The 144,179-nt window shown below is 42.1% G+C and overlaps 1 protein-coding gene across 3 annotated transcripts; it reads left to right on the forward strand.

Moving 5' to 3' along the window:
* Positions 1 to 2,743: 2,743 nt before the first annotated feature.
* Positions 2,744 to 111,673, forward strand: Chrna7 (cholinergic receptor nicotinic alpha 7 subunit). 3 transcript variants are annotated; one of them, XM_041658595.1, is made up of 10 exons: positions 2,744 to 2,845; positions 3,316 to 3,455; positions 51,162 to 51,206; positions 61,110 to 61,219; positions 93,897 to 93,976; positions 96,500 to 96,667; positions 97,896 to 98,090; positions 99,017 to 99,103; positions 100,096 to 100,205; positions 108,313 to 111,673. In XM_041658595.1, exons 2-10 carry the CDS (start codon positions 3,447 to 3,449, stop codon positions 108,829 to 108,831), a joined length of 1,323 nt encoding a protein of 440 aa, XP_041514529.1. In that variant the 5' UTR covers positions 2,744 to 2,845; positions 3,316 to 3,446; the 3' UTR covers positions 108,832 to 111,673. The 3 variants fall into 3 exon arrangements, with proteins under 3 accessions (XP_041514529.1, XP_041514521.1, XP_041514538.1); XM_041658587.1 differs by lacking the exon at positions 2,744 to 2,845 and adding an exon at positions 2,941 to 3,150; XM_041658604.1 differs by lacking the exons at positions 2,744 to 2,845; positions 3,316 to 3,455; positions 61,110 to 61,219 and having other exon boundaries at positions 51,167 to 51,206.
* The last annotated feature ends 32,506 nt before the right edge of the window (positions 111,674 to 144,179 follow it).

Raw genomic sequence — 144,179 nt, forward strand, 5'->3', positions numbered from 1 at the left:
CCCAGCAGTTTTAGGACAAAGGGAATGCTGACATTGTCCACCACGATGAAGATATCAGCATTTTACACATCCTAATCTTACAGTCTTCACAGAAAGCATTCTATAATCTTAAACTGTTGGATTTCGCTCTTAGAGTTTTTCTATTGCTGTGAAGAGACACCATGACTATGGCAACTCTTACAAAGGAAACCATTTCATTTGTGCTGATTTGTAGTGCAGGGGTTTAGTTCATTGTCCTCATGGGGGGTTGGTTCATTGTCATCATGAAAGCATGCAGACAGACATGGTGCTGGAGGGGTAACCAACAGTTTTACATCTGCATCGGCAGGCAGCAGCAAGAGAGATATTCTGGGCCTGGTTTGAGTTTCCAGTGACACACTTCTTCAAATGTATCAGGGCCACACCGACTCCAACAAGACTTTATCTCCTAATAATGTCACTCCTTATGAGCCTACGGGGCCATTTTCTTTGAAACCAGCACGGCATCTTTCCTAATTACTTTGTTGTAGTCTTGGCTTTAATGTTGACTGTGGTCCCTCTTACGTGCTGTCTTTTCATGTGGATACTTTTTAGTATTATTTTTATTATTTAATGTGTGTGATTGTTTCATCTGTATGTATATCTATGCACTACATGTGAGCCTGGTATCTGAAGAGGCCAAATGAGGGCACCAGATTCCCTGGAGCTGGAGTTACTGACAGTTGTGACATACCATGTGAGTGCTGGGAACTGACCGTAGGTTCTCTGAAAGAGCAGCCACTGAAAACTCTCAACTGCTGAGCCATCTCTCCAGCCTTGCTTTTCATTTTGTAACTTGAACTCACCGATTTTCTTTTGGAGTCCTGTGTGGGAAGCTGTAAAGTCCCCTCCCCCATTTCCTTGCACCTCCCAGGCACACACTGGAGGAGGAATCCTTGAATATAAACAGCACAGGTCCAGGCATCTGTATCTGCCCTAAGCCTGATGCATCATGGCTAGTTGCAAGATTACCCTCTCCAGAGTCCAAGCAGAAAACATGCTCCCTCTCTTTTCCCTGGGATACAAGAAAGGTTTTCTAGTCTCTGACATGGAAGGGTGCTTTTGTTTTAGTCTGTGGATTTATGAAGAGCTCTTCATTCCAGCTCCCTACCTCTCATAGGGACAAGATCCAGCTTCCTTGAGGGTCTGCGTTAAAAGTCTAGACTTCCATCCTTGAATCTAACCTTGTTCTGCCTCTCCCTAGGTTCCAGCAGCAATATCAGCTTGTAGGGTGCATGGGGGTTTGTTTCCAATTCTAGTCTGTAGAATTCAGTCTGACACAGCCTATTTCTGTTTTGTATGTTTGCCATTTCTTTATTCTGAGAAAGGGATTAAGGGGTGAGCCTACATATCCCAGTAGGCTTTACTCTCAGATCATTTTATACCATACAAATGAAAATAACTGGGTATTGAAAACACGAGGTAGACCTGGACTTACAGCCCAACTTATTAGCATTAGTGATACTAAAACCTCAGATAGAGGAGCAACCCAGTTAAGGGACTGACTGTGTCTGCAGATCCTCCAGGTATCTGGGCAAGCACACGGCATAGGCAGGTATTGACCCCGTGTCCCATCCAAAGATGGTTATTTTCTAGGTTTCTGATCTTACAGGGTACAACATTACTGTTATGTTTTGGGCTCTTAAATGTGGCTTGTGCTTTCTGCAATGTGTTCCCAGAAAGTACACTCAGGAGAAGAGGCTCATCTATCTCTCTGTGGTGCTAGCCAGGGTTCTTAGGCACCTCTCTCTCCGTATCTCTCTCCTTGCTAGCAGCCAATCCTTTGCAGCTCATTCCTTCTCCTGGAGGTGGGATGGGGCGTACCCAGGAACCAGATGTACACCCAATCTGTTTGCCAGATGTCTGCCTACTGTCCCCTTTCCAGGCGGAATACTATTTCTTCTTTAAGGGGAGCCCTGGTCAATTGTCTTTTTTTTTTTTTTATGAACCTTCTCCAAAACCAGTCAGTTTTCTTTCTTTGCTCTTGACTCTGCAGCTGTCAAATTTTGCACTGACTCTTTGTACTCCCGTCGGCAAACAGCATGGGTGTGTGTCAACACACTCATTTCAAGGGTACAACATGCCGCTACAAACCATGTGGCTGGACTCACTTCCCCATTCCCATGCTTGGGGGTACCTTCCAGCTTAGTCATTTCTTGATAATCCTGTCCCTCAATTTTTAGTGTCACACTGTCTAATCCATAGGAGTGACAGTCTGATGGCTCAGATGCTCTGGAATCTGTGGGAATACAGGGCAATCTCCAAAGTGGGTTTTCTGTACTGTGCTTCTGGGGATACATGGGGTCCAGCCTTCCTCACCTCTGATGACGGCTCTCCTCAGTATCTTCCTCCCTTCTCAGAATCACAATGAAGAAGACTTCTCAGGCTAGGACCTCTGTGGCTGGTCCCCCTTACCTCTCCTTGTTCTTTTACTGTTCTTTGAGTCCCAAACGCCTACACAACCAAGTTCTGGCTTGTCCATCAAACAAGGGATTAGAGTTAAGATTTTAATTTTCCAAACCTGTTTTGAGAGAGAGAGACAGAGAGAGAGAGACAGAGAGAGAGAGACCAGGCTCCCTGCTGGGAATATCACACCATATATTTGCCATGCTCCTCTTTCCAGAGAAAGCCTTGTCCACATCCAGCTGGTCCCTGGAAACACCAGGTCCTGCAGGGAATGTCACAGGGTTGGTTACTCCTCCCTTGTCTACCTTGTCTGGCTGGGGAAACTTCCGAAGCCTGTGAGGCAGATGCTGGCACCAGAGAGAGCCCCGAAAGACTGGGTCCTGGTGGGCAAGGGATTAGGGGAGCAGGAACTGTTCAGGGGGTGAGTACTGCAGGCAGTTGATAGCAGGATCAAGCTGCACCGGGTCAGAGGCCACTGACCAGCTGAGCAGGGATGCAGTTCCCCTGGAGGCCGCGGAACCGCTCGGTTCTGCGAGTGCCCGCGAGGCGGGGGCGCGCTGTCACGTGTGGGGGCGCGCGGAGGCGGGAGCGCGCAGCGCTTTAAAGGCGCAGAGGCGGCTGGAGCGGCTGCTCGGCCCGGGGCGGACGGCGGCCGCGGCGTCTCCGGCGATATGTGCGGCAGACGGGGATGCATTTGGCTGGTTCTGGCCGCGGCGCTGCTGCACGGTAACCGCTGCGCGGCTCCGGCCGCACTCACCCGGCGCGGGCTTCCGGGAGCAGGCGCGGGCGGATGGGCAAACGGGCAAGTGGGAGGGTGGTCCCGGGCTCCGGCCGGGGCGGGGTGGGGTGGCGGCCGCGCGCTGAGGCCCGCTGGGCTCTCTGCTTCCCAAGTGTCCCTGCAAGGCGAGTTCCAGAGGAGGCTGTACAAGGAGCTGGTAAAGAACTACAACCCGCTGGAGAGGCCGGTGGCCAACGACTCGCAGCCGCTCACCGTGTACTTCTCCCTGAGCCTCCTGCAGATCATGGATGTGGTGAGTGTGGCGCGGCGCTCGGGTCGCACACCCTTCTGTCCCAGATGGGGCGGCGTGCCGGGCAGGACACCCCCACCCACAGCCACCTGTGCGTGGGCACTTGGGTCGCGCCTTTCTCACAGCTAGAAACTCCGGGCCAAAGTGTCCCGAGTTGGGAGTCAGTAGCAGGAACAGGATGCGTTGGTCACTTTCCGTGTAAAAAAACTAGTGTAGTCCTGTGCCCGGTATAGTTTAGTCACTTAAAGGCTTTTCTCTCTCCTTAGTGACTGCGTAGTGCCTTGGCGGGGGCCTGGCCTTTCTGCTGCCAGTATGTCTGTGTAAAAGGCTAGCCGGAGGTGTTTAGAACCCCGCTCCCATTAAGGTGATAGACACTGTTTTTATTATGTGAACAGAACGGGTACTGGCGATCCGTTTTGGAGGATTTCAGGCAACTGATAGCAGTTCCTTCGACCCCTTGCAGCAAGCTACCAGATTTAGGCGACACGCCCCTGCGGTATCTGTGTCAGCTTTTTTTGTTTGTTTGTTCTCCTTCTTCTAGCAAGGCTGCTTGTACGGTTTTTTATAGGTGGAATTTTCAAACAGTGCCAATACTTAGAAAGTTTCCAGTGTCAGTTCTATACAAGGCTTGTAGTGGATCAAGTGCAACAAAGTGGTTGTGTTCGTCAGGAGGAACTACTGTGGGAGGAAAAAGGTACCAGAATAATCACAGCTCCAGGTAGGAAGTGCAGAAAACCACTAAAGGCTGACCTAGGTAAAATGGCATGGCAGGTGGTACTTCTCCCTCCCACGCTGCTCCTCTTAACCTAGTTTTCATGATGAATGTTCTGTCTCTATACTATACCCGTTAAATCTGCTTTTCCTACTATGGCAGGCTCCTGCTTGCTAAGTATTTGTGTGTAATTTGGGGACTTTATCATGAGAGAGGTAAAGACAGCTGCTGTCCCATGGGCAATTGTTTTCTGAGTTTACAGAGCACAGACTTAAGGGAAGGAAGAAAAAGAAACCTTATCGGTTGTGAGTTAGAGTGGCAGACACTGAGGAGGGCAAAGTCATGGAGCAGAGCGCAGATAAGAGAGAAATAGAGGTAGCAAGCTGTGATGTGGAGGAGGTGCAAAGACCGCCCCAGGGGAGTTAGGGTCGGGTAGAACTGTAGAACAGTTCAGGTAAGTAAGAGTGGAGAAATTGTTTCTGTTGCTTCTGGCTTTGCTAGTCTCTGGATGGTTGACTAGGACGTTTCATAAACACATGAGTTAGTTCTGCTCCTCTGTTTGCCAGTCATTGCGATGCGCTCGGGACAATATGAATAACTTAAAGATTCCCCAAAGCCAGGTACACAGTTGTGGTTATTTTCATGCAAAAACTACAGAAGGAAGGGGTCAGGTAGCTAGGCTAACAGGTTTCACGAGAGTCACACAATAAGATGCCTTTCTCTGCCTCTACTTTCTCTGCCAGGGTTTGCTTTGACCAGTCAGTCTTATCATGTGCTCTATAGCAGCTTCTGGTGGGGTAGTGAGCTTTATGGTATGGTCACTCAGTTGACTTTCTAAGGCTTTTGAGAAGACTCTTAGGAAATCTGGTTGACATGTTAATAAGGCTTGTTGACTCTTAACTAGGGTCCATGATGTGGGAAGAAATAGTTATGTTAGAAAATTGGAAAAAGATTAAAACAACATATCATATATCTTTATGTATTGTCATATTCGTTGTTGGAAACACACATGCGAAGAGGGTCATGAACAGAGGTCTAGGGGAGGATGAGGTTCGGGAAAGTTGTGGCCTCACCTGAGCCTCGGATCTAGCTGTGCATACATTGAACTTCCCACTAGGCAATGTTGCGTGTTTGTGGAGTGGCCTTGAGAGAGCTGCTTAACTTTTCTCAGCCCTGCTTCCTCATGTGTAAAATGAGAACAATCATTATCCACTTCATGGGTTTTGAGAGGATTAACAAAGAGAGGTTCTTGCCACATGCTGACAATTTGCTGAAAGCTTGCTCCATCTTAATTATGCAGTCTCTCCTCTCAGAGGTCAGGAAGTCCATTCCTAGAGAGGTGTGATCACTTGCCCAAGGATGCCCAGAGATGACAGGCAATCTGCTAAGGAAAACGCTCACGGATTGAGTTTACATGCCCTTTACCCCTTCTAAGCTGCTGCTTTTTGACTTGGTAACTAATTTTTGCAGAACGGAGTCAACTGGATGGACTGTAGCTTATTGAATGTGGCCGTCTTAAGCATCTTAAGAGAAGAATTCATAAGCGTTTTTATTCCAATCCTGTTTGGCTCTGTCTGGTTTTGAAACAGAGCCAGGTCTTTCTTGCTGAAATTTCAGCACTCTGGACAGAGACACCAGCGCTCATGAAGTTTATGCCTTGCTGTCTTGATTAGTACTCCTAGGGGTCATTTTGCTCATTTCGATCTGCTGTTCCGTAGACCAGGGTTGATTCTCCCCAATTTATTATTGTTCCACACCTTTCTAAAGCATAGGTGTCCTGCTCTCAGGGATGTGGAGATGGTATCCTCTCTCTCTCTCTCTCTCCCTCCCTCCCTCTCTCTCTCTCTCTCTCTCTCTTTCTCTCTCTCTCTCTCTCACACACATCATGCAAGGTTGTTTGCACCATACATTCTATGTGTGTTTATAGGACTCCCAGTGTAGGCCTTATTAGGTTCTGAGAATTTACAGATGAATAAAAAAGGACTTCTCCATGTAGCAGCAACACAATCTGGCTGGATCTTAGGCTAAGAAATAAATCTAAGATTTTCTTATGTGATGGAATTTAACATAGTTTGCAGGCAAAATCTGCACGTGTGCATAGGGAAACATTCATTTACAGTGATAGTGGCAGTGGCTGGAGTGGTTTGAAAAGCAAGAGGTTGGATTTCCAATGGGAGTTTCCCAGATGGAGAAAGCAGGAAGAGTTTCCCACGTAATGGCGAGGGGGATTGTAATTGTGAGTCGGGGGAGACGCACCTTCACCTGGGTTTTGCCATAAGATCCTGACTCACTGCCTCCAACTAGGTGTTTCCATGGAATTCTGTCTCCATTGGTATTTGCGTAGGTTTGTTTGCAAGACTTCTCAGAAAATCTATGCTCATTAAAAGTTCAAACATATTGGTCAAACCATAGATAGTTTTATCAACCCCTTTTCAAGTTTATATTCTTTTTTAAAAAAAGTGTGATTTTTCTCTGGTCGAAAGTGCTAGGGTGTGAAGTATCTTGAATACGGTATAGGGTTTACATGTTGGCCTGTGCTCTTTCTGAGCGTCACAGACTGTGCATGAGGAAGTAATGAGCCAAAGTTTTGTAAAACCACAGACTAGCTTGCCAGATCCTATTGTCCTAGAAGTGGGAACATTCCAACCATAAGATTTTTGTTAAATCCAATAAGTATGAATTATAGATTAGAATGAAAAAATGTGCATATGTTTTAAAGATAAAACATGGGTCTTTTGAGGGTTTTCTGTGTCCCCTGTGGTCTGTTCTAGTTATTTGGCTGTCCCCTTGGTGAGGCACTCAGTAAAGAGTGGGAAGGCACTGGTGAGTTTCTGAGCAGGAGCGGAAAGTATCCGGGTCTATATTTAGAAGACATAGAAGCCTCGAATGTGGGCCAGGCTAGAGAGGAGAGTTTGGACAAGGACACAGAGATCTTTCTTAGTTTATTTTCTGTTGCTCTAACAAAATAGCTGAGACTGTAATTTATAAAGAAGAGGTTTGTTTTGGTTCCTGGGTGTAGAAACTGCAAAATCTGGGATCACGGCCATAACATCCTCTTGGAGCCTAGTGAGGGCTTTCGTGTGGCTTGGACTCAGAGCAGAAAGCAAAGGGGAATGTGTGACCATGCAGAAGAGGCTAGACACAGGGGCAGCCTTGGCTTGTAACTGCTTCTTGAGGTAGTTGATCTAATCTCCTGAGAAGTAACCAGGTTCTGTGAGAAAGGCATTTATGAGGGCTCTGTCCCCAGGACCCATACACCAGTCACTAAGACTCACCCCAGTATGACTGTATTAAGGAATTAAATTCCAATACCTGTACTTTGGGGGATAGATTTAAACCATAGCATGATCTCTGTGGCAATGCGGAGAAGGAGAAAGATTCAAGAGATATTTTTGTATTTACCATCCACAATACATAATTGTGCGTAAGCATCATGGACATGACAGACCAGTTAAGTGAAAGTGCCCCCTATCCCTATGCATACTCAGTTTTATAGTGATTCTTAACGTACTTCATGGGCCTTTCGCTGTGCTGATCATGAGGTCACTACCCCATTCCTATGCATTCATAGGAAATCATTTCTAAGACTTGCAGATGGAGGGTTCTGAGTTGCCACTGGTTTTTATAATATTTCTCCTCTGCTGCTATTTGGCCATTTACCTGGACCCATGCATCAAAAGGGTAAAATAAATATGCAGTTATAAAGATATCCCCAGAATGGTAATATGTTTTAAGTGAATAATAGGAATCAATATGTAGTTATGAACAAAAAACCACATGATTATGCTTGAATGGATTTTAGAATTTTAAAAGTTTCGGATTGCGGAGCTTTCTGGAAGCGTTACACAAGTCAGTGGAACTGGAGGTATATTTTGAGTTTGCTGCTGTGGAGGGCAGGCATGGTGGGGAGCCCAGTTTCCTACGAACTTGGGGTTATTTGAAGTCCCTTTGGTGTCCTCCTGCTGACATTCAGTAGATTTTGTGGTTTTTATTTACTAGTTGCATTTAAAGTGGTGTGCCTCTAAATGAAAATCATGCTTCCAGGGGATGTCTAAGCAGAAATGACCAAGGTGGAAAAATTAAGAGAAGTTCTAAGTTCACAGCAAGTTCAGAGATTTCCCCCTCAGCCTCCTCTGACCAGCATTTCCTGTACAGTCGTATATGTGCGAGCAAGCCTGGCTAGTCTACACCGACACACCAGCATAGCTCCCAGGCTGTGCCTTATATCAAGGCTTGGACAAATGGATCTCCGTATACTTGTGCCCACCTTTGGAGCATATACAGAATGGAGGCACTGCTTTAAAAATCTTTGTTGATATTCCCCTTTCTCCCTATCTTTACCTCAAACTGTCACATCCTCCAGTATCTTTACTCATTATATCATTTTCCTTTCCAGGGACTGGGTGTTAGTTGAACTAGTAAAGTGCTGACCATGCACTCGTGAGGACCTGAGTTCTGAACCCCAGAGCACATGAAAAACTGGGGTTGGCATCTGTCATTCTTGTACCTCAGTATAGGGAGGGAGGCAGGCAGATCTCTGGGGCTTGTTAACTGGCCAGCTTCACAGAACCTGTTAGATTCAGGTTCAGCGAGAGACCCTATCTTAAAAAATAAAGGAAGAGTCCACTAAAGGGAAGATACCCAAGGTTGAACTATAGCCTCCTCAAACATGTACATGCACCTGTAGTAATATGTATGTACACTGCACACATTACACCACACACTACATCCCTCGTAAAATGCTTTTTTCGAATGTGATATAGTTACGGTCATCTCTTTGTAGCCCTTGGAGATATTCTCCTTTCTCTTAGTAACAGGCATTTGAAAACCTCCATTTTTTTTCATGACTTGCTTGTTCATTTCTTTTCTGTGTTTAATAACAGGGCATTGTGATTGTATTAGTTTATTTATCATTTCACCTATTGGGGCACATCTTATTTGAACCTAAGTTTTGGCAGCTGTGAATAAACACCTGTGATACCTCTGTGTTCATGTTTTTATGGAGGCTTAAGTCTTAGAAAATACCAATAGGAGCACTTGCAAGACTAAATGCTAAGGACGTGTTCCACTTTGCAAGGAAAACCCAGGCAAATCTTCAGGGTAGCAGTGAACGTTTCTGTTACCCTCTGTCCGCAGCAGCATTTGGTATTGTTGAACTTTCAGATTCTGTTGATTCCAGCACTTGTGTAGTGGTACCTTACGGTCTCATTTGTGTTTCCCTGATATATGCTATGGAGCATCTTCTTGGGATTCTTTGCCATCTGCTTTTCTTTAGGGTCTATGAAAATCCTTGACCCTCTTCTGTAGTGAGATCTTTTTTCTTATTATTGCATATATTTGAAAGCAGCTGTTTATCAGATGTGTCATTTGGAGTGTGTATAATGGTTGGTTTGGCTTTTTGTTCCAACATTGTTTTTTTTTACATTTGGTGAAATCTGTTGTATGAATTGTGTCTTTAATGAATTTTGCCTTTTGTGTTTTTTTTTCTTTGTTAGACTAGACCGTTTCACATTGGTTTAGCTCTGATCCATTTTGAATTATTTTTGTGAAGGGTATAGGTCTGTATACTTTTGGGTACACAGATAATTTTTGGTTTTGGTATATCGTTGATTTAAAAGTATCTGTTGCCGCTGTTCGTACAGATTTATCTTAGGGGCTCACTCTCCTGCTCTGACGCGTGTGTCCTTTCCCTTGTTCACAAGGTTAATATAATAGTCCTACAGTTGGGCAGCGCCACTGCCCAACCTTGTTTGGTTTTGATATTCTAGATCTTTTATGTATGCACTTCAGGATTAAATTTCCAATATCCACAAAGGCTTTTCTTGTGACTTGATTCAGTGGTTCTTTTTGAGTTTATGGATGGACCTTCATGTCGTCTGCAGACAAGGCTATCGTAGTTCCTTTCCCCGTGTGTATATCTTTGTTCCCATTTTGTGCTTTATGCTATTGAAGATGAGTAATGAGAGGAACAGTCTGTCCTTGCACACATCCTTGACAGCGAAGCTTTGAGTTTGTCACCATTCATTATGAATTTAGCTGTAACTGTTCAGCCTTCTTTGTCTAATTGAGGACGTTCGCCCATATTTCTGTTTTGTTAAGTTTCTATATCATGAGTGAATATAGAATGTTTTTCAAGGGCTTACTTGTGTCTGTTGATATGGCAGTGGGATTGCTATTCTTCTGCTGGTTGGTGTGATGGGTTATACTAACTGATACCTGAATGTTAAACTATCCTCACATATTTGGGATAAATCCCATTTGGTAATGGGGAATAATTCTAGTTGTTCATTGTTTAGATTCAGTCTGCTCAGACTTTGTTGGTTTTATATTTGTTTTGTTATTTATTGTCTGTGTGTGCACATACGTATATGTCTGTGTATGTTTCTCTGTGTATGCATGCACCACAGTGCTCATATAGTGATCAGAAGATAGCTTACAGTAGTTAATAATCTCCTTCCACACGGGTCATCAGGTGTGCTATCAAGCACTTCACCCTTTGAGCCTTCTTAAAGATTCCATTGTTGAAGATTTTTACATTTGTGTTCTAGAGTTATGTGACTTCATAGAATTATACAGGAAATATTTCTTTGCCCTCTCAAAGACAGCGTTGAAAACTGTTGCATTTTCTTAATTCCTGAACCGGCTATTCTTTTTTGTTTTCTTCTTCAAAAACTTAGTGATTGATTCACTTTCTTTAATAAATATCAGCCTATTCAGCCCCACATGTATGTATGCACATAATTTGACAAATTATTTATTTAAAAGAAATGGTCCATTTCATTTAGGCTATTAAATTTGTGTGCACATGCTTATTCATATATTAGTATATTTATATCATTTTAATGTCACATGGTTGGGATAGTGGCCTCTTTTTTCATTTCTGATATTAGTAATTTATGTTGTCTTTGTTTTCCTACTCTAAATAGAGGCTTGTCAATTCTATTGATCTTTTCAGAAAAACAGCTTTTAATGTTCATTTTGCCTATTGATTTCTTATTGTCAAATTAATTTATTTCTATTATAATTAGTATTTGGATTTATTAATTTGTGTTTTTTCCCATAAGGTAGAGATATTATTGATTTTAGATATTTCTTCTTTTTAAATGCTGCTCGGTGCTACGCATTTCCTTCTAAGCACTGATTTGACTTAGTCTTACAAGTTTTGAAAACTCACGTTTATTTTTATTCGATTAAAATATTTTTTAAGTTTTATTTTTCAGGCACATGTCTAGAAGCATGGTCTTCAAATCTCTGTGTGTCTGGGGAGGGGTGTTTCTAGGTATCTTTCTGTTACTGGGTTCTAGTTAAATTCGGCTGTAGACTCAGCACAGGCCGTGAGATTGATGTTCTATTTGTTGTTGTTGTTTATGGGTTTTCTAGACAGGTTTTTCTGTGGCTTTGGAACCTGTCTGGAAATAGCTCTTGTAGAGCAGGCTGGCCTTGCACTCACAGAGATCTGCCGGCCTCTGCCTCCGCCTCCTGAGTGCTGGGATTAAAGGTATATGCCAGCACTGCCTGGTGAGATTGCTGTTCTTTTAACTGTGCAATAGGGTGCTACAATGTATTGCAGTTAGAATACCCTTGATCACACCAAATGTTCCATGGCATTTTAAGAATATGTGTTCTTCTAAAGAGATGGATTGTATCCAACTCATTGGAGATCTCAAATCCACCAGTGTCCTTAACTGATTTTCTGCCTGAAGCACAGGTGCATTTATTTATTCCTTTTGGTTATAGGTAGGTAGGTGGGTGGGTGGGTAGGTAGGTGGGTGGGTAGGTAGGTAGATGGGTGGGTGGGTAGGGAGGGAGATGAGAGAGCGAGAAACAGGGAGACGGACAGGATGTTGCTATGTAGCCCAGTCTGGCTTCAGCATCCCAGCTACTGACATGGCATTGTAAGCAGCAAGCACATCAGTGTTTCTAACAAAGGCCTTTAGCCGTGAGGGCGGATTAAACTGCTTGCAGTTTTATAACCTTATGTCTGCTCTAATCTGATCCTCCATTGTCAGGCAATATGAAGGGTTGTATGTCCTGGGGAACTGACCCCGTTTTCATTGTGCAGCTATAACCTTCATCCATAAAAACATTGCTTGCTTTGAGTTCTTGTGTTAATGTCCTTTTTAAAAATATTTACCATTGGCACCGTATATTTTTCTTTGTACTTTTAATCTCTGTTTTCACATTTAAGAAAGTTTCTTGAAGACAATACAGAATTGGACTCTGCGTTTTCATCTACTTCATTTCTTTTAGTCGCTACATTTAGACCATCGAACCAAATGATGGTTGACATATTTGGATTAACAAATGATTTCTGTTAGTCACATGTTATACTCCTTCTAGTTTTCCTATGCTTACTTTCTTATATTTACTTTGTCCTTCCTTACCCTTTCGATGTTTTTGTTTTTGTTTTCAGAGTTTGTATGGGTTAGTCTGACATTCAGAGGCTCTTCTCTGGCACCTCTGTGGAAAGAAAGCACTGTTTCATTTTTCTTACCAGGATATGGTCTTCAGCATTTCTTTGGGCTCTTCCTTAGAATCTTCCTTTCTTTTTGTCACCATCTGTTCTCGCATGGAGTCTGCTTCGTCTACCAGAGCTTTCATGTTCAGTTGACAGTTTCTAGTTTTTGAAGGCTTCAGTTCCAGCATCCCTGTCACGCTTGCCCTTTCTGACTCTTCACGTTGCTTTTTTTTTTTTTTTTTTTTTTTTTTTTTTGCCTTTCAGGGTGTTTTCTGACGTTTCCTTACAGCCAGATATGATGGGCTGGATGGAGGAGTTCCAGTAAATTAGCCATTGCTGATATGGATTGGTGTGGGAAGAGAGGAAGTGCTTCTTCGTACTGAGATCAAGTGCCAGGCTTTGCTGAGCTCGGGCCCCTGGACTGTGGAGCAACCATTCAGTCATTTTCTTTCTCATTTGGTGGAACAGACTGGCTGAGGCTGGCTGGAATTGGTATCATTCTGCTGTAGGGCAGACACTGTTAAGTAGAAGGCTTTCCGGTGTATTGCAAAGTGCACCTGCCTCTGAAAGCCAGGGGAAGAAGAGTCTCTATTTTTTCCTAGGGATTGTGATCAGTCTTCTGGAAGGCACCATCCCAGTGGTATGGGTTCCTATGACTAGGTTCCTCTGGGATTTTTAACTGTCAGAATTATGTGCATTGTCCTTTGCTCTGAATCTGCTCTGACTCCTTGTCTTCCTGACCTGAGGGCAGCTCTGTGTCTTAGGTTCTCCCGTCTCCTACAAAGTAAGCAAGAAGCGGTTCATTTTAGCCTCTTGGGCTTTCTACTTCTTGTTAGAACACAGTGGTGAATTTCAAGCTCATTACACGCACAATTGGAAAGCTGACCTAATAATATTTCTGTAAGTGACATTTCTTAAGATTGTAAAAGAAAGATATGCCTTTGTACAGTAAGGCAAATCAAATTTGGAGAAGACTGAGTTAAGGGGGAGAAATCATTCAAATCACCATTGCTTAAGACATTTTGGTGTGGTTTATTTTGCCTTTTCCTCATTTCTATCGGTCTGGAGAGAAATACTTAAAAATGAAGGTAGTAAAACACCGTTTATGGTGCCTTGATCAATATTAAACAACATTAATTTTAAAGGGATGCATGTAGGCCAAATAGTAAGATAAGGATCACTGTTTGGCACTATTATGTAACTCTTGAATCACTGTATACTTAACCCTCTTCCCTTTTATAAGTTCAGAAATACCTTCAAATGATTTTATTTAAATGATCATGGTGTCCCTTTTATGAAATGCTTACTGGGGTTCTATGGTGTTCAGGTGACAACTCTTGTCTTTGGTTCTTTACTGGGTGCAGCCTCTGGGTTGAAGTCAGTTTGTCACTGTTTGATCTGCTCCTCTGTTTGTTTCTCTTTTCTTCCCGTTTTTCCCCCAGTTTGTTAGTCATACATCTCTTTCTTCCCAGGACCTCCAGACTGCAGCAGGAATCCTTTGACTAATGGAAGCCTAATGAAGGTCACCGCTCTTTCTGTGCAATGTGCAGCTCTTAGCATACTTTGCGCATTCTCAGTTTATGTGCTTTAATTGCCATGTCTTTTGTCCCTCACTATATTTTTAAACTTAAGATTGTAATTTTCTACACTGATAGATCCTTTTAAAATATTTTCAATTGCTCTTTCCATCTTCCTCTCGGAGAGGCAGCTTCGCTTCTGCCTGTCTCCCCACTTCTCTCTTCCCCCCTTCTCTGTCTCTTTCTCCTCTTCTCTCTCTCTCTCTCTCTCTCTCTCCCCCCCCACCTCTCTCTCTGTCCCCCCATTCCCCCTTCCTCCTCCATAACCCCCTGAATAAACATTCAACCTCACCCTGCATGTCGTGTCTATCTTTTAAATTCTAAAAAAAAAAAAAAGAAAAATGTTTTCAATTGAAATAGAGTTACATGATTTGCCCTCCCACCTGCAGCCTCTCCCAGTTCCTCCCCCTCGATCCCTTCCCTGTTACCACTCTGATTGTGCCCAGTCCCCTCTTACATAGTCTTTTGAATTTATGCATACATTTACATTTCTACTGCTTCTGTCCTTTCCCTCACCCTCGACTCCCATTGCCTTCTCCTTGTCAGTATTCTATTGTGTGGTGCTAGAAGTGACAAAACCTCCTATGGTTTCTCTTCCTCTACATAGATTCATAATGATTTCATTTTTAAATAATGGTTCAAAATCTGGATTGGTAATTTATTTACCAATTTTTTGTTTGAAAAATTTTTGTTACAATTATTTTTTTGTGTATGTGCATGTGGCTGCATACATGTTGAAGTCAGAGGACAAGTTGCAAGAGTTGGATCTCTCCTTTCACCAGTCAGCTCCCACGGATTTAGCTCAGGTTGTCAGGCTTGGTGGCAAGCGCCTTTATCCACTGAACTGCCTAACCCTTTTCCCATTTTGAAGCTGTTACCCCATTGTTTCTGCATTCCACTGTTTCCCTAAGGTCAGGTGAGTGTCATATTCACCCTTTATGGTACTTTGCTCTTATTTCCCTCTGGGCACTCTTAAAGGTTTTTCTGTTGTTGTTTGCTGTGAGTGATTTTATGCTGTTTATAGATGTGTGCTTGTTTTGTCTTCTTTTTCATGAACACACACACACACACACACACACTTCTAAATATAAACTGCTCAGTCTATATAATGCTACTTATATGTATGTTTTCAGGACTGACCATTTGGTGGTGGATAACCAGTTGCTGTGCTCTTCCCTGGGTAAAACTATTTCTCCCACCCTCAGTATTTCTTAGTTCCCTGTAGTTCTTTGTGTAGGTTGAGGTCCCCTGGGCTTCCTCCATGCACCTTGGCGTGTCTGTTGGTATTGTCTGTTCAGCTTACTTTGGGCAGTGATGGTGGTGAGACTTTATGGGTGTAGCTTCTATAGGAGTCACAGCCTTATAGCAAACTCTCTGGTCCTCTGGCTCTTACGATTTTTTTTCTCCCTCTCTTCTACAATATACCCTTAGCCTTGGGTGCAGGAGTTGTTTGATGATGTATCCCCTGGCACTGGGATCCACAGTCTACATTTTGATTGATTCTGGTTTTCTGTAATGGTTCCCATCTGTTGCAAAGAGTAGCTTCCTTGATGAGGGGTGAGGGATACATATACCTGTGGGTGTGAGGGCAAATGCCAAGGGTGCAGTTAGCTAGTGATTATGCTGGTTTAGCAAAGTAATGATTGTAGGTTCTTCTCCAAGTTCCATGACGTCACTAGTCCTGGGTAATTGACCAAGCTTCCAGTTCCAGGCATCATTCCCCTCTTGTTGACTGGGTCTTATGTTGGCAGAGGCCACTCATAAGTTCCTGGCCACCCAGACTTGAAATAACCACACAGAAACTATATTAATTAGAACACTTCATGGCCATTGACTCTAGTGTATTCCTAGCAAGCTCTTACATCTTAAATTAACCCATTCCTATTATTTTATATTTTACCACAAGACTCATGGCCTACTGGCAAGGTTCCGGCTGGCGGCTCATGTCTTTCTCCTCTGGCAGCTACATTGCATCTCATTGACTTTGCCTACTTTCTCCCAACATTCAGTTTAGTTTTCCCGCCTAGCTCTATTCTGCCCTATCACAGGCCAAAGGAGCTTCTTTCAGGCCAAAGGAGCTTCTTTATTCATTAACCAACAAAAGCAACACATATACAGAAGGACTTTCCACACCAGTCTTAAGTCCAATTAAAGACTGTTGGTTACTTTCAAGATGTATGTACCACTACTGTACCCTTAGGGTTATCATGCCATATTGTTTTTGTTGTTGTTGTGGTGGTGGTGGTGGTGGTCATGGTTCATTGGTGCCATTGCTGGGTAGGTCGATTGGTTGCTTCCTTCCTTTGGAAGCTTGCATGGTGCCTTCTAGTGCCATGAAAGCTAGTCCTCAGGGATGGAGTATTCAGATTCATTCCACTTCAGGATGTCTCTGGGCCCTAGTGTCTTCAGCAATAGCAAAACCTTCCACTCTGGGAGACAGCCAAGGGCAAAAACAATAGCCTGTGTGTTTTGAGAGTCTCCTGGACAGCCCTGAGTTCAAAATAGTGCTATGCATTTGTTATTTGGTTTCTTTCATCAATTTTGGGATGCCTTTACCAAGTGTGGTTTCTACTGTTAGCCTCTTTACTCCTTTTGGGGTTGCAGTGGTGTGTTTGAAATACTGTAACCTTATAATGTAAACCAGTGAATCCTTTCTAGGAACAGTTTTGTCACCAGGGAATGCCAGTCGGGTCTTGAAGGGACTTTTGATTGTCATAGAGTGCTCCTGACATTTACTGGGACAGGACCAAGGTAGCTCATAAATATCCTCATGTGGAAAATTAGCTGGTGTAGCAAGGATGTACCTGGACCAAGGTGTCAGAAATGCTGAGGTTGAGCAACGCTGCTGCACTCCCAACTCTGTATTTTTCCTGTATTTTGCATTACTTTGTTTTTCCAGACTTCCTTACAGCTGCCTGCTGGTGACTCATGTCCAGCCACAGATCCTCCTTCTTTCTAGTTGTTTTTCTCATCTATTGATTTCACTTTCAAGAATTTCCTTTGGCTTTCCTTACATGTTGTCCATTGTGTGTTTCTCTGAAAACTCAAATGTTAGTAACAATCATTTACAGGGGCTACAGTGGTTAAGGGGCTCAGTAGTTAAGGGTCTTCTGGAGGACCAGAGTTCAAGTCCCAGCATCTAAATAGTGGTTCAAAATCATCTAGAATTCCAGCTTCAGGGGGTCCGTTACCCTCTTTTGGCCTCTATGGGCATCAGGCACATACATGGTGCACAGACAAACATACATACAAACACTCAATACACATTTAAAAAAATGAAACTAGAGAATTGTTCTCAGCCGCCAGGCGAAGGCTCTGGTGTCTGAGGCACATTGCAGCTCTGTTTCTACTGCCTGTTTTCTCCGAGTAACAGTAACATGATGTGCAGTCTTCTCAGCCATATGATTTTCTTGCTTGTTCTAGAAAACACATGTGAAGAGTATAGGTGTTATGCGAATGCCTGTGAATACGTTCTCAGTCCTGCGCTTTCCTCTGATTGGCTGCCAGCACCTGAGTACCAGCAGCCAACATTATCTCCATCCTTCTAGAGGCTGTGGAAAGAAAAGGCTCATCTCTAACCATTCCCTGGAAGTGCACCTTGCTCAGACATTCTGGGCTAGAACTCAAAAAAAAAAAAAAAAAATCACCAGCATCCCGTTCTTCTCTTCCCTGAGCTTGAACTTCTGTTTTGTTCCGGGTGTTCTTTCAGTGAGCTCACATATTAAGTGTAAAGGCATTCTTTGAGGGACACACCATGCGATCCTAGAAAAGTAGCCTGTTGCTCTCTGGTGTCCCCCCTCCCATTTCAGTGTGCCTGTGACCCCTCACTGCCCTGATGGTTCTGTGGTGCCTTCAAATATATGATTGCATTTCTTCCAGGTCTTCCAGTTGTTTTCACTCGGTCTACGGCGTCCGTCTAGCTTACTGTTGTTCATTGTTAAGCCCTATTTACAATCTTCCTTTATAATCAACCCACATTTATTATCGTAGAGTTTCCTTTCCCCTCTCAAACCTGTTTATGGGTCTAGAAATATAAACTTCCGAAATTCTTTCATCATCGTCGCCGAGGATTATGGGCAATTATGCTGGAGGGGTCTTTCTTATAACCGATGACTTTCAAGGCCACTCTGAGTTTATTCCCCAAAGCTTCGGCTCTCTGGGAGCTCCTGTTTCATCCCTGACACGCTGGTAGAGAAAGAGAAATGATCCTGTCACGTCCAAGCAGTGATAAAAATCTCTTCTCTACTGTTTATTTAGCTTTAAAATCAGGATTAGGTAGTGCTTACAGACACGACAAAAGTCATTTTTGTATCTATGCAGTTGGTGTTAGGGATTAAATCGGGGGCCTTGCTGAGAGACATGCTAGCTCCTGCTTTGGTGTTTCTCAACAGGTATTTTTATGCTGTTTATCTCAGTGATTTCCTTCATCACAGTCAACATCAGCTGTTTTAGCGAATTTGACACTCAAAAGTATTGTAAAATAGCGTGTGTATATGTGACATATATGTATGTATGTGACATATTTTCTTTACTTTTTCCCTTGGCATGCATCGCTACATTGAAGTCAAAACAAACCTGGGATCATGGCACCTAGCAGGAAAAATAGTTAACTAAAACGAACAGAAATTAAGTACAAAGTTATGTAAAATCCAGGACCACGGGGCAGGGGCAAGACTTGGAGTGGAGCTGACCACAGGTTCCGTCAGTCTGTAGATAGGGCGGCTGATCTGTCTCAGCTGCAGGGGGCTGGCAAGAGGGAATTGCAGTTAAGAAAGCCACCCATGAGAGATAGCTAGGCTTGGGGCATTGACTTTTGAATCACTGGGAGCAAATCGTCTGTGAAGATTCTTCCTTGAACAAAGACAATGGTGTCTACTCCACAGGGAGGGCATGTGAAGGAAAAACTCACTTTCTTTCTAGAAAGAAGGTAAGCACAGGGTAGCTTTCCAGTTGGTTTTAGGTTGTAGATTATATAAGGAGTTTTTAGTATGGTTTATCTATTCTAATATCACAGTAAATACATGATGTTTGGCGATTATGATTCAACAGATTAAGCCAAGTGCTCACTGATTGTCAGAGTATATTTTGTTAACTTTGGACTGATAAAATTTGCAATTTCAAGCACTGGTCAGAAAACACGGTTTGCTATTCCATAAAGGAATTTTGTTGATATTTGGAGTAACTTCACCAAACAGCTAGCTCACGGAGGCATGGATTTCATTTTGGAGGTTAGCCCTTAATCCTATTTGAATGCTTTGCATTATATTGCGGTTGGCAGGCACAAGTGTGTAGCAATATCAGAATCCAGCCAGGGAATTGCCTCGGAGAGACTCACCTAAGGTCCTGGCCCCAAACCAGCCATTCCCTCCTCCAGGACAGCAAACCCGCTAGCCTTATTCTAAATACCAGGTTTTAATCTTTCTTGCCTCTGGGCCTCCCTTTAACTTTTATCCTCTTCAGTGCCAGGGCTTCAAGCCAGTGTGCTCCTGTCTATCACCTAATCCCTCCCCGTGGGGCTTTAACAGTATCTGTTCCCTCATATATGACTGCTTTTGTTCAATTTACTTTTGTGAGTCACCAAAGCTGTTGCCTATAATGTCACTTGGCTCATTTTTATTGTTCGGCCGTAACAAGATTTCTTACAACATTGATAGATACCTAGAGTGTCCGTAGGTTTTCTGTTATAAACAAACCTGCCATGAATATTCTTTCAGCTGTTCCTTTGAAATTTACATCTGCATCATCTGCACAATGCTTATATTGTCACTGGTGAGAGGGATGCTCAATATTTAAAGGTTTCCCAATATTGAATATTTAATTCTCAGTTTTCTCCCCAGCTCTCGGCCAGACAGCTACCACACTCTCTTTCCCCTCCCACATGTCCTCAAGAAATTACATAATCAATTTTGCTTAAATTAATATGCTGTGTTTATTTTTAAATCTATGCAGTCCTGTCTACTTCTGATTCATGGAGTAGGCAGTGGTTGTATTTATTTTCCTTAGTACTTTCTGTTGCAATTGCTATTTCATCTCCGTCCCTCCAGTAGAAGCATAATTTTTCCCCTTATGCTTAGATGCACGTGGAGTTCTGTCTTTTGTGTTCTGAGAGCCGTCTGTTGATGATTTCTGTCCTCTTGCTTGAAAGCAAACTGTTTCCTGGGCCTGTCCTGCAGCTGTCTCACTGAGAATCTTCAATCTTGCCTCTGTCACCAGATGAATGTGTGACAGCCAGTTCAGCTTTGACACCAACTATGGCTAGGCTAGTATCAGGTCCCACAGCCTAGAAGGTCTAATCTCAGCATGACTTGCATTTCTGTGTGGTCTGTTCATGGAAATAGGCTTGCTCTGCTAGGGAGCAACAAGTCTTTAACTGTTTCAATGTTGCCTGACATTTTAGGAGAGTTATTGTGGTTATACATGCTAATACAGTTGTTGCTGTTGTTGTTGTTGTTGGTGGTGGTGGTGGTGGTGGTGGTGTGTGTGTGTGTGTTTGAGACCAGGCTGGCCTTGAACTCACTGAGTGCTGGGATCATTTTGATGTTTTCAATCTTTTCAGTGTAACATTCTGGGACTTGCAAAGGGCCGATGGTAAAGCCCCAGCCTGGCATGCTTAAAGCACTGAGTCCACTCCTTAATACTAAACATAAGTGAATTTGTCATACTGGTGAGTGTGAAATAATATTTCCTGGGGTTTTAATTAGTAATACCTTGACTATTCATAACATGAAACCATTTAATTTTTAAATTTTTTGTTCAGATCTATTCTTTTGCAACGCATCTATTCATATTTTTGAGATTTTCTTCTGTTGCTTTGTTTAAAACTCATGAGTCTTTATACTACAAATCTGCAACTTTACTGTCTTTATTTTGTGCTGTCAGAAGAGGATACTCGAATGTAGCAGATTCATTAGAGTAGAAATTGATTTCTCTCCTTTCTAGCGGCTGGACAGTATCCTGTTTTATGTCTGTGGCATGGAAGGCCTCCCGTGGCCCAGAACAGGGACAGAAAGAGTAAGAGAGAGAATTGAGGATGAGCTCACTCCTGCAGTTAAGACTGCAGTTAGTCTAGTAATGAGGTGGAGCCCTCGTGTAAGCGTGTTCATGTGTCCACGTGTGCGTGCATGCACACGCTTGCGCTTGTGGAGCCCAAATGGTAACTTCAGGTGTCTTCCTTGAAACCTGACCACTTTTTTGTTTCCTGGAGGCAGAATATTTCATATTAGCCTGGAACTTACCAAATTGGCAAGGCTGTCTGCCCCTTCCTCTCCCCAGCTGTGGATTATTTCCACACATGACTACCTAACTACCCCCTCTACCTCCCTCCTTCTCTCCCTGTTTCCCTCCCTCCCTCCTTCCCCATCTTCTTTTGTTTGAGTTCTGCAACCCTTTACTGACTAAGCTATCCCTCCAGCTTCCAAAGGCGATTTCAACGTGACGTTTGGAGAGGACATTGAAACAGTAGCCATTAGTTATGCTTTAGTATCATTTCAAATGCTGGATGTGCTTTTACTTTCCAAAATATTCTTTCTGGAAACTTTGAATAGCAATATCTCTTGATAAACAGAAATTCCTAAATATAGTATGGTTCATAAGTCCTTCTAGCCTGCTCAAGCATATTGCCATCTTGTTTTTAGCCATTCTCCTACTCAAGTTCATGGAGATATTTTCTTTTGTCACAGGGAATTTAAGCCAGGGACTCACACTGTAAAACAGAGGTTCTTTATATATAACCAGTTTGATGTTTTCCATTAGAAGATGATTTAAAAACTTTTATCTTCATAGTCCATCTTAAGGTGGTTTCCTGTATAGTTTATATCACTTTTAAATAGTTTTATTGAAATCTTGACTCATGAATACTTTGTATTTTCAAGAGTAATTAAAGGTAATATATAGGGTGATTATTTGAGGTCACACTTGGGCACCATATTTCATGATGACTGTACTCAGATGGCCATTTCAATTATTGAAGAGTGTGATAATATGGAGAAAAAGGCTTTGGCTCTGCCACCTTTTAATATTCAAAGGCATTGAAATGGCACCCATTATTTTGAGAGCTATCAGGAAAGAGGGACTTACGAGAGAGCTTGGCTCCTGTCCTAAGAGGTTCAGTTGCTGTCCATTCCCAACAGACAGCTACTGGAAAATATCATCTAGTTCCCATTTTTATATCTGTTTTACTGTTTGGCTCATATATAAACTGCATTTATTTATTTATTTTGTGTGTATGCACATGCATGTGTGTGTGTGTGTGCATGCGCATGTGTGTGTGTGCGCGCTGTTTAGAACAGTAAAGCGGCCTGTAAGTAGTACCCATAATCCATAATGAAGGTTGGTGGCTCATGAATAAGATAAAAATGGATTTTCTTGGGTTTTTTGGGTGATGTGTATGTATGTATATGTGTGTGTGTTTATGAACTGACTCAAGGAAATTAAACAAATTTTTATAGTATCTTGAACATCAAAACTTTTAATCTGTAATTTCAAAGGCTATAAAGACCATTCTTTGTTAGGAAATAAAGTTTTGGTATGGTTAACTTGAAAAACTTTGACTTGATATTCATAGTTAATCTGCTAAAACATTTTATGAACTTTGGAAATCACTTGATAAAAGGTATGTTATTATTCTGGGCTGGGTGTTCAGAACTCCAGCTGTGTAGAGCCTGTCCCAGGCTCTTCCTTCATAGACTGAACATCTCCCAGCCGACGATGACACCGGCTGTGGGGAATTTCTCTTTTCCTCCTCTCCCCCTGAGCAGGACAGGATGATTTGGACTCTCCAACTCATTTTGTACATGAAACAATTAATGCAGTGACAGTGACCCAGGACAGTCCGTTGACAGGCACCATCAGGCATACATTAAAACAGCCGTGTGCAGATGGCACCTTCATTGTTTCTGACAGGGAGAGTTATGGCAGAGGAATAAGGTATAAAGTGGAAAGGAATATTCATTATGGGAAGTGTTCTTTGCATAGGCGAGAAGCAGCTGGCCATTGGCATACCAGCACAGAGGCTCTGCTGGCTTCTTGGGGTTTTACAGATATCATTAGAAAATATTAAGTTGGGGACAAAGTCCCTTAAAGTTCCTGGAACTTATACAGAGAGAGAATGAAGATGAAGATGGGAAACATTGTGTAGCTTTTCCTGGTCTTAGAAATCTATATGCTTTTCAGAAATGTCACTCTGGGAAGCAATGAGAAATGCCTTTGGTTTTTCTGCTGGGAAATCTGGAAAGATCTGTAAGTGAAGCAAGGTGGGCTTTGATTCAGGCCTGTGTCTGATGTATGGGTAGCTTTGGTGGTGTGACTTTGGTTATATATTTTACTGTCCACATTTGAAAAGATCCCTATCGTGACATCATCTATGACTCTAACCTGAAATTTGCAAAGTACGTTAACTTGTTTTGAATCCCTTTGATGATCATGTGATATGGCATTACACTAGTTTGGCTGTCCAGCTTTACAAAGGACATTTGGGGACTTGAATCCAATTTTTATTGTCTTCCTTTTGTCCCTAGGGACTATTTTTCTGTTTGTTTGTCGTGTTGACTCCACTGCATCTTCTCTTTCTGGTGCTCACATGCCATGGAGTCACCATGATCCCTGCCAGCACCTCGGTTTTAGACATAAAATACTCAGTGTATCATCTCCAGGCTTACTGTTTACCCTTGTGACCATGTACTGGGGCTTACCTTCCTGGAGGAGCACATGGATGGGGAGTTATATTGGGAAACAGTGATTGAGTACATCTGGAAATTCTGTTGGTTGAAAGTGTGAATATGAAGGGTTTTTTGTTTTTGTTTTTTTCTGGAGTTGAAGGCATGGATACTTAGAGGTAAAACATCCCACGAGTCCTTTACTTCCAGGATACCAGGCAATAGAAAAAACACCTCAGACTCTTGTGGGAGAGCAGAGGAAGACCTTTCTCCAGAAGGACACAGGCAGAATGGAATCCATCTCATCCAGGAAGCACGGGAGCAGAGGGAAATGGGTCCTGAAGGCCAAAGCTCCAATTTTCACTCTGAAAATCTCAGCACAACCAGATAAAAAGTCATAAATACTTTAAATTGTGCAGGGAAACAGTTCATCACCCACAAATTATCTGAAGAAATGTGGAATAATATATTCTATTTCCTCAAAAATGTAAACCCTAAAAAAGTAAGTATAGAGTCAGGCAGTGGTGGGGCACACCTGTAATCCCAGCACTTGGGAGGCAGAGGCAGGTGGATCTCCATGAGTTTGAGGCCAGTCTGGTCTACAAAGCAACTTCTAGGACAGCCAGAGATAAACAGTGGAACCCTGTCTTGGAAAAATAAAACGTAATCATGATATGGGAAAATAAGTTGTCAGAATCCAGACAGTTTTCCAGTTTTCCTATCTGTCAATCGGGAATCTCTAAAATCTTAGCTGCAGCTAAGCAGCAGTGGCAGCCAGGAAGGGGGAGGGAAGAAGTCATGGTTGATATTACTCAAGGTCTTGTTCGAAAGATGCTTTCTTGTCAGAATCAACTGTGATACTAAAGCATTAATTTACAAGCATCTGCAGGGATGAATCAGAGAGAAACAAAACATATGAAATACTAAGAATAACATTTAAAAATGAGTTGAGAGTAAGCCAGGCATAGTGACACCCTCCTTTAATCTCAGCAACTGGGAGGCAGAGGAAGGAAGATCTCTGTGAATTTAAGGCTAGCTTAGTCTATGCAAGGTGATCTAGGCCAGTTAGGGATACGTCATGAGATCTTACCTCATATTTATTTTTAATTAAAACTTGACTGAGACATTTATGATTCCATGGGCTCCGAAATGCCAACAAAGCCCTGTGTCCTATTTTGTAAAATGACAACAACTATGATAATAACACAGCCTGGTTGGTGACACTTCTTTGGGGAGGTTTGTTTTTGTTAAATTATCCTTGTTCAGTTTTAAAAACTGAAAGACAGATCATGTTTTCTGTATATCTGACTCTATTTTCATTACTCATAGATACCTGGCTCCAACTCATTTTGTGGTTTCTCTGAGATTTACATCCACAACTGAGAATAAAGTGCTTGCATCACCAATGTTTGCTTTAGAGTTGTGTTCAGCATCTGAGGCCTTCCCAGTAATGAGGATGAAGGTTTAATTCCGCACTAGATCTTAGCCAAAAGGCACAGACGAGACCCGAGGATTCAATTCTCCACACGCTCCTCTTTTTGGAACACATAATGATCATACTTGTTTGTTTCTTCTCACGGTTCCTCCAAGAAATGTTTTGGATTGTCTGTAACATATATATTGGAATCTATGAAGTCCCTATTCACCTCTGACCCATGGAGTAGACAGTAATTATGTTTATTTTCCTTAGAGTTACATTGTTGTTTTTTATTGGGTATGAATTTTTCATGTAATCACTATTTCCTGCCCTAACTCCGGTGGAAGTGTGATTTTCTCCCCTTGTATCTGTTCTCGATGCATGTGGAGTTCCACCTTCAGTGTTGTTAGAACCATCCTGTGATGCTTTTTGTCCTCTGCTTGGAATCCAATTCTATTGATGCCCCAAGACTCTCTTTACTGTTGCTCCGACAGCAGTTCTGACACGCGTGGGTTGCGTTAGTGTCACATCCAAGGGACAGAGTCTATACCTGCACTCCCCCGAATTTAGACATGAGCCACAGTGTGGTCTCATGGCTCACACCTTTGCCCGCTGGCATCCTATTTAATTTGAGACTTCCCACGACTCCTCGGTTTTGATAATTCACTTAAAACTCCTGAGATTCGGAAGTGTCTACATTGGTGTGATCCTTATTTTACTATAAAGGAAGCCAGTGAACATCCAGATGAAAAAGAACTAGAGAAAGCCGAGGAAATCCTGTTCAGAAGCTTTTATCTCTGAAGCCTGGAGTTCTGGGCTTCCCACCCCAGGGGCTTTGCGAAGCTTCATCTAGAGACTTTATTGGAGTTTCATTTTGCGGTCATGGTTAATTAAATTGATTGAACACAACTTCTAGTGTCTATCTTCTCCCCAGAGCTGAAGAGAGATTCCAGCCCTCTGATCATTTAGTCCATTAAAAAAAAAATCAACCCCTGTCCTGGACCTCTTCAGAAGAGGTGTATCAATCTTATAGATCCATGGTGACCAGCTGGGAGGGAGGCAGAGATGAGCCAAGGGATTCCAGAGAACTTTCAGGACAACAAAACAACTCTTTAAACACTGAGAGTGGATACGTGTTGTCACATATTTGCCCAAATTACGTAGATGACTAGGAGAGAATGCTAATGCCAGCTGCAGACTCTGGGTACCATGGGTCTAGGTACGCTTCACTACTGTGAAAAATATAGTACTCTGGATAGTGTTGGTATTACATGGGGCTATCTACGTGTAAAGACAGAGTGTATAGGAACTTTCTGTACCTTTTACTTAAGTTTGCTCTGAAACTAAAGGTACTCTAAAGTCTACTAAAAATGAAACAATGACGGAGTTATAAACCCATTGAATACTTATATAAAATGTAGCAATATAGGCAAGGTAAAATTGAAATGATAGAAAAAGTACAGCATTGATATAGGATTCCCCTCTGTATGCTATGAATATTTTATTACCATTGGTTAATAAATAAGCTTCTTTGGCCTATGACAGGGCAGAATAAAGCTAGGCAGGAAATCCAAACAGAGATACATAGAGAGAGTAGGCAGAGTCACAGAGATGCCTTATAGCTGTCAAAGGAGACAGATGCTGAAACCTTACTGGTAGGCAATAGCCTTGTGGAGATACATAGATTAATAGAAATGGGTTAATTTAAAATGTAAAAATTAGTTAATAAGAAGTCTAAACTAATAAGTCAAACAGTGTTGGAATGAATATAGTTTCTGTGTGATTGTTTGGGTCTGGGTCTAGATGCCTGGGAAATAAGTGAGCAGCCTTCAACTACATAGTACACGGCATGTAAACCTTAATCAAAACAGATCAGATGTGGGTTTATAGATATAAAGTATCCTCCATAGCAGATTGCATTGCCAGGGCCAAAGGGAACTGGTGTGAAATTGTAAATGTGTCAGACCACTGAGAACACCAAACAATAGAATTTATGGCACAAAGAGGAAGATGGACAAAATGAAAAACATCCATAGTGATAGCTACAGATGCCAATGCTTCTTTCTCATAGGAAGCCCGCAAGGATAGAAAGTAACCACTGTCAATCAACAGGATGTAATCAACACTTACATAATGCTCCCCTCAAGAACAACAGAATATATGTTTAAGAGAGATGGAAAATGCACCAAGGTATTCCATGCCTTGAACTATAAACTCAGCACATTTATAATAACTGAAATCTTGCCAAGTTTCTCTCCAGTCATGGACTCAAACTAAAACTCAATAACAAGGAAAAGAATGGGTAATTAGGCAGCTTAGTGCTACTGTAACAGAATATCTAACACAATCTGTTGATGAGCTAAGCAGAAGTGTATTTTGGCTCATGGTTCTGGAGACTCAAGACCAGGATTGGGTGGCCCCATTTGCTTGGGAGAAGTGTGGCACATCATGGTGGAGTAAACTGTTCACAAAGAGAGAGTGAGAGGTGGGAATCTGTAACAAGTTCATTCTGTGGTGACCTAAGGAAGGAGAGATTAATATTTCCCATGAATATCAACCACAGTATCCTTCAGAAAATAATAGCAAACAGAATTTAGTAACACATTAAAAGAATTACCTGCTATGGCCACACAGGATTTAGCCTAGAGGTTTAAGGTACTTTAACATTTGAAAACTAATCAATACGTACTAATCACACAGTTATAGTTGATGATAAAATTAACAAAGTTTACTCTCCTTTAAAAAAACTTAAAAAATGCAAACAGAATTTACTTCCTTGGTTAATAAAGAACAGCTTAATGCAGTGTTACATTTAGCAGTTAGATAATTTCTTCCTAAACTAAGAAATGAGGCAGTTATCTTTCTCAGAACTGTTGTTCAGCCTTATATAGATGTTACAGTTCTGGGCTGCAAAGGGGGCTGGAGGAGAGAAGATAGAACACATACAGAGAAAAGGAGGAAATAAAACCATAGCTACTTTCAGAAGACATGATTATTTGTATAAGAAGAAACTTTCTCCCAAAGTTTGCCAAATATCTACTAGAATATATTCTCCTTACATCTACTAAAAATGTTGGTACTCCTTCAATTAATGTAGTTTATATCAAAATCCTTGTAAGATATTTCTAGATCTGAGTATTTTAAATCTATATTGAAAATAAGAAAGAAGAACTAAGACAATTTTGAGAAAGAATGAGGGCTGCTTTCAGCAGCTTTGGAGATGTGTGGTATTTGAGTTTGAATAAGCACGTGGGTTAACAAGTAGCACTGAGGACCCAGAAGACCAGTGAAAGGAGAGCCAGGTGCATTTGACAGATGCAAAGCAGGGCTCATGAAGAAAGGATCCTATATCAGAGAGAATTCTGCGATTGGATAGCAGGATTAGAATCAAAAAATTAGTTTTATCATAAGCCTCATATTTTTGACAAATATTAACTCAAACTGGATTATAACTTAAATGTAAAATGAACTATGAATCCTCTGAAGAAAACTGTGGACAATCTTCAGGGCTTTTCCTTGGTTAAAAGTCCCCAAACAAGGAAAAACTTGATAAGCTAGATCTTAAAAAGACTTACGTAAGTGGGAGAAAGACTCTGTTCAGAGGCATAAAAGCAATCCCATATGTAAGGAAAGCATATTTGCAATTAACTCGCCTGACAAATGACTCGTGTCTAGACTGTATGGAGAACCCTAAAAAATCAACACTGAAAATCCAGTCAGTAAATGAGCAAAAGTATCAATAGGAACGAATCAAATCAAAGAACGGCTACTGAGGATGACCCTTGCCTTTTCTTGGGAGATAATATGGAAATGTTTGTGCTCTTATGATACAGACAGACGAATGCAAGGATCCCTCTTAAATCCTGAGTTTGTTGGGGTCTTTTTCAAAAGCACGAGTGACTCAGAAGAGGTACATTAGATGACATACAAATCAGTTGTTCACGTTACATAATCTGTGGGAGGTGAGGGCCCCCTAAGGAACTCTGGAAGTCTCTCTAGCGTCATCTGACCCTTTTCTTCCTCCAGAAGGGAATAATAATGGTCCCCGTGTTGTGAGGGTGGTCTCTGTGTTACCACAGCTGTAGCACATCATGACAGTTGTGGTCTGGTTCCACCTGAAGGAAATATTTACCTTAATGAAAATCTTTCATTCTAGAGCACTGTAAACAGTTTCATGAGTGTACACCAGACTTAACTCATATGTTTAAATCTTACTGCTTTATAAATTACAGTTTACCAAAGCTGTTTTTTAAAGTAATTCTTTTAAATAGGCAACTATTAGCCCGCATTGAAATGATAAGTACTTTAATTGAGATAGCTTGTAAATGAGATCCACTACTACCTTATCTTCCTTGGGATTGTTTGTATTCTATTATACTGCTGTCATTCATGACCATGCTACAGAGCTGCTAGCCTGACCTGTTTTGCTCTGCCCAAATACTGACCACCAGTCCCAGGTCATTGAATTATTCAAGACCTTGGGACAGCACAGGCAGACCCCTGGTGACTCACAGCTAGCCCCATGCCCAGAGTGTAAGAGTCTGATTGCTCAGTGCTTTGGAAGCCAGAGTCTGTGGTCAGGTTGGAGGCGTATGACCCCAGATTTTAACTAGCAACAGCCCAAACACTAGGTAATCCTCAGCTTCTAGCTTCTGAGAGCATCAGCCATTGGAAATGCCTGCTGGTGTCACTGCTCCTGAAAAGGTTTGGATGGGGGGACTCACTGCCTGTAACAACTGATGCTATAGCTCTTGTGCTGAGGATACTGGGGGCTTTTGAGTTCCACCATCTTCTTGCTGCTAAGGTATCGTATGTTCCTTGAGGTTTATTTTGTTTTGTCTTTTTCAGTATATTTCATCCCTTCCATTTCTTTGGTGTGCAAATTCACTCATGTTTAACCCTCCCTTTCTATTTTTCTGATAGGCCTGTCTATTTAGGTTGCTTATTGCTAAAACAACAACATCACACAAAAAAAGGCCACTTTTGAAATGTTTAGAAATTTAGATTAGATGTGAGGGAAGATGATAAGAGAAGATTCATCATTTGAGAACTCAGATCATAGTCTCCGTTATTGCAGAGGATGGGGATGGAGTACAGGAGGTGCAGAACAGATGCCAACCAGTTTAAGCACTGAGGCACTACAGACATGATTTTATGTGATGCTTAACACCATTCTTCATTTTATTTTTCATGTTAATGAGCTCCTCCGGAAAATAAGTTAATAGTTATATAGCATTCTGTCTTCTGGTCACCATAGTTAGGATTTTTGGTTTCTACGACTTAGTGACCTTAAACTTAGTGTGATTTTTTTAATATGTAGAATTACTGGTCTCAGAGTTTGTTGTTGTGGTTTGTTTTTAAACTCTTTTTAAACATGAAGATATCTAATCTTAGATAGCACTGGGGATAATAATTTGCTGTTTTTTATACATTGACTCGGTGTGGGAAATTTAGTTTTATCCTCATCAGTCCTGAGTCTTATTATAAATATTGTTTTGAATGGTTAGTTGATTATTTGTATATTCTCATCTTTGTATAACTACAGATGTAAAGAAATGACCCACAATTAGGCAGGCCAACATTCTTCTATTTCTTCAGTATTATTTCCTATTATGCATAGGAACAACAGCAGCAGTAGGGGCAACCATGAGCTGGAACCCAACAGAGGGAGGAAACCCGGATTGTGGAAACATACTTGATATTTGTATCCTTTATTTACAAACTTGATACTAGGAATGACCCAGTGAAAGGGGAGAGCATAAAGGCACCAGTTACTTTTGCCTCATTGGCATGTTTCAGGAGGTCTTACTGTACCCTCTGCCCTTGAAGCAGCCTCAGGCTCCCACAGCCTTGGAATCACTGATTCTTTTCATTAGTGACTCCCTTGGTTGCAGGGTTTTTTTTTTCTACTCTGTTCCTGTTGTGTTTGGTTTGGAAGCATAGAGGAGACAGTTGGTTTCCTGGTGTCTCATCTTCCTTTCCTGTTTCATCTGCCTTTCAGATGGAGCTTCGGTGTTGGGGTCCTTGGGGGTGCACGGTGACAGAAGCTTGAGGAAGATTGGACTTAGAGACTTAGGAGGAGCCCCCAGAGACCCGTGAGGGCTGTTGTACAGAGTGGAAGGCAGGGTGGTCAGGACGGTCCTTGGTAGGTCGTGAAAGATTGAAGAATATGGTGGCAGTAGTTGAATGAGAGTCCCCAGGCTAGATCTTTAAATGCCAGGGACTCTCCCTTCTCTGAGAATCTTTACTTTCCTAACTTGATCATCTGTAATATCCTGAATATGGAATCTATTAGGGCAGATACATTGTTTAGACAGACTGAAAAGAAACAGGTCATTTTTCTAGGTTACAGTGAATGTAGAAATAGATGCAAATTTATTTTGGCAGGATTGGGTGCTTATGCAGAGATGTGGGCTAGTTAGCTGATCTGGGACTATTGTATAGATTTAAATTTGGCCTCCTCCCTGCTTGGCGCCTTCTCCCAAACTTCTTCATGATTTAGACTGACTGGAAGATAGTTTCCTGACACATCAGGAAGCTGATACATCCCCAAAGGTCATTTAAAAAGTTTTTTTTTCCTTTTGGAAATGTATGCAAATTGCTTAATCGCCTAAGTTAGGAGGAAGTGCCTGAGTCATTGTGTCCCTGATTGTGTGATGGGAATATTTCTCCTGGTAATTGGCGCATGTACTCCCTCGTTTGACACTTCATTGGAAGAAAGACTCAGAAGAAAGAAGGCTGTAAATAGTTAAATTTGGTCTTCTTAGTGCCTGCTTGTTTCATGTACAGAGGGCACCTGGGTATGCTCCAGTTTGGAAGGGAAGTAAAATTTGGATCTGCAGTGCAGAGAGGCATATGCTTTCTCCTAGAGACAAATCTCTGCAGTGATTAGTTAAAATGAATCACTAGGATATTTCTGGGCACAGTAATTTATTAGCTTTCTGCAAGTCTATAAGAAAGACTGGAGCCCAGTGTCTGTAGAGAAGGCATTATTTATAGATTTTCTTGGGGAAAAGGAATTATAAATACATAAAGAAGCTGCAAATTTAATTAGGTTTTCTGGAATTTGGGTGACTACTCCTCATGCTAACAGTGTGAATGAAGGGTTTTTAAAAATTCTTCTATTGCTTTCTCAGAAATATCAGCGCCTATCACAGGGGTTGTGGCCCTGTCACAGTGACCCTGGCCTGTCTTTACAAGGGCAGGATGTCTCTTCTGCCAGGCTCCTTTGGAGATCAGGACTGGGGGCTGCCTGAATTTCAAATGCATGAGAACATAATCCTTTGGAGCATGCCCTTGAAGCCATGGACAGAGCCCTGCTAGATAAGGGCTAAATCTGTCTGTCTCTTTGTGGCTCCAAGGTTGGTCTAGACTCCTGCCTTTCTGTCAGGTATCTTACTTTACAGAGCAAAGAAGAGACCTGGGTCAACTGTGCGAGCACTCTGTGCCATAGCTGCCTGAAATAGAGATGTGTTGGGTCAACTGTTCTGGGGAACCCCAAAGGCTACTTTGAATTTAGTGTCATTGATGGCAACAATTGCCTGGTCCACTCTCATGCCAACTCGCGGGCCTGTAGCCAGGCCTTTCTCTTCTCCCCGCAGCCTATAGTGGTAATTTGTTCTCGTCCCACTACAGTAGTCCTGTTGTCCAGTCCTTCCTTGCTGTATTTTGGTGGTGGTGAAGATCAAATTGAGATCCAGGAGGATGTAAACAAGCACTTTAGCACTGAGCTGCCATGTAACCCACTCCCTATGGTTTTGATTCTTTCCAATATTTGTATTTACCCTTCTTCTTTTTTCTTTTCTGAAATATCTAGGAGAGCATAATTTTTTTTATTTTGCTCTTCATATTGATTGATAAGTTCAGAATAGCAGAGAGTCGTGCCGTTGGCAGGTGGTAGACCCTTATATTACCAAGATGAACCCTGCTTTTCCCGCTAGTCATTAATAGGTTCCTATTTGTTAGTGCTATCTCTGTGTCGATGTTAGAGGCATCTGAAAACTTAGACATTTTCTACCTTTCAGTTTATTTGTAGAAATATCAATGTTGGTTCTAGTAGAAAGCCCCATTTGTACTCCTTATCCTGTGTAATATTCTTCAGACTCTATAGTCACTCTGAGATGGATTAACAGGGGTCCTGATATTTCATGTATTTCTTTTATGTTTCATTGCTATGCAACGAGGTTTATTCACCATATTCTATCCGTTCAAAAAGTACATGCTTTTTATATTTCTACTTGAAAACTAATCGTATCTATTTTGGAGTTGAATGGCATTTTAATTTTTCAAGTTTTTTGAGATTATATCATTTCTCTCTTCCCTTTCCTCCCTCCAAGCCTTCCTGTATTCTCCGCTTCACTCTCTTTCAAATTTGTGGCTTATTTTTTTAATTAATTGTTGTTTCATGCATATATGCTCCCCCCTCCACACACACACACACACACACACACACATATATTGCCCCCAGGGATGACTTTTTTGTATTAGTACTCTTCCCTGGACACAAAGTCTCACCAGCATGACTGCCCAAATGTCTTAATTTTGATGGGATATTTATTTAGAGAGTAATCAGTATGATTGGGATTACCCATAAACATACATAAAAATCAACAGAAGAGTTTTTCTTTCAATCCTATTCAGAGTTTCTATTATACAGAATGAGGATTTTGTAAGTCATTATTTTAAAACTCACCTTCTTCCAGAAATACAGCTCTTTGGTGAGGTGATGTCTATTAAAAAGAAGAAAAAAAAAGGAGTCCTTGTTTATCTGAAATGGCCTTTATTTTGACTTGACTCTTGGTTAACTATTTAGCTGGGCATAGATTTCACAGTTGAGTTCTATGGTACTTTCCATAGTTTGAATTTGTCCTTTTCTTGATCAGGGATGCTGTGGAATTCCCATCTGCTTTCTGGTCAGTTATCAGACTGCACTGTCTTGGGGATAAATCATGACTTTGTGCTTTTAGTATAGTGGTTTTTTTTTATATGTGATAGCTTTACTACAGTGTGATTTATTTATTTTTGTTATTATTGATTCTTTCTTTTTTCTTTTGAAGAAAGGGTTTCTTTTGGTTTCTGGTTCCAGAGAGATAAGGTCCATTATGATAGAGAAGGGAAAACATTAGAAACAGGAAGCTGGATGATCACATCCTTGATCCACATACAGGAAGCAGAGACAGAACAAGAAGTAGGTGAGGCTATAAATCTATTTTTTTTGTTGTTTTTTTTTTGTTGTTTGTTTTTGTTTTTCAAGACAGGGTTTCTCTGTGGTTTTGGAGCCTGTCCTGGAACTAGCTCTTGTAGACCAGGCTGGTCTCCAACTCACAGAGATCCACCTGCCTCTGCCTCCCAAGTGCTGGGATTAAAGGCATGCGCCACCACCGCCCGGCCAGAGGCTATAAATCTAAAGCCTGCCCCAATGATGTGCTGCTTCCTTGAGCAAGGCTCCATCTCCTAAATAGTGCCATGTGCTGGGAATCCAGTGTTCAAATACATGACCTCAGTGGTCAAGAGAGTGAATGGGAGAGTGTGTGTGTGTGTGTGTGTGTGTGTGTGTGTGTGAGAGAGAGAGAGAGAGAGAGAGAGAGAGAGAGAGAGAGAGAGAGAGAAAACACGCGCTTGTGAAGGCCAGAGAATGGCCTTGACTCTTGTTTGATTATCCGGATTGCCTTCCACACTGCCCCCTTTATTTTAAGACAGACTCTTTCAGTGGTCTGGGACTCTCCAACTATAATAGTCTCAACTATAATAGTCTGTCCAACCATTGGGCTCTAGTTATCTACCTATCCCCACTTTGTCAGTCCTGGGAGTGCACATCACTCTGTGTGTGTGTGTGTGTGTGTGTGTGTGTGTGTGTGTGTTTGTTGTTGTTGTTGTTGAATTTAGACAGGATTTTATTTATGAAAAACTTTCAAAGATGCCCCTTATAGCCCTCATTATTTCCTCTTATCATCTTACATTAGTATAATACATTTTATTACAATCAATGGATATGAGTAGATAGGCTATTTTATTTCTTTTTGGTAGCTTATTTAAAATCAATTTCCATGCTTTGTTTTTGTTTTCCTAGGTTTTTCTTTGCATTTAACAAATCGAATGCACTTTACTTCCCAGCACCTATCTAGGCCCCCCTTATTCGCAGTCATCGAGACTTTATAGGCTCCTTTTCTTTTTACACTCTCTCAGGTTTTATTTTCAGTGAACTTGACATGTTCAAGGAGGGCTGGGAAGACAAATTGAAGTGTTCCCCCATTGGGAATTATTGGGCATTTTGATCAAGGTGAGCCTGGAATTCTGTGACTGTGCAAGCCATAGAGGAAAAGTGTTATTGTCATATCCTTAAAGGACACACATATGTGCTCTAAACAAAGACAAGCAGACATGCTAACCTGGATGGGGGGAATGGAGGAGTGCCTAGGAGGGCTCAACCCTAAAACAAAACTAAGACAACTAGGGGTTCTAGGAGCAGGAGTAATAGTTGTCCTTGGGGAAGCACTCATTGATTCGTTATCCAATACCAAATGATCAGCTCTAAGAATATATACAAGTAACATTATATACGCTAAGCAGGTTCTATTTACTTATTTAAGAAAATATATATGTGTATATGCTATATATTTAACAAAAAGTAATGAAAAAAACAATGAATTTGAACTAAATCAACGAAGCGCATATGGGAGGGCTTGAAAGGAGGAAAGGGAATAAGGAAATGATGCATTTATGTTATGATATAAAAGTAGAGAAATAATTTCTAAAACAAGAAAAAAGGACACATGCTATTCATAGAACCTACTGATCTATCCTGTCATCTTGGGGCGAGCATTGCATTTTCAGGTTTCTCCACTCTACACTTACTCTCTCCTCTACTTTCCATACTATACTCTTTGGAATCAAGTCCCTGTGTGAAGCCACTCTCTGTTGTGGAATATTATTTTAACTCAGCAAAGACGTGTTACATTTGTTTATGTTGCAGAATGTTTCTTTAACTGTGGAAAGGTGTGTGATGTTTGTTTCTGCTGCATTGGTTTAATTTTGTAGAGATGAGTGGCGTCTCTTTCACCTTGTCTGCCTAAGGCACCTGATTGGTCTAATAAAAATCTGAATAGCCAATAGTTAGGCAAGAGAAAGGATAGGGGTTGCCAGGCAAAGAGAATAAATAAATAGAAGGAGAAATCTAGGCTCAAAAAAAAGAGAGAGAGAGAGAGAAGGAAGAGAGAACGAGAGACAGGCTTAGGGCAAGAAACTATCAGTCAGCTAGACATAGAGACAGCAAGAAAGTAAGAAAAGGTAAAAACCCCCGAGTCAGAAGGTACATAACTGAAACCGGTTAATTTAATTTAAACGGGCTAGCTGGAAAAGAGCTAAGCTAGGCCAAGCATTCAAAACTAATAAGTCTCCGTGTCATAATTTGGGGGTTGGTGGGCAGCTAAAAAGGAAAGGTCTGGTAAAATGGCCCATTGTTAAATGATGTATCCCACCACCTTAGCGGCAGAGGAGTTGCATATTTATCTGGACTTGGTCTGCACAGGAGATTTGTCTGTTGAATCCCATGTATTCATTTATTAAATCATTCAGCGTAGACTTGATGATATTACTTTTGTAGGCTTGATTGCAACCCATATTTATTTTGTTCAAATAGTAGCGTATGTCATTGGTTGAAGGTGTTTCTGTGCCCCTTCCACACACTGTAATTACTGTGGTATCACTTATACTTACTTCCTGCCTTTGCACAATGCTCCAGGGTGGTTTGGTTTTTTTTTTTTTTTTTTTGTATTTTTTTTATAGGTAGTGCTTGTCAGTCACTCAAACAACTATCTCTCAGGGACCCCTGGACCTTGCTATTGGAGAATGATTGAAAAACAAAATTAAATTCAGGTGACAGAGTGCTACCAAGATTTCATTTCTAGACTTTCTAAGCTGACAGAGAAAAGACACCAATATGTATAACCCACATGTGTTTATATTTGTGCACATGTGTGAGTAACTGTGTATAGTTCACATATATTTATATATGCATATAACCATTCTGTAGGTAAAATCTGTGTCTTTATTACACTAAACGTATATTCATGCTTCCCTTCTAATCCATTACAACATACGTTCTCTTGATTTCCCACTCCAGCACTAAGATATCAGACTCCCGTCATGTCTCCCATAACAGTATGTGGTGGGTTGAGAAATAATTTTCAGGCCATTTCCTCTTTCTGGGAACAGTTTCATCAGCCAGAACACAGTGTTTTTGGAACTTTTTCAGACCCTAGGAAGTTTAAGCGTCAAAATCTCTCATCTTTTTTGTCATGTGTTTGGAGCCTTTGGTCGTATTTTGCACTCGGTACTGGACCTCCCTACTTCTCAGTGCCTCCGACATGTTCTGTGCATATCTGGCCTTCTTCTGTACTATAAAGGTCTGAGAATTTTGACGAATGTTTGTCTTGCCCTCACCATTACTGTTTGATACGGAGTCCCCCATGCTCTGCCTGTTCATCCTGACCCCCACACCTCATAGCCACCCAGCTGTTTACAAACCACACCTTTTGCCTTTTCCAGACTGCCCTGTAATTGTACCTATGCACTGTAACTTTCTCTGCTGGCTTCTTTCCCTTAGCAAGATGGAGTTGTTTCTTTTATACCTTTCATGGCTTAATGGCTCATTCAGCTATTAACCTTAAATAACCCATTGTATGGCACAGTGTGCCTACATCTCTCTATTCATCTACGACAGGACTCCTTGTTTACATACCATTTTTGTAGTTATAAAACTCTCAGACATTCATATGCAGGGTGTCTTTGGTTTTTGTGTTTTATTTTTATTTTTTTATATACTGATCACGGTTTCTTTTCCTTCCTCTCCTCCCAGTCTCTTCTCCAACCTCACCCCCCATCCACCATATGCAGGTTTTTGTGTAAGTAAATGTTTTTGAGAAAATACCTAAAAGTTCAAGTGGTGGCCATTAGGTCCCACTTAACAAGGTGCCCAACTACCTTTCCAAGTGGCTGTAGGAACTTTCCCATTAAATAAATGAGGGTCCCTGTCTCTTACCACTGTCTTCTCCCATTTGTTGTTTATTTATTTATTTATTTATTTATTTATTTATTTATTTATTTATTTTGCAGAGTCTCAGGTAGCCCAGGCTGGCTTGAGCTTAAACTCTACCATGTAGTAGATGATGATTCGTACCTGATTTTCTTGTCTTTACCTCCTAACTGCTGCAGGATCACAGGCATGTGTCGCCGCCACATCTGGACTATACCATGCTAGAACCTCCACCTCTGGATGTGGCGTATGCCAGGAAGGTTCTCTACCAACCTAGCTACATTCCTAGCTCCTCTATACTCCCTCTCTCTCTCTCTCTCTCTCTCTCTCTCTCTCTCTCTCTCTCTCTCTCCTTGCCTACCTCCCTATCTCTCTCTCTCTCTTTCCCTTCCTGAGAAAGCTGAAACTTCTTGCTGTAACCTATCATGGATGGTTACTGTTTATGCTGGTGCTAGGGTATGGTGACATTGTGGGGGCTAGGGCAAATGTCCTAGGTTTAATGTCATTCTTTTCCTGGGCTCCCCTCTGAGTTGTGATCTTCACATGTGTCTCCATTGGTTTGTAGCCCTCTTGTCATCCAGAGAACTGCTGCAGTGTTCTGGAGGGGAGGAGTGACTGACGAGGCTCTGTCAGGAACATAGGCTTTTCTTATTTATGTGAAGACTCTGCATCTGTTCCCAAAGTTACTTTCTGTTTGCTTTTAGTAGCCGCAGAGGAATCTTGCACATTTACCAAGAGAGCATGGTCCAGTTCCTAGAGATAAAAACTGTGAAACTGTATGACATCCGGTGTCTATGGTCATCCTTACTTTTCTTCAAGTTCACACTCAGGTTATAGTGGTTATCAAATCCCCATTTAAGCACTGCTATAGTTCAGGACTCTGGGCTATGCTTTAGCATTTGCTGACAGGCAGATTTTTGTGTCACACTTTACCCTGCAACCTTAGTGCCTCTTGTGTCTTGAGAAAAGCCATTGGTTTTTCAGTCTGTTTGGTGTTTTTCTTTTAAGTATAGGAGTGCTTGATGTTAAAGTCGTTGCATGCTGGAATAGAAAAGAAATGTACTTTATTGGGTTTTAATTCCTTCATTTCCTTTTGAGGATGTTGTACTTCCTTAATCTGAGGATTCATTATCTAGTTTTGAAAATCTTTCCTTCCTTGACATTTCTTCTGCTCTTTTTGTGTATGTGTGTGTCGATGTGTATTGGATATTTTCAGTTTGTTTTTTAAAGCATGTTTTCCATGTCATTATATCACATTGTCTTCCACTTTCTGATTATCATTTCTATTTTTCCTAATCCATTGTCCTATTTATCTTTTAGTGTAAACAGAGACTGTACTTTTGTTTCCCATCTTCCCAGACCAGAATAATCAGCACAAAAAACTATATTAATTACAACACTGTTTTGCCAATGGCTCAGACATATTACTAACTAGCTCTTACATTTTAAATTAACCCATTTCTATTAATCTATGTATCACCATGAGGATGTGGCTTACTGGTAAGGTCTGACGTCTTTCTCCTTTGGCAGCTATATGGGCATCTCCTAACACTGCCTTCTTTCTCCCTGTTTAGTTTTCCTGCCTAGCTCCATCATGCCCTGCCATAGGCTAAAACAGCTTTTCTATTAACCAATGGTAGTAAAGCATATTCACAGCATACAGAGGGGAATCCCACCGCATGTTTGGGTTTTTATTTCTGTGATAAAACACCATGACCAAAAGCATCTTGGGGAGGAAAGGTCTTAATTCAGTTTATAGTTGTCAGGTCACTGATGCATATCAGGGAAAGAGCTAGAGGCAGGAACTGAAGCAGAGGCCATGGAGCAATGCTGCCTACTGGATTGCTTAGCCTTCTTTCTTATAGCACCCAGAACCAACTGCCCAGGGGTGGCACAGTGACCTGGGCACTCCCACATCAATCGTTAATCAAGCAAATGTACTACAGACTTGCCTACAGGCATATCCTATGGAGACAATTTTTCAGTTGAGATTTCTCTTACCTGAATGAGTCTAGGTTGGTTCAAGTCGCTATAAAACTGACCAACACATCCATTGAGATTTTATTTCAGTTTCTAAATTTCTCATGTTGGAAAACATTTTTTTTCAAGTATGCATTTTCCTTTGCATATCTTAACCTTTTATATTTTTATATCTTAAGGCATTTAATTGTATTAATTATACTTACTCAGTGGTACCTTTTCCTACTTCTTTAGTCTAAATTTGTGGAGATGTGTTCCGATGATTTGACATCCTCTCCCTTACTTGTGAAGAACATTCCCTATCTTCCTGATATGCTTATCTGATTTTTTTAAAATTATTTTTCCAAACTTTATTTTTTTAATCCCTTGGTCAAAAATAATTTCTTGCCTAATATGTTTTTTATGTTAAACCTTAAAGATCTTATATTAATGTTTCTAAACATAGTTAATTTTTGTTTATTCTTCTGTTTGGTCATTTATTTATTCTGTTGGTTGGTACTTCATAGCTTTAGTAGTCTAGAGCTACGTGCATGGTTTGTAAAGTTCTCAGGCACTAAAGGCTGTTTAAGTTTGAATTCTCTGATAGAAGACAATATTCTTAGGAGGTTAATAGTCTATCCTGTTTCTTGTTTTGTGTCCAGACCAAAATGACAAATTTCAGTTTTGTTCTCCCAGTGGGTTCTTCTAGTTTATGGTGGGTGCCATGAGAAAGATGCATGTGGAGTGGAGGCTTGGTAGAAGGGTCTTGTCCCTTCTTTCACATAGGCACCTCCCAGTTCACCCTGGCTTTGCAGTTCACTGCAGTGTCAGGTCACACACTTGTAAAACTCTCTTAAAGACAGGAGGCCATTGAAGAGAGTGCTTAAACATCATGATAAAGATGTTCAAGTGCAGCTCTTCACAGTTGGTGGCTTCTGGTGTCCCGGGTGGGGAAGAACTCAATTATACTTAAGGGGCTGGCCACTGGGACTTTGATGGTGCTCCGATCAGGACATGGGCAACACAAATTGAACTTGGTGTATTATTTTTTCTTTTGCAGAAAGGGCATAAGGGTGGGTTGGTGGACCTGGGAAGAATGAGAAGCAAATGTGATCGAGGTACATTGTATGAAATTTCCAAATAATTAATAAAAATATGATGTTGGAAAAATATTCTCTTTAAGTTTGTTGTTGAGATTTATTTTTTCTTTCTGGTAAGCTAAGGGTTACTTTTAAATTGTCATTTGCTTTATCTCCCTTTTGATACTGTGTAGCAGCCTGTAGTATTTAGATACTATGTAGCGGCCTGTAGTGTTTAGATAATATGTAGTGGCCTGTAGTGTTTAGAAACTGTGTAGCGGCCTGTAGTGCTTAGGTACTGTGTAGTGGCCTGTAGTGTTTAGAAACTGTGTAGCAGCCTGTAGTGCTTAGATAGTATGTAGCGGCCTGTAGTGTTTAGATACTGTGTAGCGGCCTGTAGTGTTTAGATACTATGTAGTGGCCTGTAGTGTTGAGATACTGTGTTGCAGCCTTTAGTGTTTAGATACTATGTAGCGGCCTGTTGGTATTCAGCTAATGGAGCCTGCTGTTTTTCCTGGACTCTGAGCAGATGCTCGTTTACATCTGGGAACATTCCACTCCCCTGCAGGTGCTGTGCTCTCTGAGCCAACCCAGAGTGCCCTCTTGATTTCACTTCTGTCTCAGGCTTGTTGCCTAATTGACTTAATCTCCATTTTCCAGCTACACAAACTGCGATTACCTCATGCCAATAACTCAATTTTTAGCTGTCTGTTTTGTCCCTTTCTGTTTCTAACTTATTAACTATGTAATAGTGTTATTTGGGCTCTCAGATTATTTATTTAGGTCTGCAGATTTCCCTCTCATTTCTTTCCATTATCTTGTTATCTTGATTTTTTAAATCATTTTAATTTAATCCAAGACTTTATTGAGTTTTATAACAAGAACTGAGAAGCATGCTTGGGCCTCTTGTTTGGGCCTTTTCTAGACTGTTTATTTTCCTGACTGTGTTTATTAGGCTTAGCTGACTGTTTGCCTTTCTTTTCTTATTGAGGTTAGCACTTTCTAAGGGTCGTTTACTTCTTCACTTCTTCCATCATACTATGGATGTGAATATAGTTTGTTGCTTATTTTAATTTTCATCTTATTATGTCATGCCTGTTCTTAATTCTATTCTTAATGCTATAATAGCCATGAATTCTTTTTCTTGTCATTCTTTTTTTTAATTGCACCCTGGTTCATGTTTACTTGGTTTATTAAATCAATGACTATATATTATTTATAGAAATATTAGACATCAGTGATAAAAAGCAGAAGTTGCTGCTTCTCAATCTTGTTTCTAGAGGAAGGGGTGTAGGAAAAGGCTAGGCAGTGGATACTGAGGTGAGTAAGAAGATCCAATATGGCATTGTGCATTGGACTTTTTGTGCATTTAGAGCACCGTGCATTGCAGAAAGCCACAGTAAAGCATTTGTATAGTTTCACTGCAGAGTTCAGGCAATAGGTATGCTTAATGAGTCTTAAACAGTACATAATGTACACATATATCATGTAGAGAAACATCACAGGTACACCATACATTATGTGTGATTTTATGATTTTTTAGTATATCAATTAAAAATAAATTTAAGCTTTGTATCCAGGTGTCTGCTGTGATCCCAACTACTTGGGAAACAGAGGCAGCAGGATCATAAGGTCAAGATCTGCCTAGGCTAGGGAGTGAGTGCCCAACCAGCAGCTTAGGAAGACATGAGCACAAAAGAAAATGTAAACAAGGGGGCTGACATGACATCAGAACACCTGTTAACATGAGGGAGCCCCAGCACCGCTTGGGAAATAAGGATAAAGTTTGAAAGATAGTGAGCAAACGGATAAAGAAATTCTGTTCCTAACTTCTGTTCACACACTTCATTCTTTTCCCATTTGTCTTTTGGCCTGTTGGGATTCCTTCCTCTGGGATGTCAGATCTTTGATGGATTACATGGGAGAGAGCTCTTTGGAAAAGCCCCAGGCCTCACTGATGCTGTCTGAATCTTAGTATCTCAGGCCTCTGGACTCTTTTGAAGACGGTTGTTTTTCACTTGTTGTGCATGTTTGTTGTGATCAGTGTCAGGATGCCCAGTGCTGGTTGAGGAAGGAGGCTGTTTTCAGCATAGAGGTATGCAAACCCTTGCTCCCTCTTCAGGATATCTGAGCTGTGTGTCTTTTCTACCCTTCTCTCTCCAGTCTTCTATCCCCACTGCCCCTGCCTTGCTCAGCCCAAGGCTGCTCTTCTCTCTGTTAGGTTCTGCTAATGCAGTCTGCCTGCCAGGCTTTGTTCCTTGTGGGAGACACGAAATGCCTTTAGTGAAGGGAACCTGCGCATGCAGCTGAAAATGCACCTGTGGATTTATCTGACTTGGGCACCTTTGAGTGCAGACAGTGAGGTGGGAGCTCTTTCTTGGCTGTGTGTCTTGTTGCCTTTCAGTATCTTGAGTGAGATTCAAAGAGGGGGAAATGACAGTTTAATTATTGTCCAGGAGACACTGCCTCTGCATATTTGCAATTATCCAGCCTGAAGGATTCAGCCTGATTGGCTGGGTTTCTAGTTTGCTTTCCTGGGTTTTTCTAAGGTAGATGATGTCAGCAAGGAATCAAACACCCATCACTAAGTAGGAAATGTTAAAAAAAAATCTGTTAGATTCTGCTTTGATTTTTTTAAAAATCCCTTAAGCCCTTTCTTCCGCATCACTCCTAAAAACAGTGCTCTCAAGCAATGAATGATTGGCTCTGATAGTTAAAAATAGAATCCAAGAATTCAGAATCGCCCAAGAAGCTGTTGTTGCAGTAGTTTCTCAAGGGCTGCAGTCTGCCACAGTGGGGACTGGTTTTCCAGCTTCCGTGTCTTATGTTCGGATACTTGGGATGTAGCCACACTGTTTCCACTGGCGGAAATCCTTGGTGAAGCTCTCACCTGTGCTAGGTGCCTGTGTATAAAGATCCAGTAACCAAGGACCTAGGGATCAGTCATTCTACTGCACTCATTGCGGGGTTGGGGGGGATCTGTGGATTCATCTGTCACAGAGTAACTATCTACCTGTGTACCAGTTCTGAGAATGAAATGGGGCTGCTAAACACTTAGTTTCTAAGCCTTGTCTTTAGCAAGAGTAAAACAACCACCCCAAACACAGGCCGCTACATGTAGAGGAAATGCTAGCAATTTGGCCACTCTGTAAGTATTTGAGCTCCATTGTGCTAGCTGTCACTCCTCTGGTCACCGAACTATGGAGAATTTCTTTGTGGCTCTGTGTTCTAGAAACTGTGGGTGACTTTTCTTGCCGTTGTCACTTCTGGGTTTGCAAATAAGGAAGCAGTCGTGACAAAGTTCGGCAGCCACTGGAGTCTGTGCAGGCAGTGAGTGGGAAAGCCCAGGTCTGCCTGTGATCTCCAGACTTTTCCCATCATTCCTAGGCAAGACCTTGAACAGTCTTGACGGAGGGCGAGGAAAGAGCTCTCTCTGTACCCGGCAGGTGAGAACCAGGAGCAGAGAATTTCAAGCCTCTTGCAGTGGGCTTCAATCTTTGATGCTTAAGGACTCCTTTATTCTCTTAAAGGTTTTGAGAATCTTTAGTCTTTTTAATTTTATTTATTTATCACGTATATAGTAATCTACCTGCTTATACACCTGCCTGTATACCTGTTGTTCCTGCTTATACACCTGCCTGTACACCTTGTTGTTCCTGCTTATACACCTGCCTGTACACCTTGTTGTTCCTGCTTATCCACCTGCCTGTACACCTTGTTGTTCCTGCTTATCCACCTGCCTGTACACCTTGTTGTTCCTGCTTATACACCTGCCTGTACACCTTGTTGTTCCTGCTTATACACCTGCCTGTACACCTTGTTGTTGCTGGGCATTGAACTTAGGACCTCTGGAAGAACAGCCAGTGCTCTTAACCTCTGAGCCATCTCTCCGGCCCCGATCCTCAGGTTTTATGTGTATGTGTTATAGCTTTCTGCATTTTACTAGGCTGAAATTTTTTGAAATATATATATGCAAAAATTATGTAAAGTTCACTCATGTATAATGATAACCCTATTAGGTTAAATATTACTTCCAGAAAAACTATTACTTTTCCAACCCATAACCCTTTGCGCGAGAAGGGTTATTGTTTTATAGTTTTGCAAATCTTTCTTTAGTAATTTGTTTAGTAGGTGATTCTTGCGTGTGTCTTTATTCAGCCTCAGGCCAATCACCCACCATAGCATGTAACCTCAGTAGAACTCTGTCCTTTGCTCACAAGCAAAAAAAGAGAAAAGAGGGAAGCAATATGTCACGATTATGAAGAAGTTTTAACCTCGCTGAGTCTCTTGAGCAGTGCTTCTCAACCTTCCTGTCGCTGCGACCTTTTAAGAGTTCCTCGTGTTGTGGTGACTCCAACTATGAAATTATTTTTATTGCTACTTTTTAACTGCAGTTTGCTACAGTTATGAATCTTAACGTAAATATTTTTTTGTACATAGAAGTTTGCCAAAGGGGTCACGACCCACAGGTTGAGAACTATTACCCTAAAGGCATCCCAGATTGCTCTCTGAGATCTTCTGTCTGGAACAGATATCAAGTGTCAGTATTGTTCTTGTTGATATAAAATCAAACATTATCAAAGTGTTCACTGTGGCAACATGGGCTCAAGAAGATATTTTAGTTCAGAATACATAATATCTGGTCAAAGAGATAGATGATTTGGATCTCCGCTTACGTTTCTTTAGACAGGGTCTTAAATCTGGAGGCCGTGCTATTCTCAAACTCTTGATCCTTTTGTGTCAGCCTACACAGTGATGGGATTATCAGAGTGCACAGCTCACCTTCTGCCTTAACTGTGTGAGCCAAGGCCAGAGGCTTGCTCACGGTCTCACAGCTAACGCATGGATGCATTACCTTCTCTTGGTCATGAGGCAGTATGTGTTCATATAAAAGCATTCAAAAACGAACAGGCATAGAAAATGAAATTTGGGAGCCCACCTGCACATTTTCAGTTACTTAAAATAATAACTAGCCTTGTTGTGTTGTCTCAGATAAAAACGTGGCTGAAAAGAGATAAAAATAAGTCATGTTTGTTATAAACTATAAGAGCGTTCAGCAAATGTGAATTTATATCTTTCTGAAACTAGGATTTAGACGGGGTTGATATATGGCTTTTCTCAGAGCTTTGTAAAATACTGTGGAGTATCATCTCCTCGTAACTCCCAAAGGAGTGACGGCTGGAGAAACGTGAGACTGCGTGGCAGACATCATCGGAACCCTCCGCAGGCTGCATTAGATGCACCATAATTTAAGGTTGATTCCTTAAAAGCATGTCACACAAATTGAAGGGTGCTCTTCACTGATGTGCCCAGGTTAAAACAGAGTGACGGAGGGCAAGTCAGCTGACAGTGGGCGCGGGCGCTCGTGCTGGGCTGCAGGTTCTGTCTTGCAGGAGGGCTCCATCAAGTGACAGCTATGCAGCCACAATGGCTAGCACGGCTAGCACTGAGTGACATCTTGTCGACTAGATGGCACTGCTCCTCACTCATTTCAGGAAGCTTTGGTGTTATTTCCCAGGAGAGAAACCCTGGGGAGTACGCACTGGTGGGAGCCGAGATAGACTGTGCCCCTCCGTGTTGCCCAGCCTCTCGTGGCAGTAAGAGCCAGATGGTAGCTTGAAGAAATCTCTCCATGGATCTGAAGCCCTCACTAGCTGTACCAGAGCCACACTCTGGTTTAGTGACCTTGGGCATCCAGCCTCCGAATTGAGAAACAATACTTGCTGTTTGTCAGCCTCATGGCTTATTTTTTTTATTTTTTATTTATTTGTGTGTGTGTGTGTGTGTTTTGAGACAGGGTTTCTTGTGGAGCCTTGCTGTCCTGGAACTTGCTCTGTAGACCAGGCTGGCCTTGAACTCACAGAGGTGCACCTGCCTCTGTCTTCTGAGTGCTGGGATTAAAGGTGTGAGCCACCACTGCCTGGCTAGGCTTATGATGTTTCCGGTGTTGCTGCTGCTTAACTTTAATTTTGTTTTTATTATATTTTGCTTTATTTATTCTTGAGGCAGGGTCTGTGTAAATCAAGCTGACCTCATAGCTGAGCATCATCTTGAGCTCCTGAATCTTCTGGCTCCACCTCCCAAGTTCTGGGATTATAATTATGTGCCACCACAGCCAGCTTGTTGGTGGTGTTTGTTATAACAGACCTAGACTAGAGCCATTGTTGCTTGTAGGGTACATGTGGTGTGCTGGTGCGGGAGAATTGTCTGTATTCTGATAAATATGTTTTAAATAAACGCTGATTGGCCAGGCAGGAAGTATAGGCGGGTCAACCAAACAGGAAGTAGAGGCGGGGCAATGAGAACACAATTCTGGGAAGGAGAAAGCCCATTCCTCCCAGTCCAGCCCCGACCGCCAAAGAAGCAGCATGTGCCCCCACTCCAGTGTGATGGCTGTGGCGGGAATACCAGCACTAACTGTCTAACTGTATGACTGACTGCTGTGCCCCCACTCCAGCGTGATGGCTGTGGTGGGAATACCAGCAATAACTGTATAATGACTACTGTGCCCCCCACTCCAGTGTGATGGCTGTGGTGGGAATACCAGCACTAACTATATAACTGCTGTGCCCCCACTCCAGTGTGATGGCTGTGGCGGGAATACCAGCACTAACTGTATAACTGCTGTGCCCCTCACTCCAGCGTGATGGCTGTGGTGGGAATACCAGCAATAACTGTATAATGACTACTGTGCCCCCCACTCCAGTGTGATGGCTGTGGCGGGAATACCAGCACTAACTGTATAACTGTATGACTGACTGCTGTGCCCCCACTCCAGCGTGATGGCTGTGGCGGGAATACCAACACTAACTATATAACTGCTGTGCCCCCACTCCAGTGTGATGGCTGTGGCGGGAATACCAGCACTAACTGTATAACTGCTGTGCCCCTCACTCCAGCGTGATGGCTGTGGTGGGAATAGCAGCAATAATTGCTGAAAGAATACAAACTTGGCTGGATCATAACTTGTAGAAAAGCCTTGTGTGATGTCCAATGGACTTGTGTTTTGACCCTCTGTGTAGTGAGCTGTAGTCAGCATCCCCCTGTAGAAGCAAACTGGTAGACTGTATATATATATATATATATGAGTGTGCACACATGTGCCCGTATGGCAGGAGGCTTCATACTGTGGTGGGAAGAAAAGGGAGACCTTGCCACCTGACCAAGGGTGACCGGAGAAGAGGAGATCCAGATGGAGAGTGGCAGCATCCTGCCTGGCTCCGGACTTCCTCTGCAGCCTGGTGTGGACCTCTCTGGCTGGCACTGCTGTGCTGCCAGGTGGCGAGTGGCTGCTGCTTGTTGATTACAGTTTGAGGCTCTGTGCTTCGGTCCCATGCTGCTACACAGCAAGGAAATTCAGTGTCGCTCTAATGAGGTTTCTGTCCAGACTTTGGGAAGAAGAAAGGCTTTTAATTAGATTGGTAGTAATTGAGCTCCCAAACCACAGAAGCCTCTCTCAGGAGAGGCAGGCACAAATACAATTAAAAGGAAGAAAAGGCACCTGAATGGAATTCTTGCTAACTCTAAGTCCATTAGTAACAATGGCTGCCTAATAACTTGAGGCAACAGATATACATCCTGAAATATAATTCTATGTATGTATACACACACACACTCTATATATAACTGTATATAACTATTGGAGAACATTTGCTCATCATAGAGCATGGGACATGTGAACCTGCAAATGTTTACTACTAAGCACTGTGGCACATTTTAGTTTAGTAAAGCGGATTTGTTTCTTGCTTTGATCAAACTGCAGATTCTTTTGGACTCATCCTGGCTTGGGATGATGCTTTGTCCCAGGCCCCTCCCACAGACCAGCTTGGTCTTTTCTCATCACACCTTCTTCATAAGCACCCAGCACAGGAACATCATGTATCAGCCTTGCTGATCATTTTTTTTTATATGTGAGCTACATTTTAATTTCCACAAGGGGCAGTGTTCAATTCTCGTGTGCATTTCTAGCCACTAACTGCACCCCACCCTGGTAGATGTCCCGTGCTTTTGGCCAGGGGTCGGTTTTTGGTGAGTCTTTGTCAGTGAACCAAGCCAGGTAGTTCTTATACAATGATTAAAGGGGCCACTTCTTGGCAGGACTTCATTAATACTTTCCCTGGAGGGTATTGGTGGCTAATGCTCTTAGTCCTTTAGTTAGAATTGAGGATCCCAAACTGACCGACAACATTTTCAGTGTAACTATCACCTTGCACATTTTTTTATTATTTTTTCAAATTTATTTATTTATTAAAGATTTCTGCCTCCTCCCCGCCGCCGCCTCCCATTTCCCTCCCCTCCCCCAATCAAGTCCCCCTCCCTCGTCAGCCCAAAGAGCAATCAGGGTTCCCTGCCCTGTGGGAAGTCCAAGGACCACCCACCTCCATCCAGGTCTAGTAAGGTGAGCATCCAAACTGCCTAGGCTCCCACAAAGCCAGTACGTGCAGTAGGATCAAAAACCCATTGCCATTGTTCTTTTTTAATTGAATTTTTTTCCTTATGTGTGAAGGGTGTTTTGTTTGCATGTGTGTATACGCATCAGTTGTGTGCTAGGTGGCCAGGGAGGGCAGAAGAGGGCATTGGATCCTATGGAACTGGAGTTACAGATGGTTGTAAGCTGCCTTGTGGCTGCTGGCAATAGAACCTAAGTCCTTTGGGAGAGCCGCCAGTTATCCTTCCAGGATCACTTTGCACTTGTATTTTGCTGACACAATTGGGTGTAGCCAGCTATGTGAAAAAGGGTTGGTGCCAGGCCAATTGGAAGGACCTCATTTGATAAGACACCTTTAGATGGTGTGCTACTCGGCTTTCTGGTGCTGGAATAAACACCTGAAAGAATGAACTTATAAAGAGAAAAGGCGTGGCTCACAGTTTTTGAGAGCCCAGTCGTTAAGAAGTTGGTTCCCTTGCTTTTTGGCTTGTAGTGAGGAAGCACATCATTGGGGAAGCCTGTGGCAGAGGGAAACTACCCACTCCAGGCCAGAAAGGGAAATCTAAGAGGAAGAAGGGCTGGCATTTTAATACGTCTGGAAAATGCATGTTCTACTTCACCCATTTGACCCATCTTGTAAAGGCTCTACCACCTCCCAGTAATGCCAAGGTGAAGATGGTGCCTTTAGCATTCCAGGGGAGACTTAACACCCGAGACCCAGACCTAAGAGGTGCTCAGTGTCCAAGCCAAACCATGGTAGTTGTGCTCTCCCGATCACCTGGATGGTCTGCAGACTTGAACCCCAGCTGGATCCTATTTTGGAAATGGAGAAATGGATTCTGAAATCAGAAAGACAGAAGTGTGTTGAGCAAGTATTTGTAAGGTTCCTACCTTTCTGGTCCTGTGTTTACTCGCTTGCTTGTATTTATTTAGGTGTCAGGGGTCCGACATGTGGCCTGCTGGGTAGAGAAAGAGGAAAGAACCCAGCCCTGGGCAGAGATAAAGCAGGTGTATGGCCCATTTAGACCCTAAATATGAGCCAAGAGCTCCCCATGACCACGCCTCTTCCTGAGGGAGTTTAAAGATAAGTGGCCAAGGACTTTAGCCGGCATCATTTCTGATGGCGGGATAGCCCGATTTTAATTTTCTTCTTTATATTTTGCTGTCCTTTGTAAGTGCTCTGTAATAAATGTGGACTTCTTCAGGTAAATAGAAAAGCTTGGCTCTGGGGAAATGCTGCTAGCATAGATGTGGAAGTGCATGGTGCATTCTAATTTCCACATGTAACACCGATCCCCAAAGTCAGATTTGGGCGTAAATCATTGTATCATAGCTCCTTTTGTGAAGCACTGAAGCCATATTTATGTCACCCTTCTCTTTTTGTTTTTTTAAGGATGAGAAGAACCAAGTCTTAACCACTAACATTTGGCTGCAAATGGTAAGTTCAGGCAGAGGCAGCCCTTGCCTTGGGGGCCTGCCTCTTTCTGCCCCATGTACATGTGCCCGAACTGCAATTGCATGGGAAGAAGTACCTGAGAGACCTAAGGCTGGTGCCCTGACCCCATCCCACCCCAGCCCCAGCCCCAGCCCCAGCCCCAGCCCCAGCCAGCTGAGAATGCTGGAGGACTGCGTGAAGCCTGTCATGTCTGATGGGTTGGAACCAAGGACGTAAGACTGTCAACAGCAGGACTCTGTGGTTGCTTCTCTTTTACTGCTGGATGGTTTCAGGACATTCCAAAAATGTCCCATGCCAGAGAAATAATCAGATGCAGGGCTGCATCTAGAGATGGATGACCTGGGTGGTAGCTGCTCCCTAGCTCATAAGAACTTCTCCATTGTCTAAATTCTCCGGAGCAGCACATTTGAAGGAGGCTGAGGGATCCTTAGCCAGGATGTTCACGCTCCATGCTCTAGCGTCCCAAGAGGATCTTGAAAGGATACAGAGAGTCAAATGTGGTGATTGGAAAGTCCTCCATGAGAAACTGCTCTGAAGCACAAAGCATTCTGATTGCCAAAGTGACACTCAGAGTGCTTCCCATTTTGAGGTCTTTGGAATTTTCAGACCGGGGATGCTCATGTAGCAAACTCTATGCAAAGTATTCCAAAATCACCAAGCCCCCAAGCCCCAAAACACTTTGGCTGTTAGCAATTTGGGAAAAGAATATTCAATATGTATTTTAGCCTTGAATTTTTAATTTGACACATATATTTCTAATCTAAATTATCTAACTGTAAATATATAGGTTCTATCAAATTTTAAATATTAGAATCTGGGTTTAAGACTGTCAGCCTCTATTTTAGGTGGAATCTTTATATATCACTGTAATTCTGGGCACAAATAATCCTTATAAACACAGCTCCCCTGTCTCTTATTTATTTTACATGGTTTCCTTTCCTCTTTGTGTCTTCATTTCTTGCTTTTTTTCCTCCCTCTTTCTTTTCCTATCTTCCTCCTCTTCTTTGAGCCTCCTTACTTTCACTTCTTTTAAAAAGATTCATTTATAAATTGTATATATAGTATTTTGCCCACATGTATGTCTATAGGCCAGAAGAAGAGGCTACTGTATCTCATTATAGATGGTTGTGAGCCACCATGAGGTTGCTCTGAATAGGATCTCTGGAAGAAAAGCCAATGCTCTTAACCTCTGAGCCATCTCTTCAGCTCTATCTTTCCTTTCTAAGACAGGGCTCTGCTATGTGGTTCAGGCTGACTTTGAACTCCCAGTCCTCCTGCTTCAGCATCCCCAGGATCTGTGAATACTGGCAAGCATCACCATGCATATTTTTACACTTGGATTTCTAGTGCATTTTTATTAGGATTTTGTCTTATTGCAAAATTTTGGATTTGAAACTCCTTCATTAATTGCTCTACTTAGATTTCTCTCAAAAGTAAGTATTACATAACATCATTTCTTTAGACCATAGTATATTAAAAAAAATTCTTCTGAACTGATTTAAGGATGCTACTATTGGTATATAACTCACCAAAGTGATAAGGATCATGAAGTTCCAGTTGGAAATTCTTGTCTGTCAAATATGACACTTTGTTTTAAGTTGACCCATGCATCCACAGGTAACTTTTTATTTCTAGAACTGAGAGACCAGAGCAATTGTGGCCCTTGGTTCTGTCACTGCCTTGTTGCAGATGTAGGAACCTGTAGAACTGGTTACAAGCAATATTTGTGCAACCGTGATACTCAGTTCCTTGAAATTTCCAGGTTATCTGCCTAGAATAATGTTGTTTTCTTTAAATGTGTGTCAGCTGACACTTTGATTAGTTTTTCCTTCATTGTTTTATTGAGAAGGTAAAGTTAAAGAAATTAAACCCATCTGAATTTTGAAAACATTAGACTGATAGTTAACAGACACTGATGCTGTGGATTGGCCCCATGCTTGGTTCTTGAGTTAGTTGTATAAAAGTAGGAATTGGGTAAGTTGAGGGGAGCCTGTCTTTCTTGTAGGATAGTGGCAAGAGAAGTAATAGTGGAGGTAGAGGTGGCCCTGGCAGATGAGGTTTCTACAGAATCCATGTGTAGTTGAGAAGTTAAACCACTTGATGGGTGGGTTTCCTTGCTTTCTTCTGTTGTCTTCCCAAACACCGCCTCTTGACTTGCTTCTTCCCAAACCTTCCCATGCTATATTCAGTCTGTGATGTTTATTGCCCCTCCCCCAACTCTTTTCACTGTTGGGAAGAGAAGAGCATGGTAGCCAATGTTCTACCACTGAGCTGTGTTCCAGTCCTCATTTTATTCTCTTTGCTGCTCTCTTCCTCCAATAAACTTCTCTCCTTCTGACATACTTAGTGCCCACTTGTCCATATGTCCCTTGCCTCCAGGTCTTCCCCGCCCCCGTTTAGCAACTCTCATGTGCCGGGGTTGAGCCCCACTGTACCTCCAGATCCTAGCTCAATGCCTCCATTGCAGTAGGCACTAAATAAACTTTGTTGAAGGAATGAACAAACCCAAACTCTTCATTAACCCAGGGCGTGGGGACTAAGTTGATCCAAAATAAAGTCAGCTCCTCCTACATCACAATGGGATGCTGTGTATTAGTTAAGTTCTGGGAACTCTGGGAGATGATGGCTGTTTCCCTGGGACTTGTGAGGAACAAAGCAGCTATTGACACCCCTTCCTTCCCTTCCCTTCCCTCCTTCCCTCCTCCCTCCCTTTATCCCTCCCCTCTCTTTTTAAGCACATCTATTTTTGTGGCCCTGGTTGGCTAGGTGCTTGTTGTGTCACTAAGGGTGACACTGAACTTGAAGCGATTCTCCTGCTTTGGGCCCCCAGGTGCTGGAATTATACCCCACCGTGCCAGTCTACAGAGTCACAATATGCCATGGACAGATGGACAGCTATCTATCCCAATGTCCACTTTCCTGGCCCTCAAAACTTCATTGCTCTCCAGTAATGTCGCAGATGTGGCAAGTAATTTTAAAGATAACTGGTTTCCAGGAAAATTATAAGGGAACTATTACCATACTGAGCTCAGATATTCCACTAATAAACACCTGTGCTCTGAAGGGTATCACTAGAGACCTTCAGATTTCTTTGAAACAGAGCTTAGTCCAAATTAATAGTTGCGTTTGCAGAAATGTCTAGTTTCGCTTTTAAAATTCCATTTACGTATTGAACCCATCACTGGGAGAGCCTACTCTGTGGAAGGCATTGACCACAGCCACGGGAGAGCACTTAGAAATGTCTTAGCCGCATTTCCTCTTTCAGCCATTTACAACCAGGCTGTGTAATTAACTCATTTAAAGAAAGGTCACGCGTTGAGACTTGATAAATGTTTGAGGGGATAGGATGCTAATTACCCTGATTCGATCATTATACATTATATACTTGCACTGTGTTAGCACACTGTGCTTATAAATATGTGCAGTTGTGTGCAGATGTTTCTCCAGAATATTGTAAGAATGGGTAGGTATACTGTGTAGGTCACAGATGGGAACAACCCTGCTTTATCAAAATGAAAAACAAAGAGAGGCCCAGCTCTTCTAAAGGGAAGGTGGGCAGTGCTTTCACTACTGTTTGTCCCTGCATCAGTGAAGGGTAAGCCTTTCCCTAGGCAACTAGTGCCCTTAGGAGACCGGGTGATGGCACTGATCTGGAAAGTGCCTCTCCGCAGCATTTTCAAGGCTACTTCAGAATCTTGGGTTTAAAACAAATATAAATAGTTAAGAAATGAAAATCTATGTCTCTGTACCCTTGCCTCAACCTCGTGTTGCTTTGATTAAGTCCTGGGTTGCAGGACAGACACTGAGGCCTTTCCTATCACCAAGGGCAGGCATGGGAGCTTCCTTGGGACAATTGATAAACATCCATTCATTGATTCTAATTTCTGTGTTCCCTGGCCACTCACCTGCCTGGCCTGACCCAGCCTTGGTCTTGGACGTGTTCAAGGATGAAGCTCAATACTGAAGGAAGCAAGGCCAGAGTTCCCAGGGAAGCTGGGAGGTCAGGAGGGAGGGTTGCCCGAGTGAGGCAGGACTTAGATGAATATTCAGGGAATGGTTTTCAGCATTGGCCTTTAGTTCCTGTAGCTTCATTTCACTAAGTTCTGTTCTGAAATCTGATCCACATAATCTTTTCTCCAGGGTGTTTCAACTCTGAAGTCAATTTTCTGCAAATTATAGATTTTTCAATCCAGTCAAAATGCCACAGTCACAAAAGTTTTTTAAAAATTGAATTCTCCTTGACCTATCTCTTGCAGATTTTGTTAGTTCTTTCCCCAGGTGTCTTTCATTTCGCATGATTGAGATTATCCCAGCAGCCTGCAGAATACAGAGTTGCTGATTCCCCGAAGAGGTCCCAGTTGCTCTTTCTAGCCCAGGAGAAAGCTACTTGGTAGATCCTTTTGCAGAGGTTTATTGCTAGGGAGGCTGCCAGACATCTTTGATCTAAAGTGTGAAAAGATATGACAGAGGGCATTTCAGCTTTTATAGAAACACTGGAACGTTCCAGATTCATGAATTTGCTTTTTTAAACCCTCCTCCTCTTTGTGCAGGAGTTTCTCTCCCTTGATCCCCAGTCCCACCTCCTGATTCCGGACTGGAGGATGAGATGGGGTTGAGCATTTCCACTCTCATCGGGCAGTGTGCCTTCATGGAATCTAGTTTTCTTCCTGAAACTGTGAGGAGTCCTGACCTCAAAGCTGCTACAGTAGCATAAACTCCAATGGAGCAAATTTAGCAAAAGACATTCCTCTCACTCAGACTCAAATAAGAGTTTGAGGGGCTCTATGCATAGAAAACCAAATGTATTTCTCATTACAGTGCAATGTATTTTTAAAGGAAACAAAACTATTTTTAATTGTATTTTTTGAGAATGTTAGGCATTAGTATTATATATTTATATCATTTTCAACCCATCCTCCTCCAACATCTCCTGTGTCCTATTCCACTCCTTATTGACCTTTTATACTTTAATTATTACAAACACACACACACACACACACACAGAGCGAGGCTGAGAGAGGGAGGAGGAGTGAAACTTACCAGGTCTATATATTGTTGCTCATGTGGATGTGTGTGTTTAGTACTGACCATTGGCAAGTAGAGGACTTGTTGGACTGGTTGCTGGAAAAGACTGTCTGTCAGCAAGATGGGCTGCCACTTCCCTGAGCATTCAGGTTCTTGCACTGATATCCGACTCCAAAGTTTCAATTGATAAAGAATAATTAGATAAATGCTTCAGTAGGATTGCCCCTATCTATGTTGGTGTGTCAGTAAGTGATGTAATTATTTCTGCCCCATCTTCTGTGATGTTCCCTGAGCATTGGGGTGCTATCAGTTAGGGTTAGAAAACCACCAATAATTGTTTTATGCTTTTTGGCTGGTTTTTTTGTTGGTTTCTGTAATGGTCTCTGTGTGCTTCATACAAAAGCTTCTTTGATAAGAGATGAGATCTACACTTACCTGTAAGTATGAACCTAAGTATTTAGAATGCAATTAGAAAGTATATCAGTTTAGATACCTGGTAATAGTAGGTTCTTCTTTAGGGCCCATGAACTTACTAGCCATGGGTTGCTGACTGGGCTTGTAGTACCAGGCATGAATCTCTTTCTTCCTATTGAATGGGCCTTTAGTCTAATTATAGAGCTCTTGGTTACTCCTAAGAGATAAGACTACTATTATACCATTGGAGCTATCTTGCCTTGCTTGTTATTATTGTGGTTTACAGGTTTTACAGCTGGATAGGACTACTGATTGCTTTTTTTCCTTGACTACTTGTGTAGCACCTTCATATACTATGAGAGCTAGTCTTCAAAGAAGAGGCTTCTAGGTTTGCTCTAATGCAATTCCTCTAAGTCCTATATCCAACCAAAGTGTATAGCATCTTCAGAATTACATTTTGCCTTCAAGTTCTAGGCGGCAATCAAGAGCATCATCAATGATGCCCATATATTAATTTGTACATTTCTTGGACTCCCTTGACCAAGAGCTGGAAGAGAGGGTATTTCACCTGCCTGGCCCTGTCTAGCCCTGTTTTCATGCCATGTATAGATAGTTCTGTGCAAATTCAAGACAGGTTCATAGAGGACAAAGGTGCTATGGAATAATCCTCTTGTACACTGTAAAGATTTGTCACTAAAATTGGTTTAATGAAATGCTGATTGGCCAGTAGCCAGGCAGGAAATATAAGCAGGACAACTGAACTAAGGATGATGGGAAGGAGAAAGGCAAATGCAGAGAAGCAAGATGAGAATTCTGTGCTAAGAAAAGGTACCAAGCCACATAATTAAACATAGATAAGAATAATGGGTTAATTTAAGTGTAAGAGTTACCTAGTAATAAGCCTGAGCTATTGGCTAAGCATGTATTATTAATATAAGCTTCTGTGTGGTAATTTGGGAAGTGGCTGCCAGGTATTTGGGGACTGGTAGTCAGGATGAGAAATATCCATCTACACCAAGGTGTCAGAGTTGTGTAAGGAGTTCTTGGCATAGAGGTGCACTCTACGTTATCACCTCCCCTTCCCTCTGTTTCCTTATAACCCACACACTCCTTTCATTATGGGGCTTGCTGTCTTTGCTTTATTCTTGTGGATTCTCAGAAGCTGCCATATTGAAAGGTTGTCAGGTGCTATCCATGGAAGAGTATATCTTGGACTCCTATCCCCACAGATCCAAGATCTAAGTGGCAGAAAATGCTTTGAGCACACACATTCATTCACACATTAGACCAGACTGCAATGACTTCGTTCTACATTTTTTCCTAGAAATCCCCCCAAAAAAGCAGCTTACAGTTCATATTCAACCCCCATGTTGTATTAGCACTCCCACACACACACATTGCCCATGCTTTTTATACCATTGCTTACATCTCAGGTACTAGGGATACTGTAGTGCTATGTCCTGTAGTATCCTGTAAAATGAAAGCATCATTTTCTAAATCCATCATTTTTTGTTTGCCTGTAAAGACCACTGCTGCTTGTAGGTGTGGCATATTTTATACTAGAAGATAATTCAGCTCACCCATTCTCCAAGCAAATTTCTCTCAGCCCAGATCTGTGTTTGGAGCCATTCCTCCTCACTGCCCCATAGGTCAGGTTGGCTTTGACACCAGGGAGATTAGAATATACAGATCACTTTGAGAGACTGCATCTGGTCTGTGTTGCTATGGGAGGAACACTTGGGGTGCAAAGAAAACTTTTGCAGAACCAGACCGGAGATAGCCTGAAGGTTCTTTCTTTGAGGTCTGATGATACAATTGAGTCTTGATTCAGTGGTTAACTTAAATACAAAGCTGTCATAGCTTTTTTTTCTGCCATCCCATTGACAAGTTTGGATTGTGGTGAGCAAGGAGGCACACAAACAGTGCTGAACAAGCAACATAGCAGTGATGTCACCTGCCACAAGGCTGTGGCACACCCACAGCTGAGTGTACTGGGAAACCAGGGACTACAGGACAAGATGGGAAAGATGGGAGGTGTGAGTCAGCTGTGACCTGGCCCCACTAAATACTCTTAAGTTTGAACAACTAAGTAATCTCCTTCCTTCACTTCCCAGCTCCTCTGGCCACCATGTCATCAGGCTTAGGAGATGGGATCTTGTCTGTCATGCCGGCATGCCCTCAAGGGTAGTTCTTGGAGCCCTAGCTCCCATGGTCACAAAAATGGTCACCATGATTAACTCAGAGCAGCATCTCAGGGTGAAGTGTAAGACAGAAGTGCATTGATACCAAAGCAGGGGAGAAAAATGAAGGGGAGCATAGAACCAAGCATATCCATATGGAGCAGGCGGTTACAAGCATGGTTTGGCTGGTATCCAGGACCTCCCAGCAGACCACTTGAATGAGGCCAGAACTTCCTCTAATTCCTATAAATCTCATTAATTGTGGACCCCAGCAGAGCAGGTGTTGATGTCCCAGTGATGCTGCTGCACGCTGAGTTAATGTAATATCCTTGTTTGCTGAGGTTTGTAGTTGTGAATAGCTCTTATTCTCTGACTTCGAATTATTCCAGTTCTGAAGTAGACTATAGAAGACTATCTGCCTTCCAAAGGATGCCTAGACCTTTGAGACCTGTCCATGGATCTTCATTGCCAGAATATGTAACTCTAGATCCACCACACTCATCTGTGTATTCCAAATCCAATAGCTCTGACAATTTGGTTCCTCGGGATTAAATATTGTTTTATAACGTTGCACCAAACATGTGGTTGGAAATCAAATGGAGATTGCTATACAACTGAAGCATTTATATGTATCTTAGCATAAATAATTTGGATATGTTTCAGGGAACAAATGAGAATGTGTCTGATTATGGGGGACACTCTGGTTTTAGATGGAGGTATAGCACACTCATAAGTCCTGGAAAGTTGGGATCTTTTTAATGGGTCCTTTGCTGCTAGCCCTGAGACCTAATGGTGCAAGAATGGTTGCCTGCCAGTAGTAGGAGACCCTACCTGTGATAGCTCTGCAGTCTTGGCGCTGGGAATGGCTGGAGTCACCTGGTTATTGGAGCAAGGACTATAAGTGTTCCAGAGGTAGAGATGATTCTGGGGGGCCTGATGCTGGGTTACTTTACTTGTGGATGCTCCTGAGTCCTCATCCTTGTGTCTGTGTTCTACTGCTGAGGCCCACTTTGAGGTATCAGCTTGTACTGTCAAAAACATTGTCCATGCTAAGAGAGATGACTGTAGAGGGGGGCTTTACAAAGTTGGGTAGAAGCCCGATGCGAGGGAAACTTCCACATGTCTACAAGGATGGCCCCAGTTAGGACTCCTGGCAGCCTGAACTGACCATCCCTTGTGATTGGATTGATGACTATTCAAGTTGTTATCAGAAAGCCTTCATCCAGTGACTGAGGCAGATTCAAAAATCCACAGTCAAACATGGGGCTGTTGAGGAGAGGGAAGAGGGATTGTGGGAAATGGAAGAGGAGTCAGGAACATTGCAGGAAAACCCATAGAAGCAAATAGCCTGGCTCATGGGAGCTCACTGAGTTTGAACCAACACCAGAGAGCCTGCATGGGACTGACCTAGGCCCTCTGCATATATAAGACAGTTGTGTAGCTTGCTCTATATGTGGGACTCCTGGCAATGGGAGCAGGAGGTATCCTGGTGCTCTGACTAGCTCTTGGAAACCTATTCTTCATGCTGGATTGCCTATCCCAGCTTGCATATAGGGGGAGGTGCTTGGTCTTATGGCAGATTGATATGCCAGGCTTTGCTGAGGCAGATGGGAGGCTGGCCCCTTTCTGGGTGGTTACAGAGAAGGAGTAGATTGGAGCAGGGAGAAATAGGGAAGGTATGAGAGAAGGGAGAGGAGGCTGTGGTTGGGATATAAAATAAATATAAATTAATAAAATAAAGCATTGTCCATAAGACAAAATCACACATATTTAAGTATGCCCTCAGAAGTTCTAAGAGGTTCTGCTTTATCAAATAGCTGACATTTCTATAGTTTGGTTTTGTTTCCAGTTTCAATAAGTGAATTTATTTTTTTTCCAAAATGCCCTTTTAGGGAAAACTTTGAAAGCAGAACCATTATTAATTTGGTTAGAAGTAACCTGTCTATCAAGAAGAGGCGAAGCAAAAAAAAAAAAAAAAAAAAAAAGAGGCGAAGCCTAAGCCTAGGGGTGTGCAATGAGATGGAATTAGCTTTAATACCTCTATCTGAATGTGATCACGGTGACAGCAGGTCCCCAAATGTGATTTTTATGCCATTTTAGATAATTTTAGAAGGGATTATTTAATTCTCAGTTTCCTCACACTTTATAGATGCCAGCTCACTTATATGTCTGAACTCTTTTGGGTTTTGAGCTTCCCCAGCAACTTCTTACGAGAAATAAAAGTAAGCCAGGGGACAGCATACTGCTAATGCTCCATCTTTGTCAGTCTTGGACAGATCACTATTTGCAGTGGAACATGTCCGAGTACCCCGGAGTGAAGAATGTTCGCTTCCCAGATGGCCAGATTTGGAAACCAGACATTCTCCTCTACAACAGGTAAGCATGTCTTACAGGTGGAAAATGATCCCCCCTGCAAGCATGTAGCCTTAAAGCATATTTGAGTATTTTACAGAAAAGCTGACTGTATTATCTTTAATTGAAGCCTTTGTTCCTTGTGAATCTTTCCAAGTTCTCTTGGGAGGCGGCTCTGTCTCTCCACTGGCATCTGCTGCATTTGCATGTAAATTCAGGTTGTCCTGCCTGCTGCCAGAGGTGCCTCATCCAAAGGACTGTACTACAACTGCATAAGATTGTCCTCCGTTTACAGGAATGTGAAGCTGTCTTAAAACAGTACCTTTGCTATCTGAATGGGAGCCCTTACAATCCACAACAGAAGACGCCAGATAGCATGTGCCCTGGAGATGACTGTTTAAACCTAGGTTCTCATCTGACTTGTTCCCCATTGTGTGATAGATACCTGTTGCGTTTTGGCTGAGTTCCCGTAGAGCATGCTTCTCACAGAAACGTGTGCACAGGCTGAGGAAGATCTCTAAGGGTTGGGTAAGATGGAGGGCAGTCATGTTTTTATCTTGGGGGCAAAAAATAAGGGATTCATTTGTAATTTAAGGCAATGTGACTCGCAGACTAGATGACCAAAAAGCAAGTTTCTAGGCAGGTCTAAGTTCTAGAAGCAGTAAAGTTGCTTGTCCCAGCTGTGTAGTGGGAGCTGTGGGCTGTGTTCCTGCCGCCCGGCTCCTGGCTGCCTGGCTAGCTTATGCCCCAAAATAATGACACACAAACTGTATTCATATAAACACTGCTTGGCCCATTTCTATTAATGTGTGTAGCACCCCAAGGTGCGCTTACCAGGAATAGTCTAGCCTACGTCCATCCTGGGTCAGAGCTTCATGGTGTCTGCCCCAGAGAGGAGAGCTATAGAGTCTGAGCTCACTTCCTCTTCCTCCCAGCATTCTGTTCTGTTTACTCTACCCACCTAAAGGCTGGCCTATCAAATGGGCCAAGGCAGTTTCTTTATTAGCCGATGACCTTCCTCCATCACCAGCTGTGTGGCTCAATAGGGGAACTTTAAACAGCTTTATTCTAAACAGAATGGCAGTGTGATATCGTGCAAAGGGGAGGGATCCTAAAGATCCTTGCCCCTTTGCTTCTGTTGTGGTAAAGAGAGGAATCCAGGCATCCCTAACTCAAGACACCGACCATCCGCCACTGCCCAGCGGTCCCTCCGAGAACTGCCTGAGCAGCTGATGTGTCCCACTTGGATGTGCTACTTCCAGGAGCCTGGACGGTTCAGTTTCCTGTATTCACAAAGCTCATTGCTTTCCGCCTTTCCCTCGGATGACTGTAGTGTGCCGCTAGAAGAAAACCACCTCCTCATTTGCTGCCACTGTCTGCTTCTCAAAGGACGTTCAAATAACTGAGTCTGTGGGATGTCCAGTGTCAGAATGAGTGGGTGAAGCAGCTGAGGTCTGGGTCATCCATTTCCTGGAGACTACACTGAGATCCCAGGTCTGATGTGGAACTGCACCATCTTTTAAGGCCCTGGTTAATCCGCAGACATTTGTGTGCTTATCTTCTAGAGAATAGGTGACCGAGCTGGATGTGTAACCAGGCTTCTTCTGGATCTTCCTATTAGGATTGTGTGTGTATGGAGGTGGGGTAGGGCTCTTGCTATATAGTGGAAGCTTGCCTAGAACCTGTGACTTCCTGCCTTCACTTTTTAAATGCTGGGATTACAAGCATGCAACACCACATCTAACCCTTTAGTTGCCTCTTTTCTGGGCCTGTCTCTAAATAAATCACATATCCAGGTACTAGGGTTTAGAATTTCAGAGTAAAAATGTGTGGAAAAAACAATTTAGAGTTTGTAAAAGCAAAACTTCTATAATGCATGCAGCATACCTGGTGGGGCCCTCTGCAAAAGGAGAATATCAATGCCAACACTGAATGGCAGATGTGTGTTTATAGGTGGGAGGAGGAGGATGTTATCTGTCAATCAAAACTGTTTCATAGTTCGTGATGAGTTCTTTCTGGAAGTAGGAGTATTTTTCAATGTAGTAGAATTTCAATAATGAGGCAATGAGAGATGGTTTTATGGCTGTGCATAAGACTGTGAACTCTAAAACATGAGGTGTTTGGTGATCCCAATCTTCTGGCTAATGGAGAGTTACTAATTAGCCTATGGAATTAATTTCAAGGAGCACAGATAGAACGGCTTCTACCTGACATAGGGCACCAGGCTCTAGGAGTGAGTCCCCATGGAACGCAAGCCATGGTCTAGAATTCTGCTTGTATAATACACTTTGGCAGCTCCCCTGTTCTTTTCTCCGTGTGCCTGTTGGTCATAGCTTCAGTGTCCCTCATGGGACTCAGGGGCCACCTCAATTTCTTTGGTTTTTCCAAACAGTTAATATTCTTGTTTGAATCTGAAATATCTAACATGGGCTCTTATTTTGAAAGCTTGCTCGACAGTTAGTGATGCTGTTATGGGAAATTCTGGAAACTTTGAGAAGTGAACCTAGCTGGAAGAAGTGTGTCACTGGAAGGAACTACTTCATGGTATAGTGTCTTTTGTCACTTCCTGTCTACTGTCTTTGCTTACTGGTCCTCTGTAACATGAACAACTGTTATCTACCAGAAACTCCTAAAGCCATAATGTTCTGTTCAGTCTCATAGACCTAAACAGCAACAGCATGAACCTTCTAAGACTATGAGCCAAAACAACAACAACAATAACAACAAAAACCAGCTCTTTTCTTAAGTTTTTCTGTCAGGTCTTTTGGTCACTCCAACACAAAAGTAACTCACATAGTGGGACATACAAGTTCCGTGACGCTGCTAGCTCGCCTCTGATTTTCATTCCCACACAAGCAGAATGTCACATGCATAGATTACAAAGAATTTTGTTTAAACCAGCTGTAGACTTGTGCCATTTATTGCTACAAAACAAACTACCTCAAAGTAAGCATCTTGAAAAGTCTCAGAATCTTCATCTATTAGTCTTTGTGATGGTTTGATCTGACTAGACCTATCTACTTAGATGTCTGTCCCATGTAACATTGGCAACTGCAGCTGAGGGACATAGCCTGGATAGCCAGCAGGGATGACAGCCATGGCTCAGGACCATGCCTGGGCTGAAGACCATGCCACCTTGGCATTATATCTCTGTCCTTTGTCACGGGTCTAGGTGTCCCACCTTGATGACTGGGAGTATTCTCAGGCTAAGTGGGGACTGCCATGCATCTAAGGCTGAACAGAGAAGTTCTCACTCCATCCCACTGCTCACAGCAAGCGGGCTCGGCCTCTTCTTGTCCTTTTGCCACCAAATCTTCAGTAAAGCTTGCAGAGTTTTGCCCTTTTCCTTTTCTTGGTGTGTGGTAACTATTCTTCCGGTTCACCATTGGCCTCCTCTCCCTGCATCCTCAGGAGAGGTGGACTAATTTCATTTCCCTTGGTTGTTCTCCACAAACTGTCCTTCTGTCTTCACATGTGTAATGTGGCGTGTGTGCCACTCTCAATACATACATAGATGTAGACACTATCAAAAAGAAGAGCGGAAGAGAAATAAAGGAAAGAAATCACATGAATAACCCCGAAAAAGCAATCATGAGAGAGCCAAAAAATCAACACCAGAAACAGCAAACACTGGCTTGTCTTCAGTAAAACATTGACCTTTTGGTGTTTTATAATGGGGGATTTTTGAGAGAGGTAAGTTTAACACTTTCCGTCTGTTTCAGGCACTAGGAGTATTATGGTATTCCCATAGACATATGGTGGTCCCTCCATGTGTGGATGAAGGTGTAGGGGCTGTTCCCAAAGAAACAGGTTAAATGCCATCGTTCTTGGAGCTTACATTGGGGCATCTGAAGATGCCTCACAACCATGGCTAAGTGTGGTTCTATTTTGGTGTCCATGTGTATAACACTATGGTTTTGAGATCGTGTTTCCGTGCTTTAGGAGACTGAACAGCTAGCACCCTCTCTCTGCGCCATTTCTAGGATGGCCTGATGCATTTTCTTGATGGATGGGAACCAGTGATGATGTGCTGCCAGCCAATGGACTGTTCTGAGGAGAGAATGGGCATTAATAAGAGTTCTGCCTGATGCTGATTCGTTTCTCCATTACTTTATGCTGCATTGTTCGGAGCCATCGGTTCAAGGATTTTTCTGAAAACAACCTAGCCCAAAATGAGTAGCAATTATAGACGGCTCGTCACAGTTTTCCCTTTTTTGGATAGAGTTACACTCCTTTCTGGTGTCAGTCAGTCATCTTACAAAGGAGAATTCTGTATTGTGACGTAGCAGTGGCACCTGCCCCATGCAGCAGCAAACAACTGCCCCAGCCTCCCTGGGAATTGGTCTTTATTTTTTTAAATGCCTGGTAGGAGAACATTTTAGTGATCGTGGAAACATTTCATGAATATATTTAAAGATATGTTTGTCAGCTCTGACTTGGGGACCAGCACTGGTGGTCAGGAATCTCTTTCATAGACTGTGCATAGCTGTGTTTGCTCATCTGTAGGCAAGTATCTTTCTTTCCATGTCCCTGTGACCCCTTGGTTGATGGCAAACCTATGGAGATGACTGTGTGCTCCAGCCTGTCAAGGTTCCTGATGGAGCTAACAGTTGGCATACTATTGAAACAGAAGGTTTCCCCTGTGGAGGGTCTGAGGTTCTTCTTAAATGAGCTCAAGATTGGAATGTCGGTGCATGTAGTTTATTTGGGGAATGATACCAAGAGGTGCTGGGTAGGAAGGGGGGGTTGTGATGGAAAAGGATGATGAAAAGCAAACAGCACTGTGGCAACTGGGTCCTGCCCACTAGGAAGAGGTGTGTGGCCATCTCACATTGTTCTAGGGGAGCTGGGGCTGAGGTTTGTACAAAGCTGCCAGCTCCCCGGAACTTCTGACTAGCTTGCTCTGTGCATGGACTAGAAGGCGTCTGCGGAAGCCACTGTCAGGACCTTGTCAATGTTGTTTTCCAGACTCTACCCTCAAGGTCAAGCCCCTCATCCCCCACTATGGCTATAGACCCAAATTCGGCTTCTAGTGTGGATCCCAACAGCAGAGAGAAGCATTGTATATGGTAAGGAGGCTTCCTAGGGTGTGCAATAGATTGGGTGTTCTCAGCTATGCAAAGTAGAAGGGCTGTCACAGAGAGAACCGAAGGCCTGGGTCTCTATCTTAGTAGGTGGTTTTCGTTCCACCATGGACTGGAGTGCATACACAGAGGTCCCACACAGATTTATAAGTGAAATGTGATTTCAGGGAGTATCCACTAGGTGTTATGAGAATTAACATTACTCAATCCATGGTATTTAAAAATAGAACTGAGGTTGACCCATTAGTGCACAAAGCCCTCCAGTCAGGGGTGGGCTCTGGTAGGCTTGAGGGCGTGTCTCAGAAGTTAACCGGACAGTTCTAGGATTCAGCTGAAATCTCCAGAAAAATAGTTTTGCCACTGTGACTTTTGAGAAGGAGGAGTTAGCATTTTCAATATTCTCAAATATTCCCATCTAATAGGGGGTGTGTTTTCCTAAACTGTGGGTGGGAAGAAGTGGCCTGTTTTACAGAAGGGAGGGGAGCTAGCCAGTCTATGTTAGCATCATCCAGAAGTCCCACCATAGCTTCCCCTGGCCGCTGAGAGTGTCTTGTTTTTCATTTGTTGATGCATTGCATCAAAACTGAATGAAGACCCTACACACGACCACTATCCGTTGTGTGATGAACTGAGATGCAGCCTTGTCAGACCAGACCAAGTCCCTGTCCCTCGGGGAATGGTGGAGAGCATGCGACAAATTGTAGATGCACCCAGAAAAATAGCAGGGAAGGAGACAGTGGGACTGGAGTCAGAGGCAAGGTAGAGAGTTTCATGGAATAGTAGGTTCTGTGGTGTCAGGGAGGGGAGAGACAGAGCAGTAGGGCAAAGGCCTGTGCAGAGGGCTTGTGAGAGATGAGACACACTAAGGAGGCTGAGACACCCCGGGTCCACTCAGCTCGACTCGGTATGTCCCCTGCACTAGTTTACTGTCTGCTTCTGTAGGAAACTATGCCTGTCGCTATCTGAGTACTTTAACTCTGGAAGTTGTGGAAAAGTAATAGCAAAGTCAGCCTAGTCCATGGGAAAGCAGATGGATAGAGTCTGTCTCTGGGTGAATTCTTCTCTCCAGAGGTCTAATGAACCTCTTCAAGTGGCTATGCATGTGTCTCCTTTCGGGATACACTTCAGAATTGTTTTGAATGCCCTGCTGTTCCCTTGTCAATGAATGACTTAAATGTTATCTTTGATAAATGTCTCATTTATATTTGTATAAGTATCATCATTTACATTTTTATCTATTTTTATGGTCCTGAAACAAGAATATGTCTCTGAATCCATTCTAAAAATAGAAGGGACCTCTGTGGCCAAAAGAATTGGGTGGTAAGATAAAATCAGCAGCTGGAGAGAGAGCTAGGGACAGGAATGAGGGACACTGATAGCTAAGTACATGTGTGTAGCCCGTGGGAAAGTGGGTGGGTTCTGTCTGGTGGGTGAGTATGGGTCAGGGTCCCACTCGGTGCTTGGAATGGAAGAGGCTGTATTTTTTTCATGGAGTTTCTATTTCTGTTCATTTGAGCCATGATTCTATTAGTTTGAGTAATTTTCTTTTTTGTTAACTGTGATAAAGGTCTATTGATCTTGTTTATCTTCTCAAGAAAGCAGCTCTTAGATTTGTTGATTCTTTGTATTGTTTTCTTTGGTTTTCCTTCATTAATTTCTGCTACTATTTTTACTTCCTCCTGTCTAACTGAGTTGGGATTGTTTTGTTTTTGTTTTTCCACATTCTTGTGTCATGTCATTAAGTCATTGTGTGTTCTCTCTGTCTGGTTCTTAATGTGGGACCTTCAATCTATCACTTTGGCTATTGGGGCTATCCTATTCCCAAAGGTTTTGTTGTGTTTTCTTTTTCATTTAGCTGCAGGATTTTTTTTTTATTTCTTTCTCTTTTTTTTTGACTAAGTCATCATTTAGTGGCGTATTGATCTTCATGAGTTCATGTTGTTCCTGGAGAGTCTTCTGCTGTTGGTTTTAACAGCCTTTGGCATTGTTGTGAGATAGAGCGCACAGAGTTACCTCTTTTCGTTTTTTCTGTTGTTGAGATTTGTTTTGTGTGCAAGGATGTGGTCTGCTTTGGAGAAATTTCCATAAGTTACTTAGTAGAATATATGTTCTTCTCTGTCCCCTGTCTCCAAGCCTAGTCCGAGTTGAGTTGTACTTCCTATTTACTGGTCCAACCTTCTGGAATTTTTAGGTCCTGGACTTCTGTGCTCCCCTCAACCTCTGGACCTAGCTCTAGTTAACAGTTTGCATAGTTGTGTGGCCTTGTGAGTGTCGTAGGTGCTGCCCTCCCTCACTAGCCTCACATTCTCAGACATGGCTGTCCTGGTTACCATTAAATAGGAATCATGTTACCTCATCCCTCCAGTCACAAATCAACCCTGAGTAGTTGAAATACTGTTCTACCAACTCTTTATGCCTGATCTTTCTAAAAATCAACCAAATTTGAGCAGCAACACAAATAAAACCAAACTTTCACTCAACAGAGGCGGGATAGAATCTGTCATCAAACACTTAAGTTAAAAAAAAAAAAGGCCACATGCCTACATTCTATTGCAAAAAAACACAAACATTGTGACAAGCCAAGACAATATGGACTCCCAAACCTACCAGTCCCATAGACATGTGCTCCAGGGAGAATGACTTGGAGGACTCTCAGGTCATAGAATTTAAAAGAATAATCATAAAAATGATCAAATAATTCAAGGAATTTAAAGACTACATGAACCTCAAAAAACTTAAAGAGAACACAGAGCTCCTGAATATGAGGGGGGCAGGATAAAGAAGAGGGAATGAGGATGAGGAGAAAAAAGAGAGGGAGGAGGAAGAAAAGAAAAAGGAGGAAGGGGAGAAGGCAAGTTAGTTTTCAAGGGGCAGTAACACCACTGCCAGTGTTGAGCCCACTCTTCTGCAAGAGTGACTCTTATACTTAATGGGAACTGAGTTCTCCTAGCCTAAACTCTTAAAAGTCCAGTCTGGAGGGTGAGGGGATGACTCAGTAGATACAGTTGTTGTGTTACAAACATGAGGACTTACGTGAGAAAGTCTGTGTGTAGTAGCATGTACTTGTAATCTCAGCACCAGAGAGCAGAGACAGGCAGATCCCTGACTGCTCTGGCAAGCCAGCCTCACCTACTTGCCAAGTTTTATGTCAGTGAGAGACTTTGTCTTTCAAAAATGGTGGGTGATACCAAAGGAACAACACTTGAGTTGTTCTCTGATCTCTACATGTATATGGACATACACGCACATACACACGCACACATGAACATGCACGTTTCTCCTTTTCCTATTGCTAATATTATTATCATATTGTTACAATGTCAACTAAACTAAATTTCAATGTGAGTTTTGAAAAAAGACAAATATCTAAACACAACTTCAAAGATCATAAGACCACTTGAGCCAAATATGAGTGACCATAGCCTGGAAACACAGGTTTAGATTACCCCAAAGGTTATGTTCCAGGGTAGGAACAATTTGACGAGGTTTTTATAGTCATAGAATAAAGCAAAGTTATAAATCACGGCATTTTAAAAATACATTAGTGGGAATATTAGATGGGTGGGTTGACATAGAACGGGGAGACTCTGTCATAGGCCTCTGACTTTATCTGACAGCATCCTTAGCCTCCTAGTGGATTGGACGCTAAGAGTCTGTTTATACATTCCAATTAATTTAATGTTAGATAAATAATGTTAGTTTAAATGTTAGATAAAAGATGTTAGCCCAGTTATAGAGGAGGGACCGTAAATGGGCATTTAAAGGACTAAAGGTAGCACAGTAGAATTTGGCTCTGAATTTGGAACATTCCAAACTCTGCACAGTCATGGAAATTCTAATTGTTTAACCAGCCTTGCTAAAGATTCATTGAAAGGTAATGGTCTTTTGAGAAGCTTTCATTCACAAAACCGTGGCACATGGACTACCAGCAGATGTTAGCAAAGAGACCACTGAGTCATAGTTAAATCTGAATGCCTGACATATTTTTAAGTGCACATATTAACTTGGAGCTTTAGGTCAGCAAGAGATTAGGAATAACAGAAGTAGGAGTGGGAGCTTACAGACGAGCTTGCTTTTCTGGTTTCTGTATGATAGGCAGGTCCTGGTTAGATGTGCAAGTGAGAAACGTGCAGCTCACTGGGTGTGTTGAGGCTGGAGGAGCTGTGAGAGGAGCAGAGGCAGTGCTGTGCCCTCCAGACTCTTAGATGCTAAAGAACAGCAAAAATGCAGGAAGAAGAAAGTGAAGTGACCACAGAAGTAAGCAAAGGCGATTGCTTTTGTTCTTATTGTTTTTGTTTTGGTTGGTGCTGGGGATGGATGCAGGGCCTTCCTCAGTCTGGGCACCTGTTCCACCCCTGAGCTTTGCCCTGGCTCTGAGGGTGATTCTAAGCTAAAACCATCTGACAGTCAACTGGTACAGAAAGCTTTTCTGATCTCCTCTGTGGCTGAAGGCACAAGCCTTTGGGAGCAGGCTCACCAGATCCCTTTCCAGTGAAATTTTAGTGCCTGCAAAGAAGCCAAGGTAGGTCCCTTGGAGCTGCATAAACAAACATTCCAACTCGGTTTCCTTCTCTCATCTGTAAACTCCCTTGTTCTTCCATGGGGCCCTTTTCTTCCCCTTGCAGTTTGCTGAACCACCCCTCATCTTGGGTTATTTGGAAAGTCACGTTTTCCTGTGTGCTCATGCATTCATGAATAAAAAACCATTTGCTACTTCTAATCTGTCTTTGTTACTTCAGTCCACAGTCCTCCAAACCTGAACCTCAAGGGGCGATGGGAAAGTTTTCTTTCTCCCAACTTCAGAGGGAATGTGACAAAAGGACAAATAAAAAAAAAAAAAGGACATTGAGCCTATAATTCATGTTCCTAGAGAAGCTAAATAAGGTGAATCCAAAGACAAACACATAGGCATCCTCAGGAATATTAACCTTCATCAGGCGATGAAAGGAGACAGAGACAGAGACCCACACGGGAGCACCGGACAGAAATCTCAAGGTCCAAATCAGGAGCAGAAGGAGACGGAGCACGAGCAAGGAACTCAGGACCACGAGGGGTGCACCCACACACTAAGACAATGGGGATGTTCTATTGGGATCTCACCAAGGCCAGCTGGCCTAGGTCTGAAAAAGCATGGGATAAATCCAGACTAGCTGAATATAGCGGACAATGAGGAATACTGAGAACTCAAGAACAATTGCAGTGGGTTTTTGATCCTACTGCACGTACTGGCTTTGTGGGAGCCTAGGCAGTTTGAATGCTCACCTTAGGAGACCTGGATAGAGGTGGACAGTCCTTGGGCTTCCCACAGGTCAGGGAACCCTGATTGCTCTTCGAGCAGATGAGGGGGGGGGGGGACTTGATCGGGGGAGGGGGAGGGAAACGGGAAGCGGTTGTGGGGACGAGGCAGAAATTCTTAATAAATAAATAAATTAAAATAAAAAAAAAAAAAAAAAAAAAAGGACAAATAAAAGCAGCAATTAGTTAAAAGTCACTAACCCTAAAGAAACTTAACTAATTTTTCCTTAGACAAAATTGGCCATAAAGCCAATCAAGGCCAAACTACCAGATATAAATAAATCAACGGTAGATTTTTAATCAAGGTTATCCTAGGATTGAAAATCAAGGCATTTGAAAGTCTTGTCTGTAAAATGTTATAAAAGAAAACTGGATTTAACATTCTCACTTGACAAATATGGATTAAAGACAAATTGCGTGAGAAGACATGGTAGATATTCCATGCTGCTTACAGTAAATTCTGTTGAGAAAACCTAGTAACACAGTCATGTGGCTTCAAAGGCCAAGCAGTCAATACTAATTCATCACCAAGGTGAAACTGGTGAAAACCAGTCTCAGGAAAGGTGAGTTGCTAGATAAGACAATTAAAATATATAAAGAGGGATTTGTACCCAAAGGATAAAAGTTATCTTAAGCAGGCTTGAAACACTTCTTTTTAAAAAGCAGTATTTACTTTCAAATCACACTAAGATGAGATGACAACACTCACCATTAGCTGAGTGCTGTTCACAGGAACACGCATGGCAAACACAGCCTACATCTGGTAAGATGGAGCCACATGTTAGACAGGGGAGACGTGTCTTAAATGTGTATTTGTATTCCTGACCCAGTCATACATTGAACTCTCAACCCCCAAGTGGCTGGTATCAGGGTGGGAAGTCTGGGAGGCAATGAGGTCATTGGGCGGGGCCCTCATAAATGGCTTCAGGACCTCTATGAGAAGAGACATGTAGGACTATGCTTCCTCGGCTCTCTGGCAGATAGATGTAGTAAAGAGACATGCCCCTGCAAACCACAGAGTGCGTACTTCTAGTACAGGGCCTGCTAGTTTCTTCACGTTTTAGTCTCAGCTTTTCAGAACTGCCAGTTTTAAGCCTTTCTTTTTAAGTTTCAGCTCTTTAAACTGGATGCCATGACCCTGATCCAGTTACCTAACTGAATGCAGATAGACATTATGAAAAACTGGCAACAGTTAAGGGTTTCTGAACAACTGAAAATTAATTGAAACTTCAAATGCACAGCAAATCTATGTCACTTCTTCACTGCAGCCTGGATTAGAACACATCATACACTGCACAGCTTCACTGCAGCCTGGATTAGAACACAACACACACTGTACAGCTTCACTGCAGCCTGGATTAGAACACAGCACACACTGCACAGCTTCACTGCAGCCTGGATTAGAACACATCATACACTGCACAGCTTCACTGCAGCCTGGATTAGAACACATCATACACTGCACAGCTTCACTGCAGCCTGGATTAGAACACATCATACACTGCACAGCTTCACTGCAGCCTGGATTAGAACACATCATACACTGCACAGCTTCACTGCAGCCTGGATTAGAACACATCATACACTACACAGCCTCACTGCAGCCTGGATTAGAACACAGCACACACTGTACAGTGTCACTGCAGCCTGGATTAGAACACAACACACACTGTACAGCTTTACTGCAGCCTGTCTCAGAACACAGCACACACTGTACAACTTACTGCAGCCTGTCTCAGAACACACAACACACACTGTACAGTGTCACTGCAGCCTGGTTGAGAACACACAACACACACTGTACAGCTTCACTGCAGCCTGTCTCAGAACACACAACACACACTGTATAGCTTCACTGCAGCCTAGATCAGAACACAGCACACAGACGCTGTGTATGCTCTCATATCAGCTGGTGTTGATGGGATCATGCCTAAAACATTTCAGCTTATATTCAGGACCATTGTATTTGTCACCTGTGGATTTTAAAAACCACACAAGTTTTCTACTCTTATAGAAACAGCATCTTTAACAGACTTAGTATTGTCCTACTGTCATTTCTTAGCATGTATCAAAATAATATTTTTTTAAATTCTATTGTGTTAGGATGGGTGATTTTTTTAAAATTGCTGTTTGAGTTGCTGACTTGGGCTCATAAAACAAATATTAGATGAATTTTGGCCAAGGATTAGGATGGAATTTCCAAGAATTTCTGAGGTGACTCTAAACAGTCTTCTGCTAGTGTTGTGAGGTGGCATTCTCAACATTTATGATTATAAAATCAAAATATCAATCAACTGAAAATTCTCTTTGGCGTGTAGTACTGAATGTTCTGCTAAGGTTTAATAATATTTTAATTAAATAATTAAAAATAGATGAATGTATGTTTTATTAGTATGCCAATATATTTTCATCTGTAATGAAAAACTGTAAATAACTGTTTTACAACACATTCCCTGGGCTGGGGAAGTAGGGGTTTCAGGAGTTCAAGGCCACACTCAGCTAGATAGTGAGTTCAAGGATGACTTGGGCTATATGAGCATACAATAAAATTCTTTATGATTTTTGAGTCAGTAAATGTTTGATTTATGCACATATTTTATATGCCTCTCTACCCAGGTTGTGTAAAACTGTTGGAAAAGAGTCACAAGTGGAAAATGTTTCAGAGGCTGCGATTTGAGCCAACTAGAGTTTGGTTTTCTGCACAGCGGCTCCAAAGCAGTGTCAGTCATGTAAGGGTCGGTTTTACCTGTGTGTTTGACTGGGCTGAGGATGCCTAGGTGTGCCTATTTCCAGAGATGGTGGGGAGGTGAAGGGCAATGGAGGGGAAGGATGGGTCTGTATGTGAATGGCACTTGATAGGCTATGGCTGATGGAATGAAGAACAGAAGAACAGAGGCTCCACAGTTGCATAGGAGGAGTGATGTCACTGCCATTCTCTGGAGCATCAATTGGACTGCAGATCCACCAGCCTTTGAATGTTGGCTCACCAAAGCTTCCAGGCCTCAGCTTCAGACTGGGGAAGCATCATTTGTACCTGTTATTCTGAGGCCTCAGTTTTGATTGAGTATCTGTTGATTTCCTCCAACTCACAGAACTATCTGCTCTCTGATCATGTAAACTGACTTTTTAAGTGCCGTATTCATGATATATTCTTTTGGTTGTGTCTGCTGGAGGTCTCCGAATAGCATAGGTAATAGCTACACTCCCATGTTTACCTCTGTGATGGAGTCCCAAGCCAGAGCACCAAGAGAGTTAAAAATAAGAGATTTTCAATATTATGAGTATGAACCAATGATGTCATTACTTCTAGGTGATTACTCAACTGATGGACTTGGACTGATATGAGATTCAAGCATGGATGAGTTAACAGCTGAGTTAGCTGTTGAAGAAAGCTCAGTGAACTGAGGTGGAATATGCCTTGCTTACATTAGTGCTGATAACCGTAAAATGTGGAGGGGGAGAATCTGGTGTACATTATCATTTTAAGAGGCTACAAACTGGGGACTCAGTAGAGGGAAACCGCTCCAGAGCAGATTGTACTCTTCTCCACACCTGACTCCTGCCTCCAGTGTGTGCTGGGAAACAGCTGGATGCTGCAGCAGGATTGTTGCATGGGGATCTGAGGATTGAGGTTCTAGAACTACCAGGTACCAGGTAGAACACACTCACCAAGGCCCATCCGCAGTCATTGTATACCAAGTGAGTTAAGAGTAGAGCCCAGATTGGCTTTGACAATCTTGGTGTGCTCCAGCATTCTTTTTTTTTAATTGTTTTATTGAGCTATGTATTTTTCTCCACTCCCCTCCCTTCCTCCCCCTCTCCTGTGTCTCCCATGCTCCAAATTTAGGATATCTTGTCTTTTCTCCTTCCTATGTAGATCCATATATGTCTCTCTTAGTGTCCTCTTTGTTGTCTAGGTTCTCTTGGGTTGAGGACTGTAGGTTGGTTTTTCTTTGTTTTATGCCTAAAACCCAATTATGAGTGAGTGCATATTAGATTTGTCTTTCTGGGTCTGAGTTACCTCACTCAATATGGTTTTTTTTTCTAGATTCATCCATTTGCCTACAAATGTCAAGATTGTCATTATTTTTTAAACACTGAGTAGTAAAACTCCATTGTGAAATGTACCACATTTTCTTCATTCATTTTTCAATTGAAGGGCATCTAGCTTGTTTCCAGGTTCTGGTTATTACAAATAATGCTGCTATGAACATAATTAAACACATGTCCTTGTGGTACGATTGAGCATCCTTTGGCTATATACCCAAAAGTGATATTGCTGGGCCTTAAGGTAGATTGTTTCCCAATTTTCTGAGAAATCACCATAGGATTTCCAAAGATGTTGTACAAGTTTGCACTCCCACCAGCAATGCAGGAGTGTTACCCTTACCCCACATCTTCTCCAGCATAAGTTGTCATCAGTATTTTTGATCATGGCCATTCTGACAAGTGTAAGGAATCTCAGAGTCGTTTTGATTTGCATTTCTTTGATGGTTAAGGATGTTGAACATTTCCTTGAATGTCTTTCAGCCACTTAAGATTCATCTGATGAGAGTTCTCTGTTTAGGTCTGTATTTTTATTAGATTATTTGGTATTTTGATGTCTAGTTTCTTGAGTTCTTTGTATATTTTGCAGATCCATCCTCTGTTTGATGTGGGGTTGGTGAAGATCTTCTTCCATTCTGTCAGTTGCCATTTTGTCTTGCTGACCGTGTCCTTTGCCTTACAGAAACTTCTCAGTTTTGTCTGGTCCTTTGTACCTCATCTCATTCTGTTTTAAGGAGCCCGCAACTCTTTGTGACATCTGCCGCCTCTTTTTCTCTTATCTCTGAGAAGCTCCTGAATGTTTAACAACTGGAGTTTGGTCTGTGTCTTACTGGGTCTGATATGGCAGGTATGGAATGTGAAGTTTGGTCGTCTCCCCTGGATCCAACTGTGCGAGACTCTGCCCCGCTGAGCATGAATATCAGCTTGCATCCCTTTAATTAGATGGAAGTCAGGAAGGATTGGGTGGCTGAAAGTTGTGAGTTTCAGCCCATGCACTAACCTCAATTACAGTCTTGTCTCCCTCCTGCTGTCCTCAGAAAACCAAATGAGTTATGAACGGTGCTCTCCCCACGGGGCTTGTGGAGAAAGAGCAGGACCCTGAATGCAGCCATCTTAATGCTTCTGTCTTGTGTAGTAGGAGCTACGGGCTGTGTTCCTGCCGCCCCAGCTCCTGGTCACCTGGCTAGCTTATGCCCAGAAATAACAACACACAAATTGTATTCTTTTAAACACTGCCTAGCCCATTAGCTCTAGCCCTTACTGGCTAATTCTGATATCCCAATCAACCCATCTCTAATAAACTGTGTAGCACTGGTCTTACAGGGAAAGATTCAGCATGTCTGACCTGGCGGCTTGCTTCATCGTGTCTGCCCAGGAGAGGGGAACATGGCCTCTGAGCTCATTCCTCTTCCTCCCACCATTCTGTTCTGTTTACTCCTCCCACCTATGTTTTAACCTATGAGGGCCAAGCAGTTTCTTTATTATAATTAACCAATGACCTTCCTCCATCAGTCTTGCAGTGGCTGTGGTGCTCGTTCTCCCATGGATTCATCGATACTCGACTCCAATGAGTCATTGCAGAATTCCATGCACATCTTCAGTTAATAGGAGAGGTGTGTTGTGCCTCTGACAGTTCTTTTGATGTTCTTAGGAAGCAGAACAAGCTGTGGACTCTACTTGCGGCTGCCACTGATCTGTGTGTGCTGATCTGCCAGGATTTCTATCTGAGGGAAGGTAGATGCTTTAGTTTGGGGTTTTGTTTCATTTTCTTATTTCTGTACAGTCTTTATGTAGTTCGGATGCCAGAATAATGCTGACCTCTTAAAATGCATTGAGTTGGTAATTGGTCCTTTCTCTTTTGTTTTCTGGATGAGAGTAGAATTTCCATCCACTTTAAAAAAAAAAAATAGTTGAAAGAATTCTCCTGGGCAACCACCAGAATCTAGATATTTGGTTTTGTAAACTTTTTTAAAGAATCAACTAAGGTCTTGTTTGATTGTTTTAAAGCTGTTCAGCTTGCTCATATCCATTGGCTGAGTTTGGGAGAGCTTTGGATTTGAAGGAATAAACAAATATGCTCCATCTATGTTGTTAATGTGTGGGGAGGTTTGTGTCTTCCTCCCCAGTGCCATCATTTTGATATCTAGTCTGTAGGTTTATAGGTTCACCCAGAATCATTTCCTGGATTGTCAGCTTCATAGATCTTTCCAGGAAACTGATTCTGTCTAGTTGGTTCTCACTACTATTCCTACTCTTCCCAGTTGTACGGATCGGTGCTCATCTCTTCTTCCTTCTCGTTACCTGGCCTGTTTCTTTTCTCATGGAGTTTTGATGTGGGAGCAGAGAGTGTGGCTTTCAGACTGTCTCTTCCTGATGGGAACACTGACTTTAGTAACATTCTTCTCACCACTTTCCTAGAAAATTATATACATTGATGTGCGTGCGTGTGTGTGTGTGTGTTCATGCATGTGGAAGCTAGAGAACATTATTTAGGTGTTCCTGACCAACACATTCCAGGGATCTTGCTGGCTAGATCCCAGTACTAGAACTCTATAACACCGTGTCTAACTTTTTTTTCAGCACGAGTCCTGATTATCAAACTTGAGCCCTCACACTTAAGTAGCACTGAACTCTCTCCCTCGTCCCTATTGTGACCGCATGTTAGTTTTATTCCGTTTTTTGTGGGTTTTATTTTTATTTTTATTTTATTATTTTGAGTTTCCCAGCTGATATCTCTTTGGGTTACGGATTACAAATTAGTATTTCATTTCCACAGGTGTGAAAACTTTTCTGTTATCTTCCTATAACTCACATTTTGTTAGAGTCCATTATGACCACTTTGATGTTTCACTTCTTTTAAATTTACTGAGGTCTGTCTTGTGGCTCAGGATATGTCTGTCCTGTTCAGTGCTTAAAGGGGCTGAAAAAAAAAATCCTTGTTTTTGTAGTCAGCTTTGTAAATTCAAATTAAATCCCGTTGGTGGATAGTTGTCAGTGTCCCTGTGCATCCCCACTGCTTGGTTGTCCTCACATCTCTTACTAAGAGAAGTGTTGACGCCTGCAAACATAGTGTAGATTTTACAGCTTTCCTATTTGGAAACACAGTTTTGATCTCTGTGTCTTCTTGATGGATTGAGCTTTTTATCACTGGATAGATTTACATCTGTCTCTCACACTTTCCTTCACTCTAAGGTCTATTTTGTCTGGTGGCCTGTAGTCATCTTTGCTTTATATGTATTTTATTCCATTGTTTCATCTTCCCTGCCTTCCTATGGGCCAGCCTAATTTTTTTTTTTTAGAAGGAAGTGTTTATATAATGTTTTGAAAGTATCTGGTTACCTGTCCTAGGGTGGTTTTGAGTATTATCTGTTACATATAGATCAAGTTTTGTGGTATAATAGTATTTATACTCTTTTACTGGTTCAGACATAAAAACACTATCATCAAAGAAAAAAAGAAAAGGCCGGGCGGTGGTGGTGCATGCCTTTAATCCCAGCACTTGGGAGGCAGAGGCAGGCGGATCTCTGCGAGTTTGAGGCCAGCCTGGTCTACAAGAGCTAGTTCCAGGACAGGCACCAAAGCTACAGAGAAACCCTGTCTCAAAAAACCAAAAAAAAGAAAAAAAGAAAGAAAAAAAAAAGAAAAAAAAACGTTATCATCTTCTTTATTTTCTGTTTTCAAGAACTTCCTTGGGGCACTTTCCCCCAGAGTGATTTCCCTGGTTATCAGCTCGCTTAGTCTCGGCATCTTTTCATTGTCTCCAAGGCCAGTGTCCGGTGCTGTCAGCCGCAGGCTCTCAGCACTTGAGCACTTTATGCACCTCCTTTGGTCTCTGCTTAAACCTGGCATTCTGTTTTGCCTTCTTGTAGCTTCACCTGCCTCTGCTCTAAGGCTCCCTCTTCCTCTCAGCTCTCAGGTGTTTGATCATGATGTGTATTGGCCTGGTTTTCTTTGGGTTCAACTTAGGTCTTAGCCTCTTAACTCTGTAGATTTATGTCTTTTGCTTAATTTGAGAAAGTTTTTAGCTGTTGCTTCTTCAAATAATTTTGCTCTCGCTTTCTGTCATATCTTTTTGTCTCTGAGACTGACTCTCTGGACACAAATGTTCCTGGATCTTTCATGCACCCGGGACTTTGTTCTCATTTGGTAAGACACTTTTCTCTGGGACCTATGGTTCACATTGGAAACTGTCCACCTACCTTCAAGACACCCATTTGTTCTGTGGCTCTCTCTGCTCTTCCACTGAGCCCTGCCTATGTGTTTCTATCCCCAGTTATTCTATTTCGTAGTTCCAATTTCCCGCTTAGCTTCTCTTTTACCTGCTCTTTCTTGCTGAGAACTTGTCCTTTCTGCTTTATTTCAGGAACACTCCTCATTCCCGTCTGTCACATTATTGTGGGAGTGATTTTAAAAGTCATGTCAGAGAATTCCAGAATTCTAGGATGTACCATCTAGTCTCAGCATATACCACTTTTCTTTTCTTCTTAGAGTTAAGAATTTCTTAGATTTTTGATATGGCTGATTATTTTTTTCATGGAATAAGAGAAAGTTTATTCAAACATGAGCTACTATGGCTCAGGAGAATCTTGGATAGATGTTTCCCTGAATGACATGTTCCACTGTAGAAGTAGCTACATGAGCTTTTTATAGTCAGAAAATGAAAGTCATAAGTCAAGGCATTCACACATTAGTAGTGACATATGGGTTACAGTGAAGTAGGGAATTCCATGATGAAGGTTTCAGATCCTGTGTGATGACATTCTTCAATTTTGAGGTGGTGGGCATTTGTAGAATTTAATTTGTTCCAGAGGCTTTATCCAGTAGACAAAAGGGTGTTATATTGTGGACACTTTGGGCATTACTTAATGAGATCAAAAGCGGAGGAAGGAGGTATCAGCTCATCTCATCCAGTAGAGATCATGCCCAGGCTTCATAGGCAGCTCCCCCTAATACCAGAAAGACAAGGGCTCTTGTTACTGCAGGAGGAGCAAGAAAGGAGTCTCAGTTCCCTGAGTGTCCTCCGCTGACGCTGCAGATTGGAAAGCTCTGTACTTTGACTTGGTCTTTTGTAGCATCATTTTAACCATATATTGGAAGTCTGTTTTTTTTTTTTTCTCATCTGATAAAATCAAAGAGCAGAAGACCTTCCCTGGCCTGTGATGAAGCGACAACTTGGTTTCTGCATTTGGCGGGGGGAGGGGGGTGGCAGGGGGGGGGGGGGGGAGGCGGGCTACTGTCTATAGATCATTTTCCTAGCGAGAATGAGAATTCTCGGAGTTGTTTTGGCTCCTGTATCTGTGGTACTGCCCTCCGCAGATCATACTCTAGAATATATGAGACAAATAGAAAGGTCTGGGGTGTTGGCCTGGTGTGATTCTTCCCGGCACAGAACGTTGTCTGCCGCTCTTCTGGATTCTCTGCACCTTTCACAGGTGTCTCCCTTTTGTGTGTTATGTGCAGTTATTTGCCCGGCTTAGAAGGATGCCTAGGCCATGCGGGCTGCCACAAGGAGACACCACATAGCCTTTGTGTCTTTAAACAATAGTAAGTGTTCCCTGCTGTACAGGCAGCCCCTTCCCCCCAGTATCCATCAAAGAGGAGTGGAGAGAGGAAGGGAGAGGTGGGAACGCTTGCACATGCCCGTGCATCCACAGAAGGGCAGATAGAGACTTGGGTTGGAGCCAGCTTTGTTCTCTCCCTGTTTGTATTTGGCTGCCACTCCTGCCCATGAGATGGTTTCATCTAACCTAAAGAGTTGATTACCTTTTTAATCTTACAGCTCCCTTAGATTTTTTTTTCTTTTATCTTGTCATAGTGCTGCTGTTTTTCTGAAAGCATATACTTAGTTTATTTGGAATTTATTCAGATTAATATTGGTCAGTTTCTTTACTAAAAAGAAATACTTAAATATATGTACATATATTTTTATATGTATATATAAATATATATATATGTATTATTATATATGGCCAGGTGTGGTGGCTCACAGCTCTAATCCATACACCTAAACATAGATCAGTGATAGCCCAATGAAGGCTGTGTGTAGGCTATTTAACAAGACCATGTCTCAAAACAACAACAAAATAGACCAGTTACTTCCCAGTTAGTCACTGGCAAACCTCAGCATGAACTTTGTGCTTCAAATGGTTCAGGAAGATCTTAGTTTGCATGTGTTGGTGGGGAGGTCTGGCTGGCCTAAGGCAACAGCAATGCCTGCAGGTAAATTTTACAGAAGTGAGTCTTGCATACATAATAATATTCGTCATCATATTGTCTTTCTAACTGGCCAAAATTTTCTTTTCTCCTCTTTCCCCTTGGGCTTAAAGCTGGTAGAGCACACTGGATCACGTGACTCGGGAACTGAAATTTATTTTTATCTCATGAACTCCTTCACATAGAATGCTGTGGGATAAGTGGGTTACTGTGTAACAAGGAACGTGAAAGCTATGAACAGGCTGGTGAGGTTAAGCCCAGCCGTTCCTCCCAAACTCCATTCTGGTAAATTCAATCAACAGTTGCCAGTCCCAAAGCTAAGTACCCACCAAGGCTGGAGGACAGCCTGTGCATCCTCTCCCACGCCTGCTGAAGTGGGTGGAACCTAGGGGGCTGAGATCAAAGGAAGCCTGCTCACTAGGAAGTGGGGGTGGGGGAATTCCAATCTATAGCAAAGGAAGAGGGGAAGAAAGCTAGGTTGTTTTGGGCTGTGCCGGAAGTGGGCTGTCTTCCATGAGCTTGTAAAGGAAATGAGGTGCATGCTATTCTTGATACTGACATCACACAGACCAGCCTCAGTCCACTTACATCAGCCTGGGAGCTGAAAAGCTCAGAACTTGAGAGCAGTCCTTTGGGTTCATCACATGGGATGACGTGCCCCACAGAATGGCCGGAGTTACCGAAATATACTGTTTATCCCAGTGTGCTAGCCAGTAATCTGCATGTGCCCTGCTCCAACATGGGGGTAGTGAGCCAGCATTGGCATCGTGGGCTCTTCTGACTACCAAATGGCTCAGGCTGCTGGGATACTGAGTGTAGTGCTCCTCAGGTGCCTGTAGAGAGAGGCTGCGAGGGAGTCGCAGGCTGCACTCATTCCTCTCCTCCCTTTCTTACTCCACCAGGGTGTGTCTGTGTCTCGTAAACTTAACCTCCTTAGTTTTATTACATTTTTAATTTGGGGGGGGGGTGGGAACACATGTGTACACTCGTGTGCAAACATACATCACAGCACACATGTGGAGATCTGAGAACAAGCAGATGTTCCCTTCTTCTGCCGTGTAGGTATCCAAGATCAAGCTCGGGTTTTCACATTGGGTAAAAAGTTAACTTTACCCTTTGAGCCAGCTTTGATGACTTGATATCCTCTGTGTATGTTAAAAAAAAAAAAAAAACTTACACAGAAAGGCACTGGGGATTACGACAACTTTAAAAACTGCTGGAAATGAACTCTTTTAAGTTATAATTACAAAATAAAGAATCAGATGGCTTTGGGTAAGCATTTACAAACACAGCGCGAAAGGAGCGTAATTAAACACAATTAAGAGCTGGAAACGCCAGAAAAGAGCTTCGTCGCCTTTAAAAAGCAAGAATCAAGTAAAACTAGTTGAAACAAGAAATAGTCATCCAATTAGAGAACTCCTTGTTGGCCTGGGATGCCAGGTGAGATGCCCTTGATGGAGCAGAAGCAATTTCCTGTCTGAGTCAGAGGGAAGTGGGAAGAATGGGAGGCAGCAGTAGAACTGATGTGATGGCAGCCGTCCCTGCATCTCTGCACCAGGTCCTCGCTGATGCTGCCCATGTGTCGGTAGCCCTTGAGAGGCGGCACCGCTAACTGTAGATTAGGTAAACTGTGGATCATTTCTGGAAGGCTGAGCTCTTAATAGAAGACACTGGGTTCCTAGACTTAGCCAGATCAGCAGGTATTTCCACATAGCCTGGCGAGCACTGTGTAGAAAACTGGGGAAGGTCCGACTTTCGTACAGACAGAAAAGGGAACATGCTGCCGAATGTATTAAGTCACATAGGGTGAGGCAGATGCTTTGGACAGTTCAGTGGAAACGCCAAACTAGTACAGACTTACATGGCATAAAAAGATTTGGAAATGAACACTAAAATTGTTTGTCTGTAATGGGCAGGTAGGGAGTCAAGCTCTTCTAATTAGACCACCCCCAGAAAGCTCAGTTTCCACATATGCCAACTGTCTGCAATCCACAAAGAGCTGCAGAATAGCTCAGGCAGGCAGCGCCTGGGTGGAAGCAGCCAAGGCCAGCGTGTGCCGTGGGGGAGGGGAGGGCTCCACTGAACAAGTGCTTTCTGTACAGAGGACATGATTCACAAGAATTGCTGAGAATTTAATAATATCAGTCTAAAACAGAAATCCTCGGTTTCAGGAGATGGGAGTCTGGGGAGAGATATGTAATAAGAAAGGAGCCAAAGAGATGCTGAGCAAATACAATGGGGAAGCCGAAGGAGGCTGTGGGAGAAGATAGAGAAAAAGATAACCAAATGAGGGAGGGTGGCAATTAGGCAGACCCGGAGCTTTTTAAATGCGGCAATAAGTGCCCTGCACTATCGTGATACTTTTAAACATTAAAAGGAAATTATTGTCAACCTAGAATTCTGTCCATGCTTTGTACGGAGGGTAAATCTGGATGTCTCTAAGGAAACAAAGACTAAAGAAATTTACTATGCAGGATGCACAGTGACGTAACAGAAGTGACCAGAAGAGAGATCTAGGAGTGTAGGAGTGAGGTGGGAGAAGAGTGAAAAAAGTAAGTCATTTAAAAATTCAGGTAAATAGGTGAGGGATTAGCTTAATAGAAACAACGTTGAACTTAAGAGATAAAAAGGTAAAATCATATTAAAAACAAAGAGGGCAAGAGTAGATCAGAGATAGAATGTCTGCTTAGTACGTACAAGGCTGTGGGTTCAAGACCAACGAAAAAGCAGAGGTGGAATCAAAATATTGGAAAAGAGTGGCGTGAGGGCCAGTGTTTATACAGGGTACGGTGTGAGGTGCTCATCCGGTGCCCGGGAAGACCATAGAGACGCCAACTTTAGTAACAGACACAATTTAAAAATGATCGAATACTACCAGCAGAAATGCGAGAGTTGTATATTTATCCACCATAGAGGAAGTAAAAGGGGAAGGAACAAGGAAAATGCAGGAGACTAGGAAAAGGAGGAAATACAGTGAGTGAGTACGAATAATAGAAACAGCCCATCGCAGCTAAGCATTTAAAACTACATGGATTAGTCTGCTGGTTACAAACAAAAACAAAGTAACAACAATAAACAAAACAAAACAGAAGTCTGTCAGCAGAGACTAAAGAGGAAAAATCCATTAATAGTAAGAACTAAACCACATACGTGTGAAGGTGAAAGCAAAAGCAGAGACTACAAAAAGCAAGTATCCAAAGAAGTCCATTCCCCAGTAGACACTGTAAAACTTGTTAATAGGTTCGCTTCCCATGCAGATATGTAGAAGTATGTATCTTCCAATACCCACATTAGAAATGGCTTAAAGCGAAAATTCATGACTTAAATACCATTCTCAAGAAAGCGTCGATAGTTTTAAGAGAAAAAGAAGAAATAATAAAGACTAAAAAATCATTAAATAAGAAAAATAGAATACACATCTCCAATATTGATTTCTGAAAAGCCCTGATAGACACGCCCTGGGGAATGATTTCAAAAGTCAAGAAGGTGGTTACATGTGGTTACTAGTGTCCGAGTGTGTTGCTGATCTGAACAGTTGCATAGTTTTGTGGGTGCAAGTTTTCCACTCCTTTGGGGAGACTCCAGAAGTCAATTGTTAGATTTGTTGATAAGAGTATGTTTAGTTGGATAAGAAACTGCCAAACTCTTCCGAAGCAGCTTACTGTTCTGTGCTCCCAGAAGCAATGGGGAGTGGGTGGGGGTGTCTTTTCTAGTCCACATCCTTACCAACATTTGCTGTTATCATCCTGGATTTTAGCCATTATAGGTATATAATGGTGTCTGGTTTAATTTGTATTTCCCAGATTCTACTGTAAGGAACATTTTTCATATGCTCTTTGTTATATTTCTCTCGGGTGACATGTCTGTTAAACTATCTGGCCTTCTTTTCAGTGGGTTTCTTTCCACATTGTTGAATTTTAAGCGTTCGCTGTATGGCTTGGTAACTTCTTCTATCCAGATGGCTCTTTCACAGATACTGTCTTTCAGACTGACTTGTCTTTTCATCAATCTGCTTTTTAAAAAATAATACAGGAAAATTCCCCCCCCTAGTATAAGACTTACAAACATAAATGCTTACATTTTAATTAAAATGTTTCCCTACTAAATCTGTTGGAGATAAGAGCTTGCTAACGGTCCAAGCGTTCTTCAAATTCACGATACATCTTCAAGTCCAAATCCTGGGATTATAGGCATGTATCATGCCTAAATCTCTTAGCTATTGGTGATCTCACTATGCCTAATTTACAAATCAAACTTCAATAAAGGTAGGTATATACATAAAAACACACATCGTAGCTGGTGCCATCGGCTGTTTCTGGTATCCACAGGAGAGCTATGAAAATACTCCTTGAGTAGTTAGTAACTATGGTATGTGAAACAAAATAAAACTGTTACTTGCCATCATGTAAATAAATTCCTAGAAACCACTTAATTTTAAATGAGAAAGCATAGAAGGCTGGAAAAGAAGAAAGCACATGGTTCATTGACTGTATTTTCCTAGGAAGTCTATCCACACAAAATATATTAGATAGGGGATATAGATTTGTTGTTGTTCTTGTTATTTTGTTTTCTTTTTACTCTTTGGGGGCCCACCACCCAGATCCCAAATAAATTCATGGAGACTTATTCTTACTTATGAATGACTGACCTTAGCTTGACTTGTTTCTGGCCAGCTTTTCTAACTTAAAGTATCCCGTTTCTCTTTATGGTTTGCTTCTGGGGTTTTTATCTCTCTTCATTCTGTATTTCTTTCCTTCTTACTCTGCGGCTGACTGGGTATCTGGCCCCTGGAATCCTCCCCTCCTCCTTTTCTCGTTCCTTCTCTTCGTGTTCTGTTTATTCTCTCTGCCCACCAACCCTGTCTGTTTCTCTCTCCTGGTTAGCTATCGGCCATTCAGTTCTTTTTTAGGCCAGTCATGCGTTTAGATAGGCACAGTAATACAGCTTTACAGAATTAAAGAAATGCAACATAAAAGAATGCAACACATCTTTTCATCATTAAGCAAATATTCCACAGTACAAATGAGTGTAACATATCTTAAACTAATGTTCCACAACAAGGAGGGGGCAATGAAAACATAGAATATATTTACATTCTCTTACAACAGACACTTAGAAAATGTAACATGACAGTTTTCATGGCCAGCATCTGTAGGTGTTAAACACCATCAGTGTACACTGAAAAAGACCCTCCTAAATGTCTAATTCCATCAGTGTGTGCCTGGAAAACACAATGCCATGAAGACAGCAGATTTTCTCAAACAAAATTTAATGTTTTTACAACTAAAGTCCCAACAGGATCTTTATGTGATTGGACAGATAGATCCTGCAATTTATAATGTGGAGCCAAAGCTCAAATAGGTAAGAGAATTCTAAAGAGAAAGAACCTGTTTGAGGGGCTTGACCTGCTATGTGTCAACACTTTCCTTGTGCTAATGATGTTCAGCTGGATCTAGAAACGTGGAGGTGTTGTGGTCGCTGGGTAGCATGCATCACCCTGTGTTACTGGGAGCATTTTTGGAACCTTCAATGTTAAATTCAGCTGTAATTATTACAGAAACATGCATAGTATCATATTGAATGTAATATGTAATTGGAAAAAAAGGATACTCCAAAAATAAGTTTTATCCTTTCTACTTAAAGCATGAAACAGAATATTAGGGGGGATATAAATGTAAAAATATCTCTGGAATGAAATAAATGATGTGTCCATTGTCTGCCATAGCTACTTCATTCGAATGTTGTAGGGCTGGGGGAGCAGCCACCTCCACTCATTTAATCGGAATTCCCAAACAGTACAACTTTTATTATTTTTAAACTTCATGTTGTATACTAAGTTATTCCCCCTGCCTAGCTGTTACTTTGTAGCCTCTGACCTATATCACCCTCCCATTTCCTTCTCTGCCCTTTGCAGCCACAGTTTTATTTTATTCTCTCTCTTGAGTGCTCTATTCTGGAAGTTCCCTACCTGTGTTTCAGTCATACTCTCTTAGATCTCTGGTAGGTAGAAATAAGGTTACCACCTTATATAATTTTCAAATAATTTTGGTCATGGGATGTGATAGACTTCATGGATAGCTGATTGAAGACTTCACACTTAGAAAAAAAGCAGAACTAAAACAAAAATCTATGCAAGATATTTAGGTATAGACACAGTATGTAAAAATCATTGACTACGCATCATCTGGTTTTTCTCTAGACCTGTTTTACATCATGAAAGCCCAGCTTTATACTTTACCTTGTTAATGGTAACTATTTTTTGTCTTTCTTAAGAAATTTGAAATCAATGGTGCCTTAAATCCACTGTGTTCTGAATGCCTTCTTTTGTGGTGTTTGTGTGTGTGTGTGTGTGTGTGTGTGTGTGTGTGTTTGTTGTTTTTTTAGATAAATCATACTTTAATCTCCTCTTTTGGTACTCAGAACTCAGAGAAAATGGTCTGATTTCTCATGAGACCTCATTTATGAGGAGTCATTCTTAACTCACATGGTGGGTTTTGCTCATATATATCTGTATACCCTGTACGCAGAGGACAGTACACATGGATGCCTTTTAAAATTCTTCCTTTGTTCCTACACACTTGCCTCCTTGATGTTGGTCTGACTGAGCCTCCTAGAGATTAGCTACTTCGTTGTTTCTCTCAGCTGAGTTATTTCTCCTCTATGGGTGCCACGGTCACTTCTCACCTTCTCAGCACAGGACTGGTCCCTCGTGATCTGCAGTGGATGTCAGCGCTATAGAGAGAGCTGAAGTGACCAGGACAAGATTTTCTCTGAGTGCAGAACCATGTACTCTGTCGGAGCTCGGGGCGGGAGGGGTGCAGAAGGGAAACCCTTAAGTCCTGTCCTCTGTTGTCTAGCTGAATTCTGCAGATTCTCCTTTCTTATGCTTTTACAACATTTCTGAAAGCAGAATGTGGTATTGTATTGTCTCCCTCAGTTTGCACCCAAGACCTTTCTCCTGAATAACTTCTTGGGGGACAGACTTACACACTGTATGGTTCAGTTTCCCAAAGCCTCCATGTCCCAGTTTACCCCAGGTATGTAATGCAATTATGTCCCCTTCCAGCGACACAGATTCCTCATTTTTACCTGCAGAGCTCTGCCCAACCCACTTGACCACCTCAAAGATAGAGAATTCCTAATCTGAATATTTGATTGATTTTCCCTCATTGTCCTTTATTGGGTAGAGGTAGGAATGGAGCTCAGAGCTCTCCTCCTACCACGTACAGGTTCTTGTCCTTCTGGCCTGGTGGAGAGCTGAGGCAGCCTGGAAAGGCAGCTCTTGATGGGACTGTAACGACAGATCTGATGTCCCCAAGAACTATGCATCTTCCAGTCACTGACAGAAAAACTTAAGATAGCCCCAGAAGCAGAGGAAAGAGGGAAGTGGTGTCCTATAGATTGCCCTCCAGTATTTTCAGCATTCATTGCTTTGAGCCTGGAGATTACTGCACAGCGGTTGCTGTGTTCTGGTATCTGTCGGGCAGCTCTGCTGGCACAGGGCTGGGCCATGTGGTCACCTGTACTGATTCAGAGACACTGAGGTCCATGACCGGCCTTACGCACCTGAGTTTCTGAGGACAGCTATTTTTAAGCTTCGTGCTTTGCATCAGGCCCCTTCTCTTTTCAAACCTGCCTTTATCTAGACGTAATGTGCAGAGCAGGTAAGTGGTAGCAGCACAAACCCATTGCACAAGTTTACTTTTGTATTATTTATTGATAAAATGACCTTGCCTGGAACGGAACTGTGAAACTGCCACCCTGAATACAAGGGTCTGTTTGGATGGCAGCTGCAGTGTTACAGTCCAGTCCATTTCAATGCTCTGTTTGGATGAACAATATTCACAAGCCATGGAGTCACCCGGGTTTGCCGTTGCTAATGGCAACAGCGTTTTATCTTGTGTGTAGCCCATTTCTCTTGTGGTCTTGAGAACTCTTCAATTAAATTTATCTAAACACTTGAAGGGGAAGCTTTTAGGAACTGCTTTTTTTGTTTTCATAATTGAATCATGGATCTTACAGACGTTCATGGTGGTATTTATTATTAATATAAAAATCAAATGTCATATGAAAACGCTCGGCTTCAGTGAGCACCTCACAATTTCTGTGGATGTTATGGATCACCAACCTTGGGAGGAACACAGGTTCACTGTGAGAAATTCTAAGTACATACGTGTACTTCTTAAAAGGGCAATGCCAGCCAGGCTGAAGTCTTACGTGGTGACTTGTGTAAGAGATTCAAATGTGTGTGTATTCAGGGGAAGAAAAAAGGAAAACCTGCTACACTTTTCACTCAGAAAGGAGGAAGATGAGCCACATGAATACACCGGTTATCTTTGAAGCGCAAAAACTTCAGATCCTGTCATTTGAGTGTGGGATGATTTTTATATCCATTTTCATAAACCACAAAAAGAAAACATTTTCTGAGGTCGGGAAGAGCCTCCCCCGAATCTCAGGGTTCCAGAGAACTAGTTTGAAAGTCACAGTACTATCCTGGATCATTGTGGAAGCCGTGATGTAGCTAGTCTCCTGCAGCCACTGAAAGGTAAAGATGTAGCCAAGAGTACTTGTATCTTTTGTCTCCCCCTGCAGAGCTGGGTGTGAGAACATAGATGTTTGTTACAGTTTCAGCCCATCCATGATGAATTGCTTCCCTCCCTCCCTTTAAACTTCATTGTATTTTTGTTTTGTATCTGAATCTTGACATCCTTGTATGTTTTCCCCCTTTGAGTTTCTTTCTTTTATTTTTTCATTGATGGAAGAAGGAGAAAGAGAAGGAGGAGAAGGAGAAGGAGAAAGAGGAGGAGGAGGAGAGGAGGAGGAAGGGGAAGAAGAAGGAGAAGGAGGAAAAGAAGAAGAAATAGGAGATTCTTTGAGTACACCGTACAGAGAACAGTGGGCCTGACAGGAACAGAAGAACTGCCTCTCATGAGATTTTTAAAATGTGCTTTAATTGGATCCATGATGTTGGCCAGGTGTGGTGCACAGCTACGGTCTCAGCACTTGCGAGACTGAGGCAGGAGGATTCAGAGTTTGTGGCTAGGCTCGACTACAACAGCAAAACACTGCCTTCAAACAAAATGAAATAAAATTTAAAAAAATCTGTGTTCCTAAACACACTTTCTTCTGTCTGATTCTTGCCAACCCGAGTGTCTCTCTCCAGATTGGCCTCAGATTTTCTAGCCATCAGTATCGCATGATATAGTGACTCTGTTCTCCCATCCCAGTTGAGTATAAAACTCTTATCTGTCTGTCTATCCATCCGTCCGTCCGTCCGTCCATCCATCCATCCATCTCAGTTTTTACCCTAATTTTTCTAAAGTTGTCCAATGACAGGTGTGTGGGACTCTAACTCTCTGTGGCCTTCATGTTCTTGTAAATACATCTCTCTTCTTTCACAACTGAATGGTTTCCTTCTGCTTAGAAAATTCCTATGTGTCCTTCCTTCTTCGGCAGCTTGCTCCTTCCCACTCTGTCTATTGGTCTTCCAGCGGAGCTCCTGCCAATGGTGTGGGCTCTACTGGCCTTGTCCTTTGTGGCATGCCTCAATTTTGTTCTTGATCTCCCTGGCGCTTACCAGTGGAACCTCCCACTATTGGTTGAAAATTATCTCATCAGCCACAGTTTTACATTTGTTTTTAAATGTTTTAAAATTTTTGCCCATGAATCTGTGGTTCCCAGGAAGGACGGATCACTCGTGCCTTATGACTCGAGGGTTTATCTGAGGTACCCTGGACGCAGAGCAGGCTGCTTGAGGTGCTGTCCACACGGGCAGCCCCAGCTGGGGCTCTTGACTGTCAAAGGGAGAGGAACATTACTTTGTGTGGCCAGTGAGTTTACTGGATGCCTGGGTTTTCTGTTTATTTAGAGGTGGGGGGGGGCATGTGTGTGTGTGCGCGAGCACACATACAAAGGCCAGATATGACACCCAGTGTCTTCCTCTATTATCCTATTATCCTTCACCTTATTGACTGGGACAGGGCCTCTCACTGAATTGGAAGCTCTCTGTTTTACATAGGCCGGCTGCCAGAGCTTTGCGGAGCCACCTGTTTCTGCCCACCAATGCCTGATTTTTTTATGGGAGTGCCTGGTTGGGGAGGTCAGTTCTCATGACCCCAGTGAGCTATCTCTTCATCCTTGCTGGTGCTTTCTTGGGGCAGTTTATTTACATAAAGTTTGGCGTCTTAAGGATACGTAGAATTGACTTTAATCTGCTATAGTCTGATGCAGGAATCCTTAAGCAAGATTTGTTTTGTTTTGTTTTGTGTTTTTCCAAGTAGTTCCCAAAGCAACAAAGAATGCATCCTAGGAGGGGACCATGACAAATCTCTGGGTCGGATGTGAGGTAGAAAGTACAGAATAGAGAGAAAGTAGTAGGCAGTGGTGTTTACTTTGGTTGTCTTGGGTTGATCACCCTGAAGGGTAGATGGTTTTAGTATTGACTGGCGTAAGTAATGTTGCGGCTCTGGTGGTGGTAATAGACAGTCTCCACTTGCCAGCATTGGGGTGGGAGGCCGTGAGTGTGAGAGGCAGATAGAGTAGTTAGTAGGAGTGTGACTCCAGTTTGGTTCCTTTAGATTTAAAGGAAACTGTTGAAGCTTGGTGTGCTGGCTAGGTTTCGTCAAGTTGACACAAACTAGAATCACCTGGAAGAAGAAGGAATGTCAATTGAGAAGTTTCTCCCATCAGGTTGGCCTATGAACCTATCTATGTGGCATTTTTATCTATGTGACATTTTCTTGATTGTTGATTGATATGTGAGGGCCCAGCCCACTGGACTCTACTCCCTGTACTGGCTAGTTTTATGTCAACTAAAAAGGAGCTGGTTTTCAGAGAGGAGGAAGCCTCATCTGGGAAAATGCCTCCATACGATCAGGCTGTAGGCATTTTCTTAATTAGTGACTGATGAGGGAGAGAGCCCAGCCAATTGTGGATGGTCCATCCCTGGGCTAGTGGTTAAAGGTTCTGTTTGAAAGCAGTCTGAGCAAGTAGAGTAAGCCAGTAAGCAGCACTCCTCTGTGGCATCCAAATCAATTCCGACCTCCAAGTCCCTGCTGTGAATGAGTTCCTGCCCTCACTACTTTTGTTGATGAGTTGTTATATTGGAACTGGGAGTGAAATAAACACTTCCTTCTCCAAGTTGATTTTTGTTATGGAGTTTCACCACAGCAATAGACACCATCCTTAGGCAGGTGTTTGTATAAGAAAGCAAGCTGAGCAAACCATTTGGAGTAAGCCAGGAAGCAGCATTACTTTGTGGTCTCTACTACAGTCCCTGCCTCTAGAGTCCTGCTTTGGCTTCCATTGTTGATAGTCTGTAACCTACAAACCAATCCTTTCCTGCCTACGTTGCTGTTGGACACCCTTTAAATTATTCGGCTTACTGTAGATTATGCAGTGTACGCCATGTTTCCAGCTTTTCTGAGCTGTCACCCATTCTGGGGTAGACTTTGATGGTGCAAATATTTTGAGTCGTCTCTGCCCCTGTAAGCAACCCCTAATCAATATTCCTGTGATTAGCCGCCCATAAAACTTAACTGGTTCATCAAGTTGGACTTTGGAGGTATCCTTACTTAAGTGTGTCCTTGGTCCCTTGTCTGGGATGAGTAGATATCTATTTATGTTTCCTCTGGGATAATGTCACACAGTGGCAGGGAGGCCTGACTGGGAGAGAAAGGAAAAAGCTGGCTGAGAGAAGTGGGAGTCCTTGCGTTTATTCTCTCTGATCTGGACTGTGCATGGGATACATTGTTACTGCCTTGACTTTTCTGGAACCTAGAGTTGTGAGTCAAAGAGACCTTTATTTTTTAAGCTTCTTTAATCGTAGCAACAGAAAGAAAGTCAGGACATCACATGTCATATGAAATGGGAGTGGCCATTGGCACCTCACTGAGAGGACTTCCAGGTAAGTCACATTGACTCTCCCAGGCAGGTATGGGGTTATCCAGCTACCAACAGGAAACCTTCGAAAAGCTTTCTGACCCATAGACACGACAATCTAAGGACGGTAAGAAACGCACTGCCTAGAGATTCTGGCTCATGAATCCTTTTCCTGTTTCTAGTGCTGATGAACGGTTTGATGCCACATTCCACACCAATGTCCTGGTGAATGCATCTGGGCATTGCCAGTATCTTCCTCCAGGTAAGATCTACGCCCCTGGTCTCCATCCAGTGAGAAAATTTAAGCAAGTATGTGCATCGGTCCTAAGGTCCTCAGGATCCTCCCGAGGGGAGAACTGACTCCATGTTGGTTAACCACCTTCCCATCGGGGTCTCACATTTCTCTTACCTCACTCTGGGTATCGTCTCTGAAGTTAAGATCACATTTCAGAGGTCTTTGCCGAGGTCTATCTTCTGTTCTTATTCATGTTAATTCACAGTCTACTCTCCTTTGTTGAGTAATTTCCCATTCTTCTTTCCGCCCATAAACATGATAGGCAGGCCTTTTCTCCTTCATCTCTCTCCAGTTGGCACAGGAAGTTGACAGGTACTTCAGTGCTGGGAAGATGATGAGCATTCGATGCTCATGAAGTTAAGATTGCTCACAAGTTAGGTGCAAGACCCAGGGCCTTCCAGGGAGCACCCTCTGGTGACTTGTTCCTCAACTGATTTCTTCTTCTTAACCTCCTGGTGGTAAATAGCTTCATGGGATTGATCTGTTTGCCTGCCCTTTGAGGCACATTCAAGGTGTGTTCTAGTATATGAGTATCAATTCTTTTTATTTTATTATTTAGAAGCTTTCATTAACATATTTTCAAGAATTAAATATTCCTCACTGAAACTTCTTATAACATATCTGAAACCCACTGCTTACACTGTCGTGACTACACTCAGAATACATTTACACACTCTTAACATACATGCCCGTTGAATATATAGCTTCTTATGAAACACACACACACGCACACACACATTCTCTAGCCCCTCGTCTCACAGCACATGGTGAAGCTGGCTTTGCCTATTGTTTACAATGCTCCTCCGCTTAGCAGACGATAAGAATTCTGTAGACAGAATCTTTGTTTGCTCACCTTACCATCCATCACTTCTCAACTGCGGGTGGTTCTGTCAATAAATGGATGAATAAGTGGTTGGATCCAGCAGAGACATAGCCCTCTCACTGATGTTCATATCGATTAGAGAACTGTTGCTTTTCAGGCTTTCTGTCTTAAGACATCTGCTTGCCTGCTCCAGCCCTTCCTCCACGCTGCAGGTACCTTATAGAGAGGGTTCTGCGATGACTTCCAGCACACTTTGAGTGAAGAAATGGGTGGTTGTGAGCCATCATGTGAGCGCTGGGAATTGAACCTGGGATCTCTGGAAAAGCGGCCTGTGTTCTTAACCGTTACTGGACCATCTCTCCACCCACTTTCTGTGTTTATTTTTAAGAGGCAGGTGGAGGTAGAATTTGCATATTATACATTTAAAAAATCTTAACTCCATGAGTTTTAGTAAATTTTCAGAGGGTCGCTACAATTGAATTTTAGAATGTCCCCATTATCCCTTACCTGTTGGCAGTTAACTGATCTTGCTGCAAGCCTCAGGCAACCGTTGAAGCTTTTCTGTCTTCTTCTTGGGTCTTGTCATAGAAATGGAATCAAATTCAGATTTCTAACTGTATTTGGATTAGGAGAAATTCAGTCCACAAATGGTAAGGGAATGCCCGTGGTGACTTTCAAGTTCCTGTGGGCATGTGATATAGGTGTGTGTATATATACATACATACATACATACATACATATATACATATATACACACACCTGCCTACATTTTATATATATATATATATATACACACATACATACTGTAGTATTTCTGTTGAATTTTGAGCCTCATACATACTAAGTAGGCACTCTACCACTGAGAAAGGAAGTCCCTCTTTATTTTGAGATATCACTAAGTCGCCTGGGATAGCCTTGAACTTGTCACCCCCTGCATCATCTCCCCAAGTATCTGGGAATGTAAGGCACATTTAAAGGACCTCTAAGGGACAGTTTGTGTTTTCTCAGCATGGGTGTGCAGTAGAGTGTGCAAGTGTAAAACTCTTCAGTTCCCTCCTTCCTTCAGTCTTTATTTCAGGAAAGAAATGTGAAGTATGTTTTTGTGCATCCAAACTCTCTCTCTTTAATTTTGCACCTTATCCCATTGCTATGGAAACTGTACAGGTTAGAGTTACACTCTACATATATTTTCAGATAACTAACTGTTTATTACACACACACACACACACACACTCACTCACACCAGCCTCTTCTGTCTCTTTCCAATTCTCTTTCTAACTCCATCATTTTTTACCAGCTTCTCTGAGATTTCTTGCACCCTTTCTTTTTCTCATATTGCTTAGACTCAGGATGTGCTCCTGGCAAATGAAGTATATAATTAATTATTTGCACTAAGTTTCCTGAGAAAAGCCTTCCATAACAAAGGCTATTGTTGTGTTTTAATTTTAAAAACAGTGACATTTTGGCTGAGCTTCTCTAGGGGTTTTTCCAAAAGGAAAATGGGGCGGGGAGGGGGCACCTTGACTTGCTCTGAATAGGTCCTAGCAAGAGTTCAGTGTGTGTCGGGGTTGGGGGTGGGGGGTAGGCTGCAGGAACTGTGGGTGTGTTCTGAGCCTGTTTCTCTTACCGCCATTTCAATCTTCTGGTCATTTCCCGTGCTCACATAGGCATATTCAAGAGCTCCTGCTATATTGATGTGCGCTGGTTCCCTTTTGACGTGCAGCAGTGCAAACTGAAGTTTGGGTCCTGGTCCTATGGAGGGTGGTCCCTGGACCTGCAGATGCAGGAGGCAGATATCAGCAGCTATATCCCCAATGGAGAATGGGATCTCATGGGTAAGGCTAGCACAAAACAAAGACCTTATGTCCCAGAAGAGAGATGCCTTCTACCTATGTGAACTGAAAGACTTGGGAATTTCTCTAATTTTCCTTTCACTGGCTACACTTGACAGCCTTCTCCATCATGTCCTGAGAGCTCCAGAATGAGCGGCAGAAGTCAGTTGGCGAGTGCAGCAAGCAGCCATGGCAGGGCCTCTAAACCAGCAGTGCTAGAGTAGACTTTGTGGGGTCCATTCTAGTCCTCTAGCATGGTTGAGCCGCACATTGAAGTTGATGGTGCTAACGAAGAGCATCACAAGTGGGGGTTCAGTCAGAAGTACAAGCAGCAGTGTTAGGGCAGAGAACAACATTCCACTTTGGGAGACACAATTCAACTAGACACTAAGTCAGTCCTTTGCTGAGAGGGGATGGGCATTAGATTGTAAAGCAACAGGTGCATACGACAGTTTAGCATGGGGTGAGGGGAATGCACGGTGTGTGAGTCAGGTAGTTTGAACATGGTCTAGATCAGGGTGGTTGTAAATTTCCTAAGTCCATTGGCCTGTATAGGCCAGGGATCAAACTGGTCACTCTAGCATTCTTAATTTTTGGAAGGTAATGTGAGATTCTGAGAAACTGTTCCTTTCAGTACACACACTTCTTGACATGATGCCTGCATAGCGATTTATGCTCTGTCAGCCAATCTCTAAGGCTTAGAAAAATAGTTGGAATTTTTTTCTCTCTGTGTAGACATTTTGGCTTTTATTTTATACCTATATTGCATCATTTTAAATCCAAATCAAAATTATTATGAGTCACTTACCATCCGGTATACGTTTGGAAAAGGGCCATGCAGTTTTATTGTGTGAAGATCATAGAATGCATTTACACTGTACAAAGTAGGCCAGCTACAGAATCAGTCAGTGATACAATGTTATCAACTCCATTGTACATTTCTTCCGCCTGTGACAGAAACACCTTTATGTGGTATCTGTTGATAATTGCATTTGTAATGCTGTAAGATTGACATTGTGTAAGTACGTCTAATGCATCAAAAGGATATCTACCAGTTTGGTTGGATATCACTGAGATACCTTTAAAAAGCTGTGGCATACCCATAAAGGTTTGTTCAGACACCCATCACTCACGTTTAGGACTGTGCTTCTGGACAGTACACACTTAGTTAGAAACAAAAGGCAGCCGTGTCTTCTGATAATCTTCCTCCTTTCTCTGGCACCCTGCTCAGGAATCCCTGGCAAGAGGAATGAAAAGTTCTATGAATGCTGCAAAGAGCCCTACCCAGATGTCACCTATACAGTGACCATGCGCCGCAGGACGCTCTACTATGGTCTCAACCTGCTCATCCCCTGTGTGCTCATCTCGGCCCTGGCTCTGCTGGTGTTCTTGCTCCCTGCAGACTCTGGGGAGAAAATCTCCCTTGGTAGGTATCCAAGTCCCTCTCCCGAGGCAAGCTCTGCAGGACACTGTCAACTACCATACATCAGCCCCTGCGCCAGGATTGCACTTATGACACCAGAAACTCCTGGTTCTGCCTCTTTGAGAGGCAGAGTGCCTTCTTGAGAATTGTCAGGGTCTAGGCATTCCGCGATTTTGTGGGGGAAAAAAAAAAAAAAACAGGATGTGGTGAGGGACCAGATCAGTTCTACCCTAATGGGCTATGTTTCTCCCTCTCTGTCACCCACTTTGCTCCTCAGTGGTAACTGGCCAGTCTACTCTATGAATGGGAGACACATTAACTTAATATCAGCTTGCATTGGTAAATTATTACACACATTACAATAGGAATGCAATTTCTGGAATGGCTTCCCCTGTGAGAATATAAAAAGTGAGGGTTTAAATGGTAAAATGAGCTGCTTATATCAAAAAATTGCTAAGTAAATACATATTTAGTGTGTCGAAGAAAGATTTCTCAAGCCTTCTATTTTCTCAGCATAAGGCTTAGAATGTTAAATATCTTATTCAAGGTCACACAGCCAATTAAGTTGTAAAGTCAAGACTTGAATGAAAATGAGTCTTCCGGCCACATGGTTTCCTGATCCTGCTGTATAAAACTGCATCTTAGTATTAATGCAGCCAGGACCTTGACAGTTAACCGTGCTGGTTGAGCCTCTCAAAGTTGTGGCTACTAAACTTGTCTCCATTCGAGGGTCCTTTGGGTTCTGGCAGGTGACCGAAACTGTACCCAGAAAAATGCATACACCCATATGTACAGAAACTATGGGACTCACAGTGTAGCCCCAGCAACCTACACAATGCTTTTGAAACAACTGTTGTGAGCTTCTGTGAGGTGTAATTTCAGCCTTGCTGTCGGTTATGACTAAGGAATTCCTCACCTTGTTGTTTCAGGAATAACTGTCTTGCTTTCTCTGACTGTCTTCATGCTGCTTGTGGCTGAGATCATGCCTGCCACATCTGATTCCGTGCCCTTGATAGGTAAGACAAGGACTCCAGTGTGCCTAGGATTTCCCTACAGGTGCAAGGAGGAGAAACATGTCCTTCAAGGTCCCTAGAGGTTTATTCTGCCCCTCTGTCCCCTGCTGTGGAGACGTGACTTGTTATAACTATTACAAGACACCATGGCCCATACATAGGCCCAAGCAGGAAGGAAAAGATGTCCAGATTTGTGGCTTGCCTTTAAACTGAAGAAAGGCCATGGGTGATGATGTTCCTGTAGTCTCAGTATTTGTGATGCTGAGGCAGGAGTATTACAGGATTCAGGAGTTCAAGACTAGCCAGAAGAACATAGCATGAGCTATCTCTAGAATGGTGGTACGCATGAATGTGTGTGATAGAACGTCCCTTCCTCCTGTATTCCCCCCCACACACACTCATATTTTCTGCTCTAGAGTCAAAGACTTCACAATTTGAGATTTATTATTTTACCTGGATATTGTTTTTTTGACTAAAGCATATATTTTAATTCTTGATTCCTATCTCCTGAGATCACTCAGTAGCCATTCATTAAATATGTGTTTAGAGAAACGGGAGGGGAACAAATGTCTTGTCTGGGTTAGGTGCTTCTGCCCAGGGATAACTGACAGAAAGAGGAAGACTCCATATTTATAGAGTTTCCTCGATGGAAGCAATGAGATCGGGTGAAGGATGCTGTGACCAGGGTAGTTTTCAGGTCTCACTGCTGCAGCCAGGGTTCTAGTTCCAGTCCAGTATATCATGGGGGTGGGAGCAGTATCCCTCAGAGACCATTCGGCTTCAGTGGGAGAGTTATTGCTTCTGTTTCATGGTGGGAAGTGAAGTCTTTGAAAAGATCTAGGTTGTCCCTTTCCATCAGAGTATTAGGCTACCCGAGTATTTATTAGGCTACAGCCTGCTTTTTAGTATGGCCACACAGGAGGCCCTGATAAAACATTATAGCAGTAGGTGCTGCTGAGGCCCCAGGTTTCACACTGCCTCTGGTCTCTCTACAGCACAATACTTCGCCAGCACCATGATCATCGTGGGCCTGTCTGTGGTGGTGACGGTGATTGTGCTGCGGTATCATCACCATGACCCTGATGGTGGCAAAATGCCCAAGTGGGTACGTCCTGTGTCCTTGTAGAGTGCCAGCTCTCCCTGAACTCTTGCAGTTTTCTGTTGTCTAGTGGCCCTAAAGAGATTCCACCCTTCTGTATGTCTTTGAGGACAGTGCCGTGGAGATGACAGTATTTCAGACTGACATCCCAGCAGGGCTCCAGATTGCCTGCTTGTGTGTCCTGCTAGTATTGCGCTTTAAAAGCTGTCCTTCCACACACCCGCTGAGAAGGACTGTGTAGCAGTTGGAAGAACTAGGAGAGGGGCCATGAAGCAATGTGGCTGGGGCTTCCCAGCAGACTGAGGAGTGAGGAGAATAAGAACCCGCATGAGTGTTTCTCGGTATCTACAGGGCATTGGTTCCAATGTCCTTGATAATAGAGAAAACTGAACGTGCCCACGCTCCTTGTGGAAATGGTGTAGGACTTGCTCAGAACCTTTACACATCCTCCAGTGTAGTAGAGATCATCTCCAGATGATGCAGAGACTTAATGACGTGCAAATATCCTACCAGAACTTCTTATGTAGTGCTGGCTAGGGAATGATACAAGAGAAATATCTGTGCATGTTCAATACACATCCCGGTTTTGTTTTCCTAAAGCTTTCTCAATATGTGCTTACTGGATTTAATAGGGGCAGACCCAACACTGCAGAGGGCCAAGTTTCTATCCAATCAATACACAGAGGTTTACAATCTAAGCCCAAACCCATGACATAAGATGAAGAGTTCCTAGTGGATAATGAACAGAGGACAAAAGAAAACTGATCAGGGTTCATCCCAGGTCATGTCATCACTTCCCTACACCTGCAAGCATCAGGCAGACACTATTATCTGCTGATTCCGACCTTCCACAGCATTTCAGGACCCAATCCCTGAAGTTCTGCTCTTCGCTGAGGCACAGAGACCTTGACGAGGGCTTGGGCTGACCCCAGACTTTCCCATGCCTTTCCAGAATGAAACCCAAGGTAGAGAAAAGCTGTTCTGGCCTACCACCACTAGTGAGCCTTGCAGATATCCCTGGTCTTTTCATCTGAGGACACGAAAAGCAGCCCTTTCTATCTCAGAAGGAGCCTGTCTGAAGACCCATTCAGTACTGCTCATGTCCAGAAGGAAATCTAGGAAGCACCCACATGCTGGAATGCAGCATAAGGGGAAAGATGCATGTGGATCCCTAGCAGAACCAAGGGTTTCCAGCCTTCTAAAGACAGTAGTGATGCAATACCCTACAGTGCCCTAGCTTAGGAAAAGATACTGTTTATTTTCCAGTGGCCTTGTAAGAGTACTAGTTCCTCTCAACTACTCGCCTTATTCACACAATAACACCTCTCATAAAGTTCACGGTCGCAGCTGTGGCATGAACTCGGTCTCAGTAGTTATGTCTCAAATGCCATTGCTGCAAACCATGAAGCTTGTTTTAGAAGTCATTGGTGCTGTTACAAAGTTGAGACACACTCACCTATATGTCCTTCTTTCTTAGCCTCATGATACATCACAGGGCAAACTAAGCCAGGTTTGACTTACATGTCCTTCTGCCTATCCATCCATAACCACCAATATTGATAACCTTTTGTGGCTTTTTCTTTTAGGCCACCAACAAGCTCTCAAAACATAATGTGAAGACTTATTATTAGTTTTGAATGCTTGGCCTACTTTAAACTCATTTCTGGCTAGCTCTCTTAAATTAACTGTTTTTTCTTTATCTACCTTTTGCCTAGGAGCTTTTAGCCTTTTCTTTCTGTTGTGCCCAAGTTGAGAGACTCCCAGAGAGACCACCAGAATCCAGTCAAGTCCATAATGCAAAAACAAGGTTTATTTCTTATTCCAGCTAGCTGGGAGAGACCCCCATGTGACACAGCGCAGTAGGGAGTGCTCCTACTCCTCATTTGGAATTGACATAAAAAGGCAAACACCGCAAGCCAGGTTTACTTAGGGTCAAGGGGGTTAGTTTTGCTGAGTACAGGGTATGGACTGCTTCTGCACACCCTGCACACCCTGCACACCCTGCACACCCTGCACACCCCCTTCCTCCTTTAAGCGGCTACTTCTGCTCCTGTGCATGCCCCCCGCCCTCCCCCAGCAGTTATTCCTGCTTCTGTCTAGACCACAAAGCTGCGTGTCGACAGGGGGCTAGCTTCTAGGAACAGTTGGTCTGCACGTTAGCAAAAGTTCCTGTTTCCAGCTAACTCTTGATGCTGCAGAGTTTCTTGAACTCAGTGCCTTAACCAGCTCCTGATCAAGCAAAGTTTCTTAAAGGTTTCCATGTTCTCACATTTCCCCCTTCTCAAGTACCTCGGGGAACCAATCCTGGTTCCCTTAAAGCCAAGTGGGAGCAACATATCTTTCCTCTAGTATACCGAGGGGGACATAGTTCCGTTAAAAAAAAAAAAAAAACCAGAATTTCTCTTCTAAATCTGCACAGAGTCTTCCTACGTAAAGGAGTTCCCTTTTGACTTAGCATCTCAACCAGGGATTACAGGATGATGTCTTCTTTTAACTGCTTGCAGCTGACTTGGGGCATCATTGTCAAGAGTTAACAAAGGCGAAATGCTAATCAAAAACAAAGAGAAAATTTAGGCAATGGGAGCATCTGATTCGTGGATTCTGTTGAAGAGCCAGGGAGCATTCACATCGGCTAGACTGGTCCATATCAGTTTTGAGCAAGTCCAGGTTCCACAGTCATTTGGAGCGGATTGTAGTCAGCAATTAATGCTTGGTTGTATCTGCCAACCAAGGGGAAATCTGTTGAGACTAATTCAAACTAGGAACAGAAGTTTAACACATTTGAAACTTTTAAGCCCATATTAAAATCCATATTATAGAAAAAAACAAATAACAGATATAAAACAGCAAAAATAGACTCATACTTTTGAGTCCTAGCAAAAACACAGACTTGGGTTAAAAGTGTGTAGACAACTAAAAGAAATTTAAAATCTTGACCTTGTGACCCAAACAGTAAGTAGTTATATCTTAAAATTTGATGCTGTCAAATTAGCAAGGCTCTAGCTAGCCCAGCCATCAATACTGTCAGAGATCTCAGAAGGATAAATAAATTATATTTAAGTACAGACCAAACAGCTTTCCAAACTATTAAAAAAGTAAGAGAAACCAGCCCATGTACAGTCATACCTAGGTCTTTATAGCATTGGAGGCAGAAGTATCAGAAGCGGGCTTTACCAGGCCCATAAGATGGGAGGTCCCTGTGAAAAAGGGACATGGAAAAGACTAACCCTATTTTGTCTAGGCAAAAGTGGTGCAATCAATTCTCCAGTGTCCATAGTCTGGGCTGGGTCCTGGCAGCAGGTGGTGCATTGGGGCATCTTGCCCAGTGGTCAGTGTCATCATTTTCCAGGTGGAGACATTGTGGTGTCCCATAAACTTCTTTGGAGACCTTGGGTCATTGCTATGATCTGGGAGTCTCTGTCTGATATAAGCTTTTTAATTATTATTTTAAATGCCATATTCTGCAGATCTCTGAAGATATATCTGATTAGACAAACTTTTATTACTAATTACTTGTTTTAATCGACCTTAAAAAATCTATACAGAGGACTAAATAAGACTTATCTCTGTAATTACATCAGTACTTCAAGGATGACTGATTATTAACTTGTATTTCTAACAGTCTACAATAAGTTTGCATCTTTAATAAGACCAGGACTTTATATCATATGCTATCAAATTTAACTTAGCTGACGCTTCTGGTGACTATCACCTGGCATTGGTGTTTCTAAAATTGTTAAGGTCCATCTTTGCAACTGTTCTTTTCTGGGTACTCTAGTCTCAGCTGTTCCAATAAAGAACAGCATAAAACAGTTTTAACACTATCTGTATCAAAAAGACATCCAAATTCCTGCTAACCTGAATCCAGTGACCAGAGCTCAGGGAACAAGTACGAAAATTTCAGTTACCATAGGCTAACTTTTCAACAAAACAAACATACATTTTTTTTTCAAAAAAGAGACATGATCCTTTAACAAGACAAACAAGAATTTTTTCTTTTTTAAAAAATATTTTTATGGTTTATTTAACTTTATTTTATGTGCATTGGTGTGAAGGTGTCAGATCCCCTGGAATTAGATCTTCAGACAGTTGTGAGCTGCCATGTGGGTGCTGGGAATTGAACCTGGCTCCTCTGGAAGAACAGTCAGTGCTCTTAATCACTGAGCCATCTCTCCAGCCCAAGATTTTTTTTTAAAACCAGAATTAACCTAGTATGGTAAACATTTAGCGTATGTTTATGTTTTCCTTTTTAAATTTAGTATTTACAGGTAGAAGAAACTATGAGAAACCATAACATAGTTCACATCCTCTCACCTTTTACAACTTTTCATATACCTTCTGCAATTTTTTTTTTTGCTTTTTAGACTACATAAAAACTTTAATCAAAAACTTTTTTGTCTCTCCTCTCATTTTCCCGACAATATACAAATTTTCATCAAAGTCTTTTTCTGTGATTTTTTCCAGCAGGACATTGCATAGATATAATATTTAAAACAAAAGCAGAAATGTACACATCTTAATCAAAGGTGCTAAGTATTTGTAACCCATTGTATATAAATGACTAAAATCCATATATTTTTCTTTTCCTGTGGAAACAAAAGCATAAACTTTTCCCAAACATAATGCATCTTTGACATTTACAAAGACATAGGTGCCAGTAAAAATAAAAATAAACCTGGATGTCCAGATCTGGTTTCTCCTCTTGAGAAACCCAGAAAAGCTGGAGGCCACTGAGACCAACAGGATTCCACATCTGTGATCTGCTCAGAACTTGGTTCTTCCTCTTGAGAATCCCAGAAAAGCGGGAGGCTATTGAGACCAACAGGGTTCCACGTCTGCGGTCTGCTCAGAAAGTTGGGGCTGCTGAGACCAAGAGGATTCCATGTCTGTGGTCTACTCAGAAACCCCGCAACTGCTGTCCCTTGAGAGAGATGTCTCTCTCTTCTTCCAGGATCACCGCCTGGACACTTCTGTCTTTAGTGGGACCCTGGACCACCCATCCTCACTATCTCCTCAAAAGCGACTGACCAGCCTTAGAAAGAAAAAAAAAAACATATAAAGATCAGACTAACAGCACAGTTATTTTCAAGTTGACAGCACACATACATAAATCTTACCGGTATCAGATTAGAACAAACCTCTAGACCTGGGTGGTGCAGAGGGGGGAGGTCCCGACAGGGGTCCCCAGGGTGCCCGGCCAATACACCAAATATTGTGCCCAAGTTGAGAGACCCTCAGAGAGATCACTGGAATCCATTCAAGTCCAGAAGTCTCTCTGTCTGTCAGCTGCCTGACCAGCGGACCCTGGGCATCTCCTTTCTCCCTTGTTCTCTCCTCTCTTCTCTTTTTCTTTTTGAGCATATATTTCTCTTATTTATTCTCTCTGCCTGTCAGACAAGCCTATCCCTCTCCTGCCTAACTATTGGCTGTTAAGCTTTTTATTAAACCAATCAGGTAACTTAGGCAGGCAAAGTGAAACAAATGCAACTTATCTTTAGGTAATTAAACAAATGCAACATATACAAATGTAACCCATCCTTACATTGTTAAACAAATGTATCACAAACAAATGTAACACCCCTTTATATAGTTAAATATTCTGCGGCATAAACAAATGTAACACATCTTTGCCCAGTCAAAATACTATTCACAACAGCCATTTTAGCAAAAACCATTTTTAATGAATTCTCTATTTTTCTCTAGTGTTTATGCCAATATAAAAAATACACTCATTCTTATTTCTTTGAGTATTTTGGCTGGTATGAAGATAAAGGAACTGACACACAGAGACACAAAACCATTTTTAATGAAATGGTACCACTTTATTCTCCCAGAGTCTTAATTAAGAGCATCTGTCCGTTACAAGTCTCTCGGGATAAAAGGTTGTTAAAACCAGTTGGCTACAAGTTAAACCGAAGTGTATATTCCTCTCATTTTATAAAGCATACAGCACTTTTCATTCATCCCATGTGTCTCTGAAACATAAACAGCCTCCCAGGTACTCTTATGGTCTGATGCTATTATGAAGAAGAGACTGCTGGGTGCAGTGGTATTGTGTGGCATCTGCACAAGTAACAACAATATCGTAGGCTGGCAGAAGAGGTCATAGGCATGGTTTGATGAGTTCCAGAAGAATAATTCCATCTTTGGAGATGTGCTATCCTTGAAAGCCATGGAATTCAAAATAGACTTGGTGAAATGGATCCCACCAGTTGCAGATGTCTCTCAGAGAACACATGGACCCCTGTGTGGCAGGAAAGGGAACCAGTCCTGCTCGGCTCTCGTGTGAACAGCTGCCTTGGCGTTCAGATTCTCTTATAGTTTGACAGCCTCCTTTGAGATCTAGCACAGACCTTCTTGGTGTCTTCTGAGAGAGGGCTTGGGCTAAGTCTTAGGAGTTCTGAAGAGAACCCTGGGGCACCTTTGGTAGATGAGGCTTGCAGCGGTCTAAACACAGTAAAAGACTGACCTTGAGTCAATCATTCTCTGAGTTTTAGTCCATCTGTAAAATGGGGAAGCTATTCTCATTTCATGGCTCCAGATGACTAAGCTGGATGTTCGGTCTCATGAGAAGGGAACTGTGGGCCTCTGCTGGTTTCTGATTTGGAAAAGTTCTTACAGCTTTCCCCAGTGCAGTCTCCCACCCTGAAAGTAGAAGGCTGTGAAAGGCTTCCCAGTTGTGGGGGACCTCAGCTTGACATTTCTTGTGCTTCTCACTCTCTGGCTACAGATCTGATTTTTGCATTTTTTATTAAGATGCCACAAAACTGACTGCTGAGAAAGAAACACTGCGGACGTGAACTTCACAGCTTGCATCTTCCCCTGCAGACAGAAGGCTGGGAAAGTGTTTCTACTATCCTAAGTCAAGATGACCTTGAAGTGTGACTCTAGGTGTTTTAGGAAAAGGCACACTGTTCACACACTGTGACTGTCTTCAAGAATCTTCTTCTTTGTCCAGATTGAGATTTCAGCTGTCACAAAACACGAAACCTGTCACCTCTCGGGGTAACTTGTCACTAGTTTCTCTGCATCAGGCACTCTCCATGTATAACACTTTTAAGGGTCAGGCTGAAAAATTCCAATACCCAAGTACAGCCCTTGGCCTTTTAAAAATAATTTATAAAAAGGTTTTTTTTTTTTTTTAGGCATCAGTCACACTCACCCATTCACGCACTCATTACATGCACACCAGCAGGAGGCATTGTTGTCGGAGGCCTCCATGGCCTGGACTGTTCATAGGAAGCATGCGGACACCGTTTCTGCCTTTTCCATATATTGCCCCAACCCCAGTCTTACTTCCTCATCATCAGAGCCTAATGAGTTGGGTTAGAAGCACCTAAACTCTCTTCCATATTAATATCTTAGCTCTTCTTTTTCCATAGGCCTCCGAGGCCCCGTGGTCCATTTACACAGGTTAAAGTAGATCATCACCTGCCTTTGCCTTCACAGTCTGGCATCCATGGAGCCCAGACACGTCCTCTGAACTCCTAAGAACAGATTAGAGATAACCACCCTCATTTTCTGATTCTCGTTGATTCTCTTGGTAGTTCTGGCACAATTTTTAAAACCAATTTTGCAAAGATAGGGACTTTCTCACAGAAGGTGTGGTTATCCCATATCAGATCCCTAAAGGTGCTCCAAGCTAGGGATCCACTCTGGGTCTGACATATTACAGAGCCTCACTTAGCTTGTAGTGATCTTGAAGGACACCTCACAGTTGGTATGAAAGCCAGGGAGTTGAGACCTGAGGTCCCCCGGGAGTACAAAAGGAAAGTTCAGAAAAGAAAATGACTCTCCCTGTTACATACATCTCGGGCATTCTTATTGAGCTTAATGCTTTACTTCTCTCTCATATAGAGTGTAATATGTCCACCCCAGGGGAACTTCAGTTGTTCCCACATTGATAAACAGACATAGGTCATAGTCTCACCTCACATTTGACTCCATTCTTGCCAGGTGTCCTCACTGATATGCTGTATAAATTCACTGAGAAGACAGGGGAGCCTGTTCTCCCCAGTATCTGTAAAGCCGGCTTCTTTCGTGGGTCGTGTTGCTGTGGGGCTCAGCTGAGAGACAACTCTGGGCGGCTCTTGACATCCCGTTGTCTTTGCAGACCAGGATCATTCTTCTGAACTGGTGTGCATGGTTCCTGCGGATGAAGAGGCCCGGGGAGGACAAGGTGCGGCCAGCCTGTCAGCACAAGGCTCGCCGCTGCAGTCTGGCCAGCGTGGAGCTGAGCGCAGGGGCTGGGCCACCCACCAGCAATGGCAACCTACTCTACATCGGCTTCCGAGGCCTGGAAGGCATGCACTGTGCCCCGACTCCAGACTCTGGGGTTGTGTGCGGTCGTCTGGCCTGCTCCCCAACACACGATGAGCATCTCCTGCATGGTGCCCACCCCTCCGATGGGGACTCTGACCTGGCCAAGATCCTGGAGGAGGTCCGCTACATTGCCAACCGCTTCCGCTGCCAGGATGAGAGCGAGGTGGTCTGCAGTGAGTGGAAGTTTGCAGCCTGCGTGGTGGACCGCTTGTGCCTTATGGCCTTTTCGGTCTTCACCATCATCTGCACCATTGGCATCCTCATGTCGGCCCCAAACTTCGTGGAGGCTGTCTCCAAAGACTTTGCTTGATAGCACCACATAGGGCATGCACAGATAGGAGAAGTATCTGGGAGGCGAGACTTGGATCCCTAACCCCATGTCATGCCAAATGGAACAACTCTAAAGTATCTGTGTGGCTGTCAGTCTTTAGTCTTAGTTTCCTGGTTACTTTAACGAAAGAGATTCCAACACCCTTCTGTTTTTTTTCTTCTCGTACTTACCGTTGTCATATCCTTGTCCTCAGCAGGGGCACCCGTGGTCATTGCCTCCTCTTCACAGCCCTATAGGGCAGAGCTCAGTGGTTCTAGTGGGCCAGTAGAGGCCTGTCCAGTCGGTGTTCCGTGCCTGCATGCCCCTTGGCATGGGCTCACACACCAGAATTTACTGTCTGCTTGTGTCATGCACAGACCCAGGCTGAAACAAAGGCTGAGCAACACTCACTGGGTTCATTTCAACAACTTCCTTGTGAAAGGAAGGCAAACACAAGTTCAATTCTCTTCCTGCTTTCCTGTAATTTAACTTTTTTTTTTCTTTTGTCTTTTTGCCTTTACTAATGACCAACTTTGTATCAGAGAGAAAGTTGGCCTTCTAGATGATGTTTTGAGCAAGCTGATTCCTGTAGATCTGCACTGTCAATGAAATTAGCACCCAGGTTGTATCACTTCTAAACTAGGACTAGCCCTAGCTAAAGCATTTGAAAGCTGTGGCCCTGCTCACCATCTGGAGCAAGATCTTTCCCGGCATGTATCTTTTACATCCAGTATCAACAAATGATGCACAAAATTTTTATTGCTGGTGTTATTTTTTTTTTATTAAAGTAACTGGAAACAAATAGGTGTCTTTTGGTACCTAAAGACCAGGCTTTGTGTCTTTTTGTTAGTTAAAATTTGAACCCTAGACTTGGCTTTGACTATCTGAGTAATGATTGCCATTTTAAAAATAATAGTAAAGACTAGCTGTGCTCATAGTTAGAAGATGTATATGGTTCAAAATCGTCTCCCCCATGCTCCCATTTCCTCCTAGGAACAGTTTTAGAGGAAGAAGGAAAAGGTGGGGACAGAGAGGGAAGAGAGTGTGGAGAGACTTTGCTGTTGTTTTCCTAGAACTCACGCTTGAAAGGTGCTTTGCGTCTACTGTTTTGTCCTAGAGAGCTTTCCGTAAGGACATCTAAAGGTCTACCTCATTCCTCTTAAGAGCTTCTTAGTGTTCCACTCCATTGGTGGTTTACAATTTGTTGGATTAGCCTTTTAGTGGTGAGCACGTAGCTACAGTATTTCCAGGTTTAGTGGTGAGCACGTAGCTACAGTATTTCCAGGTTTAGTGGTGAGCGCATAGCTACAGTATTTTCAGCTTTAATGGTGAGCGCATAGCTACAGTATTTCCAGGTTTTATTTTTATACACAAGTCTATAGTTAGCTTTTTAGTGCATACTTTGCCATATTTTTTTCTGACTTATCTTGGTATAAATTCCAGTTTAGAGATGGATGTAGGTAGGACGATGTGCATTTAGACTTCTGATAAATATTTCCAAATGGTCCTCAGTGGTCAGTGGGTACCCCCACCCAGAGTACAATTAAAGGGTCAGATGCTCAGCTCTCTGGTGTTAAATATTTTCCTATTTAATTTTTCCCTTCCCAATCTAACTGGTAAAAAATGATAAGGCAACAATATTCTGCTTTAAGTTCATTTAACCATGAGCAAGGTTGAATTTTTCATATATATTTTGGTAATTTCAATTTTATATTCTATCTTTTATACAAATTTCAGTTTTTTATTCTCTTAATCTTTGTTTGGCATTTGTTTTTGATGCTATTTATTGAGTGCATATATATTGACATATATTAAAAACTCTATGCTGCTAGTTTATTCATGGTTTCCATTATAGAATGTAAGATTGCCCTCGAGAAGGTCTTCCCTGTGTTGAGTTTACAAATAAATTTACTCCGTTTTCTTTCTAAACCAGTGTTTTCATTTGTTCCCCTTTATAACTTTTGGTTTTTTAAGATTCATCATAAGAAATGTAGATAAAGATTTAGTTGTTTTTCTCCAAGGGTGGTCACTTAGTACACTAGACATACAATAAAGTATTTCTATAATATGAGACTCTTCCGTCTGGTCAGATTGTCACCTTCTATGTAAATTAAGTTCCTCAAAGTGCTGTTGTGTTTTTTGGTTAATCTGCCTCGATGCTCTTGATTTCCAAAGCTTTAATCATATTAATATTAATATTTTCAAGTGGATACTCTCTTCTGCTCCCTCTCCCTTCCTCTGTGTGTTATAAGCATCTAATTGGGGTCACAATGGGTTTACACAGCAGGTCTTCTTGTCTGGGAACTCCACAATTTCAACTTGTATTCAAATCTAATTTTATCTAGTAAATAGGACTGTTCAGGAAAGTCCTCCAAATTTCTTGCTGTTCATTTCTGGGTATCTTACTGGGTGATCACCATTTTCGGTTGGATGGCATTGATTCTGTTTTCTAGCCCAATGTATAGGAAAGTAGTTGAATTCTGTATGTTAATCTTAATTAGTCACCGTAATTGTGATCATTTTGTTTCTAAGATTTTCTTTTAACTCATCCTTCCCAATATCTTTGTTTCCCTTTCTTTCCAATTGCACTTGAGACCAGTAATTGGCTTGTCTGCATACTTGCCTTGTTCTTAACATTGATGGATATTTTAATGACTCACAGTTTTACTTGTATGAAGACATGTATTTTCTTCATCACAATAAAAGCTATCTGTGTATTCTCTCAACGATTACTGCTCTCTGGGAAAAATCGGGATAGTATCTTTCTGCCAAAGCCTTCCCAGGATTCATAGAAAGGATCAGAAATTTCAATTTACCCAGCAGAAGGTTTCATTGACAGAATAATTAAGGTGATATTATAATATATTCCTGAGGTGGTGGCTACATTGTCTTATGATTTTGACTGTCAGTGTGCATAATTAAAATTAATTTATAGCTTGGTTTTGTGTACAGTTGGATTCCATCAACTGTGGATGAAAAATATTTAAAAGTCACCTCTTTACTGAACATAAGCAGCCTCTTGTCATTCCTTTGTTAATGCAATATAGCAAGTACATATATTTGCATGATAAATAACCTACAGATGGTGTAATATAAATGAGAGGGTGTGTGGGCAGACTCAACGGGGTTCAGACTCACAGATATATCTGACCCCTTTAAAAATAAAAAGTGGTACCCCAACCTACTCACAACTTTGTTCGATTTGACTACAAAATAGAGGTTCTGTAAGGCTCTTTCTAGGGTCTGAGCATTATCTAGGAGAACTCAGGGACATATTTTTAGCTGCTTTTGTCTGTTATTTAAAGGCATCCACGTCCAGATGGGCAAGATGCAAGAGATGCACAGGTAAGGTGCGTCCTGCTGGGATACAGAGATGGGAGTTTCCCCATGCATCTCAGAGCACCCTCTCCCTCCCACTTCTCTGTGCTCAGCAGCCCAGAACTCTGAGGATCTGCCACCTGGGGATGGCCCCACCTCCAGCTCCCATTCTTCCCAGGCAGTTGGGCTGAAAGTCTGCAGCATCCGGTCAGGCTTGGTCACTCTGGCAACCTGGCCTTACCCAGGAGCCCATCAAGGACCACTTAGCTCTCCCCTAGAGCATCCCAGGATGAAGATCTCTGCCAAGACCTTGGCTAATGACCAAAGTAGAACAAATGTTGCTCCTCACTCATCTGCCAGGTAATGAGAAAACCAAGACCTTTCCATCGGTTGCCCTGTGCAAGGAGCTAGGAACGTATTTATTATATCTCTTAACTAACTCCTTCACATCAAATTTTACTTTTATTTTTCTAAGGCATTATTTTTATGTTTATCTGGACTATATAAAATACATTTTAATATATATTTAATTTAATAATTATTTTATTTTAATATAAATGATGCATATGACTTTAATGTCTTTTTAAGTATCTGCAATAATTATCTTTTGGATCCTGTTTTGGGATTTCTCTGTTTTTGTTCTTTTGGCACATCCTTCACTAGAAATGGAATGTTTGTTTTTGATGTCACAGGTTGCCTTGATAGCTTTACATAGAATTGAATCTATCCATAATGTATCATGATTATAGTCTCTGATACTTTTTACTTTTCATCTCAAACCAAAGCATATTATTAGCTTTTCATCCTTCTATAGCTTTCTTGCATAACTTTACATTATCTACTTCGATATTCTCAATTCACAACAGAGTCTCGTGGCTGCCATTTGGGGTAAATTGAGAGATGTTGATGAGAATGTGGAAATTAATTCATTTTGCATGTAATCTCTTTCTACCAATTGTGATAATGTAAGTATCTTTGTCGCTTTTACAATTCCACAAGTTATATTTACCTTCTGCAAGTTCATTTCCTTTCATTGCATAAACTATGTAAACATATGCAAAATGTATTTCTGTCTTTTTCCTCATTTGGGGGCCTTGTATAATTATGTGTTATTCATGTCTGTCACCTTGGAAATCTGAACCTTTCCCTCTCTGCTGCTAACTTTTATTCTTGGCATTGTCATCTCCAATCCTCCCCATTTCAGTTTTTCAGACTTTTATTTATCAAGTCTGTTCTGAAATGGTGGTTGCTGTGGCTCTTCATTTGTTTTCAAAGTTCTGCAGTTCCCCCTTTCCCTGTACCCCTTTGTCCAAATCAGTTTCTCATTAGAGTCATGCACCATGTTGGAGATTGTCCTTTTGTTTGCTCAGCCATATTTGCAAATGGAGTCTTTTCTTTCCCCATAGGGTGCTCATTGTTTTTCCTCACGTTTCCAAGTGTTCCTTGGCGTGGCTGCCTTGTTCCTTAATCTCTTCTTGCTTTTGTTTGACCTGAACAGCTCTGTAGGGTCTATCTATTTCTTTTGGAAAGGCATCTCTGGTCATTCTTCTGAATTCACTTGATTCCTTTATCCAGTGTAAGAAACCCCTCTTGCTATGACCATGACATCTAGCAACACATTCTTGAGTGAAAAGGGGAAAGTTTTAGAGAGATGTCGTCAGTTGCCTTTTCCTTGGTGATATTTTTCAGAATGCAAGCATGCATAAAAAGTACAGGAGTTTTGGCGAAGGCTTCAAGGAAGCTGCCAGGGCCATTTAGCTATCGCACATGCGTAGCAGCAGAAACAATTCACAGAGTGAAATATGTTTGGATACCTGTGATAAGAGATAAGAAGAGGGAGAGCAATACCAGGTGTAGCTAGAAACTGGGTGGAAAGTTCAGTGAACTAGCAGCAGGATATGCTGACAAGTGAGAAGAGTGTGACAAGGTGGTAGGTGGCCTGGAACAGAGGAGCAGAGGTGATGCTGTCAGACAAGTCCCCTGGAGACAAGCTGCCACACAGTTACCCAGAGGGAAGGAGTGGGACTACCTTGTGGAGGAAAAGCTGGAATGTCATTGCAATTTCCTGCTGCCTCCTTAAAAGCAGCAGGGAGCCTCTGAATGTTCTAAGCAGGGCAGAAGTGTAACTAAATTTATCTTTAGAGTATTGACCAAAAAAAATAGAATTTAGTTATTTTCTCTCTTTTCATAGAAGGATTTTGCTAAGCACCATACTGTGAAGCTAAACAAGTATGGTTGGTATCAGAAAAAGCTCCTCCTTAATCTCTCTTTCTCTCTCTCTCTCTCTCTCTCTCTCTCTCTCTCTCTCTCTCTGTGTGTGTGTGTGTGTGTGTGTGTGTGTGTGTGTGTGTGTGTTACATGCACCTGCATGTGGAGGAACCTGTGCCTGTCTGTGCAATGAAGAGGGCAAAGGATGCCATCCATCACATGTCTTCCTCTATACTTTATCTCTTACTCCCCTGAAACAGAGTCTCACTGCACTACAAACTCACTGTTTGGGCTAGGCTGGCTGACAAGCAATCTCCCGGGATCTGCCTGGCTTGGATTCCCCAAATCTTAGGCTCACAGGTATACACAGCCATTACCAGCTTTTATATGGGTGCTGGGGATTTGAACTAAGGACCTCAAGCTTGCACAGCAAATATTCTTGTCCACTGAACCGTCTGTCCAGCTCCAGTTCCCCTTAAACTTTGAGGTCATATAGGGCCTGAGGTGTTGTAGTAGGAGTGTCGGGGCTGAGTTCCAGCCGACCCGGCTCCCGCATGGTTAGCTTATGCCCGAAATAATTACACGGAAACTGTATTCTTTTAAACACTGCTTGGCCCATTAGTTCCAGCCTCTTATTGGCTAGCTCTTACATATTGATCTAACCCATTTCTAATATTCTGTGTAGCACCATGAGCTGGCTTACCAGGAAAGATCTTAACCTGCGTCTGTCTGGAGTGGGAGAATCATGGTGACTCACTGACTCAGCTTTCTTTCTCCCAGCATTCTGTTCTGTTTACTCTACCCACCTAAAGGTTGGCCTATCAAATGGGCCTAGGCAGTTTCTTTATTAATTAACCAATGAAAGCAACAGATTAGAAAGAAATCACTCCCACATCACTGAGGTTTGGAGGTCAGGTTTGGGATGGAGAATTGCAACTAAGAAGACTTGGATGGTAAATAAACAACTTCCATTCAAAGCTCCAGACAGGAGAACCTTGACGAAAAATCTCAAGGTGATGTTTACAGGTAGCAATTATAAACTAATTAAGAACATTTGAATGGGCAGAAGGCAGCCACGCACAGCAAGGTATGAGAGAGGGCTGCTGGCCTTGTCATAAGGCAAAGTTAAGCCCGAAAGCCTGAGTCTCTAGAATACATTTAGCTAGAGAAGCTTTTTGTTGTTGTTGTTGTTGTTGTTTTTGTTGTTGTTGTTGTTGTTGAAAGTTACTTTAAAGTCTTCTCGGGATAATTCCGACATCTGATTCATCTGTGTTGGCAACAGCTCATTCAAGTTGCCGTTTTCCTGTTTTCAGGCACGATGAGGGAATTTCAGTATGGTTTAGACATTGTATCTATCATGTCCGGAGACTCTGGGCCCCAGTTAAGTCTTTTACCTTAGCAGCAGTCAATGGCTTAGCTTTGGTTTGGTATGCTACTCATAGTCCTGTTCTAATAACAGTATGAATCCCAGTCTCTGCTGGGTCATTTTCTTCTGTTCAGTTTATCCTATCAGTCCCAGGGGATTGATCCTATAGTCTCTTCCATTGTGTTCCTAGCCTAGCCTGGCTCTGAAAGTCTCTTCTTGGGGCTCGGGGATTCAGGCACCCTGTTGAAGGGGTTTCCCTGATTGTATAAGAGGTGTAGGAACTCTAGTCAGTGTGGTGTGAGCAGAAAAGTCCTTCCCCTTGAAGAAGGAATGTGTGGGGCTTTAGATATACCCATTTTTTTTAGGTGGCTCTGGTATCATGGTGGGGTTGCTATATTTGTTGCTATTCCCCTTACTCTGATCCACTTAAGGAATGAATTGCTCACTTGAGTCCACAGGGAGTAGAGTTCACCATGCTAGTGAAAGGATGCTGGTGGGAATGTGAGGTGGTTACTCACTAGTATCCAGGAAACACAGAGATGCAAATGATGATGGTTAGCAGTCATTCCCCCTCTGGCCTCTTGGAAGTCGGCATCATGGATGGATGGCATCAACACTTACAGTGCACATTTGAGTATCGCAAGATTGGATGCCTTCAGTACAGACCCTGCTTATTACTTTTTTTTATGCATTCTGTGATTTGAAACATTGTCTTCCCAATTAATTATTTCCCTGTGTTTCTAAAGAAAAGGCTGTGGTAAAGCATGATCCAACAATGCCCTTGCTAAATAATAACCACAGCCTTGAACTTTGTTAAGAGAAGAAAAAAAAGCATGCTTTGACATGCAGAAGTCAGTGCCTACTCCCAGCTGGGCTTCATTTTCTTTCTTGATGGACATAAACAATTTCACAGAACATGAACATCAGAAAGGCCATTGGATGCTCAAGATGGATCAAAACAAGAACTATGTCATCAGCCTAAAGTCAGACAGATCAGAGCATTATCCAAGTCACAAACTGACCCACCCCTTCCCATCTTGCTCTCATATGTGAGTGTTGCTTTCTTTATTACTGAGATTCTGATGTCTTTATCTGCTCTGCCTTCCTTCTGGAAGAGAGGCATGGAAGTTGTTCAGCACAGATTCTGTGCTTCTGAAGGTATCTAACCTAGGGCAAAGCTTTGATTCCCTGAGCCTTCCAGGACTGAGAGCTCACAACTGAATTGGAGCTCCTCTTCCAGATCGGAAATACCACTATAACAGGCCACAAGGGGAGTTAGATGGAGGCACGTACCATCTTCCATGGGGATTTATCTACCTAATGGACTCTCCAATCGATGCCTAAGTGCCTGACTCACTGGAGTCCTCTTCCTGCCAGGCACTTGGTGGCTTTTATGGAATTTTGCTTGGTTTATCATGCCTGACCATTATTCTGGCATTGGGAGGCCTACCTGCTTGGAGTTCTGAGAAAATCCATCCAATCGCAACAGATCCTAGGCAGGGAAGGTACCATGTTCCAGGAGGGTGGTCCTCAGTCCTTGGATCACTTGAGGCATGAATGAATAGTTGGGGTGGGGTTAAAGATATACTGATAAATTATGCTGGTATGTGAATAGCCTCGTAGGTTACTTTGTGTTCATCATCAAAGACCTGAATGAGCCATTTACATGAAATTGCAGTCAAGAAGGAAGCTTGATGTATTAGTCTGGAAATATGTATCTAGACTCTTAGCTCTGGACATTGGCTTGAGCTTTCCAGGTGTGATAGGTTACTTCTAATTCGCAGGAAGCAGTATTTACTATGTTGTCCCCAATAGACCTTCCCCAGATCACCAGGCACAATCCAAAGACCCATTGTGAACTTAATCACATTTACTGAAACACCACGTGCGTGGTTCCCCTTGTGTACACTGAGTAAAGTCTCTTGTGTCCCAATTTGTCTCACTGTGTCTAGCTGGAGGGCATACTCAGTGTATTCACATGCTAAAATAGACTAATATCCATGAGATCTTGAGTACTGTGTAAGACTGCCTGCATAGTCCCTCTTCATCTACCCACCAACTCTCCGGATTGCATAACCTGCAGACAGAACCTTGGTATTTGAACCCTAGGATTCATGGACACTCGGGGTTTTAATTTTTTTTTTTTTTGAGACAGGGTTTCTCTGTGGTTTTGGAGCCTGTCCTGGAACTAGCTCTTGTAGACCAGGCTGGTCTCGAACTCACAGAAATCCACCTGCCTCTGCCTCCCAAGTGCTGGGATTAAAGGCGTGCGCCACCACCGCCCGGCCGGGGTTTTAACTTCTAAACTAAGACAATCCTTGCATCTTTTTGCAGTGTCCCTCTAACAAGTTGCCAAAGGAATAACCTTATGAGAATTAATACACTTATTTTATTCATTCATCAGACGATTCTACCGCTGATAAGTGAGAACTACCCAGTTATCTAAACTCCTCAGATAGGTACTCACTGACTTTCAATTATTCTTACCTGCATTCAAAGAACATTTTTGAGATAGCAAAAGAAATATAATGTTTACAACCAATTTATTCATAGAATTTCAAAAAAATTGCCAACACACATATTGACATAAAGAACAAACAGTAATAAATAAAACTGAAGTCTCTGGTTACTGAAGCACTAAAATTATGCTAAGAAAGAATTCAAAATCAGGAAACCTTTCGATATCTGTTGGGGCCTGTAAGCTATAGTCTGTGTGCTACTGTATCTACAATTGATGGCAGAGTTAATGAAAGCTCCTGAAGACATGCTCAGGTCTGCATAACCTTCCTCTGCTTTCTTGAGTGTGAGCATAAAGGAGACATAGCCAAACATGGAACATTTGTTCTTTGTATAGTGATGGCTAGCAAAACTCCATTTTATGCTAGGCATTCGTCTTGATACTCACTAGCCATTTGTCTTTGACTTCAGTTCCTGGGAATAGGTTCCAAGTAACCCTGACTCACTTGCCCCCTACTCAGAAATGTATAGCATGATCTACTTGTTATGTTATGACAATTGCTTTTTTTTTTTTTTGACTTCTGTAACCTCTTTATTCAGACATTCAGGTAGCCTTGACTACCTAATCTTGGCAGAGCAAATCATCTCTTGCCTTGCTTGTGCGGAGACTCAGGTCTTCCTGTGGTTTTTTTACCTTTAAAAGTCCTTTCCTCACCTGGCCTTCTCACAGCAATCTCAAGTGTGGCTCAGAGATTATTGTCCTGCTAGCAGTAATCAATCAATATTTTCATTACAACTAGACTGAGCCTATGGTCCTTTCCAAGGGATCATGTCCAGTATCCCAGGACAATCTTGTGCTCCAGGATTTCACAACTGAGCTCATCCTCTGAAACAGTCACCACCTCTTCTGGCTTTATGCATCTGAATACAGTTTTTTCTAGCTTTGGTATATGGGGAGAAGGGAAACATAGGGCCCTGGACTATAAAATAGAACGAATATTGAGTTTGGCACAGAATTCTACAGGAGTTTTAAAGAACTCATACCAATGTTCCTCAAATCGTTCCACACAATAACTTACCCTTGTAAGGGAGGAATTAGACCAAGAAGAAAATAGGCAGAAGTTACCCTCCCCATCAGTCTTTGATTTGTAAAGGAATGTATAAAAAGAAGAGGTGGAGATGTTGGCTTGCCATTTTCTTTACAGATGTCAGGGTAAAGGGGGGGAGAATACAAATTACATACAAACCTTGGAATCTGTGGGAAGAATTGGACCGTTAAGAAGGATACAGCAAAATAGACATGATAGGTCTGACCTGTAACATGGGGAGGGGGGGAATCCATGTTTCACCATACAGAATGGAAGCCTTAATAAGGAAATCATTGATTGAATAGGGAAATACTTTTTAAAACATGTAGTAGGAAAGCTTTTGACAACCTGGTCTGTGAACTTGTGGGATTGTGGGAGAAGATATGATCTACTTGAGAGCCATAGAAAAGAAAATCTGAGTGATCTAACTACTCATCCCTATTTCAGACAAAGGTTGTATACTATAAATCAACATGGGGTAAACCAGCCCCTGACTGACTGACTCACATAATCCAGTAGGGATATGTGGTTATTGCTAATTGAATTTGCCTTGGTTATCAGGGCCTGGAAGACAACCAGAGAAAGGGAAGACGTTACTGAGATAATTAAGACGCATGAGAGATGGTGTTTGATTCCCAGGTTACTTGGCTGATAAGACTGAATTTACAGGTCAAACACAGACAGACAAACAAACAAACAAACAAACTCTGTTGGAGGTTGGTATGGGCCTAGAGTGACTTTGCAGAACTTGACGCTGGCGTGTCACCTTTACGGGATAAACGAGGCTCCAGCAGATCTGAATGATTTAGACTTACACATCAATCAGTTTTGTAAACTGCTAAAGCACTCAAGAGAGGATTAGAAGAAAGGGGAAACTGGTCAAAGAGTTATATCCAGGTCACTCCAAAATAATTGAAAAGATGTGTGTGGTACTGAAGCTCCTAAGGGAAAATCGACAGAAAGTCAAATCCTGTGCTCGTGAGCTTTTAGAAGGCTTTAAAGCCCAAGTAACCGTTCATAAAAGACATAAAACATGGCAGGCAAAAGGTTTTGTCCTAGGATTGGGCAGATCTTCCGCTCAGATTATGTATAGAAACCTTGCAAGAAAATATACTGTGGACGGAGACTGTGCACATAGCTCAAGATCCTTCAGCAGCGAGGCATGGCCAATCGAGTGATGGAAGTTGTAATATGACCCTGGAATCTAGCAGACCCCAGAAGTGAGTTCTAGCTGCAGGCATGGCAGGCAAGAGCGTGACACTGCGCCCTTATCATCCTTATTGCGCACCCACAACGCCATTCGGGTCAAAGATCTGTATGGTGGCTCAATTGCAGAATCCCAGTGGAAAGATGTAGGATGCTTCATGCAGAATATTATAGAGTAGGAGGAGCTAAATAAAGTGGTTGTTTAGTTTAATTCCTGGTTATTGGGAATCGTGCCGCGGCTGATAAAATAAGTCAATCAAACCGAATTAACAAATCCAGGTTTATTCTGAGTAAAGAATTCCTGGGTGGCCCCAGGGTAAGTTGAGGAGACCATGAGAGGAACCCATTAGTTGGAGGCTTTTAATGCCCTCAGGGGTAAAGCTACAGAAGGCAGACTTCTCTCAGGGGTGGAGTCTGAATTGAGGCAACTCCAGGGAAGGGGGTTCGGAGTAAAGTCCCTATCTGAACATTCCGGACTCTTTGGGTATAGGGGTGCTGGTTCAGATCTGACTATTTCCTGAGGGCATGGGACAATGCATTGAGGGGAAGTGTTGGGAGTTGGTGGGCTCACATTTAGCAGGAGGTGAAGCATCCAGTTTGTTACCATCCTAGAGACCTCAAGCATCTGTTTCTTGAGAGAGCTGAGAAGGCAGGTTGCTAGGAGAATACTATATTGTTATTATCAGCATTGCGAATGGGGCTAGCCATAGGAAGGGTGGTAACTGTCAGAATGAAAGGACCGGAGAAGCACCCTGGTTGTGTAGGGCAAGGATGAATGAATGAGACACAAGAGTGGATATGCTGTTTAAAACCAGATTTCAGTTGATGGATAGGTGCCCATTTGAGCCTGGAGAGGTGGTACCAATGAAGTCCCATGTGCTGGTGCAGGTGCTGGTGTTATCTGGAGGGCCCTCTGTAGGTTGGTCTTGGCCCAGTCAGGAGTGAACCTGTAAAATATGCTCGAAAATGGATAAGGTCAAAATAGGTTCTGGAGACTAATAGTTTTTACCAGACCAAAATTCTTTTTTTTTTTATTTTTTTTATTTTTCGAGACAGGGTTTCTCCGTAGCTTTTGGTTCCTGTCCTGGAACTAGCTCTTGTAGACCAGGCTGGCCTCGAACTCACAGAGATCCGCCTGCCTCTGCCTCCCGAGTGCTGGGATTAAAGGCGTGCGCCACCACCGCCCGGCCAGACCAAAATTCTTGATACAGCAGCAGATCATCTCCCTTAAACCTACAGGTGTCTATAAGACCCCCGGAACAGATTTACATTTTGGTGCCATAGCAATAGGCTATGACTTCAGGTTGAAAGAGGACAACCAGAGGAAATTTCAAACTTTTGAACCTCTGGAGTTGCACCTGAAACCTGTTAATACTGGACCACGAAGCCTGTGAAAGAGGCTCACCTGTCTGTACTTTTAGCAGGTAATTTAAACTAATAAAGTAACGAGCTTTTAGTACCTAGTCATCCAATTCCATCAGACAGATCTGAGAGGAATAAATAAATGAGCAGACGTGAGATGGCTTTTTTCTTAGCTACGCAGCCCATCCCAGATCTCTCTGCAATCTTTGGCATACTGCCATCTCAGAAACAGTACTTGCTTTTAGCTCTTGAACCCAGGGGGCCTGACAGAATTTACTTTGAGGTTAGGGTTTGGTCTATCTGTCTTGGCAGGATGAGACAAGCGATTCCTCCAGTGCACTGTCATCTGTCCCAGGCAGGGTCCAGGCAGCCAATGAGCTGAAGGGTAGGTTTTTCACTCCATGTCTGGATTTACCGCATCCAAAAGTAAGCTTCCTTTGAAAGTTCTTTTGCAGCCTTGCATCTTCTTGGAGGAGCTGGCATGTCTCTATTATAAGAAGTTTTTTTTTAATTAAATGCCATACGCTCAAATCTGTAAAGGTACTTAAGAATCAGGGTATTATTACCTGTCAGGTATATCTAAGTTAGACATAATTTAAATTTGGACATATAGTTTACCCAATCAGTTAGAGTTTACCAATGCTAGTAGAGGCAAGATTAGAAGGATTATTTTACTCTCTAGTTTTTAACTGTGGTCCTGAGACCCAGAGTATAATCCTAATCTGTAGAAGACAGAACCAAATTTTAACACTGTAAAGAATTTAATGTTTTAAATCAATATCAAGGAGTTTACTCTTAAATTACAAAATCCGACTGCCAACACTATTTATTCTTGTTCATGAATGTAGAAGTGAAGCTTTAATATCTCAGTAAATTAGCATCGTTATAAAGCTTGTTTTTTAGGACAAGGCCAGAACTACCAAGTAGAAGTATATTGTAAGACAAAGTATATTGGGTGGGGGCAGGGCACGTGGGTGCTCTTAGTAAAGCTGGCACCGAGGTTTGTATATATATATATATATATATATATATATATATATATATGTTTTTTAATTGAAAAAATTTCCGCCTCCTCCCCGCCTCCCATTTCCCTCCCCCTCCCCCCATTCCTCTCTCCTCTCCCCCTCCCCGCTCTCTTCTCCCCCTCCCTCTCCAGTCCAAAGAGCAGTCAGGGTTCCCTGCCCTGTGGGAAGTCCAAGGTCCTCCCCCCTCCATCCAGGTCTAGGAAGGTGAGCATCCAAACAGGCTAGGCTCCCACACAGCCAGCACATGCAGTAGGATCAAAACCCAGTGGCACCAAGGTTTGTGTTTTGATCTCAACCAAAATGGTGGCTCTCAACATGTTTGTAGTTTTTCAAAGCTGTTGTAATCTGGAGGTACAAGTTTCACAGATTTTAAAACAAACACACATACACACACAGTCATAAAACAAGCATGCTGTGGTCACTTTATTTACACATGCATTCCAACAGACAGACAAACAAAACTTCTCTCTGTCAAACTTTAAGATAATTCTGAAGCCATTTATGACAATTCTGAGCCCTCTCAGTCTCAGAAGTAATGCTCCTCCCTTCCCCCCCCTGGGAACCAAGGACCTAACAATTGCCCACACACCTACTGAAATGTTGGGAACTTTCCATCATCTCCCTGAGTCCTTGTGAATGTTCTCCCAAATAGAACTCAGTTATTGAATAGGGGCAAGATAACCCTTAAGTATTGACTCGGTGACTGATATTTTGACTTAGGCCCTGGGAAAGGGGCAGATGTGACCCTCAGATGTTTTCCCTTACCTTATCTGATCTGGCAACCACTCTCCAGCCAATTATTGGTAATAGCCCTTTTGAATAAGCCAATCATAATAGTTAAAGAACAACCCCCAGACACCCCTTCCTTCTGTGGTTTTTTCCTTTAAAAATAGCATGTACCAGACATTCAGGATCTTTCTAGCCTCCCGAATGCTGGAAGACCCTGTCATGACAGAATTAATAAAATCCTCATGCTTTTACATCAGCTGTGGTGGTGAGAGACGGTCTCTGGGGGAGACTCCTCCTCGGTGATTGGACTCTAGGGTCTAACATTCTCAGTATACTGTCAGCTGACCAACTTAAAAGCCCTAAAGTAAGAAAGAACCCATAAGAATGAAAGGTGTTTTCTGACATTAAGGCAGCTCTTATCAGGTTGGGGCAGTTGGAGAAGGTGCTGCAGATGGAAACTGAGCAGGCAGGAACAAGGAGTGGCAGAGGGGCAGGAGCCATGTTGAGAACACAGCTGGTTGCGGCTTAAGCTGTGGATCTCCCAGCCTGTTGGGGGGCGGGGAGGGCCAACAGTCATGTGCTGGGCTTGAATCCCAGTAGATCTGGGAGCACAGGCAAAGTTAGATTGAGCATCCAAGAAAAGAACAAGTCGGGGAATCTAAAAGAACAATCGGTCTGGAAGAATGAAATACAGACAAAGCAGAGAAGCAAGGAGATTACCTACAGGCAAAAGCTAGGATCAGAGAGAGGCTAGGGACAGGCAGACAGTGGGAGGAGAGGGGGCAGGAATGCAGTACTCAGGAACCTGGCCAGGGTAGCTCAGCCCCAGTTTGGATAGATTTTGTAAGGTGTTCGAGGAGCAAACTTGGACCTGGAAGTATCCATACACAAGACGTTAGCCAGAGACCTGAAGAGTGAGACAGAGCATCCTCTGAAATAGACTTGTATCAAAACCATAGGAGGTTTGCTGTACCCCAATGCAGGACATCTCCCCAAAAGGTAGACACTAGCACTGCGGGCTAGAAGGGAGAAAATGTCCTGTACCCCTTTAGAGGCTGTGGCTTGAAATTAGGTAACTCACTGAGCAAGATTGTTCTATGGCAGGGAATGAAGAGTGGTTTCCCATGGCCACCTGGGAGCAGGAAAACTCAACTTTACTCAGGTTTGGCACCAAATGTTACATTTAATTCCTAGTTAATAGGAATCTGCAGCTGCTGATGTAATAAGCCAATCAAACTGAATTAATTAATCCACGTTTATTCTGAGCAAAACATTCCTGGGTGGCCCCCAGGGAAGATAAGGGGAACCCATGAGGTGGGGGCATTTAATGCTCTCAGGGGTAAAGTTCTCTATGGTGGGCTTTCTCAGGGGCAGAGTCCAGAATGAGACAAATGGGGGGGGCTTTGGGTGGAGCCCCCACCAGAGCAATGGTACCATTCATCTCCACCATTCCACTGACCTTGTTATTTTGAAGAAAACATTAATAGAAGAGGCTATTTTCATGTTATATTGTATATTATTATTTTTTTAAAAAAATGGATATAGCTGCTAACTCCCAAAATGGATTTTCACTTACTTGGGAAAAACATGGCAGTAGGCATTCAGAGGTCCTGTCTTTGGAAAAAAATGGTTTTGTTATATAATGTATGCATTTATTATATATTATATGTTTTATTTTATAATGTCATCCCTTGGGTTTCTTACTAGTTTTAGAAAGTAGCAGGAAGAAGAGTGAGAGCAGCAGCTGAAGGGTTTTTATTTTGTGTTGTTGTTTTGTTTTAAAGACATCTTGGATTGAAAAGGGCATTCCGAGAAGCAATAAGGTTATCAAATCAAAATCTCAGTGCTGAGGGGTGAGTTACTTCTTTGTGGGATTTTGACTAGAGAAGCCCTTGAGGTCCTACAAACCATCAGCAGGCTGACCACACCAGTGCCTGTTTGTAGCAGATGAAGATATATTGTGGAAGACACTGCGCACTTTGGCTAATGGACATAAAAAATTAGGGTGAGACCGACCTGGGAGCTCCTCTCCCTGCTGTCTGGCTTTTAAAGTGTGAGGACAGTGGTTCTCAACCTTCTTGGTGTCTTTAATACAGTTCCTCATGTTGTGACGACCCCCCAACCATAAAATTATTTTGTTGCTACTTTGTAACTGTAATCTTGCTACTGTTATGAATTGTAACATACATATCTGATATGTAGGCTATCTGATATGACCCCAAACTGGTCATGACCTGCAAATTGAGAACATCTGACTAGAATTAGAATTTTAGTTTCCAGTTCTGTTTTGTTACAGATCTTGTATACTATACTACCATCATGCTGACTAATATGTGTCTCCTCGTACCATAATGACATGACTATTATAGGTGCAACCAACTGCTTTCCTATTAGATTTGAGACCACTCCTCAGGAGGGAACTTATGACTGGTAATGTAAACTATGGCAAAAGCAATGATTGGTGAAATCATAGACTCGAGAGGGGAGGGCACTCCTATTGCTTCGTTAAATGAATGTAATGTGTATATATAGATTATTATAGCAGTTAGCATTGATTGTGAACAGAAATATCGCTTTTTTGCAGTGTGATGTGGGATTCCCCTCTGTATGATGTGAATACCATTGGGGAATAGAAAAACTGCCTTAGCCTGTTGATAGGGCCAAATTTAGATAGGTGGAGAAAACTAAACTGAATACTGGGTGAAAAAAAAGGTGGAGTCAAGGAGAAGCCATGTAGCCCCACTGGAGACAGATGCCAGAACTTTAGCCGGTAAGCTACTGCCACGTGGTGATACACAGATTAATGGAGATGAGTTAAATTTATACGTAAGAGTTAGCCAATAAGAATCTAGAGCTAATGGGCCAAGCAGTGATTTAATTAATTTAATTAATCTGTGTGATTATTTCGGGCTGAGCAATCAGGAACCAACAAGCAGCCTGTCACAACAGCAGTGAGTGGTGATTATTATAGAGATTCATAAGTGGTCAATCTACTGATAATAGACTGTTATTTTTGCATCATATCGCAATGCTAAGCCATAAATACAAGAAAGCTGACAGACATCTAGATGAGCCCTTACAAAGCATTGAGAACACAGAAGTGGGAAGGGGGTGCTAAATGCTGAAACAACACATTCCCTACTCCAAGAAGGGAGAGGCCCCTGTAAGACTCAAGAAGCTCAAAAGTTACCAAAAATCACAAGGCCTCTCCCCTTAAAGCATCAAACAATTGCTGGAGAGCAGAGACTGTTCGGTAAAGCTGTATGCACATTGGGCAGGCAAGAAGCTCCAGGGATACATTTCATGAGTTGTTACTCACGTTAGAGTAGGCTCTTCTGTGGCGGTCTTTGGGTCACTCACATTCTTAAATATAGCCCCTCACTCACTGTAATGGAATCACTGAGTGGTCTATTGTCAATGTCCTATGTGAGGTGAATAAACCTTTATTCACACTTTTCCAAGAAGCAATGCAGTCACACAAGGGTCCTTCAACATAATCCAGGATAATTCTCTTACCTTAAAGTGAATAGTTTAATAGGATTTACAAAAAGCCTTAAGACCTTATTTTCAGATGGAACCAATGGCCTTGCCTGTGCCTTCCCCAAGGCAGGCACAGGGATATGGAGCTCATGATCCCCACAGTGTATCTTTTGCATAGTCTCTCTCCCACATCCAGCATGGCCCTCACAAAAACTCACAATACAAAAGTAGCCTTCACGTCATTTTACAAATGGAAAAATTGAAAAGCAGTTGGCCTTGATTAAATTATTTAAATGTTAGGGGGGATATCACTAGGCACAAACTCCTATAGAATCATTCATTTGCTTGATCTCTCTGCAATCTTGGAAGTCACTGTTTTATTCAGACCTTGAAGATAAAAATAAAACAGACACTCTAGTGATTAGCTGGTTGATATAAGACTGCAGATGTGGAGCTAATATTGAATTTGAATCCATATTTTTTATTTCCAGCACTCAGGAGTTCCATCGTGTCCAGGAGTCTCTGAGCACAATCTTGCCATGGTCTGAGGTGGCAGGAGCTGCAAGTGGCCTTCCTGATATTCTGTTGTGAAGTGCACTAGTGATAGTCTTTGGATGCTTCCTGAATCTCAGAACATCAGGGCAGAAAGGAACGTTAGGTAAAATCTACTGTAATCCTCCAACTAGATTGTGCACAGGGCCATCTGGCAGCTTATAAAAGTAAAAGTCCCTAAGCTTCATTCTCCAAAATTATGATCTTGGAATGAAGCTCAACAACCAGCCTTTTAACATGCCCCCAAAGTTTATTCTGACGTAGTTGGTCAGAAAAGAAGAACGTCTGGAACGTGATAATAAAATTTCCCTAGAAAGTGCATTAAGTTTTCTCTCAGAGAAGCACATTTGAGTCCGATGGAGGCTAAATCCTGGTGGGTCATATCATTAGAAAACGGCACATATTGCTTTGCCATCTTCTGGAAAATTGGTCAGGCAGAACATTTTAGCAGTTTGAGTTATGACTGGGTGAAAGGACAAGTCAAAGTTAGATCACACCTTGTGGAAGGAGTGGAAACATTTGAAGTTGCCAAAGTCCAACTTGTGCACCATTTGGAAAGAACAATGGAGTATTCAGGAGAACTTAATGCAAGGGACTCCACATTCCAGAAAATAGCACTCCCTGATTGCTGAAGAGTTTCCTAAAAGGGGGGTTTATGGGCATGACTCAGAGTCAATCATCCACTACAGATTTTAGTGTAGGCATGTGGTTGTTATTGCTTAAAAAATTAGGAATGAATGATTTGACTTTAGTTTGTGCCACGGAAGAAAACATCAGACACGATACCTGAACATTTGATGGGCGTCACCATACCTGTTCTGTAGGCAGTTGCCTTGATTAGATTTATAAAGTCACCAAGGTGCTTCATACCCTAGGCTGCATTCCCTAATCCATCTCTGCGACACGAATATAAGAAGCTCGAGTGGCATCTTCCTCATTGGAGAAACAAGATACATGAGCAATGATTTATAACATATCCTGAATGACAATATGACCATTATTGGATCTGGCTTAGCATTTAATTTGGCGTTATTACAAGAAGATTTCCTAAAAGAGCTCAGAATCCTTGCCCAGGGTGTGATTATTAGAAGACTGTGCTCTGATGGAAAGAAATCAATGTTTCTCTAGAGATCAGTTCTCAAGTAGAGTCAGGGTTTTATCCAAGTGTTCAGTGCCTCCCATTCAAATCCCAACTCTTCATTTTCCAAAGTTAAAGGACCTCACCAGGGTTTCAAGGGACAGTAATATTTGATGACAGGGTCAGCAAGTTGTGCTAAGTGGGTGTCTTGTGACCTCCATAAAAGGGGTTCATTGAATTTTCTGTTCACTTAGCAGTAGTGTTTATTAATGATGGGAAAGTGGCTTACATTATTTATGATGCACTCTGATAACTCAGCAGTTTGTGGGGGAAATGTGAAGAAAGGGAACACTTTATCTTCTCATAAAATGCTACATTATAACTTTAGCACTAAACTTTTAGAGAAGGAATTGTGGATGTTTTTGTGTGTGACCATGCAAAATGGACATGCTGGCATTTCACATTTAAAGTGGCTTCACCATCATCATGGCTGTGTGCACATGCCTGCTAGTATAGTACGTCAAAAGCAAGGAGATTTATTCCATCTATTATAAATTCTTCCTAAAGCAAATAGTTATCTTATTAAAAATGCTGTAAGTTCATCCATGTGGAATTTAGGTGAAGGTAATTTTGGGCAAGCCACTGTGTGTTGGTAATGAAAACAGATATGAATTGAACCTTCTAATGGCATAGTGACAAAAATAAATTAATCTGTGGGTTACCCAATTTTAGAAAATGATCTAAGACAAAGCGCAACTTAAAGTTGAAAAGGAACATTAAGAGTCTTTTTTTTTTTTTACAGAAAATGTATAATTAAAAGTTGTGAAGCAGCCATGTGAAGGGGAATGCGCCTTTTTTGGAGGGGATGTGAATAAAGTAATTCCACACTAGCTACAAATATGGTATAATAAGGGGTTCTTTATTAAAGGGGAACTCACAGATCACAACAGTGAATGGGAATGGAATCCAACATTTATGTGTGCCGAGTGGGGAGTAAGAGAGAGAAAAACAGAGAGAGAGAGGAAGGACCCATGCACTTTTTGGTACCCAAAGCCTCACCCAATGTGGTCCAGCCCCTTAAAGGCCATTGGCTGAAGGAGGTTCCCCATCACCTCCCCCTTTTGTTAAATGAGAGTTTCAAACCCAATATAAAACTATATACAATAAGAACAGATATCAAGTATAAAAATTAGAATTACAACCAGCATAAACAATATTAAGCAAAAAAAACATATGTTGAATGTTTTAATAATTATTCTACTCAAAGGAGTCTAAGTCTTGTATTAAAAATGTCTTGGCTAAGTTATAAGAGAAAAGTAACTATGATTAGTCTTTAATTCCATTGAAGGCCTGAGAAGGGAGATAATTTTATTTTAGTAGGCAGGCAGTGCCATTGGCAACTTCCAAAATGTGCAGTAGATGACAGAGACAACTGGCAACCACTCAAATTCTCATTTGCAATGTTGGAGCAACCAACTTTGGCTAAGGCCTAGAGTAACTGGCAGACCATTTTTAGAGGTAGGAAAATTTTCAAAACCATCTTACCCTGTCTTGGCAAGGTTTGGCAATCTTTTTTCTTGTATCTGACAATTAAAGGCCCAAGTATCTTTTTTCATTATAAATTGGCATTTTCAAAAAGCCAGAGATTCAATAAGTACTCATCTAGCTTCTGGATCTGTTGCTCCTACTTGTACAGCCTTAGTAATCTTTGTAAAAAGTTACTACAGGGTTCTCTCTGACCCTTTTTAACCCTGGTATATGAGTTAATTCTTTTTCCTAGTTTTTGAATCCTGTCCCGACCATTTAAGGTTGCTATGTGGCATAGAGACAAGGTGTGTTCATCATATAGAGCCTGGTCCTGTGGGTCTGAGTAATAGCCCTCACCAAGAATTTAATCTTGAGAAGCCTCAAATCTTTTTTCTTTTTACTGTTGTTTTAAATTTTTTGTCTCTTTTTGCCAATAGCACTTTTGTAGTAGCTGGGGTCCATCTTTGAGGATCACTGAGACTAATTGAAGCCAATTGTGTGGAGTACTCTTATTGCTTGAAGCCCACGTTTTCACTCCCTAACAAATGGTGAATGCAAACCATAAGATACTATTTCTTGCTTAATTTTTTTTTTTAGATTGCTTATACCTACAGGTTGTCATTTACATTTTTTGGATACTTTAGGGTATTTGGTACCAGATGGCTTCTCAGAGGAGATTAACAGATAAGTAGCTAAAATTTCGGGTAAGTCATCTTGGACTCTGTCACATACTGGTGAGACTAAATCCTCTCTTTGTACCTTCTCTCCCTGCTCATCAGTTTTAATAATTTTTAAATCTTTTTGCCACTGTCTTTTGTAAAGCCTTGATCTCCTGTCCAACGTACTGTTTTAGTGCCCTCATTGATTTATTTGGCATTTGGTCCTCATTTTGCACATGTATTTTAAGGTATGAAATTTGTCCAGTAAAGATAAGGTCTCATCTTTGGGTATTATTTGGAAGGTATGCATATTGCCTTCCTAGAGAGATACCCTATCTGTTAACCTATCATAACTTTTTAACAGATTTTTATTGTTAAATTTAACAGTATGAATTTCTTTAGGTATTTCTTCAATACCCTTTGACATGGATTGAATTTTGTTTGTCAAATTAATGTTATCCTTTTTAATGGTATTAAATTTTTTAGCTAGCTGTTTATTATTAGTCTATAAAGTCTGTATCATTTCCAAAAGTGCCTCATTCTTGGCTCTGCTATCAAACCATTTTCTTTTTTTTCTTTTTGGTTTTTCGAGACAGGGTTTCTCTGTGGTTTTGGAGCCTGTCCTGGAACTAGCTCTTGTAGACCAGGCTGGTCTCGAACTCACAGAGATCCGCCTGCCTCTGCCTCCCGAGTGCTGGGATTAAAGGCGTGCGCCACCACCGCCCGGCCTCAAACCATTTTCTTAAGGATATAATATGAAAAGCAAAGCAAATTTCCAAAATCTAATAAATGGATGTATAAGGGAAAAAAAAATCACATAAGCTCTGCAAAATACCACCCATAGTGTAAACAAAATGGTTATTAAACTCTTGAATGGTAATATTGTCCATAATCATATAACTTTTAAACTTACTAATTTACTCACCTTCCTTAGGAAATGTCAATGAATTGTTGTTTGTGAATTAATCTTTATTGGCCAGCAGGGGTTGCAGTTACAGCCGCGTGACGAAGACTTGCAAGCAGCTGCAAACAGTCCTACTTTGTTTTCGTACATTGATGCCTACTTAGATACTGGCAAATATGCTTTGCTAGGCAATTTTAGAGCAGTTATTAAGGACAATTAGAGTGATTCTGTACACAGAGAGAGTTGCAGCAGTGTGCTGAGACTCCCCCTAATCTGACCTCTTCATAAATGGATTATCTCATGTGGTGATCCGAAGCTGACTAGGTCCACCATCCTTTAGGTGATAAAAAAAATAATGCATTTTGAAACAGGAATCTTCCGTTACTCATCTTAGTACTCCCTGGACCTCTTGGGTGTGGAATCACTGCTTCGTGCCACCTGAAACAGAAACTTTCTTTCCCTAGACTTGCCTTCCTGAAAGCACAACTTCCTCCTTGTTCCTGCCCCACACTTGGTCCCCCTACCCCCACAAAAGGCAGCCTCATCAGTGATCCAGCCCAGCAGGTACTAGCTCTGCCACCAGTGTCACTGCCTTGGACTTCAAGACAGCCTTGAAATGAATGTACAGAGGGGAGGAAGAGGCAAGCTTCCTCCAGGTCTCAGTGGCCTGTCTTCCAGTGGGGCAGCACAGGACATCACTGTAAGGAAGTCCATTGGGTTGGGGCAGACCTCACTGTCTAGATCTAAGGAGCAGAGCCTCTGAGGATCCAGAATGAACCTGTTTTTAAAGCATCTAAAACCTTTGTTTATTTTCCTGTGTTAATGTGTTTTTGAAACTACTTTTACCCAGATAGCCCCCCAAATTAGTTACGTGTCTGGCAGAGAGAAAATTCTTGTATATCCCTAAAAGCAAATATGATGTTATCTGTATTTGCTTTGATAAAATGATTGCATTAGCAATTCATAATAAAGAGTGGCAAAAAAAAGAAAATGCTTTAGTCCTTTTAACACATGTAGCCTTTGTGATAATTATTAAGCTAAAGAGGAAATCACAACTAAATTTCCAAGTGAATCAGAAACATACTCACCTAAGAGCATTCATTGATAACCAACCCATGGGATAAGACAAAGATATCAGAGAGAGAAGGTCTATTGTCTTCAAAAATACAATCAAAAGGATTACAAAATATGGACAGGTTTGTTAATTACATGCACAAAACAAAGAAGCAAAAATCTTTCCAAAACTTACCATGGGTGAAATGAGTTGGCACTGATGTAAGTGAGGTTGGTTTCCACATCAAATGCTGATATTCTAGATTGAACCATCACACATTTTAGTTTATGTACTTTAACCTACGTGTCAAAACTATGGCTGGGTATTTCTCCAGAGGGCTGGAATCAGTACACTTTTTTTTCAAACATATTAGTAAATGCCTAAGTTAGGGTCATCATTGCTGTGATGAAACACCATGGCCAAAAGCAACTTGAGGAGGAAAGGATTTATTTGGCTTACACTTATGCTTCATAGTCTATCATTGAAAGAAGTTGGGGCAGAAACCAGGAGTCATGAGCTGGTGCAGAGGCCCTGGAGAACAGCTGCTCCATGACTTGCTCAGCCTGCTTTCCTATAGAACCCAGGACCAGTGATGGTACCACCCACAATGGGCTGGACCTCTTCCCATCAACCGCTAATCAAGAAAATGTGCTACAGGTTTGCCTACATCTGATCTTATAGAAGTATTTTCTCAATCAAGATTTCGGCCTCTGAGAGGATGATGACTATAATGTGTGTCAAGCTGACATAAATCTAGCCATCACAGTGAACAAGTACAATGCCTCAGAGTAAAAAGACGTGAGGCAAAATTAGAACACACAAATAAGATTGGGTAGGAGAAAACCAAAGAATATCTTACAAAGAAGGGAAAGAACATTCAGAACCTCTAAAGCCCAAACTAATAGAGAGAGGCAGTCAAAGGCAAGTATAGAGCCGTAATATGAAAAGCAGACTAAGGAAGAAAGTAGTGATTGGAGAATTTCAGTGGTGGCGGCTATAGTAGCTTACAGGGACTTCAGTGGTTGTGGCTATAATAGCTTATAGGGACAGTGACAGAGTCAACGAATTAGACAGAAGCAGTGAGAAAGTCACACAGGTCGCAGGCCACACAGGAAGAGGGGAGTAAGAATGGTAACACTAACATGATGGTAGAAAGTAACCATATAGGAGTTTGGAGAGAAAGATGAGGGAGAAGAGGAAACAACTAAAAATTTTGCATTACTGCAAAACTTACTAAGAGAAAATAAAGGAGCCTAAGGAGGAAAAAAAATGAGATAAAATTTTTAACAGAAAATGATTAGCTAGCTAATGTTCCATTTTATCTACTAAAAGAAGCATATATGAAGTAAAAGTTTTATTATATAACATAAATATGAATATGGTTTCAAAAAGAAGGCTAGTATAATTGTTTTGGAGCATATTTAAAATATAACAAGTGATTTAAAAGTAGACCAACATATCTGAAGTATAGATAAAGTAGAAAAAAATTAAGGAAAATATGTTTCAACATGATATAGAGTCCAAATCGTTTGAATTATGAATTTTTCAAAATTGAAAAGATATTTAAAGGGGAAAAAAGTCCCTAAGAATGACAACAAATTGGGAACTACTTGAATCCATTTTGAAGACAGGATTGCCCTTGTATAACACCAGTTGTAAGTGGCTGGGAAACAGTTTACTTTGTCCCATCAGAGTTGTTATAAAATTAACTCTCAAATTTGGCAATATTGACAAGAATCTAATGACACTGACCAATCTCTCTGTTATGTAGAGGCTCAACAATTAAATACCATACCTCTGTCCCTAGAAAATTTTTTATAACTATGGATCTTAGCCTTTATGTGTACTGCAAAGCCTTTCCTTTTTAAAACACTTTTATTGAAAATGGATTTTTTGTGACTCCCCTGAAAATGGATTTTTTAATGACATAATATATTATTATTATAATTTCTCCTTCCAATTCCTTCTTGCCCTCCTGTCCAGATCCGTGCCCTTTCTGCCTCTCATTAGGAATCCAACAGATTTCTTAGGGATGATGATAAAATAAAATATAAAATAATAAGATAAAACAAAGCTACCATATTGAAGTTGGACAAGACAAAGAAATGGAAGGAAAAGATCCCAAGAGAAGGCCCAAGAGTCAAAGACCCACTCATTCACACACTCAGGAGTCCCATTTAAAAAACTCTAAACTGGGAACCATAATAAATATTCAGAGGAACTGATGCAGATCGTGCAGGCTCCGTGCATGCTGCTTCGGTCTTTGTGAGTTCTTATGAGCTGTGATCCTGTTGATTTAGGGGGCATGGTTTCCTCTGTGTCCTTCCTATCCCCTGGGTCTTGCACTATATTGCCTCCTCTCCTTCAGGGTTCCCTGGTCTCTGAGAGGAAGGATTTGTTGTAAGCATACCATTTAGGGCTGAGTGTCCTAAGACCTCTCACTTTATGTATATAGTCTGTCTGTGGGGCTTTATGTTTGTTCCCATCTGCTGCAGGAAGAAGCATATCTGATCTATATAATGTAAAAGAATGTCATTAGAAGTCAATATATATGTATACATACATGCATGCACGCATATAGTATTTGACTTTATCCTAGGTCCCTGGGTCCCTGAGCTATCTAGTCTTATGTCACCCATGCAGCGTAGGATATGGGTTCTATCTCACGGAGAGGGTCTTACGTCAAATCAGACATTGGTTGGTCACTCCCACAGGCTTTGTGCCACCATTGCCCTAGCATATTTTGCAGGCAGGACATCACTGTAGGCCAAAGGATTTGTGGCTAGATTGCTGTTACATTTTTCTTTAGATAGGCTGCAGAGTACTCTTCAGTACCAATGAGACTAGAACACAGGGACGAGGTCCCTATTTAATAGAAATGAAAATTAAACAAAAAATTATAAAATTCAATGAGTTTTTCAAAAAGCACAACCAGAATACTAAAAGTTAGAAGTTGAACTTTCTGAACTTGGCAATAGAATTCTGAAAAACAGAAGCATAATGAAATACTAGAATTGTCCATACTAAAATCATTCAGAGGAAAAGAACACCTTTCCTTTCTGCTACTGAAGTAAACCCAAAGAAAGCCTCAAACTTACTTGTTGCGCAGCGAGGCAGTGCTGGTCTCACGAGCTTTGCTGTGGATGACAAGTTGACCCAAGCCATCAAACAGCTCAAAACTCTTCTCCAGCACCTTGCCTTCTGTGAAGAAAGCTGAATCTTCTCAAGTCCCGTGAGGGAAAGTGGAATTTTACGGTTTTCCTCTGCTCCCTGTGAAAGAGGCCTCCTGTATGCTAATCCTTTCAGCATCAACTGCTTCTAGGGAGAAGGAACTGAGGATACACCACATATTAAGTTTTCTTTCTTTTTCGGTGCCAAGAAACTAACACAAGGCCTTGTATATGTTAGACAAATGCTCTACCACAGTGGTATATTCCGTATAAGTGATGATCATAGATATTTCTAATAACTAACATTAGGTTTTAAACATTCAGAGTGCCTTGGGCCCTACAAATACTAGCGACTTCTGAATCACTGAAGTAGACAACCCAGAATATGTAGCTACACTGGTATACTCGAGTGTGACAGATTCTCAAAGATCCCCATGGAGTCATTCATTGTCTCTGCAACCCTTGTGAAGGTGGGCTTGTCAGCAATACTCTTTATCTTTGATTTTCTAGCTTTGCAAAGCAGTATTTTATTGTAACAGGAAATATATATATTTTTATAGCACTGTGATGGTGCTAAATTTTTTTATTCAGTGTTAATTAGAAGTGACATGTTCTTTATGGAACACTTGAAAACACCAGTGTCTGGACAGCCAGTTCTTGGATTAATAAGGAAAGATGTCTTATGTGTCTATTGTTGATTGCTGTCAATTTTTTTAAAAAATGTATTCATTTACATTCTAGGCTTCTTCATAAGCACTTCTTCAGTTGTGGCACTTAAATTTTGTTTTGCTATTTTTTATTTTTCAGTTATCTCTTCCATTATTAGCATGTTAATTATATAACTGGTTTCATTATGATATTTTCTATGCAATGTGTTTCTTAAATCATATCCACGCCCATGACCTTCTTTTGTTCCCTTCCCACTCCCATTACTCCCTTCTTCCTAGCTATTCTCCTTACTATTTTCATGATTTTTCTTTTTTTATTTATAAATGACCCCATGTATTTTTCAGTGTTTCTTTTAGTATCTTGGATGTAGGGGTATTTGAAAGAGCATAGAGGCCTCTTATCCACAGTTATACCACTGAAGAAAAATATGTTTCTTTTTCTTTGTGGCCACTAATCTCAAAATATTTCTTCAAAAATCATTTGTATTTATATGTGTGGATGCAGGCCCATGCCTGTCATAACATGCTTACGAAGTCAGAGAACAAATTCAGGTGTCATTTCTCTGTTCCTACCTTGTTTGTGATGGGTTTCTCTTTGTTGCTCCTCTGTGTACACCAGCCAGCATAGCTAGTACACGCTTCGCGATTCTGCTGTCCCAGCATTCATCTCCATAGAACCCCTGCTATTCTTGACATTCATGCCGCATGTCCGGATTTCATATGCATTCTTCGCATTCAGACTTAGGCTTCACTGAGAGTGCTTCGGAACCTTAAAGTGTGTCTTAATTTTCTTGTAACTAAGTATCTCAGCCATTATTTGGGACTATGTTGACTTATACTACGTAGCTGTGAGTCCCTCCAAGTTTTACTGTTACCGAATTCCTGCTTCACTTTCTTGTAATACTGGGATATATTTACATGTTTCCTATAATGTAAACACTTTAAAATTTACTTAGGCTTGTTTTATGACATACTTTGTGGCCTCTCCATATTTCTGTCCACGTAAGTTCCCGCATCTTCCTGTGCACTTGGAAGTATTCTGCAAGTGAGTGGGAGATCAGCTTGGGTGGTAGATTTTACACATCATCTGTTTCCTTGGTGCTTTTTTATCTGGCTGTTTTATCTTTATTGAAGTTTCATCTTCCTGTACCTCAGACTGAATAATTTCAGGTTACCTCTCTTCAGTTAATGGATTCTGTCTCCTGCCCCACGATATTTGTTGTCATTTATTGAATTTTTCATCCCGTTTTTATTTCATAGAAGATTTCGTTATTTTAAAATAATACTATCTATTTGTTTTGACAGGCTTCTCACAGCTCCTTCTTATTTTTTTCAGTTGTATGAACCTAACTGATTTATAGTTGTCTATGAAGTCCGGAATCTGAGTTTTTGTGGGGATAGGTTTTATTGATGGTACATTTCCTTGGTTGGGTTGGATTGCTAGCAATGGAAATCTTGGTAACAATAAAAGAATAAAAGTATAAGTATTGGAAAGAGACGACGCTGTTACTTTAAAAAATGATGCTGTGTCCTCTTCCTTCAAGTTCCAGAGAAATAGTTGACCATTTGGTAATCTTGTGTACCATGAACATTTAAGAAACGCTTACCCAAATTACCATTTAGAAAGCACAGTGGAGTCGGGTGGTGGTGGCGCACGCCTTTAATCCCAGCACTTGGGAGGCAGAGGCAGGCAGATCTCTGTGAGTTCGAGACCAGCCTGGTCTACAAGAGCTAGTTCCAGGACAGGCTCCAAAACCACAGAGAAACCCTGTCTCGAATCCCCCCCCCAAAAAAAAAGCACAGTGGGAAGAACCAAATATAGAGGAGACTGAAGCTCCTTTTTCTGAAGGAGCTATGGTTTTTAAACAGGAATGTTGTCGTAATTGGCCTTTCTGGACATGAAAACACATCCGTAGCCTTTCCTTTGCATGTGGTGTTCATTCAAGCTATTTCTCAAAGGATAAGCCCACATTGTTCTGGGACAAGGTCCTGCTGCTTATCTCATTGCCAACTAAGGAATAAACACTAAGGCAAGCATCTTGGCTTTAAAAAATTCAACTGGAGTAGAAAATAGGGTACTCTTATTGCAAAGCCCATATGACTTATAAGCAAAGGGTCTGTGAGTGTGCACATGTGCATAGTGTGTAAATATGTGCATATCTGTGCATGTGCGTGCATGCATATGTGTATGTTTATATAGGCATACACATATGTGCACAAGTAGAAGTCAAAGGCAGATGCCAGTTATCTCCCTCAATCACTTTCCACCTCCTTTTTTGATGCTGGGTCCCCTCGCTGAACCTTGAACTCACCAATTCAGCTAGCTTGGCTGGCCAGCAAACCTCAGTGATCTATCCTCCTGCCTCTGCCTCCTAAATACTGGGATTAGAGGTGTAAGGTGCTATACCTGCTTTGGTGCATGTGTGGGGATCAGATTTCCATGCTTGCATGATGAGCATTTTACTGCTGATCCATTTCCCCAGCCTCTGATTTAGGTTTTATTTATATTTGTCTTAATCTGATATCTGATGCTTTCCCTAGACTGGCTCACATCTTCCCACAGCTGGTAGACCAGATGATGTACATTTATTCCTTATCATCTAGTCATGATGGGATTTTCTGCAAGTCTCAAAACAAAGGTGATGATGATGATTTCTTAGGAATGTTCCTGTCACTAATGATTTATGCGATACCAAATAGCCAGGCATATGGTTGGGGTGGAAGGGGTAAGAGTCCCAGGTTCCTCTGCTGATTTCCAAATGCCCTATCATCATTAGTACACTATTTCAAATTATAACACAATATCTTTTCTTCCCCATTGGCTGAACTCAGATCCCTGTGATTAAGCTTAAACTCCATGTCATGGCAGAATGATCCTAGTTAGAAGGAGCAGAACAGCAGGCTATGACAGAAAGCCCAGCAAGCTCTCCGTTCACAGTGATTAACTGCTTTAATTGGACAGGACATTGTATATCTATCAGAGCTGAGCTCTGGAGAATTTCCTTTATACTCATTTTTTAGTGGACCTTGGCTCTTCTTTTGATATCCACATTGTTAGGCTCATGTCTGGACTTTACAAACAAGATAGGATAGGTCACTCATCCTCAATAGGTCAATTAAAGAGTCAAATAAGAGAGGAAAGTGGAGAAAGAAGATTTGCTCAAGGTAGCTGTTGGGTGATCCCTAAGTCTACCTTCAGGGTGATCCCTAAGTCTACCTTCAAGATTTCGCCAGGAAATTTAGCAAGAACGTCTTGCATCTTTATGTCTATGGAATACATGTGTATGTATATGTATGTGTTCACATGTATACATGTATATATGCATATGTGTTCGTGGGCCCAAGGTTGACATCGGGAGTCTTCCTCTATTGATGTCAATCCTATCCATTGAGGCATGATCTCTTGCTGAGTTCAGAACTCCCATGTATGGCTAATCTAATTAGTCAATTTGCCCTGAGGATTCCCTGTCTCTGCTTCCAAGATTCTGAATCAGAGGCAGGCTTCAATACCCACTGCTGGAAATCCCAGCTCTGGTCCACATGTTTGCACAGCAAGTACTTTGTTCACTGAATCCTCACCCCAGTTGAAGGTTTGGGTTTAAATTATATGGTAAGAGGTAACCCTAAATATGCAGTCTTGGTTCAGGCGGAGTCCTGTCCGTCACTGTCATGTCATTGTCCCTGTTCCAGTCTTTCCTACAAGGTGGTCTGAAAAGTGGCCGGAACTGTGTGAATTCTCCCTCTCGTCTGCTTTTCATTTCCTTCCATTGCTATATTTGAAGAGGGCATTAAAGACTGTGTTATCATTTGGGGGTGGTAAATTTACAGAATTTTTATTACTTTTTAAAATTACTTTTTAAATATTTTATACAATGTATTTTGATCACTTCCCTCAAGTCCTCCTAAATTATCCCTACCTCCATACCAACCTGGCTTCCCTCTCTCTCAAACAAACAAAAACCCAAAGTCAAACAAAACCAAAACCAAGAGACAAACCTCACCAAACCGGAAAGCTTACATAAACACACACAAACATGGAGTCCATTTTGCAACGGTCAACTACTCCTGAGCATAAGCCCTGAGTGTGATTGAAATACCTAGTGTCACTTCACTGGGAAAAACTGATTTGCCTATGGTTTTTATAACAATTATCCAAGCGGAACCAATTTGGAATTTGGTTTCAGTTTCGGGTTTTCTTTTTTTTTTTTTTTTTCTTTTTTGGGATTTTTCGATACAGGGTTTCTCCGTAGCTTTTGGTTCCTGTCCTGGAACTAGCTCTTACAGACCAGGCTGGCCTCAAACTCACAGAGATCCACCTGCCTCTGCCTCCCGAGTGCTGGGATTAAAGGCATGCGCCACCACCGCCCGGCAGTTTCAGGTTTTCTTACATGTAAGGTTTCTTTATTAATATAATTTCCCCCCAAACACTGTATGATTCGAATACATTGTTTAAAAATCAGTTCCATAGCTGGGTGGTGGTGGCACATACCTTTAGTCACAGCATTTGGGAGGCAAAGGAGGGCGAATCTCTATGAGTTCGAGGACAGCCTGGTCTATAGGAGCTAGTTCCAGTACAGGCTTCAGTGCTACAAAGAAACCCTGTCTCAAAAAACCAAAACCATTTTCAACATTAAGTAGATTCTCATTTTTGCCAACCATCACCAATGCCATCTTCTGAACATCCTCACTGCCTCCAAGTGTATCTCTTCTCCCATTAAACAATTCCCAGTAACTTACCTGGTAGAATATATGTATGAACATGCATAATTTTATAAATGTACACATACATATATATAGATATAGATATAGATATAGATATAGATATATAAAATTCTACATTACTAGCTTTATGGACTTCTTGGAGGTCCAGGGAGATTTAGTGCTATTTATTAAAAGGTGACATGTATTCAGTAAATTCTCACAATCACAATAGCAATAAAGATTAATTAGTTTTATTAAAAAAACCAAACAAACAAACAAAAATCAATTCCTCATGTCATAAGCCATATTCCACCTGTTCAACTGAAATTTAAATCTAAGTGATCTATGTTTTTAATTTGGTACATCTGTTCAGCCCAAAGTTGTCGGTTGAGCCTGGCCAAACAGAGGTCTGAGGCCTTACTGAGTGGTGATTTCCTGTATGGACCCAAGGACTAGGTTTCCTACATTGAATCTAAGTCTCTAATGTGATGGTGTGAGGACATGGGAATTTGGAGAACAGACTAGAATGTCAGGGGGCGGGGAGTCCTTATTAGCACTTTTAGAAGAGACCCAAGAGACTTGTCACCTCTTTTCTTTTTTAATAGTTTTAATCTGAAGTTAATATTATACAGATTTGGAATTCACTAATACCTATATTAGTAATATCAGTTATAGACATCTGAGATAACTATCCATAAATATCTATCTATATATGTGAGAATGTATTTCCACTTAAAATGGCTCAGATACAGCACATTTTTAATCACTTTTTCACCTAGGAAAGTAGCCCTATGTAGCTCTGATTTGCATTAAATTAGGAACCCTCTTGTCTGGGTCCCTGATTGCTGGGATTACAGGTATGTACCACCACTCCTGGCTTTGCATTTCTTTCTTTTTGATTATCACAGAAGTAGAGCGAGGTGGGGAGAGAGAGGTGACCTCCTAGAAGACAAAGTATTTCTGCTCTGAGGTTAAGTAGTAGTGCGTTTCAGCTAATTCCTATAATTCTTATTGATGCTGGAGGTGGGAAAAAAAACTATTCAGTCACTGCACTTTAATACCCTGGATGCTTCAAGCCTTCCTAAAAACATTGTGTGGTCCTTCGGAGTGGACGAGTAAATTCCCCAGCTTTGCCTTTCCAGGATTCACAAAGACCCTGGACACCCTCTGCACACTGGGCTAGCCCCTCCCAATCCTCCCCACCCCCGTCTCCTCCCATACCAGGCCCCACCATAACTCTGCCCTTCTCTGCCCTCTCCAGAAAGCAGTGGGAGTCGGTGGCCTAATGAAAGTCCATATTCCCTTTTCTCTTCTAGATCTCTCTCAGATAGAAAGGCAGCTGGGTTCCTTTTCTGCGAATCCTTCTGCTTATATTAAAGAGTTTTGTTATCTGTCCCAGGCCTATGATCAAACCTAGCATGACAACTATGACATCCAAGCTTCTACTCTCACTCCTGAGGAGTGAAGTAGAACTCAGCCTGCAGCTAGACAGTGTGCAGACCAGACTCATTTAGCCAATGCCTTTCCATCAACTCACTGGAGTTTCAACTGCAAACAGGCTCCCAACACAGCCAAAAGTCAGCAGCTGACGAAACTGCAGTCCTGCTGGGACAGTTCCTGGACAGGTGGGTCCTGTTCTACCAAACAACCTTGCTAATTCAAGTATACTGAGGTGAGGCTCAAGTCGAAAGGCACAGGGGAATGCATGATACGTATATGCATGTCTTCGTAGTTATTAGTTACTGTCAAGAAATCTCCGACAACTAAAACGGAGCCTTATTTTTTACCCAGAAAGTAGTGTTTATACATCTGTCCTTTTAAAGTTGACAAATGAGCACGAATTGTAATAGCATTTGAACTCATTCCTCAGAGCTGTGCCCTCATGCCTCTATGAAGAGTGAAAAAGATGCATAAAAGGCAGACCATGCGACAGTTATTACATCTGATGTGATTTGGTATGCCTTTAACTCTGAACGCGATGCTGAGTGAAGGATGGGATTTCAAGGACCCACAGGAGTGGCGTTATTCAATTATCAGCTGTGGTTCTGGGGAAGAAATGCCAACATTGATGGGAATAGGCCTCTGGTGTCTTTCTGACATTCTTGGTGGAAGTGACTACAAGACTGAAGGGATGAGGGATGTGGTAGCCACGTGTACTCTCTAGAAGAACAGCCACAGGACATGACGTGCTCTCAGGACACCCAGTGTAAATCCCAGCCTCGGCCTCCATCTTTGGAGGCCCCTCCCCTGTGCCCCTTGAACCTTGACTCTCCCCTGGAAAGGTCAAGACCACTCCCACGGGCTATTTAAACTGCTCCCCAGAAAATAAATATGTGGTTTTCCTTTTTCCTCTCCCGTGGCCACGCGTTGGCGACTTCTCATTCCTTTCGGGACCACCTGGGAGCGCAGGTGTCTAATTAAACTGGATATCTTTTAATCTGGTCTGATTTGGCTTGATTGGGATTATTTTCGCATTGGCAGAGAGCTTGCTTTAGAAAATATTCCTAACATTTTGGAGGGCCCCCCCCTCCCCGAGGTGGGGTGGGGAGGCAGCCTTTCCCATGATCCCACAGCCACACGTTGTAAGCACCCTTATCCCTGACCCCCAGCTCTCCACGCCAGGCTAAAACTGGCTCCTGGGCTAGAGTGGCCATGTCTTGGTGAGTCCCTTTTTCTTGTCCATGCTACTAAGGTTTTAGAGGACCCACTCATGTTTACTTTTCTTGATTATCTGGCTTCTGTGGAAGACAAGGTCCATGCCAAAAGCCTGACACATGCGGCGAAAAGCTGAGACTT

This window comes from Microtus oregoni, unplaced genomic scaffold (genome assembly GCF_018167655.1).
Source record: "Microtus oregoni isolate MIOR12 unplaced genomic scaffold, Mior012 000000F_ref0000247, whole genome shotgun sequence".
Classification (NCBI taxonomy): domain Eukaryota; kingdom Metazoa; phylum Chordata; class Mammalia; order Rodentia; family Cricetidae; genus Microtus; species Microtus oregoni.

Excerpts from the sequence above, each read along its gene's own strand:
- Chrna7 (XM_041658587.1), top strand. The coding sequence starts at position 3,096 with ATGTGCGGCAGACGGGGATGCATTTGGCTGGTTCTGGCCGCGGCGCTG. Across the intron at positions 51,207-61,109 it reads CTAACATTTGGCTGCAAATG|TCTTGGACAGATCACTATTT; the intron begins GTAAGTTCAGGC and ends CATCTTTGTCAG. Across the intron at positions 93,977-96,499 it reads TTGCCAGTATCTTCCTCCAG|GCATATTCAAGAGCTCCTGC; the intron begins GTAAGATCTACG and ends GTGCTCACATAG.